This window comes from Podarcis raffonei, chromosome 16 (genome assembly GCF_027172205.1).
Source record: "Podarcis raffonei isolate rPodRaf1 chromosome 16, rPodRaf1.pri, whole genome shotgun sequence".
Classification (NCBI taxonomy): domain Eukaryota; kingdom Metazoa; phylum Chordata; class Lepidosauria; order Squamata; family Lacertidae; genus Podarcis; species Podarcis raffonei.
The window spans coordinates 7842001-7979979 of NC_070617.1; the positions used below are offsets into that span (position 1 = coordinate 7842001).

The window sequence follows — 137979 nt, forward strand, 5'->3', positions numbered from 1 at the left end:
CGCATCTTGGCCGACGTTTTAGAAGTTTCGTTATGACGTGATTGTGCTCACCACCTGCAGATGTGGGGGGATACAAGTCCCACGGAAGAGTAAGACCACTTGAAATCAACAGGAATGACAAACGAAAGCCCACAGATTTCAACGGACCTACTCTGAGTTGGAGTTCGTTGATTGCAACCTTTTATAACAGGTGTGTGTGTGGAGGAAAATCTTTGACATTCCAGGCATTGTTGAACTACAACTCCCATCATCCCTGGCCACTGAGCCATGCTTGCTGGGGCAGGTAGGAGTTGCCATTCAGCCTCAGCTAGACGGTCAGAGGTTCCCCAGACCCAAATTTGCAAGTGCTTCATTTTGGTCCTTTCCGAGTTGTCAGGGGCATCGTTCGGCTCGATTACTTTAACTGATTAAAGTCATATATTGCAGCCTCCGTTTGGGGATTTAAAGCAATAAAATCAGAGCTGGCCAAATATGTCCTTGCACGTCAGGGCAAAGGACAATATGGCTCCCTCCATTTCTCGTGCTGGGAAGTATCACCGGTGGTTGAATGTCTCTTCAATGCCGACAGTGGGAGACCATCCTCTCCTAGGGCAGCAAGCCAACTTAGGGGGGGGCTAGCTAAGGGGCTGCGAAGGAGCCCAGGCTGCAAGTCCAGCTCTACACTCACACATCCTCGCTGCCATTCCCCGCCTGCCAGCATTTGCCACCTGAGTGGCACCTGCCTCCCTCTATCTAGCGGTAGGACCGGCTCCTAGAAGAACGTCTCTAAGAGCCAGATTTTCAGATGTGGGGGGTGGAGATTCTCCGGCGATTCTCAGCTGCTCGGCCGAGCCGCAACCGGGTCGTTGGTGTTCAGAAGAGAAAAGCTGGTGAGAAAAAGACCAGTCTTTTGAGATGGCCAGAAAGGCGACCCCTTTGAAGCCATTCATTCTGCTGCTGGTCTGGGAACAGAGAAAGTCTCGGCACCCCTTCGAAAGGCGGCAGGGCATTTTCAAGGACAAATTCTGCCATCTCAGTCCTTTCGGGGACCCCAGGGAACTTGCCCCCACTGCTTTCATGAGCATGGGGGCCAGAGTCTCCTTCGCAGCGGCAATCCCCGCCCTTCTGCAAACCCCAGAGGCTGCGGGATCGGCAAGAACCTCTTCGTCTTCCTTGCCTTGCAATTTCATCTAGTTGATGGAGCCCGGGTCAGCCAAGGGCATGGTGTGGAGGACCTCATCCAGGAGCTGCAGGGCTCGGTGCAAGTGGACTTCGATCCAGCAGGGGGTGTGCTTGATGCTCTGGCGGGGGTAGTCCGGCCCCCAGCCCTTGACGAAGCTCAGACGGAGGATGCACAGGCGGCGGAGGTCGTCGACACCAATGCCGGCCGCTGCTGAGAGGCCTGGAGGGAGAGAAAGGGGAGAGTGCAAGGCTTGGCTGTGGCTGCGGCTGCGGCTACTGCAGCTGCAGCTGCAGCTGCAACACACCGGGGGCTGAGTGATACATGTTTTTCAACATCGTAATAGATCACCAGCTAAACATTGCGATATACAGTGGTACCTCAGGTTACATACGCTTCAGGTTACAGACTCTGCTAAGCCAGAAATAGTGCTTCAGGTTAAGAACTTTGCTTCAGGATGAGAACAGAAATCGTGTTCCAGCGGTGCGGCAGCAGCAGGAGGCCCCATTAGTTAAAGTGGTGCTTCAGTTTAAGAACAGTTTCAGGTTAAGAACAGACCTCTGGAACGAATTAAGTATTTAACCCGAGGTACCACTGTACAGTGGTACCTCGGGATGTGAACGGGATCCGTTCCGGAGCCCCGTTCGCATCCTGAACAGAACATAAGATGCAACTGCACGTCTGCGCGGGTTGCGTTTCGCCGCTTCTGCGCATGATGTCGTTTTGACCGTCTGCGCATGCGCAAGCGGCGAAACTCGGAAGTAATGCGCTCCATTACTTCCGGGTCGCTGCGGAGCGCAACCCGAAAATACCGGTACTTATCCTGAAGCGTATTTATCCCGAGGTATGACTGTATCGCCGTGTCTGAAATAAGGACGGAGCTCTATAGAGGCATTGGGTGGCTTCACAGTTTCCCCCTTTAAGCGAATGTTTATTGGCTCTTTTTCAGAGAGACTCCAGAACCCATTATCCACAGCAACTGCCCACACATTTTAATGCCTGGCATTCATTGGCTGGTTGGACGCAGACGAATGACGGGAGGAACCAGCTGGGGAACCCCGAAGGGAAGAAGGCTCAGAGCCCGGGGGCTGATGGTGGGACAACAGTGAGTGGTCAGAGGGAGAAAACTTGGAAGAGGAGGTGTTTGGAAATGAAGAGGCAACAGGGCATAGTGAGCAGGGAGAGTCTATGGCAGAGAAAAGTCCAAAAACAGAGGCAGAAGCTGAAGCAGGGGAGGATAGAGTCCGACTGGTGAAGAGTGTCTCCCCCTCCTGCTACAAGCTCCCCTCCTCCTTGGTTTCCCAGAACCAGAAGAAGCATGAAAAGGGCAGAGGAGCAAAGACAGGCACACAGACACAGTCTCAGATTGTTTGGGAAGGACCCGGGAAACATAGACAACTGTGGGGAGGTGGGGACCTTTAGTCTCGGCAACTGATCCATGGGGCAAGAAAGACCTACTGGGGTTGAGTCCCTGTGCTCCTTGGGCTAAGTCTGTGTGGATCCTGTTCTTTGCTAATAAAGAGTTAACTCCAGCATGGTCAGTGTGATTTACTGCCGGCTCGCTCCAGTCACTGGGCCCAGCACTGTCTAACAGCAAACTCCTATTTCTGCTGGTGCACCTCAGTGGGGGCGAATCCACTTGGCACTTACCCACAGCTGGTGCGATGCCCCCCACAGAGCCAGGCCCAGGAATGCTCCCTGACACAGCGGCCGCCTGAGCCGCTGCTGCCGCCTGCGCTGTCGCTGCTTGTTGGTGCATCTGGCGGTGGCACTGGCGAAGGTCAAAGACCTGCATGGAAAGGCAGGAGGGAGGACTCTGCGTTAGAAACTGCAGCACCTGCTGCAAGCAATGCTCAGGAAGGATGGCAGCTGTCAACCCGTACCACCAGGAAGGTGGCAAGGTGATAATATTAATGATAAGATGATGATAATAATTGAAATACTTTATTGTCACTTGTACAACTTGTATACAGTGAGATTACATGAGCACCCCCCACTCAGCTCTCTTAGTCTTAATTCCCCTCGTTTACTGACGCACACCCACCAAACCCGAAAGTCAGTTGCCCTGTTGTTATCTTTTCATTCAGCAGCCTAACAGCCCACGGACAGAAGCTGTTCTTTACCCTGTTGGTGCAACTAATCAGGCTTCTATATCTTCTGCCTGAGGGCAGGAGATCAAGAAAGTGCCGGCCAGGGTGTGAATCATCCCTGAGAATTTTCCTCACTCTCCTGAGGCAACGTTCTTCCGCTATTTCATCCAGCGGATTCACGGGACAGCCCATAATATCTCGTGCTGTATTCACCACCCTCTGTAGGCACTTCCTATCAGTTGATGTCAAACCAGCGTACCACACCGTGATGCAATATGAAAGGACACTTTCTATTGTTGAGCGGTAGAAGGAGATAATCAAATGTTGATTGACATCATTCTTCCGCAATACTCTGAGGAGATGGAGTCTCTGTTGGGCTTTCTTAACCACCTGGGTTGTATTTATTTTCTAGGTAAGTTCTTCACTGAGATAAACTCCTAGGAATTTAAAGGAAGAGACTCTCTCCACACAGCCCTCCCCGATGTACAGCGGGGCTAGTTCTCCTCTCTTCCTCTGAAAGTCTATCTCTTTAGTCTTGCTGATATTAAGGTGCAAGTTGTTCCCTAGGCACCATGTAGATATTTTTTGGACATCCCCTCTATATGCTGATTCGTCTCCACTGGTAATTAAACCCATTATGGTGGTGTCATCTGCAAACTTAATAATTGCAGTAGACAATAATTTTAATATTATAATTAGAATAATAATTAGACAGGCAGAGGTACTTGTGGTGTGCACAGACACCAGCAAGCCTATTCAGACACAGGATTCAGTTACATTGCTTTTAAATTTTCTTTATTTTACACTGAGTCAAACCAACAGCCCATGCAGCTTTATACTGTCTACACGGTCTGGCAGCAGCTCTCCAGGGTACCAGGCAAGGGACAATTCCAAGCCCTATGTGGAGATGCTGGGGAATTGAACCTTCGGTACACAAAGCAGATGTTTGGAGCTATGGTCCTTCCCTGTTAGATTTGCCCTTGGCAACCCTCTTGCTCCCGGGCCCTCAAAAAAAACCAGCACCCGCCCTGACCTTGATGTAGGCGCCAGGGTAGATCTTGTGCACAGCATCCCCCGGAGCACGCCCAGCCTCCCGGTCCAGGTAGTAGCTCTGCACGAAGACGGCGTGGTCGCTCAGACACCGCATCCAGACATCGCCTTCACCACGGCACTGCAGCTGGACTCCTTTCCCGATGTGCAGCCTGGAAAACAGAATACTCCAGTTCCCCTTACTGTCTGGTTCCCTGTCCTCTACTGTCAGGGGTAGGTCAGCAACAGTAAACAACAACAAATCACTCAGGGCCAGTGAAGTTAAATCTACCTTATATTCAAGGAGACGAACCACAGCTTAGGCCTTGCAGTTTCAGCAACTCTTCCTAGGAGGTCTTGCCCCAACAACACAGTTGCAAAGACCTTCCCATCCCTCCTTAAGGCTCCTCCTCTCTCGGGTTTTTTCTGTGCAGTCTCAAACCATGTCTGCACACAACTATCTTATCTTTTCATTTCTGTGTGTGTCGCAGCAACCTGCCCCAATTCCTCTCCGACCTCCGATTCTGGACTGCTCTCTGCCACAGAATCCACTAAAGAGTGCCACAGCAATTCTTCTTCGGTGGGTCTTGCCCCTAGGAGGCAGTTGCAGGGACTGAAGGCCCCCTCCTCCCCACAGCTGCCCTAAGCCTCCTCCTTTCTCAGGTTTCTCCCAAGCAATCTGAGACTGTGCCTGTGCAAAGCTAACTTCTTCTCCACGCTTTTCATGCCTCTTCTGGTTCTGGGAGACCAGAGGAGAGGAGAGTTTGTTGCAGCAGGAGAGGGAGACCAGCCTGACTTCACCAGCCTGATTCATCTCTGCCTCTTGGCCGTCCTACTCTCCAGTGTCACAGTCCAGTTTAGAGGCGGTCAAAGTCCTGGTGGAGGATGTCGGGACTGGGGGCAAGACGGCAGGGTGGGAGCAGGAACGAGAGTCCAAAAGCCAGGAGTCAGGAAAACAAGGGTCTGAGGGTCAGGAGTCAAGAAGCCAAGGGTCTGAGGGTCAGGAAGCGAGGAGTCAAGGAGCCAAACCCAGCAAGGCAGGAAGCGTGCTGCTGTGGCAAAGAGCCAAAGGGAAATGCTGACCTTATATCCCTTCCCGGCTCTTGCCACCTGGTGCTGTGAGTTACCAATCGGCCTCACCTGGGTGGCCGCACTTTGCCTCTTCAGAACAAACCTAGGAAAGCCCCAGTCCTGCGAAGCCCTACTGGTCACAGGGCCTGGCTCCTGCACGCACTCCTGACATCCAGTTTCTGCTACTGCCTCTGCTTCTGGACTCCTCTCTGCCACAGATTCTCCCTGCTCGCCAAAGCCTGTTGCCTCTTCTGCTTCCGACACCTCCTCCTACCAGTCTGCTCCCTCCAACAGCTCATCTTCACCCCACCACCAATCCCCGGGCTCTGAGCCTTCTTCCCCTGGGGGCTCCCTTGGGGGTTCCCCGGCTGGTACCTCCCACCACTCCGCAGCACCCAGCCGGTCAATGACTCCCGCTTCCTGCAACAGCCACTGTTCTGTGCTGCTCGGTGTTTAGCTAAAGTTGCCGTTCCGCAAACCTTAAGCCTTCCTCCACGAACCCTGCAGATAAACCCCATTCTGTCCCCGGTCGCTGCCACTTAGGCACTCAACCCCTCAACATCAGAAATAGCAGGGGTTTTTGCAATGGAAACCTGTGGCTCTGTGCGTGCACCTTTCACATTGAGGTCCAGTGCCGAGGGCCTTCTGGCGGTTCCCTCCCTGTGAGAAGCGAGGTTACAGGGAACCAGGCAGAGGGCCTTCTTGGTAGTGGCACCCACCCTGTGGAACGCCCTCCCACCAGATGTCAAAAAGAACAACTACCAGACTTTTAGAAGACATCTGAAGGCAGCCCTGTCTAGGGAAGCTTCTAATGTTTAAAAGACCACTGTATTTTAATACCGTATTTTTCGCTCTATAAGACGCACCAGACCACAAGACGCACCTAGTTTTTGGAGGAGGAAAACAAGAAAATAAATATTCTGAATCTCAGAAGCCAGAACAGTAAGAGGGATCGCTGCGCAGTGAAAGCAGCAATCCCTCTTGCTGTTCTGGCTTCTGGGATAGCTGCGCAGCTTGCATTCGCTCCATAAGACGCACACACATTTCCCCTTACTTTGTTGGAAGCTGCCCAGGGTGGCTGGGGAAACCCAGCCAGATGGGCGGCGTATAAATAAATTATTATTATTATTATTACTATTATTATTATATCTCCCTCCCCACTGCCCTGACCTGGCGCGCTCGCTGGTGTCGGTGCGGTGGACGTTCGAGAGCTGTCCCAGGCAGAAGCGGTCTCCGCCCGAAGGGTCCACGTATCCGTCCACAGTGACCACGGCGCAGTTGGCAGGCACCTTGAAGATCTCGCCCACTTGCACGTCCATCTCAAAATAGGCGATCGAGCACCAGAACTCAGGGCCTGGGGAGAACGGGGCATTCATCTTAAAAATCCGGGCCGTTGTGGGAATGGGGGAGAGAAAAAGGCAAATGAGGGAGGATGCGTCCCTTACCAGGGTGACTGGAGACTGGGGGCTGGTAGGGAGGCGAACCATGATGAGCAGGCCCTGAAATATAAGGCAAGGAGGGGTTTTGCGGTAAAGAGGGACAGGAATGGCAAGACCTTTGCTCTTCTGTTTCCTACATTCGCTATACAGTGGTACCTCGGGTTAAGTACTTAATTTGTTCTGGAGGTCCGTACTTAACCTGAAACTGTTCTTAACCTGAAGCACCACTTTAGCTAATGGGGCCTCTTGCTGCTGCTGGGCCACCGGAGCACGATTTCTGTTCTCATCCTGAAGCAAAGTTCTTAATCTGAAGCACTATTTCTGGGTTAGCGGAGTCTGTAACCTGAAGCGTCTGTAACCCGAGGTACCACTGTAACTCATTCCGCTTCCCAGAGCGGAAGTTTGAACCCAGGATTCCTGGCCCACAGATGCTCCCTAAACCACCTGTGAGCTTCAAACCTACTGTTGGACTCCAACTCCCAGCAGCTCCCGGTCAGCATGGCCAATGGTCAGGGATGATGGGAGTTGTAGTTCCAACAGTGTTCTTGGGACTCCAGCTGATTCCTGGGAACCTGTAGTTTTGTCAAGGGAGCTGAGTTGCTAAAAGGAGACCCCAATTCCACCACCCCCGAGCTACATTTCCCAGAATTGCCAGAGAAGAGGGACCAACTCTTAAACCACTTTGGGAATTGTAGTTCTGTGAGGGGGAACAAGGGTCTCCTAACAAGCCCCAGCACTTATAAAAACTACGGTTCCCATAATTCTTTGGTTTAAGCCAGGACCGTATAACGTAGTATAACTGCAGGTGCAGTTACGTGATTCCGCCACAAGGGGCAGCAAGATGAATAATGCCGTTTTTTGGGGGGAAAGTGAACTGCAGTGGAACCCAAACAGTGCTGCAGACACCCAGAGCCCTCCTTTTTTGCTTTTCTTTGCTTGCCAAGACGCACAGTAATGGTTTGAATGGTGAAGAGGAGGCTGAGGGTAACTCCGTCCGTTCTGCTGCTGCTGAGGAGCGGGGAGCGGAGGCGGGGTGGGCTCCTGGCTCCTCCCACCGGAGCTGTAGCTTGGGGTGCCGCCGTTCCCTGTCCAGCTGGTTGTCGAATCTTCCAGAGGCCCAGGGAAGGAAGAGAAGAAACAGGTGAGAGCTTATCATTTGAATGCCTCTGTCCTTCCCCCTGCCCGACAATGGCACCCTATACTTACTCTGGTAGGGCAGTTTGGGGGCGCACCCATTTTGCTGGGAGCCCGGGGGAGCCGGAGAAGGGGCTGGGGCGTGCGAGGGGGTGGAGATCTGAAGAAGACCCTCACCATGAAGGAGAGGGAGCAGGGGCCCCCCAGGAGGGCCTAAGAGTAAGCATGAGAGAGAGAGAGAGACCATTTTTATCTGCAAGCTACTATTGCAGATTCATTTCATTTCCCCGTCACATTGCATTTCTCTTTTACATTGCATTTCCCCAACATGTCACATTTCCCCATCACAGATCCATTGCATTGCCCCCATCATATTGCATTTCCCCATTGCAAATCCACCAAATTTCCCCAACGTATTGCATTTCCCAGTCATATTGCATGTCCCCATCGCAGGCCCATTGCATTGCCCCCATTATATTGCATTTCCCCATTGCAAATCCACCAAATTTCCCCAACGTATTGCATTTCCCAGTCATATTGCATGTCCCCATCGCAGGCCCATTGCATTGCCCCCATCATATTGCATTTCCCCATTGCAAATCCACCAAATTTCCCCAACGTATTGCATTTCCCAGTCACATTGCATTTCCCCATCACAGGCCCATTGCATTGCCCCCATTATATTGCATTTCCCAGTCACATTGCATTTCCCCATCACAGATCCATTGCATTGCCCCCATCATATTGCATTTCACTGTTGCAGATCCAGCACATTTCCCCAACGTATTGCATTTCCCCTTCACAGGTCCATTGCATTTCCCCATCACAAATCCAACCCATTTGAGAGGAGGCGAGAACAGTTCCTTTACCTTTCACTTATGTCTCCCTTCCTCCCTGCTGCTCCCCCCCCCCAAAAAAAAAGAAAAAGAAAGAACTTACCTGGGGGAGACAAAGGCAATGCGGGGTAGATGCCAGCAGTAGGATGGGGCGGTTCCGGAAGCTGCAGGGGCGATAAGGGCTGGTAGGGCTCTGCCTGAGGGTGGCCGGCCTTGATCCCAGGGCCGGGGTGATCTGCCGGCGGAGGAGGCGGGACCTCCATTTGGATACAGTCGGGAATGAATTCTTCTTTCACGAGCTGTGGGGCAGGCGCTGCAGGGGGGCAGGAAGAGGAGGCCGCTCAAACACAGCGAAGACGGGAGAAAACAAGCCCGCTGAATCAGCAACTGCTGTTCAGAACGACATCTGAAGGCAGCCCTGTACAGGGAAGCTTTTCATAGAATTATAGAGTTGGAAGGGACCCTAAGGATCATCTAGTCCAACCCCCCTGCAATGCAGGAATATGCAGGTGTCCCTTGCGGGGCTCGAACCTGCTGCCTTGGCATCATCGGCAGAACGCTCTAAGGATGTGATATTCTGTCGTGTTTTTGTATACCGTCGTACCTTGGTTCTCAAACAGAATCTGTTCCAGAAGTCCATTCGACTTCCGAAAACTGAGGCACGGCTTCCGGTTGGCTGCAGGAGCTTCCTGCACTCCATCGGAAGCCGAATCGGACGTTCGGCTTCCCAAAAATGTCCGCAACCTGGAATGCTCGCTTTCGGGTTTGCGGCGTTCAGGAGCCAAAACGTTTGAGTCACCAGGCGTTTGAGATCCAAGGCACAACTGTATTCTGTTGGAAGCTGCCCAGAGTGGCTGGGGCAACCCAGTCCGATCGACGGCATATAAATTGTCGTTGTTGTTGTTGTTCAGCAATACCTGTAAGGTCAGAGGTCCGCCCCCAGTCCTGTCCTAGGCCATCATCCAGAAAAACAAAGCAGGATTGTATCTCACCTGTATTCTGGATGTTCAGTCCTGTAAAACGAGAGAGAAAAGAAAGTGGTTGCGTTATATATCCTATGAGCTCCAGCCGACATTCTCTGAGGCCAGAAATGTGCTGGGCATCTTTTAAGATGTCCGGCCTAGAGGCTTGATTTGACTGAAATTTCAACGAGGAACCAGCGTGGCACCCTTTCTGGTCCAAGCCCCTCCCTTCTCCCCAGCTAATCTCCTAGGCCAAATGACATGGGCTGACATATTTTCTGCCTCGCAATGGGTGTGTCTGACCATGTGCAGAGTTGGCTTGGGAGCCCTTTCAGGGGCCCAAAAGTAGGGTTGGGATATTCAAAGGTTAAGAAAGAGAAACAAGCTCTTCCTCAGCGAAACAATAAAAATTATATTCCAAGTCAAACTGTGGTCAAATTGCCTCTGAGCATGTCCAGACAGCACGCAACAGAGAGACAAATTGTCCGTGTGTACACACACACACACATAGCTAAGGTCAAATACCTTCCAAGGGCATGCAAAGTACATTTTCTCTCAGCGGAGCAATTAATATTTTGTTTTGAAAAGCAGCTACAGTCAAGTTGCCACAGAGTGTGTACACTGCCAGTTTTCATCTGAATGAGGTGGTTTGAAAAAGCAACACCAGAATGAATTTAAGGACGTGGTGCCTCCGGGCAATTGAAGATTGTCTCATCCAGAAAACCTGTAAGTTAAAGTATCGTTGCGGGAGAGGGGGATAATGAAAACATGGAGCACACAATGTAGGTTATTATTATTTTAATTCCTGCCCTCCTGTTTTGGCAAACTTTCAGTCGGTGGAGATGCCAGGCTGGGCGTAAGAAATTTGGATCGGTTGGCATAGCAACCTGCTAATATCCACTGTGTGCTCTGTGGAGTTGAATATTTCCATTTACAGAAAGGTAAGAAGGCAGGTATGGGACGCGGGTGGCGCTGTGGGTTAAACCACAGAGCCTAGGACTTGCCGATCAGAAGGTCGGCGGTTCGAATCCCTGTGATGGGGTGAGCTCCCGTTGCTCAGTCCCTGCTCCTGCCAACCTAGCAGTTCGAAAGCACATCAAAATGCAAGTAGATAAATAGGTACCACTCCAGCGGGAAGGTAAATGGCATTTCCGTGTGCTGCTCTGGTTCGCCAGAAGCGGCTTAGTCATGCCGGCCACATGACCTGGAAGCTGTACGCCGGCTACCTCGGCCAATAAAGCGAGATGAGCTCCGCAACCCCAGAGTCGGCCACGACTGGACCTAATGGTCAGGGGTCCCTTTACCTTTACCTTTAAGAAGGCAGGTGGAAACAGCCAAGTGCCCTTTGGCTGCCTTGGGAGCAGAGGTGATGTTAGGAGGCTCAGAAACAGCAGCAGAGAAACTTTCCTCTCTGTCTCCAGACGAAGGGCCGCATCCCATTCTGAGCAACTTCCTGGGGGCCATGTGAGGATGGGGGGGCAGAGGCAAAAGGCGTGCAAAATTTACCCTCGTACAGTAGGCCACACACATTCACACAACCCTCGCTTTCCTCTATCCGAGAGGCGCGATCTAGCCATGCAAGGAGAGAGTGCAAAGCGAGGGCCGGTGAGGGAGTGTTCTGAGGGCCGGATGGAGAGACCCAGAGAGCCGCATTGGGTTCCCGAACTTGAGTTCCCACTCTTGACACCCCAGTGCCCTATTCCGAAATAGATCCACTGAGGCAGCTGTGGGGGTACTCGGCTTCTGTAGGCGCCACCCACGAGGGACCCACTCACCGATGCCCGGAGATACCACCCGCTCGTAGTGATAGGGGTTGACGCAGACGCTGTCGTACTTGAGGTCGAAGGCGAACTGGCAGAACTTGACGTGCTTGAGCTCGTTCTTGTGCAAGTCCGGCCAGCGCCACAGGCGGGAGTAGATCACGTGGGGGAAGCCTTTGCGCCCGGCCACCTGGTTGCGGGGAGAAGGGGGTACGTGGAGGGGGAAAAGATGGCAGAGGACACCGTTAGTGCAGGAGCGGAGATGGCGAGGGCAGATGCAGACACTCCAAGTCTCCCTATTTTCCAGGGACCGTCCGGGATTTACAGAAGCCGTCCTGGTTTCTGATTTCCCCTATTTTCATCAGAGAAATGTTGGAGGGTATGGAGTTAGGCGACCCCCGAGCTAAGGAGATAAGTAACTATGCAACCTTTAGAAGACATCTGAAGGCAGCCCTGTATAGGGAAGTTTTTGTTTTTTTTAATGTTTAACGTTTTATTACGTTTTTATATACCTGAAGGAGCGTCTCCACCCCCATTGTTCTGCCCGGACGCCTCGGAGCTGGACCTGTGTCTGGGCTGAACGATGGGGGTGGAGACGCTTCTTCAGGTATACAATGTTACCTCAGGTTAAGTACTTAATTCGTTCCGGAGGTCCATACTTAACCTGAAACTGTTCTTAACCTGAAGCACCACTTTAGCTAATAGCGCCTCCTGCTGCCGCTGTGCTGCCGGAGCCCGATTTCTGTTCTCATCCTGAAGCAAAGTTCTTAACCTGAAGCACTATTTCTGTGTTAGCGGAGTCTGTAACCTGAAGCGTATGTAACCCGAGGTACCACTGTACTGGGCTGAGGCTGTTTAGGGCTTTAAAGGTCAGAACCAAGACGTTGAATCATAGCTGTCAACTTTTCCCTTTTCTTGTGAGGAATCCTATTCGGAATAAGGGAATTTCCCTTAAAAAAAGGAAAACGTTGACAGCTGTGCTTTGAATTGTGCTCGTAAACGTAGTGCTCAGGCACTCCTGTTGCCAGAGCTGCAAATTCCATGTATCTCACAGCAGAGAAGGAATCAATTTCCCCATTTTCCTCCAACTCGATGGAAGAAAATACAAAACAAACAGGCGTAGTTTTATCCCCTCCACCCTCCGCAAGAACCTTCCTTTCTTTCCTGGGGGGGCGGTGCATGCATGTGTTGTGGACAGGGCCCTCACACTCATTTTTGGCCCTCGCACTCATATTTCCCCATACGGTTTCTGGCTGACGCTGAATTCAGACATAACAACAGGCCCCCCCCTTTCCCCGCGGCTTCAAGAACTAGACAGTGACTCATCCTCTGGGCAGACAGGGAGGGAGGGGGCACAGCGTGGCTAGCAGAGAAAAGAAAGAGATTTGTTTGGGGGTGAGGGTTAAAAGGGAAGGGGTTGGTGACCCCCACCCCGCAAAATGAAACCTCAAGAGTCCTCTTTATCTGGTGATCTGTTGGGCGGGGGTCAAAAATGGGACACGCACACACACAACACGCTGCTTCCATCCAAGCCAGCAATAATCCCTCCCAAATTTCAAGGCCTTTTGAGAAGGATTTGCTTTTCGCTCTTTGGGTGGGCTCCGATTTAAAGAGACAAAAAAACAGACACAGCTGTCGCCTTTCCTTGTCCCGCCCCCCAATATATAATTATTATTCTTAATTTAATTCATTAACCCTTCACCCTTAAGTCCCTGGCTGGGTTATATTAGATTAAAAAAAACCCCAAAACTTACAACCGCAAGGAATAACACCAAATAACTATAAAAGCAACAATAAAAAGCAACAAAATCCAGACATATATTTAGATTTGCAATGGTTCTGTGTTAGAAATCTTCACTGCTGTTTTCTAAAGAGAGATTACTTTTACCTCATGGGATGTGCGCGCGCAGGAATATAATTGGTTTAATACTTCAAACTGCCTCAAAACCTCTTTGCCAATCGATAGTATATTCAAATCGCCACTACCCTACCCCAATCACGGTCATTATTATTTTGTCCGATTTCAAGAGGCAAAATCCTAAGGCAAAAAAGTAGGTCAAGAAGGGATTCAACAATCCCCAGGAGATGTGGGGCAGGGGCTCCTGGACTTAAATCCCCTTCCTTATTTGTACAGCAAGGGGTTGTAACACACACACATACAAAAACAACACACACACACTTTTCTAGCCTTGGCCAAACTCGAGGGTTTCCCACTGCAGCCTTTCTCAACCTGTGGGTCCCCAGATGTTGTTGAACTACAACTCCCATCACCCCTAGCTAGCAAGGCCAGAGCTCAGGGATGATGGGAGTTGTAGACCAACAACATCTGGGGACCCACAGGTTGAGAACCATGGCATTAGGGCATCTGATTGGCCGCTGTGAGAACAGGATGCTGGGCTGGATGGGCCCTCATTGACTGGATCTTCTCCAGGACTCTTCTGATGTTCTTATTGTCCCGCCCCCCGCACTGGGTGTTTTGCACTACAAATTCCATCAGCCCCTGGCTAGCACAGTCAATGATCAGGGATGATGGGAGTTGTAGTTCAAAACATCTGTCGGTCTGGGCAGTTCTGAGTCACTCATTGTTTAAGATGGAAATGGAGGGAGGGTGGTCGACAACTTTGGGGAATATGGCAACCCCAGCCATGATAGCTGGGGCTGATGGGAACTGTACTCCAACATCATCTGGGGGGCCTTGGGCTCCCCAACCCTGCTTTATACCTCTGAAACGTCCATTAATATATGTCAGAATGTGTATTAATATATGTTAATATAAATCCAGACGGTGACAGCAGTCACGAAATTAAAAGACGCCTGCTTCTTGGGAGAAAAGCAATGACAAACCTAAACAGCATCTTAAAAAGCAGAGACATCACCTTGTCAACAAAGGTCCATATAGTTCAAGCTATGGTTTTCCCAGTAGTGATGTATGGAAGTGAGAGCTGGACCATAAAGAAGGCTGATTGCTGAAGAATTGATGCTTTTAAACTCTGGTGCTGGAGGAGACTCTTGAGAGTCCCATGGACTACAAGAAGATCAAACTTATCCATTCTGAAGGAAATCAGCCCTGAGTGCTCACTGGAAGGACAGATCCTGAAGCTGAGGCTCCAAGACTTTGGCCACCTCATGAGAAGAGAAGACTCCCTGGAAAAGACCCTGATGTTGGGAAAGATGGAGGGCACAAGGAGAAGGGGGTGACAGAGGACGAGATGGTTGGACAGTGTTCTCGAAGCTACCAGCATGAGTTTCACCAAACTGCGGGAGGCAATGGAAGACAGGAGTGCCTGGCGTGCTCTGGTCCAGGGGGTCACGAAAAGTCGGACACGACTAAATGACTAAACAACAACAACAATATAAATCCAACCTCTCAGACCAAGTGGGCAGCAAGAGTCCTTTGACAGTAGGCCACACACTGATTCAAATTTCCATATTGTAAATTAAAAGTGTTTGTGATGTGTTCTATACTATTTAATTTACACTATATATTTATATTATGTGTGTATGTGTGTATAATATGACACAATTGGTAGTCTTAATGTATTTCATTATTAAACCAACTGAATACACAAACAGATGGGTGTGTTTTCATTGACAACGCAAAGGGATTGCTTTAAGTTAATGCTTTAAGAGGTTTTTTTCTTGAACAGACCACCCTGATTGGTTGGGATATGAAAGAGCCTGTGGCGCTCCAGCGACATTGCTGGACTCCCAAGTCCAACCAGCCCCTGACCATCAGCCATGCCGGCTGGGGACGATGGGAGCTGGACCTGACAACATCTGGAAGGCTCACAGTTCCCCAATCAATGGTTTAAAATAGGCGCAAGCTTTTGGGCCAGACGGGATCTTTTTTTAAAAAAAAGATCTTCAATAACGAAGTTGTTGCTGAAATTCAAAACTCCGTCTAGATTTTAGAAGTTGAAAAACTTGCTTCAGACATGCTGTTTTCCACAGCGGCTAAGCAGAAAGGCTCCGTGGCAGAGAACACCTGGTTGGCATGCAGAATGAGGCAGGTCTCATAGACACACTTTTTTTGTGCTTTAGAGGATGGATGAGGACCCTCAGGCTCTGAACTTGCCATCCTCTCCTGGGCTCCACTGTGCACCCTTTGTGCTCCTGCTGCGCTGGGGTGCATAACTGAACCCTCATTGAGAGGGGAGCGGGTCTGCGAGCGAGCGAACTAGCCCACCGCACAAAAGTAATGTTTATATTCATTGCTCTGTTCACGCAGTGGCATGTGGCCCTTTGAAGGTGGCCCAGGAGGGACAGCGGCCCTCAGTCTGAACAAGGTTTCTAGCTAGAGACTCTGATCTCACCACCTGGGAGACGCATTCACAGCATACATTTAGGTAAATAGAAATCGTGGGACATGTTTTCTTGTTCTTCCTTTTGTGATATCCGCCACCATTTCATTAATCCAATTTTACAAAGTAGGAAAATCCAAATATTGATTATCTTTCGACTGACCGGTCTCCTGAGATTACTGCCAAAATACCTAGATTTCTTGTGCAGCAGCCATAGCTTGTCGGCGTAGGATCTTGTTTGAACTACTGACACCTCAAATTGTTCCTCATCATTTTAATATAATTACCTCATATTCCCTACCGTTTTTTATATTTTACATTGTTTCTAACACCTGTATTTAATATTGTACTTAATGTATCCTACTGTGTTTTCTGTCTTTTGTTTTCTTCCCTCCTTCTCAACTGGTTATTGGCCGAAATAGATTAATGCAACCATTCAAATCACCATTACGTCACTTTCAACAGTCATGGCTTCCCCCCAATTAATTCTGGGAGTTGTAGCGTGTTAAGGGTGCTGAGAGTGGCTCGGAGAACCTGTTCCCCTCCCAGAGCTACAATTCCCAGAGGGTCCTGCGAAGAGGGGCTAAACCACTCTGCAAACTATAGCTCTGTGGGGAGAATAAGTGAGGCCTCTTCGCAACTCTCAGCATCTTAACGAACTACAGTTCCCAGGATTCTTTGGGAAGGCTGGAACTTAGTTGAATACAACTGTATGGTGCATTGAGATCGAGGTTGAATCCTGACAAGACAGAAGTACTGTTTTTGGGGGACAAGGGGCGGGCGGGTGTGGGGGATTCCCTGGTCCTGAATGGGGTGACTGTGCCCCTGAAGGACCAGGTGCGCAGCCTGGGAGTCATTCTGGACTCACAGCTGTCCATGGAGGCGCAGGTTACTTCTGTGTCCAGGGCAGCTGTCTACCAGCTCCATCTGGTACGCAGGCTGAGACCCTACCTGCCCGCGGACTGTCTTGCCAGCATGGTGCATGCTCTGGTTATCTCCCGCTTGGACTACTGCAATGCTCTCTACGTGGGGCTACCTTTGAAGGTGACCCGGAAACTGCAATTAATCCAGAATGCGGCAGCTAGACTGGTGACTGGGAGTGGCCGCCGAGAACACATAACACCGGTCCTGAGAGATCTGCATTGGCTCCCAGTACGTTTCCGAGCACAATTCAAAGTGTTGGTGCTGACCTTTAAAGCCCTAAACGGCCTCGGCCCAGTAGACCTGAAGGAGCGTCTCCACCCCCATCGTTCAGCCCGGACACTGAGATCCAGCGCCGACGGCTTTCTGGCGGTTCCCTCATTGCGAGAAGCGAGGTTACAGGGAACCAGGCAGAGGGCCTTCTCGGTAGTGGCGCCCGCCCTGTGGAACACCCTCCCTTCAGATGTGAAGGAAATAAGCAGCTATCCTATCTTTAAAAAGACATCTGAAGGCAGCCCTGTTTAGGGAAGTTTTTAATATTTAACGCTGTACTGTTTTTAACACTTGATTGGGAGCCGCCCAGAGTGGCTGGGGAAACTCAGCCAGATGGGCGGGGTATAAATTATTATTATTATTATTATTATTATTATTATTATTATTATTATTTATTATGATGTGTGCCCCTGGGAACCATAGTTTGTTAAGGGTGCTGGGAGTTGTCAGGAGACCCCCTGCTCCCCTCAGAAAACCGCAGTTCCCAGAGTTCCCTGGGAAGAGGCACCGACTCTGGGAGTTGTAGCTTTGTGACAAGACCTGACAACAACTCCCACCAACCTTAACAAACCACAGTTCCCAGAATCCTTTGGGGGGGGAGCCATGGGTGTTTAAAGTTGTACCGAGAAAACAAAAACTTCACGAAAGAATGGGAAAAAATTATAACTTACTTAGGAGACCGCTGTAAGCAGATGAAAACATTAGCAGGATTTTAATCGCACTTGCAATGTGACAAATAAGGTGGTTAATATGGAGAGATATAAAACATAGACGAGGATAGAATATGCAGCTGAAAACGTTGAAATTAGGACCCAGTGACGGGATGAGGGGAAGTCGCGAGATTCAGAGAAATCTTAAAATGCGGCTATGTATTTGGCATTGTTAGAAATCCAATTTTAAAAATTAATATAATTTTTATTAGTTTTCATTTTGGAAAATATGTATATAAGTGTGTTTACAGTGTTATGTAGTGTTCTTTGTTTTGCTTTGTTTAATTTCTATTTTTTGAAAAAATAAAATAAAAATTAATTTAAAAAAATAATAAAGTGGTATCATGGCGCTTTAAATGTGTCGTGTGAATGTGGCCTCAGTGGGGAGACGGTAATGCCTCTAGCTGAGGTGGTGGGGCGGTAGTGGCGCTGTTGTTCCCATGCGCAGGCTATGCCACCCCGAAAAACCACAGATTTACCTGCAGGCGGCCATCGAGGGTGCGCTGGATGGTGACGCACTTGCTGGGATGTGCGCCGTTGGTGGTGATGGCCGTGATGAGGGAGTCCAGCTCGTCCTTCTTCTCCTTCAGCTTCTTGACCAGGCTCTCGATGGCCCGCTTGGCGAACGACTCGTTCTCCCCACCCTGCCGGTGGCACATCAGGCTGTGCACAATGCTCAGGCACGCATCGCTGCTGCTGGGCTGGCTCAGGGACATGGCGGGAGCAGCGTCGTTCTGGATGGGGGGGGGGAGAAGCCAAGCAGACAGCCATCAGCCTCCCCCACACCAAATAATAATAATAATAATAATAATAATAATAATAATAATAATAATGGAGATACACAATTTGTCAAGTTTCCCCAAGGAAGAAATTGATCTTTTAATTGAACTTTGGAACTCATTGCCACTTGATATCAGGCAGGTCCCTTCCCTTCTTTTCAGCATCAGCTAAAAAGGTTTTCGTTTAGAGAAGCCTGCCCGGGTATCCAGAACACTGGTGTGTGTTTTACACTGTTTCTAATTTAACTTTTTAAAAATCACTTTATTCATTTTATTTCAAAGCAGTTTGCGGGAGCGGGGAGATAAAGCAATGAAATCGTCAATAGGAAAAATGGACAACAACAGCTTAAGACTTCTGAGAAGTTAAAATTACAATAGACAAAAAAAAGAGAGATAATTTTATTAGAATCGTAGAATTGGAAGGGAGCTTGAGGATCATCTAGTCTGACCCCACTGCAATGTAGCTGTCCCATACGGGAATCGAACCTGCGACCTTGGCATTATCAGTACCAAGCTCTACCCAGCTGAGCTACCTTGGATTTCTTTATTTCTTTCTTTATTTTTTACAATTGAACAGTGTCTAAATTTCACAAAATAAAATCAATAAACAAACAATAGGTTGTCCGAATCTTTCAAGCTACGGGGCGGGAACACTTTATTCAAGGGCTGCTCAATGCTCCAGGCAGTATTTCAAAAGGCTGGCAGCCTCCAGACTCAAAACACCATGTTGTGTTTTATTAGATTATAAACCTGAGGACAGAGATTGGGTTTCTTTTCTGTTTTTAGTGAACTTGTAAAATGCTCCGGGAGCCCTTTTTTTTTTTGGCTGACGAAACTCTTTTAGTAAATAAACTTACAAAATTCTTTTACTAAACAAACTTACAATAATAATTTTTAAAACAACAACCAGATTCAGGAAAACTGGTGGAAAGCCTTGCTGAAGACAGAATTACCGTATTTTCCGCTCCATAAGACGTACCTGACCATAAGGCGCACCTAGTTTTTAGAGGGGGAATGCAAGGGAAAAAATATTCTTTAAAGGGAGCGCTGAGCAGAGCCTGTATACATCCCAGGCTCGCTCAGCGCTCCCTTTAAAGAGCCGCGCGGACCATGTGTGCGGCGCTTGCAGGCTTTTCCCCGAGGAGGGAGAAGGGCAGCCTATCACTGTTCCTCCTCGGGGAAAAGCCCCCAAGAGCCGCACACACGCTCCGCGCGGCTCTTTAAAGGGAGCGCGGCTCTTGGGGGCTTTTGCGGGAGGTGTGGGAAGTGAGAGAGCCTGCAGAGGCTTCGCGTGGCGCAGCGCTCCCTCTAGAGCCAGTGTGGTGTAGTGGTTATGAGCGGAGGACTCGTAATCTGGTGAACCGGGTTCGATTCCCTGCTCCTCCACCTGCAGCTGCTGGGTGACCTTGGGCCAGTCACACTTCTCTGAAGTCTCTCAGCCCCACTCACCTCACAGAGTGTTTGTTGTGGGGGAGGAAGGGAAAGGAGAATGGTAGCCGCTTTGAGACTCCTTCGGGTAGCGATAAAGCGGGATATCAAATCCAAACTCTTCTTCTTCTTCTAGCTGTTCTGGCTTCTGGGATAGCCCGCAAAGCCTGCATTCGCTCCATAAGACGCACACACATTCCCCCTTACTTTTTAGGAGGGGAAAAGTGCGTCTTATAGAGTGAAAAATACGGTAACTAGCGAACAGATGAAGAACAAGCCTTGTTGAAGCAGAACCAGCAAGGCTGCTTGAAGGATAGGTCCCGTCACACCAACCCGGGAGAGTTTTGAGAGTGTCAATAGGCTTATAGAGGTGGATCCAGTCATTATTGTGGGCTTAAAAAAAAAAAGACTTTTGATAAAGTCATACACACCAAAGACTCCTGATTATTTGGGAACATGAGATGAAAGGGCTGGTGGGTTGACAACTGGAGAAGGAACAGGAACTAGAGAGAAGAAACACTGTATTTTTCGCTCCATAGGACGCACCAGATGATAGGACGCACCTAGTTTTGGGGGGGAGGAAATAAGGGGGGGGGATTCTGAATCCCAGAAGCCAAAACAGCAAGAGGGATCTGGCTTCTGGGACAGCCAACGAAGCCTCCACAGGACAGCGGGATGAAGGCACCCCGCTGCCCTGCGGAGGCTTTGCGCCGCTAACCCTGAAGCTAGAACAGCGAGACGGAGCGCTGTGCAGCGCTCCCTCTCCCTGTTCTGGCTTCTGGCTTAGCCGCACAGCCTGCATTCGCTCCATAAGACGCACACACATTTTATAGAGCAAAAAAGACGGTAAATGGACACTGCTCCCAATGGAGAGATGTGGAAAGTAGAGTCCCACAAGGACTGATATTGGGACCTGTTAAGGGTGCTGGGAATTGTAGCCCTGCGAGGGGCAAACTACAGTTTCCAGGATTCTTTGGGCAAAGCCACATGTTTTAAATGCATGGTGTGTTTATGGGACCCTCAACAGTTCAGGGAAATGTTTTAGCACACATAAACAATTTCAAGCTGTTGGGGGGGGGACCTGGTAAAACCTGCCACAGTTCAAGGATTCTATAACATTGCTTTAAAAAATTCACGTGATTGCTTTTTGTGTGTCAAGGGCAAGTATGAACTGGGGGGGGGGAATACAAAACAACCCCCTCCCAAATGATTCAAACTTATCTGCATTGCCTTGAGAACTAGAAATTTGCTTGTTTCTGTTTTAATGAAAAGGGATGTCCGTTGGTGGAGGAGCTCTGAGCTCAATTCCAAACACTTTGTCACAAATACTGATAACACACACAGAGCGCAGGTTTTACAGCAAATGTGCTCCTGCAAGATGTAGTGACAGCAAAACATTTGGATGGATAATTTGGAAGAGCATTAGGCAAATGAACGCAGGATAAAGCTACCAATGGCTATGCTCTAACACAGGGGTCAGCAAAATTTTTCAGCAGGGGGCCGGACCACTGTCCCTCAGACCCTGTGGGGGGCCGGACTATATTGGGGGGGGGGAATGAACAAATTCCTATGCCCCACAAATAACCCAGAGATGCATTTTAAATAAAAGGACACATTCTACTCATGTAAAAACACCAGGCAGGCCCCACAAATAACCCAGAGATGCATTTTAAATAAAAGGATGCATTCTACTCATGTAAAAACACACTGATTCCTGGACTGTCCACGGGCCGGATTTAGAAGGTGATTGGGCCGGATCCTGTCCCTGGGCCTTAGTATGTCTACCCATGCTCTAACTACACTGTCGGAGGCAGTATGCTGGGAATCGCATGCGGGGAGCACGCTGTTGAGCTTAGTCCTCGCTTGTGGGCTTCCCATTAAGATTTCTGGCTGGCCAGTGTGAGATCAGATGGCCCTTGGGCCTGATCCAGCAGCTCTCGTGTTGTTAGATTATCGCTCTCCACTACCCACTGAGGGCTAGAAACTTACTCGATCCTTTTTACCGAAAGGGGGCATTCTTAGGATGCTTGTAAGATTATGCTCACATGATCACAGCGGTACCTCAGTTTCCAAATGTAATCCATTCCAGGAGACTGTTTGGGTTCCGAAATGTCTAAAAGCCGAAAACTCAGTACGGAAGCCTCAAAACAGAAAACTCAATATGGAAGCCACGTCTCATGTTCGGCTTCCGAGGCGCGTTTGAAAACCGAAGCATTTGCTTCCGGGTTTGTGGCGTTTGAAAACCGAAACGTTTGTCAACGTTCTGAAACCGAGGTGCCGCTGTGTTTTATTATTATTATGCTCTGTAAAATGTGTTCTTAATGTGGTAAAACGCCCGGGGATCTTTTCATAGAGTCATAGAATCACAGTTATAACGGACCTTAAGGACCATTTCATCCAACCCCTCACAATGCAGGAATAAGCAACTGTCCCATATGTTTACCAGCTCCATCTGGTACGCAGGATGAGACCCTACCTGCCCACGGACTGCCTTGCCAGAGTGGTGCATGCTCTGGTTATCTCCCGCTTGGACTACTGCAATATGCTCTACGTGGGGCTACCTTTGAAGGTGACCCGGAAACTACAACTAATCCAGAATGAGGCAACTAGACTGGGGACTGGGAGCGGGTGCCAAGACTACATAACACCAGTCCTGAAAGACCTACATTGGCTCCCAGTACATTTCGGGGCACAATTCAAAGTGTTGGTGCTGACCTTTAAGGCCCTAAATGGCCTCGGTCCAGTATACCTGAAGGAGTGTCTCCACCCCAATCGTTCTGCCCGGACACTGAGGTCCAGCGCCGAGGGCCTTCTGGTGGTTCCCTCACTGCGAGAAGTGAAGTTACAGGGAACCAGGCAGAGGGCCTTTTAGGTGGTGGCACCTGCCCTGTGAAACGCCCTCCCACCAGATGTCAAAGAGAAAAACAACTACCAGACTTTTAGAAGACATCTGAAGGCAGCCCTGTTTAGGGAAGACTATTGTATTTTAATATTCTGCTGAAAGCCGCCCAGAGTGGCTGGGGAAATGCAGCCAGATGGGCAGGGTATAAATAAATTGTTATTATTATTATTATTAGGATCGAACCTGCAACATTGAAGTTATCAGCACCGCGCTCTAACCAACTGAGCGCTGTATAAATTGAAATCATCACAATATCTGAGCTGAATACCAGATTACTGAGCTGAATACCAGATTACTCACTGCAAACGCTGATGCACTCAGCACTGGATTTTGGTGGGGTGGGGAGTCTCTTGAAGCATTTTGGGGGAAGTGCATGATGGGAAATATATGCTAATAGGTGAAGAAGGGCGGTCATTGGTTTGCTTCAGAAACAGAGGTCAACAGCTGGGGGTGGAAGAGACATGGGCCGTGAATAAACTGAGCTTCCTGGTCCAGGGACAGTCTACCTCTTAAGTTCCTGTCCTGGGGGGTGGGTATAAACAGTGGGCTTCCTACAGGCCTCCTGGAAACAGGGACGAGTTAATCCAGCAGGGCTCTCCTTACAGAAATAGCCATGGCTGTTGAGAATGAAGCCTCCCTATTCACACGCAGTCTACTGAACTGATTTCTTTCCGCAGGGCCTGTAAGACAGAGTTGTTCCGCCTGGCCTTTGGCTTGGAGCCAATTTGATTCCCTCCCTCCCTCTCTTTCTTTTTTTCTTTTCCTTCTCCTCCTGCGATGAGGCTACATTTTCATATTTTAATGTTTCAATATTTTAATGTTGTATTTTTAATTTTGTTTTTAAGTTGTAATCATTTAACTTTGCTTGTAAGCCGCTCTGAGCCCGGCCTTGGCTGGGGAGGGCGGGGTATAAATAAAAATTATTATTATTATTATTACCTGCAAAGGCCAGGTACTAGGAAGAGAGAGCAGGGGTGGGCTGTTGCTTGTGGGCTTTGTTGCTTCTTCCTTTCAGAGTCAGGATATTGGGCTAGATGGGCATTTGACCTAACAAAGATCTTCTTAGGTTCTTAAGGACTGGAGCAGAGATTTGGGTCAGGGCTGGCAACGTTCCCATTTATATATATCTCCCTCCCCTACTATACACACAGACACAAACTGGGTCCCTTCAGAGTCCCTTCAGGAAGAGGGCTGCCTGTACTACACTTTATATAAGCATGTTTACATTATGCAGATTTCCAGCAAAACCTCTGTTGCCTTGACCCAATTTATTATGCAAATGCTTTTACTACTTTCCAGGAATTATTCTGGAATTCACAGAGAGCAGAGATAAGGGGCCATGAGCAAGGCTCTGAAGTATCCGACTTCTAAAGCGGTACAGGGAACTCTCCAAATATTGTGGGACTCCAACTCCCATCGTGCAGCGCACCCAGCGGTCATGGATAATGGGAGTTGTAGTCGAGTGATGTCTGGAGAGCCACCGATTCTCTCCTAAAGGACGGGCACCTCATTCCGAAACTTCCCGAGGCTTTCTGAGATTGCACCCGCCTATCTTCTATCCTTGCTTAGAACCATGAGAGCTAGTAAGTTTGCCCGGCTTAGAAAGGAAAATAAAGCTGAGGTTCTTTGGAACGTAACTGACCAGCCTCGCTGGTCAAAGATATATCTAAGCCAGAAACGAACCTACGTGAGACATAAGACAAAAATCTCTGGAAGGAGTGAGGTGGAAAAACAGTCACCGCTGAGCCGGACAGAGCAATGGTCTGAGTCAGCACAAGGCGGATTCCTACATCCGCATTTAAATCAGGCCTTTATTAGAATTGTAGATTTGGGACCCCAAGGTTCATCTAGTCCAACCCCGTGCAATGCGCGGGTGGCGCTGTGGGTTAAACCACAGAGCCTAGGACTTGCCGATCAGAAGGTCGGCGGTTCGAATCCCCGCGACGGGGTGAGCTCCTGTTGTTCAGTCCCTGCTCCTGCCAACCTAGCAGTTCAAAAGCACGTCAAAGTGCAAGTAGATAAATAGGTACCGCTCCAGCGGGAAGGTAAACGGCGTTTCCGTGCGCTGCTCTGGTTCGCCAGAAGTGGCTTAGTCATGCTGGCCACATGACCTGGAAGCTGTACGCCGGCTCCCTCGGCCAATAAAGCAAGATGAGCGCCGCAACCCCAGAGTCGGTCACGACTGGACCTAATGGTCAGGGGTCCCTTTACAACACAGAATACATTTGACCATGAGGACTACAAGCTTAGTGTTACATTTAAAGGAAAGGCCACAAAGTCATTGGTTGAGAATATGCTTTGCACACACAGAAGATACCCAGAGTCTGAAGAGTCACTGCCAGTCCGAGCTGAACAGACCAACATTTTGACTTGGCTTAAGGCCACATTCAGGGAGGTGACCGTCGCCCACCTAATCCTGGAATAAAAAAAGAACGGATGTAGCATCAATAAAGGAACGTGCTTGTGCCAGGATGACGGGAGTCATGCGAGGGGTAAAGGATTCCTCCCTGTAACTTTGGAAGGAGGGACAGAGAGGCGTGACGCCCAGCCATCGCGGCAGAAAAACTGGAGACTGTGGGTGGGTCACGTGCAAGATTCCCTGCCCTTTAATAAGTTTCAGAAGAGAAGGATATTTATTCACCAGTCTGAGCTCCCTGGGGAAAGAGAAAAAGGGGAAAGAGCAGATCGACTAGAGGTTTTGTTTTGTTTTTGTCTTCCATGTTCTGGGTGGGCAGATAATATTGGGGTGCAGTGTTTATCCCACGCTGAGTAGACACACATTGAAATCAGCAGTTAAAAACTAGCCTGCTTTGTTTGACTGTGTCTGCTCAGGGCAGAAAGAGCATCAAACTCAACCCAGGGTTCTTTCGCTCAGAAGAGAAGTAGAGCCTAGTGGTTAGAGGTGAGCAGAGGGAAGACTCGTGGTGGTGGAGGAGTGGAATGTGAGGTCCGGGACTCCTGGGTTCTTTCTCTCCCCGCACTTTCTCTTTGGGCCCAAGCACGGGTCAAAGCTGGTGGGGATAATGTAGCCCAGTCAAACATATAAATGTCCCCCAAGCAGCACATCCAGGTACAGACTTAGAGGCGGGAATCATATCGAAATGACACAGAAACACAACAAACTGCCTTACACTGAGTCAGACGGTTGGTCTATCTAGCTCAGTATTGTCAACACGGGCCGGCAGCAGCTCTCCAGGGCTTCAGGCAGGACCGCGTGTGTGTGCCCTACCCGGAGATGCCATCGTGGATCGAACCCGGGACCGCCTGCGTGCAAAGCCACCGCGCTGCACCCTTTCCTCATAAACAATGCAAGCCTCTAGTCCTCATCGTTTTTAACAAAGCACAAACCCTCAGGCAGGGGCCTCTCCTCCCAGCCCTACCTGGCGATGCCTGGGACTTTCTGCAGGCCAAGGAGATGAGCTGCTACGGCCCCTCCCGGAGAAGTGGGGTGGGGGTAGGGAAAGAGAGGGGCAGCGATCTGAAGCTGGAGGAGAGGAAACTCCGGACCCCGCTGCCCAGAAGTGGCGTGGAAAGCTTGGGGGGCAGCGATGCGGGAGACCCTCCTGCCAAATCAAACGGGGGGGGGACTCACCGGCTATGGGCGATCCCTCTCCGGGGTGCACGGAGGCTCTCCGCGGGGTTCAGGCATGCTCCCCTGGACGTGGCAGGCGGATTAAGCCCCCCTTGAAGGCGGCGGGACGCGCGTCGGTGGCGGCGGCTGCTTTTGGAGAGGCGCGCGCGCTCTCTTTGCGCTCCCTTCTCCAAATGGGAGCGAAAGACGGGGAAGGAGGCGGCGGCGAAGGCGCAGACTAAACACAGTCGAGCCAGACAATCGCCTGCCTGCTAGTCATGCTGTCAGCCGCAGCTTCGCCTCGGGGGGAGAGAGAGGGGGGGAGAGGGAGGGAGATGGGAAAAAGCAAATAGCGAATTCTCCACGGGGTCAGGCTGAGCGCAGCCCCTGCCGCCCTCCCGCTTCCCCATCTCCCGCCTCTCTCTCAACCGAACGAGATATTTATTGACATTTCCACCCCCGTTTTTCTTATTCCAGGAGATCTCCCTTCCCTGGTTGGTCCTTAGAACAACCCTGGAAGGTAGGCTGGCCGGAGAGCGCGGGGATGGCTGAGTGGGTAGGATTCGAACCCTGGACGTTGCCATCTCTGTTCGTTTTGATTTGCACACCGCCTTTCCAGATTACTACGCGCGAGGCGGGTTTGCAAAGCCGGGAAACAGCAAAAGAGGCGGCAGAGTTCACACACGCGCCTGATCACAATCTGATCCAATATGAAAATGTCATATTAAAGACCTAACTTTGGAACAAACAGCTTCTATCCAAGAAAGCAGTGTTCAGCAATCCATTAGAATGCAATAGTAAACAGCAAAATTGAAAATCTGAAAATGATAATTAAGCAAATCCACTCTGAAGAATTGCAATAATTACTAAACTATAATCAATGGAAATAACAGTAATGTATAAGATGCATAAAATACAAGGGCATATAAAACCATGTAAAAGGATCAAATTGATAAACAAGGACACACAACTTTTTTTAAAAAAAAAGATATCCCTGAATTCCCAGGCACTGTAAGCTCCTACACCGCACTCGAACCTGTAAGCCAGGGCTGAGGGGTGGGAGGGGCTATGGGGAAGTAGGCGGGGCAAGAGATGCAAATTTCACCTTTGTATGGCAGGTGAGTTTCTTCTACACCTGCACCTACCTCTCTATCCTCTGTCCAGGGAACCCAAGGGGCATGTGCAGAGTTTCAGGACACATTCCGGTCAGCCTCCTCCAAAAAACCTAGCATGAAGCAGGACCAGCGAAGGCCTGGGAAATGCCCCGAGGGCCAGAGAAAGAAGTCTGGAGGGCCACATTCAGTGCCCAGACCTGAGGCTCCCCATCCATTCTTTATTCACCAGATCCTGCTTCCTTTCCCAATCGGGGCAACCATAGCTAGGATTACCCCTTTAGCCCTTCTTCTCTCTTCCAGAACTTAACAACAATAACTGAGCAGCTTCTATTCCTCGCTCTCCCCTATAATAAAAAGGTAAAGGGACCCCTGACAGTTAAGTCCAGTCGTGGCCGACTCTGGGGTTGCGGCGCTCATCTCACTTTACTGGCTGAGGGAGCCGGCGTACAGCTTCCGGGTCATGTGGCCAGAATGACTAAGCCGCTTCTGGCGAACCAGAGCAGCGCACGGAAACGCCGTTTACCTTCCCGCAGGAATGGTACCTATTTATCTACTTGTACTCTGACGTGCTTTCGAACTGCTAGGTTGGCAGGAGCAGGGACCGAGCAACGGGAGCTCACCCCGTTGCTGGGATTTGAACCACCGACCTTCTGATCGGCAAGTCCTAGGCTCTGTGGTTTAACCCACAGCGCCACCCGCGTCCCTCTCCCCTGTAATATCCCCTGGTTATTACCTCTCTTCCTGAGACTTATATAAGATCAGTGCAGTCTCTCTTTCCTCCCACCAATTCACAGGCCTTGGCTCCCCACATTGTCGTGTCCCAGGTCGGGGGGGGGGGGTAGAGTTGGGAACCGCACCTGTTGAGTTTCAGCCTTTCAGCATCAAAATCAGGCAGCAGAAACCTTGACTTGAGCCAGAAAGTCCCTATCAACATTTCCCAAAGTGCGTGCCAGGCGCAGACTAAAGTGTCAGACTGACTAAATGTGTAAAAGACTTTCATGGCACAAAAAACCCCAAAATACTAGCTGTGGAGGCACCTGTCCTCTGTAACTCAGGGTGATTCACTGCCCAAATTTTGCCTCCTTCATTTATTTAGTATCTGTTACCTTTTTTTTTTTTTTTTGGTTCACCCTTCCTACAAAGAATGAAGGATTCTCCCCCTTCTTAACCTGCACAACAACCCTGCAAAGCACCGTATTTTTCGCTCTATAAGACGCACTTCCCCCTCCTAAAATGTAAGGGGAAATGTGTGTGCGTCTTATGGAGCGAATGCAGGCTACGCAGCTATCCCAGAAGCCAGAACAGTAAGAGGAATCGGTGCACACTGATCCCTCTTGCTCTCCTGGCTTCAGGGATAGCCACGCAAAGCCTCTTGAGCGCAGCCGGAGCGCTCCTGTCACTTCGCTCAAGAGGCTTTGTGTTGCTTTCTTGTTTCTTGTTTTCCTCCTCTAAAAACTAGGTGCGTCTTATGGCCGGGTGCGTCTTATAGAGCAAAAAATACGGTAGCTCAGGCTGAGGGCTCTCTCTCAAGGCTGCACCCGCCAGACTTTTGTGTACTCCACCAGCCCCATCCAGCACTGCCAAAGTTCAGGGATGATGGGAGTTGTAATCCACAATCTCCGGAGGGTCACCATTCACACTGATTACCCCAGGTCAACCGTTTTGGGGAGATGCGAGAGTCACAGGCAATTCCGATTTTAATTCAGAAAATAAGCATCCTTCTTTGGGGGGCGTTAGAAGTTTAAGGGGAGCATAGGAAGAGCCTGCTAGATCAGACCAATGGCCCATCTTGTCCGGCATCCTGTTCTCACAGCAGCCACTGGGGAACCCGGAAGCAGGATCTGACCACAAGAGCAACTCTCCCCTCCTGTGGGATTCGAAAGCATCACTGCCTCCGGCAGAGCCATTGATCATAGACATCATAAAATTGGAAGGGACCCTGAAGATCATCTGCATTGCAGGAATACGCAGCTTACCCTTATGGGGATCGAACCTGCAACCTTTGCATTATTAGTACCATGCTCTAAGCAGCTGAGCTATCCAGGCTGTCCTTCATGAATCTGTCCAATCCTCTTATAAAGCCATCAGAGTTGGGGGGGGGGTTAGGGGAGAGGTAGTACAGTACCTCTGATGGGACGTAGGTGATGCTGTGGGTTAAACCACAGAGCCTAGGGCTTGCCGATCAGAAGGTCAGCGGTTCCAATCCCTGTGACGGGGTGAGCTCCCGTTGCTCGGTCCCAGCTCCTGCCAACCTAGCAGTTCGAAAGCACCTCAAAGTGCAAGTAGATAAGGTAAAGGGAAGGGAAGGTAAACGGCGTTGTCCGTGCACTGCTCTGGTTCGCCAGAAGCGGCTTAGTCATGCTGGCCACATGACCCGGAAGCTGTACGCCGGCTCCCTCGGCCAATAAAGCAAGATGAGCGCCGCAACCCCAGAGTCGGCCATGACTGGACCTAATGGTCAGGGGTATCTTTACTTTACTAGTGCCTCTGATGGGGGGCACACCATGCTCCTTCTGGGGCAGTTTGTCCACCTTTGGTCCCCTCCCTGCACTCAGCTCTCACCTGTGGCTCCCAGAAGCTGTCGCCATGCGACAGCGCCCACACCCCGGGAAACAGCTTTGACTGGCTGGCTAAAGCAGATGAGAGGAGTCAGTGGGTCTCAAACCCTCGGTGAGTTAGGGGCTTCCCCTGCATGCGAAGACAGGCAGATTGAGCAAATGAAAGCAATGGTGGGTCCAATGATCGAGAAGGCTGTAGAACATGGGTAGGCAAACGAAGGCCTGGGGGCCAGATCCGGCCCAATCGCCTTCTAAATCTGGCCCATGGATGGTCAGGGAATCAGCGTGTTTTTACATGAGTAGAATGTGTCCTTTGACTTAAAATGCATCTCTGGGTTATTTGTGGGGCCTGCCTGGTGTTTTTACATGAGTAGAATGTGTGCTTTTACAGTGGTACCTCTGGATGCGACCGGGATCTGTTCCGGAGCCCCGTTTGCATCCTGAAGCGAACGCAACCCGAGTCTGCGTGTGTTGCAATTTGCCGCTTCCGTGCATGTGCGTGACGTCATTTTGAGCGTCTGTGCATGCGTGAGTGGCGAAACCCAGAAGTAATGCGCTCTGTTACTTCCGGGTCACCGCAGAGCGCAACCCGAAAACGCTCAACCCGAAGCTACTTCAAACCGAGGTATGACTGTATTTAAAATGCATCTCTGAGTTATTTGTGGGGCCTAGGAATTTGTTCACCCCCCCAAAAAAAAATATAGTATGCCCCCCCAAGGTCTGAGGGACAGTGGACTGGCCCCCTGCTGAAAAAGCGTGCTGACCCCTGATGTAGAAGGAAGTGAGGGGCCGATGGGGCTCGTCCACCTGGGAAGGGAGCCCACCTAGAAGAAGGAAAACTCTGATCCTAAACCTCTACCTTTGGGAAAAGAAAAGGCTCAGGAATAAATTCTACACAAATCCAGAGTGGAGCCCCTAAGACGGTTGGATGGCACCTTGTACGCCTCCTTCCAGCAACTCCTGCAGCCAAGCTGGGGTCAAATGTATTGCTGTTTTATTTTTTGACTACATCAGTGAGGCTGAGAGGGGGGGTCTATGCAGCCCAGGACCTCCAGACACACAGCCCAGGCTTGTGCCCCAAGGAGGTCACTTTGGTGCTGGTTTGACTCCCCTCCATTGTCTCTCAAGACAGACGGATGTCAACAAACAGAGTTGGTGGCCATCGCTGCCTCCAGTGGCTATGAGTTCCATAGTCTTAACTAAGCGCTGAATGTTTATCTTTCCTGAATCTTCCAACATTCAGCTTCACTGAACTTCCACGACTTCTGGTGTTATGAGGGATAAAAGCTTTCCTTTACTCGCTTCCTCCATGCCACACATCGTTTTATAAACCGTGTCGCCTTTTCTCTAAACGAAAGAGTCCCAAACGTGGCAATCTTTCCTTATAAGGGAGAACACGGAGCTGGTGTTTTTCTGAAAGGAGCATTTGCAAATGGGAAAAAAACAAACACCAGAATTCATGGGGCAGAGATGGAAATATTGCGTGAGGAGCAGGTGTGGGAACGCAAATCCTCCCTCCATATAACACACTCTTGTTGTGCATTGCTGTGTCTCAGCAAGCTGATTTTCGAGCAAACTCTGGGAAAATCCTTGGCAGTTCCGCAGACACAACAACAGGAGGAGAGAAATTAATCTCTTGCGAGCCTGGGACACTATAAGATAGCAGACACAATGTTTTCACACCCTATAAACCCTCCTCCCTTCCAAGACAATAATAAAAAAGTCCCACAAACTACACATCTGTTGATTATGGTTATGCTTTGTCTCTGCCACAGGCAGCAACAAATCCAAGTTGCTGGAAAAACACAGCAGGGAGGAAAAAGTGAATAGAAAGGTTTTTCCCCTCCCTCTCTTACTGGAACACTGGGACTGGGGGACATACAATGAAGGTGAAGGTTCAGGTAAGGTAAAAAAGGTAAAGGACCCCAGTCCAGTCAAAGGCAACTATGGGGTTGCGGCACTCATCTCGCTTTCAGGTCGAGGGAGCCGGCGTTTGTCCACAGACAGCTTCCTGGGTCATGTGGCCAGCAGGACTAAACTGCTACTGGCGCACAGAGGACCGTAAGGAGTGCCAGAGCACATGGAAATGCCGTTTACCTTCCTGCTGCAGCAGTACCTATTTATCTACTTGCACTTTGACGTGCTTTCGAACTGCTAGGTTGGCAGGAGCTGGGACAGAGCAAAGGGAGGTCACCCCATCGTGGGGATTCGAACCGCTGACCTTCCGATCGGCAAGCCCAAGAGGCTCAGTGGTTTAGGCCACAGCACCACCCACAGATAAGGACCAGCCGCCTGAGAAACAGTTTCTATTCAAATGCGATTTTGGTTTTAAACGCGGTGTAAGGTAGCCTCTATGGGAGTATATTGTATTTAATTATGGGGTATCAGAGTTTTTAGGGGGCTAACCAGGCTGGGATAGCTGGCTTGTTGGTTTGTGAATGTCTGATGTAGATTTTCAATTTCCTTGTTCTGTATGGGAAAATGACAATAAAGAATATTGTATCGTATAAAAGAAAAGCCCTTCTTCTCGCAGAGCAGCTAAACTGTGGAACTCTCTCCCACAAGGTGTACCGATGGCCATTAGCCTTGTGTGACTTTAAAAGAGCATTAGACAAATGCATGGGAAACAAGGCTATCAGTGACTACTGACCCTGATGACTATGCTGTCCCCTTCCACTGTCGGAGGCAGTGATGTGCCTCTGAATATTAGCTGCTAGAAACCGCAAGAGGCGAGAACCGCTCTTGTGCTCAGGTTCTGCTTGCAGCTTCCCATTGGGGCGTGTGGCTGGTCACTATGAGAACAGGATCATGGACTAGATGGGCTGCTGGTCTGATCCAGTAGCCAGGATGTTTTAATGCTCTTGTGGAACCTCCAGTGCCAGGGCCAGTCTACCTGATTCCTGGGTTCTTACGGGCATCTGGGCACTGTGAGGACAGGATGCTGGACTAGATGGGCTGCTGGTTTGATCCAGGAGGGCCCTTCTTATGTTCTCTGGTGATGGTGCTGGGTGCAAGGGGGGTGGAATTGGGGAGGGAAGTTAGTGCCTTTCTTTAGACAACCAGTTGACAGTCGGGCGATCCAGCTATTCCTGGACCTGGGCAGAGGTGTGCGCATCAGTTGCGGGGTGCAAAGAAATCATATATGGGGTGGATCATAAAATAATATGCACCAGATCTCTAAAGCGAGGGGGGGATGCCGATTGCTCCTTTATTTTTATTTTTTGGCGCAGGGCGAGAAAAAATGGAAGCCGTTGGGAATGAGCTAGGTACTCACCCCATAGGCGCTGGTTGGTCCCTCCTGCTCAGCAACCCACCCGCCTTCCCAACACTTGGAAAAACAAAATCAAAATAAGACGCTCCGCTTTGCAACTTCTTCACAACAATAACATAAAGAACAGCCTTTGGGAACGTGTGGAAGCACACCAAGGCCGGCAGCCAATGGGAAGCGTCGGCACAGGCAGCCGTCAAGATTCCGGCCAATAGGCGCCTCGGGCCCATCAAAGCTTGGGGAGGGGGGGAAGCGGGGCGGGGCCAGCCCGTTCCAGGAAAGGCAATATATACGTTCGGCGGACTCAAAAGGCAGCAAAAGCTTTTGTTTTGGGCTGTACCACTTTCTTCCTCAGGAAGGGGGGTGGGGGTTATTTGAGGCTTTGCGAGCTCTGCAGCTGATGCAAATATATATATGCAATATCTGGCTTCTCAGCTCAAGAAACTGGCTTGACACTTATTCTCCCGACAGAGCAGCATGTAAATGTCATGAAATAGAAAATAAACCCTGAACCACACGCACCATTTTACTTGTGAACTACTAAATTAAAACCCCTGGAGGGGGCAGAAAGAGAATCTTCTCTTAGTTCTGGAAAGCAAGGCAAGGCACAGGTGCTGGTAGTTCAGGTCAGGTCAAGCGACAGGTTTCTGAAGGTGTTTTCTCTGGAGGCGAGCAAGGCTGCAAGTGATGGACATTGTTGTTGTTTAGTTGTTTAGTCGTGTCCGCCTCTTCGTGACCGCATGGACCAGAGCACGCCAGGCCCTCCTGTCTTCCACTGCCTCCCGCAGTTTGGTCAAACTCATGTTGGTAGCTTTGAGAACACTGTCCAACCATCTTGTCCTCTGTCGTCCCCTTCTCCTTGTGCCCTCCATCTTTCCCAACATCATGGTCTTTTCCAGGGAGTCTTCTCTTCTCATGAGGTGGCCAAAGTCTTGGAGCCTCAGCTTCAGGATATGTCCTTCCCGTGAGCACTCAGGGCTGATTTCCTTCAGAATGGAGAGGTTTGATCTTCTTGCAGTCCATGGGACTCTCAAGAGTCTCCTCCAGCACCAGAATTCAAAAGCATCCATTCTTTGGCGAAGCTACGAGTCCTCATGGTCCTGAATGATCAAGGGGTGTGTGTGTGTGTGTGTGTGTGTTGTTAGGAGCAAAGGAAGATGCTTCACAGAGTCAAACCGTTGGTTCGTCTAGGTTTAGTACCATCTACATCAGGGTTTCCCAAACTTGGGTCTCCAGCTGTTTTTGAACTACAACTCCCATCATCCCTAGCTAGCAGGACCAGTGGTCAGGGATGATGGGAACTGTAGTCCAAAAACAGCTGGAGACCCAAGTTTGGGAAACACTGGTCTACACAGTCAGTGGAATTCAGACAGGTGTATTTTCCCACCAGTCCTACCTGGAGATTGAATCTGGGCCCTTCTGCATGCAAAGCAGATGCTCTACCACTGAGCTACTTCCCTTACTTTGATGCATCAGTAACACTCCTTGCTCAACACCTCTTTAGATTGCAGGATGCTACCAAAATAAAAACGTGAATGCATTTTTGCATGACAAGCACCAAAGTGGCTAGGCATTTTTTTAAAGCATTAATGGGGTATTCTTCCAAATTTCCAGAGGGCATCAAATACCATCACCTCTGCAAACATCTCACAACTCTGGCTAATTCTGAACAAGAGATACCCCATGGATCAGATATTTAAAGCCAGCTGCTAACAATGCTTCATAGCAAACTACATTTATTAAAAAAATAACAAGCTTAGAGAATGTATTCTAAGCCAGAGGGCATTTGTGGTCCTAAAATCTGCTCCCGTAACCAGTTACAGCTGCAGCAGTGTCCCCACACATAATCACAGGCTTGCACCCCATTGCATAACCACTTGTCTCTTACCTGTGCCTCTGGTCTTCCCATCTTAAGCTCCACTCTTTTCATTCATAGCCTCAAAGCTGCTTCAAGTTTAATGGTGGATGGAAAACAAAGGCTTTGGGAAAACAGAGGTGTGTAACTAAGCAGAGTGGCTGGTAAAGAACTTTCCTATGATCCCTTTGCTGGTGTCAACACGCAAAGAAATATTTGAACAGCTTGCATTTTCACTAGAGGGGGTACCACTGACTCCAAATATGAAATACTGATAGCGTATCTTCTGTTTCACATTCTGTGTTCTGCAAGTTTCAAAACTCCAGAGATGGACAATTATTATAGTTTTGGAGGAATTTCCAGAGGGGTAAGTGTGTTAAGGGACTATTCATTTTTCTGCCATCACCCAAGGATCTTGTGGCATACACTTTTGTGGACCTGGTCCCACAGATGTACCTAACAAAAGTAGACTTGAGTCCAGAAGAAATCTGTTAAATTGTTTGTTTTTGGTAGTCTGGAGAGAAGCAGGTGGCTTGTATCTAAAAGTGACATATGTACAAATCCATCCATTTCTGCAGCTTTTCCTCCCCGTTTCAGACACTAGAAAGAAGCTGGGAGACAGATACTTAAATTGCAAAACAATGCTCATCTCTATGCTTAGGGACCCAGAGCCAATGTTGTTTCAGAAATGGTGAAAGGTAAAAAGGTAAAGGACCTCTGGATGGTTAAGTCCAGTTGGTGACTATGGGGTTGTGGCGCTCATCTCACTTTCAGGCCGAGGGAGCCGACATTCGTCCACATACAGCTTTCCGAGTCATGTGGCCAGCATGACTAAACCGCTTCTGGTGCAACAGGACACTGTGACGGAAACCAAAGCGCATGGAAACGCTGTTTACTTTCCCGTCACAGCGGCACCTATTTATCTACCTGCACTGGCGTGCTTTCAAACTGCTAGGTTGGCAGGAGCTGGGACAGAGCAACAGGAGCTCACCCTGTTGTGCTGATTCCAACCGCCAACTTTCCTGCGGCTGCTCTTAATGTTGTGGAGTTTCCTCCAAAGAGAGGTTAAATTGGCTATGCGTTATCCCTCCCTGTTTAGACAGGCATTTAGAAACTCGTGCAAACAGAGCTGATCACTGGGCTGCAAATTTTATTTTAGTGGCTGGTTTTCAATATGTTGTAATGTATATTATTGTTTTAATTAGTGTGTTTTTATCACAGTGGTACCTCTAGTTACGAACTTAATACATTCCGGAGGTCTGTTGTTAACCTGAAACTGTTCTTAACTAGAGACATGCTTTCGCTAATGAGGCCTCTTCCTGCTGTTGTGCCGGCGGCACACGATTTCCGTTCTCATCCTGGGGCAAAGTTCTCAACTCGAGGTAACTCTTCCAGGTTAGTGGAGTTTGTAACCTGAAGTGTTTGTAACCTGAGGCATTTGTAACTCGAGATACCACTGTATTCTGTATTCTTCTGTATTTGTAATTGATGTATTTTAAATGCCACAAGCCTCCTTGAATCCCAACATGGGAGAAAAGTGGGATACGAATATATTAAATGAAATAAATCCTGCAGGGAACACACTGGCAAAGCAGATCCCTCCTCCCAACCAGTGGGTTAACTTTGGCAAGTGTGTAGGACTGCCCATCTATCAGTCAGTTGACACTCTCATGATATGAAATGATAGGCAGGTAGGTGCCCCACCTACCTATTAAAAGATGACCAAAAAGGTCATAGTAGTAGTGGCTTGTTCAATTTACTGTAAGTTTCCAACAACAGTCCCCGCACCACCAACCAAAAAAAAACCAAGACAAAGGCATTTTTTTTCCTTTTCCCTGCAATTGTTTCTTATGGTAAACCAGAAAATACAAGATGCCGTTCAAAACCAGAACAGAACAGTTGAGCTCACAAGACACTGGGCGGAAAACAGAGAAAAGAATCTGCCTTCCTAGTGTCTTCAAACACACACAAACAAAATACCAACCAGCAGGCTGGCTACAAGAGCATAAACATAAAAATGAAAAGTTTGCTGCCATTGTTTATTATTATTATTAAAAAAAAAAATCTGCTTTCGGCCACAACAGGTTTGGTGAATTAAACACTAGTTGGGCCTGATCCTTTTTTGGGTGGAGGAAGGAGAGGGGCAGGGAAGGAAGAACTCCACTGATTTGTGCTCACCATATATAAAAGTCACAGAATTATTTGTTGGGCCTGGGGTGTGGACGTAAGCAGAAACATCAGAAAGGAAGTATGGGATTCAGCATCGCTGTGCATGAGCAGCCACCTTGAAACACAACTCTTACAGCAGCTGTAGCTGCCGAGACTGCAATTTATAAGCACCTGAGACCTTCTGTCTACAGCAAGGTCAAAAAAATTGGGGGGGGGGGGGTTGAGGAAGACAGGAGAGGAAGGGGGACAGTCATGCATGTAATGTCCTGTTGAGGAGCCTCAAGATGATGCCATCTACAGACAGCAGGTCAGTCACACTTGTTTTTGGAAGTTGTTTAAGAAATGTATGTGTGTGTGTACGTGCGCGCATGTAGATAAACACACAATTCTCTCCCGCCCGCCAGTTTCATACAACGCAGGAGTATCAAAATGCAAGAGAAACCCGTGAAAGTTATTGTCTCCTACCCCTCCCCACGCCGTCAGGGCGGCTGTTGCCGGTCGTGGCTTACAGGAGAGGGCTTGGGTGGGGAAGGACCAGCGCACAGAACACACAACCTCAGCGAGTGTCTACAGCAAGGGTGGGTCAGTCGTTGGCTTCGGGGTCTGTCTGGGCCATGTAGGCGTCCAGTTCGGCATCCAGGTGTCCTTTCGTTTTCGACATGTACGCGTCAAGCTGGTTGTCGAGCTGCTCCTTGGTCAGGGCGGGGCGAGGGGCGCCTCTGCCTCTGCCCCGGCCTCTCCCACGGCTGCCGAAGCCGCCTCGTCCCCGGCCCACCATGCCACGACCTGGGCGGGAGAGGAGGAGGAGGACAGGGTTAGGCACTGCACCACTGGAGCTCAGCTGCCTCCTCTTCTAGGATAAAGTTCAAACCGCCCCCCGCTCCTGCCCCATAGCCTCTCCAGTGCAAAAGATGCCTAAAATGCGATCGGAGGGCTGCCGTCAATCAGAGTAGACACAGAAAGCTTCCTTTGACTGCACCAGGCTATCGGTCCATCTAGTTAACTCAGTATTGCCTAGATCAGGGTTCCCCAAACTTGGGTCTCCAGCTGTTTTTGGACTACAGTTCCTATCATCCCTGACTACTTGTTCTTCTAGCTAGGGATGATGGGAGTTGTAGCCCAAAAACAGCTGAAGACCCAAGTGTGGGAAACCCTGGTCTATACTGATTGGCAGGGGGCTCTCTGGTGTTTTGAGGAAGGGGATATTCCCAACCCTTCCTGGATGTCAGTGACTGGATCTTTTGCATTCACAGATGATGTTTATCATTTAGTTATTGCTTGTCTCCTCAAGTTAAAGCAAGATCCCACATCTTAGTTTTCCTGATGAAAGGGCAGATTCTAGTCCTCATAGAAAGCTGCCTTATGTTGCATAATGTTTGTCTATCTGACAGAGGCAGCGGCTCTCTTGGGTGTCAATGTTTTTCCTGCGTTTGGTTAACGTTTTTTTTGCTATTCCTGCTTATTTATTCCAAGTCGCTTCGAAATACTTTGGTGTAAAAAGCGGCAAACGAATATAACTGACCTCTCCTGTGCTGTGGTTTTCACACATGCAGTAAATCTACTGTTTATTTTTGGAAAGCGGTTTGTTCCTTCGCTAAGCATTTAGATGCCTCTTAAAGATACCGCAACCAAATTTGGCATGCCGGTTTTCCTGAGGTGACGGAGCAGGTTTTCGTCTTAAGTTTGGAAACAGCTGGAAGCCATTCTGAATTGAGATGGCAGACTAAACCTTTTCAGTACGGGACTGATGTTTTCGCTTCTTAGAATTTCTCTGCAATGCCAGGTACGAGGCTGCAGGAATAAAATGAAAGTGAGTGTAACATCCCAAGTTAGTTGTGCTCACCTCTGCCGCCAATGCCACCCCGGCCCATGGCTCCTCTGCCAAGCCCTCCTCTGCCAAGCCCACCCCGTCCTCTAAGGCCTCCTCTTCTCAGGCCCATTCGAGCAGCTATGCCGCGTCCTCCCCGAAGTAAACCCTGTCCTTTAAAGGGGAAGAGAGAGAGAGAGAGAGAGAGAGAGAGAGAGAGTGTCAACCATCAGTTGAGCTTTTGAAGAAAAGGTCTTGCCAGCAAACTCAGGCTATTTCTGCACTACAGGTCTCTTTTCAAATTCTACAGTGGCTTAATAATCATGGCGTCTCCAAAGCACATTTTGCTTAAGAGTTCTCTTTTGGATCCTAGCCCCTTCACTGGTTGTCGGCTTCCCATTTCAAAAAAAGTTGCAACAGCCCAGGTAACTTATTTGGAAAAAAAGCTGCTGTTATGCCGAAATGTGCTAGCAGATGTGGGGAGGCTTTGTAGCCTTACAGTTGTTGCTGGATTTCCAAGTCCCAGCAGCCGGCATGGCCACAGTCAGGGATGATGGGAGTCACAGCTGAAAGTTCACCACCCATTACCTATGGCCTTCAAAGCCTACCAGCCTCGTTTTCCATTTCCCAAGCTTCTCTCTGCAATTACAGAAACTAGGAACTTAAAAAACAAAACAAGCAGAGCTTACTCCAGCATAGTAAACTTAGCTGAAGAGAAGCAGAGCTCTGCTAAAGGCAGCTGAGTCTTTGGTAATATGGTGCCCTGAACAAGGACAAAAATCCCCCCCCAAATATCTTATTTTAGTAATACTTCCTTTTGGTACATTTGCATTTTTATGGATCTTAGTAAATACATGTTTTTAAATAATAATAATAATAATAATAATAATAATAATAATAATAATAATAATTAGCCCCCTTGGTAGTATGTCCTAAATCTGGCACCGGAAAACTGTTTCATCTGTTGGGGGCAGGCTCCCAAGTTTCTCTTTCCTCAACTCCTTGCTCTCCCACCCCTCTCTCAAGTTTGCACCAAGTATACTAAATCCACTGAAGTCACGCCATGCAATCAGACTCACGTAGATTAACATGTGGACTATGTCAAAGTTTATGTACTGAGCCCCCAAACTGGGGAAGCAGAGCACAAAGCAAACAGGCTGTGTGGAGCATGGACATCAGTTCTGTCCCCCCCATAGTATTATTGTTCATCAGATATATCTTTGGCGGGTGTCAAGTGATATTTGGCAAGTAAAGTTTGGGGAGCCTCAGGCCTGGGGGCTGAATGTGGCCCTCGAGGTCTCCCTATCTGGCCCTCGGAACTCTCCCTGGCCCCACCCCTCATGGGCCCTGCTTCACACCTTCTCCTTGAGTGTTTTTGCCTGGCTGGGATGTGCCTCTGAACTCTGGCCATGCCTCTCTGGGTGGAGGATGAAGAAGGGAATGCATGTGTATGTGCAGAAAGTAGCCTATGGCACAAAAGTAAAATTGGCCTTAACTTTTCCACCCTTTGTTCCTCCTTGCCCTGCCCAACACTGGCATGTGGCCCTTCCTGGAAGGGTACCCAGAAAGGATTGCTGCCTCCCGACAGAAAACGGTGCTGCCTCCCCCCCAGTCCTAAGTGAACTAATTCACTGACACACTAACCTCGGAGGGGAATTCCTCCCCGTAGCAACGCTCTGGCGCCACGTCCGCCGCGCATGGCTCCTCGGGGCAAGCCTCTCTGACCCATGGGCAAGCCTCGGCCCCCTAACACACCCCGGGCCAGGGGTCCCGCCGGCCGGCCTAAGCGTGCCTGGATGTTGCTCTTCCCCAGGCGTTGCTTCAGGCTCTTCTGGAAGAAGAGAGTGTTAGACAGGAAAACGTCGCACAGAAACAAGCAGCGAGCACAGAAGGCCGGGCGCTAGCTGCTTGAGATGGGAGTAATGGGGGGAAAAGAGAGAGAGAGGGTCGCATGTGATCACCACGGCTCTTGGTTCAATGCAGGAAAGGTCTGGGGAAGAAAAAGGGTGAAGCTACATGGTTTGGTTTGAGGAGGGAATGAAGATGTGCCCAGAACATTTTGAGAGATGCGCTGCATTTTTATTTTAAATACCATTACATAAAAACTATGCAATGGTCTTATCACATCAGCAGACCAGTGCATAATGGATTCTTATGTGAGCGGCTGTAAATATATGAAATGTTAAACATGGTTCTCCAGCTCTCACAACAAGTCACCTGGTAGCTCATGAAATCATACCAAGGTACATCCTAACTAGATCAGACAAAGGGAAAGGAGGGGACCGTAGATGCACCCTGAGATGAATCAGAGCCACCTTTTGCAAGTAGGGGATGACCATGCCTCTCTTTCAGGGAGCAGCACCCATTCAGGACTCTACTGCATTTTAGCTCCATCTGCCAAGGCTATAATAAAAACTAGGTTGTGGGATATCAAACGCCAAGAACTAACAGTAGCAGCAGAGAAAACATCTTCCCCTCTTTATTTTCAACTTTCTTGGGCACATGAAACCAACCACAATTACCTTGAATTTCTGCTTAACCCTCAAGAAAGAAGGGCATTTTTGCTGGCCAGGTTTAATTCAAATCCATCAAACTTCCTTTGGGGAAGGTTCTCAGGGAGGGTGGAAGGAGAAAGAACTTGCCCATGTGAAGACCACCTGGTGGAAACCCTCACACAAATGGTTCTCAGTTGTAAACTATATGCTGACCTGTCAGCAATTTCCAGATCAACTCTGTATCCCCAAATGAAAACCAGAGTTGGAGGTCATACATTTTCTATTACTGGGGAATGATCAGGAGATCACCAAGTTACTGGCTAAATATCTCTATTTGGTTTTTTGTCGTCAAAATACACTGCAGACGTCTGATCTCCCTGGAGACCAAGAGATGTGACGATAGACTGTTCTGCCTCCTTTCTTTTAGCAAATGTTTTGTGCCACTGGGGAAGTGGTAATTCTGTATTGATTTGTTTTGGATGTGATGCCAATAAAAGGTTTGATGATGATGATTTTAGCTCCTGCCATATGTTTCTCATTTAAAAAAGGCCATTTCACACAAGTCGTCCAATGGAGCAGCACCTGCTACACACGTGTCACGGCTGCCTGCGCCACCCCGGGGCCCAAATGTAGATGGAGACTAAAGCTACACAGGGGGGAAACGATTGCATGATCAAAACCAGAAAAGCTGCACCACCACCCTGGTCCTCTGAGGCCCAAACTCAGAAGGGCAAACTCTCCCAGAATGGGATTTCGGTCACAAGCCTGTAATCTTCTGGGGCCTGCCTCAGCAAGGTGCAAGGGAACCTCCTCTGCTGTAGCCAAGTCCCTGAGATCAACCCACATTTAACATTATGCAGCACAATTACATAGAAGGGCATTTTCTGTTTCTGGGATGACATGCAATCGTTCTTATCTATTGTGTGGTTGAGTTTGTGGTTTCTTTTTTGTTATTTTTCACACAATGAATACTAGAAGTAAACAAATAATGGGTACGTCTATGTGGTGCCTTCCAGATCTGTCGTGAACTACAGCTCCCATCACACACCCTCCGTCACTGACTGAGCTGGGACTGATGCAAGTTGCCACTCAAAACAGGTGGATGGCATCAGGTTAGCAACCCCTGAGTGAAGCTATATGATGATTGCTATGCAGCCCTTCCTTAAGAGCCCTGGTGGATCAGGGTTATTTCCTAGAAGGCAGCAGGAGGTGTCGTGGGACGTGGCCCACCAGCAGGAACATCGACCAAAGATTTGCATAAGGAGAGCCTTGCTGGGTCAGGTCAATGGCCCATCTAGCCCAGAATCCTAATCTCACGAGAGGACCACACTGTGGGAAGCCTGCAAGCAGGACCCTGTGCTTTCCAGAAGCTGGTATCCACCTATCACGCCCCGCCTGTGTTTCCCACCCAAAGGAAGCCCCCGGCTGCCAAGGCTCCATCGCTGGCTCTCCTGCGCCTCTCTCACCTGCTTGAGCTTTAACGCAGCCTGCACAGAAGGTCTGTTCTCCATCTGCTGGGCCAGCCTCCTGTTCCGGGCACTGGCTAGCTGTTGCTGCTGCATGGTGGCTCGAATGCTCACGGGGATCGGCTGTTTGTTCTTCAGCATATTAGTAAAGCTTCAAGGTCGAACAAAACGGGTGTTTAAACAAAAGCTTGTCATTACAAAAGCATCTCAACTGGCATTTCATGGCCCTTAAGAGTGGGCGGCCGCGGCCCACAATTTTTTTTTTTTAAACGCCAACAACGTGGTACACATTTTAATTTATCGCAGGTTAATGAGCTACAGACTTTTCCTCGTTTTCCAGAAGACGTGCAAGGACAGGACATTCAAAAGGGTGTGGATTAGTGCAGTATATTTAAAACAGAAGTGATTTTTTAAATAAAAAAATCAAATTTCATGTGATCTCAAAATGAAGAAGCAAAGATGGAAAAAAGCACACAAAGCAGTTAAGCAAGATGGAGAGAAAGGTGAAGGGAAAGCAGTGCTGGTTGCAAATGGACTGACTCAATTGGCCAGCAAAGGGAGGCTAAGAGAGGAATTGCCAAATCAAGCTGCTTTGAACCACCAGGTCATCTTGAAGCTGCAACGGACCTCTTCTCCCCATAGGAACCAGCCCAGACCCTGCGGTCTTCATCTAAAGCCCTTCTCAGAGTGCCCCACCTGAGGGAAGTGCGGAGGGTGGTCACACAAGAACAGGCCTTTTCTAGTGGTTCCATGCTGCCACCCGCTGGTCCCAGGAAGACATGCCTGATGCCAACATTGCCAATCTTTAGGCATCAGGCCAATACTTTTTAACTCAACCAGGCCTTTGATTAATTAATGTTGCCGTCTGTGGCAGTGCTCAGCTTTAAGCAGGGCAGGTAGGCCTTGGTCCTTATTTATATGTTGCTATATTTTCGTATGGTTCATGGTTTCAGAATCCCCCCTCACTCCTGGGGGTTTACACTGCTATTGTAAGTTGTATTTCACCTTGTCAAGCTGCTCTGATACTTGCTATATAAAATGACTGATATAATAAATAATTATTATTATTATACAATGCTCCAAAGGTAGCAAAATTAAAGAACCAGCCCTGTATTTAATAATTCTCCTGGCAGCCACATACAGTGAGTACTTTTAGGCAGGGCATGTGCCGGAAGGATGGGAGGCTGAGAGGTGAGAGCTACTAGTTTCTTAGCAAGCTAGGCACTTTCATTAGCTTATTTATGAGGGAGCTAGGAAATGGCATGCGTGCGTCCCAGAACTACAATCCCAGGGGTTTTTAATACTATGGCAAAAATGCCATTCAAATTCTTATGGCAGTTTCCATCTTTTGGACCCATAAGGGAACACACAAAAAGTGCTGGATTTGCACCCAATCCAAACGAGCGTTGGATCCAGATTCTGAAAGGCGGCTGCTGCTCAAAAGCAAGGTTTTTCAGCTCTCCCTTTATGTGCCTGAGGACTTCTACCAAGCAGCACCCTAAACCAGGAGACACAAAGGGCTGCCAGCTGGAAAGAAACCAGTCGTTGGCGGGAAGCGTTCTCTGCTCATGCCAGGGGCATTCAAATCCTATGAGTAAGGATCTCAAACAGCACACAGGATGTGCTTTCGAAGTCAAGTTTGGACCTGGCTCCAGAAATGGTTCCTTCAGCAAATAACTGGCCATGCTGGCTGGGGCTGGTGGAAGCCGGGAGCCCAACTGCAGCTGGAGGGGCCACAGGTTTTCCCCACATGGAGACCCCTCTCCCCACCAAAAACTCCATGCCCTGGCAGGTGCAGGGACAGAGCAAGGAATCGGAGCCTGCTGCCCAATCTAGGCCCAGAGCCACAAGGTCAAATGCAGACAGGACAAGGGCACACTGGTGAGCAACTGTTAGAAATGAGTCATAAATCAATCACGTTATGGGAGGGGTATTTCTCGGACTAAGGTGAAACTATGAAGCTCCTTTGCCGTTTTTGCTTTTGGTTTTCTGGATGCTGTTTAAGTAATACTGTGATGTTTATAGTATTGAAATGTGGGGTTTTGCTATGTTGTTATAATTGTTAATGTTTGCTAAGTTATTGTAAAAATAGTCTTTGTAGCATCTGTTTACAATGTGTTCCCGTTTTCTTTGTTATAAGCCGCTCTGAGCATGATTTATTTTGTGGAAAAGCGGCATACAAATTAATTGAGTGACTGAATGAAATGAAACGGATTTTTTCTGGGCAAGGACCTCGCCCCTTTCCACGTCTATGATGCCAATCACCCTGCCAAGTTAGCAAGCGCTCAATATCAAATAGTACTAATACCACCTTCAAAATACAATGGGAAGCAGCTACCCCTGCAGTGTGGTGTGGCATGAGCACTGGTTCCCCAATTGAGGAGTCAGGCATGGGGGAGATGGCCACATGTGAAAACCTGGTGCTATGGAATAGAGAAGAGCTTTCCAAACTTTTCAAGTTGGTGACACGCTTTTTGGACATGCATCATTTTGCAACACAGTAATTCAGTTTTACTAGCCAACTGGAGGTTAAACTAACCCTTTCCATTGCCAGGAGGAGTGCAGGGAGTGTTTGCGCAACACAACTACACACTGCAGCTGACACACTAATGTATTGTGACACAGAGTTTGGAAAACTCTGGAATAGAGTCTACAGCAGGTGTGGGGAACCACTGGCCTCCAAATGTTACTGATTCCAAGTCTCATCAGCTCCAGCAAGCATGGCCAACAGCCGGAGTTATGGGAGTTGTAGTCCAGCAACATCTGGAGGGCACTAGGATTCACGACCCCCAGGGTTTGACAAAACTCACAAATCTACTACAATTTTGAGAAGGGGCAAGAAATTAAAAAAAATTCAAATGGAATGTTATAATTCATTTTCTGAATTCTGAAAGGCATGTTTCCCACTCCTGGTCTACGGCATAGCTAGCAGGCTCCCCCGATTGTTCAGAAAGGCTGCAAACCCTACTGCCTGCGTGTGTGTATTCCTATCCAATAATGCCATAGTGCTATGAAGATTTACTTGGAAGTGCACTTGATTGAGCAAAGTGGGACTTAATTCCAAATAAGCTTATGTAGGACTGCACTGTTTATTAAACAGTATTCTGCAGATTGCAAAAGGACTATCTCGACACCCTCAAAGAACGCCTGATGAAAACTTTAGACACAAATGAAATGCCAGTCCAAGAACTGGAGATATGCTATTCAGCAACATGGCTGTAAAAAGGCACAATTTATTCTCTAACAGAACAGACATTATGTAAGGCTAGAAAGAATTTTGTTTGCAATTGTAATGTCATGCATTTATATCAAAGGTGGGGGGAACCCATGGTCTTCCTGGCGTTGTTTGGCTACAACTCCTTGTCCACTGAGCAGGCTGGCTGGGGTGGATGGGGAACTGGAAGTCCAGCAACACCCAGAGGTTGACAGGTTCCCCATCCCTGATCAAAGAGCAGCTGACTGTGAGTTGTATGGTCTCCTCAGAGCAGACCTACTGAAATTAATGGACAGAAAGGATGTAGATGCCCAACTGTTTCAAGGGACCAATTCAAAGTACAACTAATACTGGAACCACCCCAACAGAGTAGCTCAAGGAGTTTCTCAGATAATCCAAGCCTGCCATACCTCTGTACACTAGATCCCTCTTCTCCTGGCCTGCCATTGAAACCAGCTGTGCGTTTCCTGGAGAGATGACCAGGTTTTAAGATTACCAACCCTCTTAAGAGAGACAGAGTACACAAGGGCCACACAATGTAAGCACCACCTATTAGTTGGAAATTTTACATTTAGGAATGCACTGGAGAGGAGAGAAGAAAAAGTAAAGAGAAGAGAGGGCATGCAGAGGGCAAAGGAAGCAGATGATGAATGGAGCGGAGCACTTGCCTCTTACAAGGTCCAAGGACTGTGGCCAAGGAGCCTTCGGGCTGATCAGAGCGGCCAGCTGCCTGCCTCTTACAGGCCAGACCACACAAGGATGTGTGTCCGCCTTGGACACCGCAGCAAAGCCTCCTGCAGCTTAGGTCACATGCTACCGCACTGCAGGGGTCACCTATATAATGTGAACACATGTGGAAGAAAAAAAGGAGGGTGCGAGGTTTTCCTTAGAACACATCCCACCAGATTACCGTTTTCAGCTTTATCATCAGACAGACAATTTTGGCCCTTTTAACCTTGTGTACCATCGCTTGCTGTAGGATTTAAGGCAGAAGTAAAGCTGCCCCCTGCTTCTCTGCATCTGGGTAGGTTAAAAGCAGGGCAAGGACCATGTTGGCTCTGGATATCGAACACAGTGATAACTAAGCAAAAATAAAAATTAAAAAAAAATCTTATGAGCTGAAGTTGGCCGTTGGGCTCCTCACCGCTCGTTGAGGGACATCTTGGTGGTGCTCTTAAGCACGACTTTCGGCGCTGACTGCGCGGCCATCTCAGGTCCCCAGAATCTGCAAAAGAAGAAGACAGGGCCAGTTCAGAAGAAAGAAAGAAAAAACATTAACTGTTGCTAAAGAAGGGGCTTCTTCACACAGCTCATAGCTAAATGTTGGAATTCACCCACAAGAGGCAGTTACGGCCACTAACTTGGCTGGCTTTAAAGGAGGATTGGAGAAATTCATGGGGGATAAAGGCTATTGATGGATACTAGCCATGATGGCTAATTTCTGCTTTCATGATCAGAGGCAGTAATGCTTCTGAATACCAGCCCTGGGAACTGAAGGAGGGGAAAGCACTCTTGCACTCAGGCCCTGTTGCTTTTTGCTATCTGGTTGGCCACTATGAGAACAAGTGGAAGGACTACATGGGTCTTTGGCCTGATCCATCAGGCTCTTATGTTCTGGGAAGCAGGGAGTTCATTGGTCCTCTTGCCAGTAACAGAGCATCTGCCTCACAGTCAGTCTCAGGGAACTTTGCCCCCTCTTTTTAAAAGAGCCAAGCAAGATTCCTCAATACAATTATGGAGGAGAAGGCTATCAATGGCTACCTGAGCCTGTCTTCACATGCAGGGTAAGTTCCTAACTCACTGAGGGTTTGAGACCTATCGTTGACACTCACCTAGTTTAGTTGGCCAGTCAAATACATTTCCCAGAAGGAGCATTACTGTGCTACAGGAGGGGACTACACTGTGCTGCACTCATTGGCATTTCGGGGGCCTAATCTAGCCCGCCAGTTGATTTAATCCAGCCCCCATGCCAGTATATGTCCTGGGGTAAAATCCAAAAAGAAGCTCAATAGCTTTGGTCGGCCCTCACACACGTTCACTTCATCAAATCTGGCCCTCTTTGAAAAAAAGCTTGAGCGCCCCTGAACTAGGACCTGGGAGCCCAGAGTTCTAGTCCCTGCTCAGCCACGAAGCTCATTGGTTGACCTTAGGCCAATCACTGTCTCTCACCCCAACCTACCTCACAGGGTCATTGAGAGACCAAATGCAGGTGGGGTGGGGAAAGAGGTTCACCACCTTGGCGAAAAAGTGGGATATAAATGTAATAAATAACAATAAATAAGGGAGGGCAGAGTAGAGCCAGAGTAGAGTGATTTTGCGCAGGTTTTTGAAAAAGCAGGAAGTCAGGGGAACTGAGTTCCCAGACCTTAAAAAAATTAATTCATTTTTTTTGTCCAGCAGGGCTGATATGGATATACGCCCAATGCCTGAGCCAATATATATATACATACACACACACATATATGTCGGTACTGCGACTGGGCCCGCAATAAACTTCGCGGTAACTTCCCCCACCTCTCCGCTCCCCCCCCAGCAGACCCATTCATTCATTCATTCATTCTGGAGAGAAGGGAATGCATGGGAATGCACTGGAGTCGCCCCGCCCACCACAGAACCCCGTTGCATCCGGGCATTCCCCCGCTGCTCGCCAGGCTTCTGAACCGGTCACGTGCGCGGCCGGGGCGAATGCCTCCCTCCCCCCCCCCGCACCCGGCGCGGCCTGCTGGAAGGCGCCAACGGTCCTCGAGGCCCCGCCCTCTCCGCGCGCGGCCTACACGACCCAACGGTCTCCCCACTCACCGTCGGGGGCGGGGCTCGCTCTGCTCTGTCTGCGGCTCCGGCGGGGCCAGCGGAGGCGGCGGGAGGCTCCGCTCAGGCTTAGCCCGGCCTCCCCCGTCAGGCGCCCCAAACGCAAAGATGGTGGCGGTGGTTGGTTCCCCCCTCAGCTTCCCCTCCTCCTCCAACCTCCCGTCGTCTCTCTCACGGGAGGACGACGACGGCGACGACTCTCTCACTTCAGCCGCTCGGAGCCTTCCTCGCTTCAAATTCCCCTTCAGAAAGGAGCCCGGCAAAATGGCGGAGCTTTTTTTTTTTAAAAAAAATTAATATATATTAAAAAAGGCCGGAGGGGCGCACGCGTCAAGCAGCGGCCGCGCGTGCGCCAGCAGGTTGAGGCGAGGCTGCCTCTCTGCGCATGCGCGGAGAAACGTCCTCTCCGGATGGGAGGAGGGGACCCGGAGCGCCACCGTGGTTACGTCTCGTAGAAAGAGAGGGAGAAGGCGGGCTCCGACGTGCTACGTAGAGTGGTTGGCCGTTCGTCGCTTTCTGAGTGGTTGGAGCAGAGGGAGGGGCGTGGCTCTGCCGGGGCGACGCTCATTCTCAAGAGGGGAAGCTTTTTTTGTGAATGGATGGAGTTGGTTTAGAAGCGGGCGCGGTTTAAAGGGGCGCGGCTGCTTTTAAGTGCGAGGGGTTGGTCGTTTTCAGATATGTTTCGGAGCGAGGCCTGCATGTAGTGGGTTGAAGAACAGAAGGTGTTTCCTGTTAGAGTAGGTCAATGGCCCATCTAAGTTATAGAATCTCAGACTTGTAGAATTGGAAGGGACGATGAAGACCATCTGGTCCAGTCCCCTGAAATGCAGGAATCTTTTGCCCAATCTTTTGCTCAACCCACAACCCTGAGATTAAGAATTTCATGCTTTACCGATTGAGCTATTTAGCATCCTGGTCTCACAGTGGCCACCCAGATGGCCTCAGTGGGAAGCCTGCACACAGGACCTGTGCACAACAGCACATACCCTGCTAAGGTTTGATGCTAGGCTGCCTGTCTGCGCATGCCTATCTGTACCAGCAACTATTATTCAGATTCATCCTGCCTCCGAGGGTGGAGGTAGAACAGAACACCACCACCACAAACTGGCTTATGAGTATAAAACCAAATTTACTAGAATAATAACTAGAATGGAGATAGACTTGTAACCATTCAAGCAACAAACATACTAAGGTGCCATGTGCAAAACAAATCCTGGAGATACTGTAAACATGGGAGTGGATAAATGTACAACCAGTTCTGTGATTGGACTTACACTACAGTGGTACCTCGGGTTAAGTACTTAATTCGTTCCGGAGGCCCGTACTTAACCTGAAACTGTTCTTAACCTGAGGCACCACTTTAGCTAATGGGGCCTCCTGCTGCCGCCACACCGCCGGAGCACGATTTCTGTTCTCATCCTGAAGCAAAGTTCTTAACCTGAAGCACTGTTTCTGGGTTAGCGGAGTGTGTAACCTGAAGCGTATGTAACCTAAAGCGTATGTAACCCGAGGTACCACTGTACTTGTTGAACGGTTCATTTATCCAGTCTGTATAACGTTTATTGCACATGTAACTTGTTAAGATACAGTTGTACATTTATCCACTCCCTGTTTACAGTATCTCCAAGCTTTGTTTTGCACATGGCACCTTAGTATGTTTGTTGCTTGAATGGTTACAAGTCTATTCTAGTTGTTATTCTAGTAAATTTGGTTTTATACTCATAAGCCAGTTTGTGGTGTTGTTTTGTTGCATTATTATTACTGTCACCACATTTGATACTTTGTGTATATACTATGGAGATAGAACCATTGTGGCTAGTAGCCATGGATCACCTTATTCCCTGTTTTAAGGCCATCCAAATTGGTGGCTGCTGTTGCATCTTGTGGGAGCAATTTTCATCGTTTTAGCTATGTGCTGTGTGAAGGAGGTCTTTATTTTGTCTGTCCTGAGTCTTTATTAACTTCTCAAACACATGGGCTTTTTCTGTGCTAAGGGAAATTGGGAACTCTGAAAGTGTCTTAGGAGAGGATATTTTAAAGGCCCAACACCTTATATTCCCACACTTTACTTTCCTGCCTGTTTTGTGGTTTTAATTTAAATCTCTGCTGGGGCTCTCTCACCAAAGAGTACCTGCCCCAAACCTGGATCTATGCATCCGAGGAATTCTCCTTTTACCATTTCTATTATCCTTTAAAACCAACAGTGTATGCAGCCCATAATCTTAAGCACCTCTATCATGTCTCCCCAACTTTACTTGCCTTTCCCCCCTAAAATAAAAAAGCTCTAAATGTAACCTTTCCTAGTAGAGGAGTTGATCATTTGGGTTGTTCTTTTCTGAAACTTTTCCAGCTTTACAATATCCCTTTTAAGAGTAAAGATGCATGGGATCATGGTGTATCATTTATTGGTTGTATTTATTGATTGACCACAAGGTGGCAGTCATCAGAGAGATGCTCTTCCACTCCCAGATCAAGGTTTTCTTCACTTCCTGCAGATCCTAGCCAGGTTTCCTCAGAAGTAAATGTCACTGAATTTAATGAGATGAATTCCACAGTGTGCAGTGTAGCCTTACAGCACTATCATGTAGAAGTCTGCTCAGAATTTAGTCCCATTGAATCGAATGGAACCTCACCTTTTTGGGAAATTGGGTAGGATTGCAGCTTTGAAGATGGAAGGTGCTGAAAAATCTTGGGCGCAATATATGAGTCAGCCAATCCCTTGCTGCAGTGAACATTTCTCTGGTTTTGTTTTGTTTGTAGTAAAGTTAGAGCTGCAACAAAGTTTAATCTATTTTGAGTAACAAAAAAGTACCCTATATATATATATATATATATATTAATCGGGACACCTTTTTAGATGATTTTTAATGCATCAAAGAGCAGTTTGGATAAGTTTGTCCTGTATCCTGGAAGGATGTTGTTAATCACCAATGAAACCATATCTTTATTTTCAGTGACTAAGGTCACAGAGATACTGGTTTACTCTGTTATGTTAGTCACATACACATGACCTTCCTCCACGACCACACACACACACACACACACACAAATTATGCAGGCCAGCACAGCAGAAACTTATTGCTCAATCTGCTTGACAGCAGGCTGGTAAAAAGAAAAAACCCCTACAAGGCTTGTAGCCAACATTTCCATGCTGGTTGAAGAGTGGGCTTCTAAGTAAAATGTTTTTGCAGGCCAGTAAAATTAATGGTAGGCTAGTGACATTCGTGGGCATATTTATTTTAACAACACTGGCCACATCAGTTGGTGTCATCAGCGCTAGAAGTGAAATAGAATTTTTCTGTTTTTTTAGTTTCAGCCCTTGCGTGGATAGCTGAGTAGAAAGGTCCCAATCCTGGAACCGGAGGTGGTTGGCCCATCCCCACATCTGCTCCTCCCCACTTTCCCCTGCAAGAAAAGCAGACCAGACCACCAGCAAAGGGTTGGGTGGGGGATGGCTTTTATTAAGCAGCGTTGTCTCGGCGAGCGATTACATGGCACTGAAAGGTGCTCTCTTTCCTCCAGGCTGGAGGGAGAAGCCAAGGAGGCTAGGAGGGGGACCCGGAAGGAGACGGCAAGAGGGGTGCCATGCCAGGCTTGGCAAAGCAGCTGCTTCCGTGGCTCGCCAGGGCTTCAAGCCCCTCAGGAGTTCTCCCAGAAGAAGTTGTTGCAAGCCACAGTGAGGGCTGCCACCAGGACCACGAATTCCTGGAAATCGACCTCCCCATCGCCGTTCTCATCCAGGTCGTGCATGATCTTGTCCACTGCTTCTGTGTCCTTCTGGGCCTGCAACACAGGAGAGAAGGGGTTCGTTTTTTACAATTGTGTTGTTTTACTACTGCTTCTGTTTGCATCGCTCGCCAGCCCCACTTACTCCCTGCCCCATGTATTCACAGCTCCATCAAACCCACTCCCATGTTCTCGCAGCTACTCCGTATCTCTCCCTCTCTGCTTTATTCAAACCTCTGCTGTTGTATAGAAACCATTTAAGAACCTGCCTTCTATCCCATTCCCCTACCCTGCTCTGACTTCCTGCAAATCCAGGATTGTGATGCTGCTCTACAAATCATCCAATGGGAGCTGTGCTTTGACTTCCTAACATCTTTATGTTATGCAGGAAGATTGTATGCTAGCAGTCCCATACGCAGCATTGCTTGGGAATTCCCAGGAACCAAAAATATGAGAGCGGTTTGGAAAACAGTGGTTAAAATCGGTACATTTTCGAAAGGTTCAGCCTGCCATCTTGAATCAAAATGGCACCCAAACATAGGTTGCAAAATGGCTGCATCCAAACTTAGAAGAAAAACCTTCTTCTTGATCTCTGGAACCATCACGCAAAATTTGGTTAGAATGAGCACAGCTTTGAAGGATTCAGCAATCCATCTTGATTCAAACATAGGCAAAAAACCTGCTCCTGGATCTCAGGAAACCCCATTCAAAATTTGGTTACATTATTGTAAGATGTGTCCGAATGCATAGCAAACAAACAGCATTCCAAAATATTTAACAGGACTAGCAGAAAGTTCCTGGTGCTGTTCAAATACCTGGTTTTCTGCAGCAAACTACCCTTGAACATGGAAGATCTATTTCACTGTATTGGCAAAGAAGCACCGATAGAACTATCCTTTATAAGTAAACCAGTTTGCATTGACATGCAACGCGAACAGAACCCAAGAAAGGCATGCACGAATGGCGGCAGAGCAAGTTTAAATCCACCCAATGCCGGACTTGTGTGCTGCGGAGAGGTCCATTATCGCTGCGCCGGCCAGTCGGGCTTGCCCTCCTCAGGGATTACTCCATTCCATTTCCCCATTAAAACTTTCCATACCTCCAGGAAGCAGCCGAGCTCGTTCTGCAGCAGGTCCTTCAGCTCCTTCTTGCTCAGCTTGTACTTGTCGCCCTCCTTGCCCGAGTAGCTGTGGAAGACAGAGATGAGGCCGTCCATTGCGCTCTCCAGCTGCGACGTCATTTCTGCGGTGGTGTTAGAGGAGGAGAGAAGTCCGATAAAAGAACCGACCCTGTGGAGGAATGGAAGTTGACCATCAAACTCCCTGGGTGCATGCATGCAGCCATTAACACACAGCCAGGAAATGTCACTCAAGGTGGGAAAACCCACCCACCCACCCCATGATATAAGAACAGGAGCCTTCTGGATCAGGCCAATGGCCCATCTAGTCCTGTTTCTCAAGGTGGGAAAACCCACCCACCCACCCCATGATATAAGAACAGGAGCCTTCTGGATCAGGCCAATGGCCCATCTAGTCCTGTTTCTCACAGTGGCCAGGCAGATGCCATAATGGGAAGCTCTCAAGCAGGATTCGAACACAAGAGCCCTCTCCCCTCCTATGGTTTCTAGCCACTGGTATCCAGAAGATTTGCTGCCTCCGTATATGGATGCAGAGCATAGCCATCAGTGGCCTTATCCTCAACAAATTTATCCAGTCCTCTCTTAAAGCCATGCAACTCGCTGCCTCCTGTGGCAGCGAGTTCCGTAGTTTAACTGCACCGCACGAAGAAGTACTTCCTTTTACCTCTCCCAAACCTCCCGCCGACTCCTTTCTGTAGTCAGAAATACACTGTAGATTTGAAGCATGCTTAAAGCACATGACGCCACCCAATCCTGAGAACTGTAGTTTAAGGGCGCTGGGAGTTGTAGCTCAGTGAAGGGCAAAGGACAGTCTCCAGGATTCTTGGGGGGGTGGGGGGTGGGCAGGGAATATGCTTTAAACGTATGGTGTGTACACAGATAATTTCCCACCCGTATTCTCAGGCTGCGCTTCAGGAGTTTTGAATCAAGGAAGAGAGGTCCAAAGTAAGAGAGAGAGGCTCCGCCATGTTGGCATTCTGGACAGCAGTCCCAGGCATAAAGCACAGCGACAGGGAAAGGGCAGGCATGCTCCTATAGCTCTGTGGATATTAGTGTGTTGGACTAGGGCTGGATAAACCCAGGTTCAAATCCCCCTGCCAACTTGTCGGCTTTGGGCCAGTCACTCTGTCAGTGTAACTAGCACTGCAGGCTTGTTGGGAAGATATAAAGGGAGATGGGGAAGACTGCATTGGCCATCCTCAACTCCTCGAGCGGGTGGGGGTATAATTGCAATCAACTAAATGGCACAAGAAGACTCTTGCATTTCCAGTTTTACAGTCGCTTAAAGGTTGGGGCCACCTGTTCCTGGCTTCGAAAACCCTTGCCCTCGCCTGCTCCCACCACACCTGCCTCCCACCCTCACCTGTGCGGGCGCAACCCCAAAATCATCACCCTCACCTTTATTTCTGTCCTCGGTTCTGTGCGTCGCAGCTGCCTCTGACAAAGCGAGTCCAAAATAGCTGGTCAGTGGCTTTAAATACGATCCCCGCGCCCTCCCCCAAAGGAAGAAACCGATACCGGCAGCTGGACAATCTGGCTGGGAGCTCACCGGGCAGGCAGTGTCCAAATTTAAAGGGGCAGGGTGGGTGCCGGATTAGGCAGGAGTCTCTCCACCACACCCAGATGGAGCCTCTAAGCCCAGGGAAAGACTGAATACAGTGGAAAAATTCTCATCCTATGCAAACAGGAGTCCTTTTCCCCCCTTTTTACTCCCTGCTGAATACACGATCCATAGAACCCTCACGCTTTTTGATGGGGAACTGTGTCGCTCCCCCAAAAGGCTAGCGAATAAATTGGTCAAGTAGCAGGTTTTAAGCTGAATAAACAGAAAACGAAGGTATTGGAGAAAAATCTAACAGCTGCTGAAAGAGAGAGGTTTCATAGTGAAACCGGATTAATGGTAGCAAAGAAAGTGAAATACCTGGGGATTAATTTGACATCTAAGAATGTGAACTTATTTAAAGATAATTATGAGAAATGTTGGACAGAAATTAAGAAATATTTAGAAATATGGTCAAATTTGAGACTTTCCTTGTTAGGCCGAATTGCTGTTATTAAGATGAATGTTTTGCCGAGAATGTTGTTTTTGTTTCAAACATTGCAGATTGTGGACAAAATGGACTGTTTCAAGAGGTGGCAGAAAGATATATCTAGATTTGTCTGGCAGGGCAAAAAGCCCAGAATAAAATTTAAGATATTAACTGATGCAAAAGAAAGAGGGGGGTTTGCCCTGCCAGACTTAAAACTGTATTATGAATCAGCGGCTTTTTGCTGGCTGAAAAACTGGCTACTTCTTGAGAACACAGACATTTTGGATCTGGAAGGGTTTAATAATAGGTTTGGTTGGCATGCATATATATGGTATGACAAGGTAAAAACTCATAAAGGTTTCAAAAACCATATTGTTAGGAAAGCACTATATAATGTTTGGATTTGGTATAAAGATCTGTTGGAAAATAAAACCCCTAGGTGGCTGTCACCAATGGAAGCTAAGGAAGTGAAAAAACTTAATATGGAATCTAAATGGCCAAAATATTGGGAAATTATAGAACAAGAGGGGGGGAAAGTGAAACTACAGAGTTATGAGAAATTGAAGTCTAAAGTAAGAGACTGGCTTCATTATTACCAGATAAATGAAGTATTCAAACAAGACAGGAAAATTGGCTTTCAGGTGGAGAGATCAAAATTAGAAACAGAATTGTTAGAACCCAATACTAAGAATTTGTCAAGAATGTACAACTTGCTGTTGAAATGGAATACACAGGATGAAACGGTTAAATCAGCTATGATTAAATGGGCACAAGACATTGGTCATGATATTATGTTTGCTGACTGGGAACAGTTATGGACCACCGGAATAAAGTTTACGGCATGTAATGCCTTAAGAGAGAATATTATGAAAATGATTTATAGGTGGTACATGACTCCAGTCAAGCTTGCAAAAATCTATCATTTGCCCAATAATAAATGCTGGAAATGCAATGAAACGGAAGGTACTTTCTACCACCTTTGGTGGACGTGCCCAAGGATTAAGGTCTTCTGGGAAATGATCTATAATGAAATTAAGAAGGTTCTTAAGTGTACCTTTCATAAGAAACCAGAGGCTTTTCTCCTGGGCATGGTGGGCCAATTGGTGTCAAGGAAAGATAGGACGTTTTTTATGTATACTACAACAGCAGCAAGAGTTCTTTTAGCCAAGTATTGGAAGACACAAGAACTACCCACGCTGGAAGAGTGGCAGACGAAGGTGATAGACTACATGGGACTGGCTGAGATGACTGGCAGAATCCGTGACCAAGGAAAAGAGACGGTGGAAGAAGATTGGAAGAAATATAAAGTTTATCTTAAGAACTGTTGTAAAATTAATGAGTGCTAAAATGTCATGGGTAATGTAAAACAGAATTGCAGCGGTAAATGATTGGGTAAGAGAAAAAGGATTAAAGAAAGTGAATTATAAGTAATTGAAATCAGGGGTTGCTGAAAAAGTTTAAAATAGGGATGCAGAAAAGAGAGGCACGGGGAAGTCGTTGAAATAAGGCTTAAGAAAAAGAGGTTATGAAATTATACGTGTTTATATGTTTGTTTGTCTATGTATTGTGAGTTGTAATGTGTTTTAATTCATGTTGGAAAATCAATATATATATATATATATATATATATATATATATATATATATATATATATATATAAAAGGCTAGGGAATAAAATCTGCCCTGTGGGAGCCCCAAAAACCCACAACTGGAAAAAGGCTGGGGTTCTGCAACTCCCGTGGTCAATACACAAAGCAAATCCTTGTCCTTGTTTTCACAGATGTATTTCTCTGTTATACTTGACCGCTGCTGGAAGTTCTTCTCCCTCCATCGCCCGCTATATTTGTTTGCTCCTTGGCCCGATCAAAGAGCGCAGTTGTCCTCTAGGTTACATTGAAAGCTCGAAAAGGAAGCCTCATGCTACGTGGCACCCAAATGTTCAAGTGTGCAGAAGCCAGGGTACTTCTCTTCCTCCACTCAGACTATCAGCTCAATCCTAGGCAGGGGCGGTTCTCCACCTGGGGAGCCCTGAGGGGCTCACTGGGAACCAGTGATGTCAAAGTGAGGCCAGGACCTGGCGTTTTAATGGCCCACAATGCCCCAGGGCCACTCAGGGGCATTCTGGGAAACTGAAATGGCAGCTCATAGACCCAACCGCCCAATGTGTGCTAGGGGCAGCTGGTGGTGGGCCCACCTGGGGTCTTAGCGCCTGCTGTAGTGTGGCAGGAATTTATGTATAGGTTGGGGGGGGTTGGCCCTCCAGCAGATATCATGCACATGCATCCCACTACCAAAATCAGCACACTTTTGTGACTTTTGTAATTTGTCCCCACAAAACACTTTGTCACAGTTTCTTCCTATCTATCTATTCAAGGGCCTCTGCTGCACAATACCAAACGTAACAATTCACTGACAAATGTATCTATGTACTGACTCGCTGGGAAAACTTCAGAAATTCATATAGACATGTGAGCTCAGCTACGCAGCACCCCCTCTGCCTGAGTGATAATTCCTGGCATCCTGATACCTGAGTGCCAGACAGGTAGCCATTCCAGAAATAACAAACCCAGATGAAGACAAAAGGGTGGGATTAACTTGGTTGGGAAACAGGGAAATGTAAATAACTCTTTTGTTTCACTTGATGGGTGTGTGATGGAGGGCAAGGGGAGTCATGGGGCAGGGTCCAGGATGCTCAGATTACTGCCACCAGACCTCCCCTTTCATGATGTAATCATGATGTTTTAGTGATGCCGTTTAGGGCGGGGTGTAACATGGGGATTAGGGACACGGGTGGCTCTGTGGTCTAAACCAATGAGCCTCTTGGGCTTGCTGATCAGAAGGTCGGCGGTTCAAATCCCTGCAATGGGGTGAGCTCCCGTTGCTCGGTCCCTGCTCCTGCCAACCTAGCAGTTCGAAAGCACGAAGTGCAAGTAGATAAATAGGTACCGCTCCAGCGGGAAGGTAAACGGCATTTCCGTGCGCTGCTCTGGTTCGCCAGAAGCGGCTTAGTCATGCTGGCCACATGACCTGGAAGCTGTACGCCGGCTCCCTCAGCCAATAAAGCAGGATGAGCGCCGCAACCCCAGAGTCATCCGCAACTGGACCTAATGGTTAGGGGTCCCTTTACCGTTAACGTGGGGATTAGCAGCTAATAAAAATTCGGGTTCTCTTTGTACGGGGCTTCCATCTTGTTTCACCTGGTAGCAGGTGGGAGTGCTGTTGCGACAGTTTTCAATAAAGACCAAGCCTACTGGCTGCTGTTTGCTCTGGTATTCCTGGTTGGTGCCCTTGGTTGTTTTTGTCCAAGGGAGCCCTCATATTTCTCCGTTAACATCTGGAAGCCGGTTGCTAACGCCGGTCCTGATCCTACCCATGTTTACTCCGAACTATGAGTTCAATAAGAGCATTGAAAAGCTGTGCTGGATCAGGCCCATCTAGTCCGTTGTCCTGTCCTTAGAGCTCAAGTGGTTGCTGTTGGAACTAGTAGGGCGGAAGGCAGGGAGCCCAGCAGTAGGTGGCACCAGAGAGCCAACGGTCCCATCCTTTCTCTTCCTCCCTGCTGAGTTCTACCAGGGGCAACCCTGAGACTAAGCAGGAGGAGGAAGCTGACAGCCAGGGTCACCCTGTGAGTAAGAAGCCATGGCAGTGACCCATTTACCCTAATGGAGCAGCCTCTGCGGCCTAAGGGTCAACCAGATGACCCTGGGAAGCTTGCAAGCCAGGCCTGAGGACAACATCAACTCTCCCCTCCTGCGGTTGACAGAACATTAGCCGCTGCAGCTAAGCTAACTTCCTAATCTTCTTTTAAAGCTGTTGCAAGTTGGTGGCCATTGTTGCCTTTTGTGGGAGCATGAAAAGGGGAAGTCCTTCGTTTTGTCTGTCCCGGATCTACCCAACATTTGACTTCACTGGCTGTGCCTGAGTTCTAGTACGATGCAAGAGGGAGGAAAAACTTATCCGCTGTCTTCACAACATGCATAATTTCGGACAGCTCATCTCTCATGTTCCCCCTTCCTTGCCTTTTCTCTAAGACCTACTCGGTAAGTAGACCTAGGATTGCTAGGGACATGGGTGGCGTTGTGGGTTAAACCACAGAGCCTAGGACTTGCTGATCAGAAGGTCGGCGGTTCGAATCCCCGCGACGAGGTGAGCTCCCGTTGCTCGGTCCCTGCCCCTGCCAACCTAGCAGTTCAAAAGCAAGTCAAAGTGCAAGTAGATAAATAGGTACCGCTCTGGCGGGAAGGTAAACGGCATTTCCGTGCGCTGCTTTGGTTCGCCAGAAGCGGCTTAGTCATGCTGGCCACATGACCCGGAAGCTGTACTCCGGCTCCCTCGGCCAGTAAAGCGAGATGAGCGCCGCAACCCCAGAGTTGGTCACGACTGGACCTAATGGTCAGGGGTCCCTTTACCTTTTTATTGCATGGCAGATAAATGTAAGAAAAGATGTCGTACCTGAATTATCTAAATCGATAACCTTTCTAGCTGAGGTGATACACCTCATGTAAACAATATAACTCAATACAGTTTTATTTTATAAATTGCATTTATACCCCAAAGAGCTTAAGGTGGCATGCATGGTCCTCCCACCTCTTCATTTAACCCCCAAAACAACCCTGCAAAGTAGGTTAGGATGAGAGCAGCGACTGGCCCAAGGTCCCTCAAATGAACTTCTCAGGGCCAAATTGGGGGGATTTGAACCCCGATCTCTCCCAGGTCCTAGTCTGAAACTCCTACCAGTGGCTCTCTCTATGAGTCCTCGACTCTGTGAACTATATGTAATATATGTGTTTCTGTTTCCGCTTGCCTGCACCAACATTTTAGCTCTTTTTAAAAAGAGTTTGTTTCTTCAAAGATGTCTTCAAATTTTCTTCCAACGGTCAAAGAAGAACCCCCTCCCAAAAAAACACACCCCAGGATATTTGGGCATGCCGGCATCAGACCGAAATCATCCTGCGAAATCTCGGCAGTGGCACGTTGGCCGGGCGCGACTCCTGAGAGGTTTTTTTTTTGGTCAGCGCCCGGTCTATTAATACCGCGAGTACGGTTTCTGCCGTAACGGTGGCATTGTCCGGGGACCTGTAACCCATCCTCTCGATAAGGAGGGCCCGCGATCGGGTGTCTCTGCCAGCTTCCTATCGGACAAAGGGTGCTGTCAGAGGAGTCTGCTCGGGTGACGGATCCGGGCCCACCTGACTCTGGGTTGCGCAGGGATGAGAAAGGGCCCTTGTTGAATGAAAACGCGCTGCCCTCAATGGTTGCCGCGGAAACAGAGAAGACCCGAAACCGGATTCCGGGCCTGGAGCCGGGATAAGCAAAGCCCAACTGGAAATAAACAATAAACAAAAAAACCACAACCCACCCACACGCCTCGGGTCCGGTTTCAAGACCTGGAGCTTGCAGCAAGAATAAACCGTCCTGGCATTAATGATGTAAGGGGAAGACCATTAATCATGCATTGTGTTATTGTGCCTTTTCCTCCTCCGGAGCTGGATTTGGCATCCTTGTTCTCAGGCATAAGTCACGATGTTTCATGCCACCCTGGGCACACACATGAGGCAAAGTCAGCTCAGGGCAGGTGGGGCTGCAGTTCTCAGTCGGCTGCCGTGTGGGGAAACGTCGAGGGCACCCCAGGGGTGTGGCAAAACTCAGGGCTGGGCACATTTTTTTAGCAAAGCGTGGGAAGGCTTCAGAGTTGCGGGATCAACTTTGTTGGGGTGGGGGGGCCTGGTGCAAAATGGCGGCTCGTGGGGGCAGAGCTAGGCTCAACATGGCCGCACTGGGGACGGAGCCTGACCAACAACAGGGTTTGGGAACTTGCAGTGGGGGGAATAATTACCTACAATACGATAATCTTTATTCTCATTGTCCCATACAGAACAACGAAATTGAAAAATCACATAAGACATTCAAAACCCAAGCTACGGCAGCCCATGAGCCAAGCATTGTGTATACAAGAGAAAAAAACGAAACACAATATTCAGTAAGGTAAAGGTAAAGGGACCCCTGACCATTAGGTCCAGTCGTGGCCGACTCTGGGGTTGCGGCACTCATCTCGCTTTATTGGCCGAGGGAGCCGGCGTACCGCTTCCGGGTCACGTGGCCAGCATGACTAAGCCGCTTCTGGCGAACCAGAGCAGCGCACGGAAACACTGATTACCTCCCCCTTGGAGCGGTACCTATTTATCTACTTGCACTTTGACGTGCTTTCAAACTGCTAGGTTGGCAGGAGCAGGGACCGAGCAATGGGAGCTCACCCCGTCATGGGGATTCGAACCACTGACCTTCTGATCAGCAAGTCCTAGGCTCTGTGGTTTAACCCACAGCGCTACCCGCGTCCCTACAATATTCAGTACAGTAGTCTAATTTGAAGGCACAGGAGTAGCTTTGTAATAGCCTATCATATGTATTGATTTCATTTATTTGTTTGCTTGCATTTATATCCTGCTTTTTACTCCATGTCAGAAACCATATTGTTCCTGTCCATCCAGACACTGACCAGGCCCAGGCTTCAGCAAGTCGGTGGCCTCATGTGCCTTCCTGCTCATTATTCTTAATGGTGATTATTATTCATAATGATGATGATGCTTTAGCCTCCTTGAGTTTCCTAGTTGCTGCCCTAGTCCAGGCGTTGCCAACGTTTTCGGGATAGAGGGCACCATTTTAAAATTCCGAGCTATTGCCGTGGGTGCCGCTCACAAAATGGCGTCTGCGTGGATGTGGCATGTCACAAAATGGATGCCACAGGAGCGTGGCATAATGCAAAATGGCTGTCTTAAGAGGTGCTGGTGGACACACAGACAACCTCTGCCCTTGGTTCTAGCAGCCTGGTAGGAGTCAAATCAGATTTGGCGAGACTCTTATCGAGGGGAGGTCTGAGTCTCTTTGCATTATATCAGAGGTTTTCAACCTTTTTGAGTCCATGTCTCCTTTGACCACTGCATTACACAGGTTCCTGCAAGGCTGAATGGTAAAGTTTCTATTGCCGTACAAAGTTTCACATGCACCTTCTGCTCCACCCAGGCTCTCTACGGTGTTTCAGACTCTACAATCACTCTTCTCACCATTCTCTATATTAGCAGGTCCCCAACTGCAAATTTGTTTATTTTAGATAGATATAACCATTTGACTGTAATTAAAATAATCAACAAAGCTGCTTGAGAAAAAAGCCTTCAGATCCTTAATATGCTGCAATAAAATACGGCAACGTAAAACAACATTTTTTTCTAAAAAGAGAAAGACAAAAACTACTTGAATTAGCTTTTATGGAAGGTCATTATTTTCTTAATACAATATTGTATTAAAGGGCAACCTGTTTCCCCATAATTTATTTCTAGAGTCCCTTGCAGTTTTCACTCTTGGGTGTTATTCTTCCTATTACAGCCAAATCCCAAAGTTTCTTAGGACATTCTTTCCACGAAGGGAGTAATGGAACTTTCCAGTTTTGAGCCATTAACATTCTTACAGGTATTTGCAGATAGGAGGCCTGTTCCTTATGTTATTTCTTTAGGATAGGTGACATATAGTTCTGCCCTATCAATACCGGATCTAAGGGAACTTCATATTTCAATACTGTTGCTGTTATTCTAATGATCACCTTCCACTATATTTGTGTAAAAGATCCACGGCCACCACATGTGGTGATATGTTCCGTTCTGCTTTCTGCAAATCTGCCTCATCTTGGCTTTCTCCGTTGCCTCCGAGTTTGTGGTACCATTACACGCAAAAGCCCCTTCGTTTGGTGGGGCTGCATTTGCTACTGTCTCTCTTTGCTCCCCACCCCATCCTGCCCCATCGCCTTATAAAACAGTTGGGACTCATGACATCGTCGTCAGGCTATTCTGGCAGCCAAGATTTTACTTCTCTGGTCTGGCGAAGGAGAATGTGAAGCAGTCAGGCACAAAACACACACACACCCTCCAACTTTTCTCCAATGAAAATAGGGATGTCCAATTCCACAGTTGTAGTATTACTAGTGATTACTATTATTATTATTATACAGCACCCATCCTAGTGGTTTGCCCCAGCCACACTGGGTGGCTTCCAAAATATATAAAAACATAATAAAACATGAAACCTTAAATAAACCTTCCCTCTACAGGGCTGCTTTCAGATGTCTTCTAAGGGTTGTATAGATATTTATCTATTCAGGGGGGGTCACATAACTCTGTACTCTCCAACATTTTTCTGATGAAAATAGGGACGTCCTAATGAAAAGTGGGACATTGCAGGGTTAAGAAATCAGAAACTGGGACAGATTCTGTAAATCCAGGACTGTCCCTGGAAAACAGGGACACTTGGCGGGTCTGACAACATCAGGGCTTGCTCCAGTCAGATTGTAAAGCCCCCCCCCCGCTAATTTTACATGCTTTATCATTTGTCTTAGTACTTTAAAATTGTAAACCATCTTGGATGCCTCGGCAGAAACATGGCTTATTAATCAATGAAATAATGATAATGATAATGATAATGATAATGATAATACAGTGGTACCTCGAGTTAAGTACTTAATTCGTTCCGGAAGTCCGTTCTTAACCTGAAACTGTTCTTAACCTGAAGCACCACTTTAGCTAATGGGGCCTCCTGCTGCCACCACGTAATTTCTGTTCTCATCCTGAAGCAAAGTTCTAAACCTGAAGCACTATTTCTGGGTTAGCAGAGTATGTAACCTGAAGCGTATGTAACCTGAAGCGTATGTAACCCGAGGTACCACTGTAATAATCATAATAATATTGACAGATTGTGGGAGTTGAATCTGCTCCTGGCTTACCTCACCACACAGATATGTTATAGTCAACATAGTGAATCACTGTGATATATATGGTTGCTTGCATGCCATTTTGAACAATGACTAGCCAGAGCATGAAACCAAGGGCAAATTCCAGATTGCCAACACGAGCACACCTTGGTTGGTTCTGCTTCTGAGTTGGCAAGCCGGCCGCCATTTTGTATTCCCCCACAATGCTCTGGAAATGGTGAGGGGAAATGGCAGGCATGCGCACAGAGAATGTGGAGGATATTCCACGAATAGTCTACAAAATGGCCTTCGATGAGTAGACAAGGGCCTTAATAATTAAAAAAAGAAGAAGCACATCAAATTCTACCAGAAAGGTCGTGAAATGTTTGGCCCAGCTTTGCATTAAAGTACCGGTCATCGGCCACTAGTGGGCGACGTGTGCTGTTATCTCTACTGCTTCCCAGGCATTTGCCACCGAGAACATCAGCTGATTTTGCAAGAGTTTAAGGCGTGGACCAGTGATGCTCCAGAGACCTGCCAGCATTCCATCGCTCTCCGAATTCCTCCACGGTCTAATATTTCTCTCTGGCTTCCTGTCCCCAAACAGTTGTGTAATTGTGTAATTGCGCTGCGGCGCTGTGCAATGGAGCCTTGTCATTTTTCCAGAACGGAACGTTCTGGAATGTTCCCACTTCCACACAGCCTTACACATGGCCCTTGATTTATTTTCTTTTATGATGTACATGTAAAAGGTTTCGGTTTTTTTAAGAAAAGCACAGTGGTATCCTGTGGTATCGGGGCACGGCGGCACATCACGGTCACACTGCGCACTGTACATTTAACGGAGGATTATACCACTTCAAGGGACGCGGGTGGTGCTGTGGTCTAAACCACAGAGCCTAGGGCTTGCCGATCGGAAGGTCGGCGGTTCGAATCCCCGCAATGGGGTGAGCTCCCGTTGCTCAGTCCCTGCTCCTGCCAACCTAGCAGTTCAAAAGCAAGTCAAAGTGCAAGCAGATAAATAGGTACCGCTCCAGCGGGAAGGTAAACGGTGTTTCCATGCGCTGCTCTGGTTCGCCAGAAGCTGCTTAGTCATGCTGGCCACATGACCCGGTTAAGCGAGATGAGCACCGCAACCCCAGAGTCATCCGCGACTGGACCTATCGGTCCGGGGTCCCTTTACCTTTACCTATACCACTTCAACAGTCATATCCCTTCCCCGAAATAATAATAATCTTGGGAGCTTTTGTTTGTTAAGGCTGCTGAGCGTTAGTAGGTGGCCCTGCTTCCCTTCACAGAACTAAAATTTTCAGAGTTCCCTAGGAAGAGGGGTTGATTGCTAAACCACTCTGAGAATTATAGCTCTCTGGCCGTTGCTGACATTTTCTTTATCGGCAACTGGCAACTCCTGGGCCAAAATCTGGCCCTCTGGGGTGTATTGATCTACAGTAGGGCTGCCATATGTCTGGAATTTGCCTGACAAAATGGTGTCGGGGTAGAATTTTCCAGAACTGGTAAAAATGTCCTGGAAAGCCCTTATTTGAAGTGGGGTTTTTTTGGGGGGGGGGGTTGGCGAATTTCCTAAAAAATAGCTAAAACGCATACTTTTTAATTACAGAAAGGTAGCCGTGTTGGTCTGCCATAGTCAAAACAAAAAAATTTTTCCCTTTCAGTAGCACCTTAAAGACCAACTAAGTTAGTTCTTGGTATGAGCTTTCGTGTGCATGCACACTTCTTCAGATACACTGAAACAGAAGTTGCCAGATCCTTCTATATAGTGAGAAGGTGGGGAGGGGTATTACTCAGAAGGGTGGTGGGAATGGGTGATTGGCAGATAGCTGTGATGAGCCTGTTGACGACTCTTAACGACTGCAATAGGTCTTACAGGAAAAAGCAAGGGGTGAGAAGGTGAAAAATGGCTTTGTCATGTATAATGAGATAAGAATCCAATGTCTTTGTTCAGACCAGGTCTCTCCATGGTTTTAAGTTTGGTAATGAGTTGCAATTCAGCAGCTTCTCTTTCCAGTCTATTTCTGAAATTCTTTTGTAGTAAAACAGCTACTTTGAGATCTTGTATAGAATGTCCTGGGAGATTGAAGTGTTCTCCTACTGGTTTCTCTGTCTTGTGATTCTTGATGTCCAATTTATATACTTTTTAATGGAGATCTTGCAAAAAAAAAGCAGCAAAAAAAAAAAAAAAGCTCAACAACATTTGTGTCCGTCTGGATTTTCACTTTTTGAAATATGGCAACCTTAATGTACAGTCCACTCATGGAGAGCTTTAACTTATTATGTGCCTAGGCACTCGAGCCACAGAGTTCCCAGGAGAACAATAGAACACACTGACACAAAGTATTTTGGTATATGGGTTCAAATAGGCCACAACATGGCCGGCCATGACGTAGGGGTGAGGTTGTCCACCCCTAAGCTGGACAACTATCGAGCATGGTTGCCTGACCGCAATGCCTCCCACCAATAAAGTGTGAGATAAGATGGCGCCCGGCACCCTTTCGCTGCGCCGATGGACGCCTGTGCCGATAGTAAAAACTAGAGCTCTCTTAGCAGAGTCCATAGCAGAGTTCTTAGCAGCGGTAGAAAGTGTTGCCTTGTGTGTGGATAATAAATCAGACTGAATGCAGGCTTCTTGCTAATCTCCAACAGCCTTTAATGAGAAGAAAAACATCATAAATCAGCCCGGTGAGAGAGCGGACATCCTTTCGTCTCTCAGCCAAAAACGAAAGGAAACTCCTCACATAAAGAGGTGAGCGGACTTCTGAGAAGACCCACCGGTGGGTTTACTCTGAGTAGGACCTAGTTGTCCCAGAAAGGCCTATTATAGCCTATTGATATCTATCTTGTTGACCCCTCAAAAGCTGCCATAATATATTGTCTGAACTAATTATTAATGGCGGGGAGGAGAAAACCCAGAGCTCTTCACTGCAGTATAAGCTTTCTAGAAAGGTGTCGTTTTCCAACAACACAGCGTCTAGGATATCATCCTTCCATAGGCTTGATTTCAAAAATCGGAAGCTTGTTGTGTTTGGTCAACGTGGAGTAACTGTGCGCTGTACCCTCCTGGTCAACCTATCCGCAGGAAGGTTAAACTATGCAAATTTCTGCAGAAAGGTGAAGAGCTGAATTTAAAATTGGAGAGATGGGAAACCGACTTACAGATTTGTACCTCCTTAGCGGCTCATAGGGAAGTCAGAGAATTCTGACCAAAATGGGGATCAGAAATTGCTGGTGCTTGCTCACTTGTCCCCTGTCCAGGAGACAAACCAGTCTGGCAAATACGATCAGTCCTTTGCTATAATTTTCTGCTCTCAGTCTGCAAGCGATACTTGATTATTTCCCCCTGTGCTTCCTTTGCATTTATGTGATGTATTTTTGTGTTTATATACCGTGAACTGCCTTGTTATCCTCGGATGAAGGGCAGTATACAAGTGTAATATAAATATAGATAAATAAATAAAATTAATTCAGTAACTTATGTACGACAGCAATACAAACAGCACAGTTTTGTGAGACAAACACAGGGTGGGACAGGAAAATATGCCTTCTTACATTGCTAATGGCTCATCGTGCCCAAGCCATTTTGCTCCCTGAGGCATAGGAAAAATTGCCTCCCTCCCAAAAAAATGCCATGTACAATATCTGACCAGATTAGCAGTTTCGTCTTATTTCTAGACCAGCAGTGGGACATTATCCCTCACCATACCTGAAGGCAACAGGCTAGCATGGAGGGTTACAAAGCAAGCTGGTTTAGGGAAGTTAGGTGGGGGCCGTCCCCCTGCCATTTGCCACCTGAGGCATATGTGTCACTTTATTGAATAGCAGAGCCGGTTCTGGTACTTTCTGAACAGGAAGGGGTTGGGAACGGAGGGTTGGGAGGGGGAGAAGGGGAGCTGTTTACAACTGTATTTTTTCTCCCTCTGCCAAGACAGAGAACTCATTCAGTTCCTTGGTCCAGTAGCACCAGCGGTGCTGAGTCTCGCCCCTTCCTTTCCCCGTGGGATTTTGGAAAAGCGTCTCTCTCTGTGTGTGCACAGGAACTGGGGGGGGGGGGGAAGCAGTGGAACGACCGAGATGTTTGCAAGAACACGGGGTGGGTCGGAACGGCGGGAGCTGGATCTGATGTCAAAGCACAAGAAGAGCAGTGTCTCAAATCCAGGGGTGGATTTACAGGCCGCCCCACCCCTGGTCACCGCCGCCTGCGCGAAGGGTGCCAGCGTTCCTTGCTAAAACATCGCCATCAATTGACAAGCAAGTCAAGGAGGGAGACCAACGTCACTTGCTGGTTTGAGGAACGAATGTTCAGCTTTTCATAGAATCATAAAACGGTAGAGTTGGATATATGGGATAGCTGTATGGATATATGGGATATACTCCATGGGAGTAGATAGATAATTTATTACAGTCGGAGACCAGCTTATAAAACACACTTGGGGTTACAATCCCAGAAAGAAAACAAACATTTAAAACAATGTACAACAATAAATTTAAAATTTGTAAATGCGATAAGCCTATAGACACTAGAGTTACAAGCCTGGAATGTCACAGCATACACCCACACACCCAAATCCCTGATATACGATTAACGTTCAAGCACTGGAAAGTTATACACATGTAAGGTAAAGGTAAAGGGACCCCTGACTGTTAGGTCCAGTCGTGGCCGACTCTGGGGTTGTGGCGCTCATCTCGCTTTATTGGCCGAGGGAGCTGGCGTACAGCTTCTGGGTCATGTGGCCAGCATGACTAAGGCACTTCTGGCGAACCAGAGCAGCGCACGGAAACGCTGTTTATCTTCCCACCGGAGTGGTACCTATTTATCTACTTGCACTCTGACATGCTTTCGAACGGCTAGGTTGGCAGGAGCAGGGACTGAGCAATGGGAGCTCAGGGGATTCAAACCGCCAACCTGCTGATCAGCAAGCCCTAGGCTCTGTGGTTTAGACCACAGCGCCACCCGTGTCCCACATGTACTCAGAAGTAATTTCCAGTAGCGGATCTTAGGGTCTCAGATTTCGGCAGCACTCTGTGTTACCCCAAATTGAGCACCCCCACCTCTTGACTACCGGGGTGCCAACTTGAATAAAATATGGGGGGGCAGGTAAGCCCCACTCCACATAATCGATCACAAGACACAGCACACACACACCCCATTTGAATAGCAGTGCCCGTCACTTTGTGCCCCGCCCCGCTCCCCTCAAATATTTTATGGGCTCTTATGCTCTGTGCCCAGTGTGACTGAACCGGTTGTGCTCCCCTAAATCCACCTCTGTAGCTAGCCTTATGAGGAATGGTTGAAGGACCTGGGTATGTTTAGCTTGGAAAGAGGAGACTGGGAGGAGATAGGATAGCCACCTTCAAATATCTAAAGGGCTGTCCCATGGAAGATGGAGCAAACTTGATTTCAACATCAGGAAAAACATTCTGACTGTCAGAGCTGTTCAGCAGTTGAAAGGTCTCCCCTCGGGAGGTTGTGGACTCTGCTTCCTTGAAGGTTTTGAAGCAGAAGTTGGGTGGCCATCTGTCATGGATGCTTTAGCTCGGTCCAGTATATCTGAAGGAGCGTCTCCACCCCCATCGTTCTACCCGGACACTGAGGTCCAGCTCCGAGGGCCTTCTGGCAGTTCCCTCACTGCGAGAAGCCAAGTTACAGGGAACCAGGCAGAGGGCCTTCTTGGTGGTGGCCCCCGCCCTGTGGAACGCCCTCCCACCAGATGTCAAAGAGAACAACAACTACCAGACTTTTAGAAGACATCTGAAGGCAGCCCTGTTTAGGGAAGTTTTGAATGTTTGATGCATTACTGTATTTTAATCTTTTGTTGGAAGGTGCCCAGAGTGCCCGGGGAAGCCCAGCCAGATGGGCGGGGTATAAATAATGAATTATTATTATTATTATTAACTGAGATTCCTGCATTGCAGAGGGTTGGACTAGATGACCCGGGGTCCCTTCCAACTCTAAGATTCTATGATTCTACCATTTGGTGGCGGCTGATAACTACTGAAGCTGGAGGGGTGGTAGGCAGGGCATCTAATGGGAGGGGGAGCCATCTCATTCTCCCTCCCTCGTCCCTTGCAAAGGGACAATGGGCACAAAGCAATTCTCAAATGCAAGCACCAGATTTGGATGATGCCAAGGTTGCAGGTTCGATCCCGGGACGGGACAGCTGCATATTCCTGCATTGCAGGGGATTGGACTAGATGTTCCTCAGGGTCTAAAATTCTATGTTTCCCATCATCTCTGACCATTGGCCATGCTGGCTGCCAGGGGTTGGGAGTGCAGCAACATCTGGAGGGCTGCAGGCTCCCTAAATTTACCAGGAAGAACAATTTGCTTTTATTCTCTAATATGCAACATGGTTGAGAGATCTGCGCTTGCAGCATCTTCTGGGTCAGAGATGAGTCATGGGTGCAGATGGTGAAGCCGAGTCAACATAACACATGCAGCCATGGTGACTGCCAGCTCAGCACATTGAAGGGATCATGGGAGACGCTCCTTGCTCAGAGAAGCCACATCGGTCTAGCGCTTGGATTATTCAATTTGTTAATGATCTGGAGTTAAGGAGGATGATCTCAATTCTGGAGTAGCCGACAGTTACCCTGCCTAGGCATTAAGTGCCACAGACCTTTTCAGAGAGACCCGTTCACCTGTGGGTGGATGACCCGAATCAGAGAAAATTAGGGCTTCCTTTAACTCTGGCTTGCATCTAGGAAATGCCTCTGGGCGGGTGCAGAGTGCCTTTTGCTTGCCAAACTGAGTAACCACCACCACCACCTAATCACCAGCCAGGGGGCACAGAGGCAGGCTGGTTTGGAGACTAGGTGCCCACATAGTACGCACAGGTGCCCGTGTGCTCTCCAGCCCGTCTAATAGTGCCCACAAAATATCTCTTTCAAAATCCAGAATGCACGAGGGGGGAGGGTTGGTCTTCCAGCTCAGTTCCTGTTTGCACTGGCTCATTCTCCTACACCAAAAGCACCCTCTTAAATATGCCAGGATTCGATCTTCCCATTCTGGACAGAGAAGAGGTGCAAAGAGCTTCTCTCTGTGAGAGAGCACAGTGGTCCCTGATGTGGGTGTCTTTTCCCTGTTGGGGGGGGCAGCCGATTGGGGGTGGGAATGCCATTTTCACTCTTTCAAATGCTGCAGCCGTTTTGTGCTAGGCTGTACCCCCACAGCAGCTACAGCTAAATACTACTGAATATTATTATTATTATTATTATTATTATTATTATTATTATTATATTACAAGTACTATTACTGCATTAATGCCACAGAGAAAACAGCACAATCATAAAACCATATAATACAATCCACCAAAAAAACAACAACAATTAAAAACCCTGCAGCAGCGAGTTCCATAGATTCACAACCGCACAGTGCAGATGTGCAGTGCTTTGTTTGGTCTCTCCTAAACGTGCTGGCTCTCAGTCGTTCCCTGGGCAGTGCCAACGTTCCAGCAGAGAGAGAGAGAGAAAATAAAAATAATATCAACCTTCCATCCTATCCCCTCCATCACCCAGCTGCCCCCACCCCCAAACTAACCCACCAGATGTGTTTGCCTTTTCCTGATAGGTGCTCCAAACATCTGGACCGCTTCAGCTGCCCTTTAAGGGAGGGCCGTCACACAGTGGAAAAGCACCTCCTTTTGTCCACAGAAAGTCCCAGGTCTTGAAATGTCTCTCACCTGAAACCCTGACATCCAAGTGTAGCAAATGTTAAGACAAACGAACAAATGACCTGGTGCGGTATAAAGCACTTTCCTGTTTTCCTTAGCAATATAGACGCTTCAGGTTGCAGACGCTTCAGGTTACAGACTCCGCTAACCCAGAAATAGTACCTCGGGTTAAGAACTTTGCTTCAGGATGAGAACAGAAATTGTGCGGCCCCATTCACTAAAGTGGTACCTCAGGTTAAGAACAGTTTCAGGTTAAGAACGGACCTCCAGAACGAATTAACCCAAGGTACCACTGTACAGCTTTTTATTCAGAACAATGAGGACTAGGATCTTAACTTGACTTTTTGGCAGTGCCGCCTGTCTGAAACCCTTGAACGCAGCTGCCTGTCTGTGGAGACAGAGGGAATATTGATCTAGATAGACCAGCATAAGAAGACGCTGTTGGATCAGACTACCAGCCCCTCTCTAGTCCTGTCTTCGCAGGTGCCAACCGTATCTCCCAGCGACAAACCCGCAAGCACAACAGCCCTCTCCCCTCCTGCGTTTTCCGGCAACTGGCATTCAGTTGCTCCCTCGGACCACAGAGGCAGAGCGTAGCCAATGTGGCTAGTAGCTATGAATAGCCTTCTATTCCCACGAATATGCCCGGTCCGCTTTTAAAGCCATTCCAGTTGCCGGCCACCACTGCATTCCTGTGGCAGAGAGTTCCACTGGTGAACTGTCGTGAATCTCCCAACATTCAGCTTTGCCTGCAAGTTCTGCTGTTGTGGAGGAGAAGAGCCTCTCTCTGTGTTATCCATGTAATTCTGTAAACTTCTGTCAAGCCACCCTTTCCCCTCGCCTCTTCCCTAAGCTAAAAAGTCCCAGACGCTGAGGCTCCGTTTCACATGTCCTTTTCTGGGGAGAGCAGAGACGAGGGGAAAGCCATGCCCAGCGCTGCCCCTTCCCCAATCCCCTTAAATCGAAACCACTTACTTAAAACCTGGAGGGATCTTGTGTGCGGCTGCTGCTGCAGGTCTGGGCTAGGTGGGTGCCAGAGGGACTTGCCTTGTACCCGGGTCTGGACCCTCCCCCCGGACCCTCCCCACCTCCGAGCACCAATGAAGGGAAGTCGGCAACCGGTCAGAAAGCACAGAAGTCTGTTTGTCTAGCCTTGCTGTGGCCCAGCAGAAGAGGCCGTGGGCATAACAAAGGCCAATTGTGCCCCATCTCCGAAAAACAGCCGGCTCTCACACCCGCTACCTCTCAATTCTTCCTTCATAAAATGAAGATGGGGGAGAAAAAATAACCCTCTGAGGTTTTTCAAGCAGCCAAGCTCAAATATTCGGTGCCTGGGTGCTTTTCGCTTGTTTGTTTTTTTACACAGCGTCCAAAATTCTGGGACAGGGAAAGCAAAAAAGGGGTTATTGATTGGGGATGCTGAAGCTGTGGCCCTGCAGGTGTTGCGGAACTACAACTCCCATGAACCTTTGCGGTTGGCCATGCTGACTAGGGGCTGATGGGAGTTTTGAGCAGCAACAACTGGAGAACCACAAGCTCTCCATCTCTGTTTTGCGCCTCTCTATGTGCATTTAATGTGTGATCCCTAACTGGTTGGGACCATAGCTGTCAACTTACAGATTTGAAAATAAGGGACCAGCAGCCTTGAAAATAAGGGATCAGCAGCCAAAATAAGGGATTTTCCGGGTACAGGTATGTTCAACTTCTGAGCCCCTCTGAGCCAAAGGAAGAAAGCCCAGCCAGCAGCCAAATGAAGCCTCATCAATAAGGGACAGCAGCGGGACATGGCGCTAGGATAAGGGACTGTCCCGCCAAATAAGGGACACTTGACAGCTATGGTTGGGACGTGTGTCTAGGAGAGGGGTGGGCATGCGGCTGGATTCCCAACTCCCACAATCCCCAGCGGTTTGCCATGCTGGCTGAGGTTGATAGGAGTTGGGAATCCTGGATGGAAGACTGAAGAAAACCCCAACTAAAGAATCATGGCAAGAAAAATTGATGGACTATGCAGAACTGGCAAAACTGACATACAAGCTACGGGACAAGGAGAACTGTGACTTTAAAGATGAATGGGAACCCTTTACAAAGTATTTGAAGACGCAACAAAGCGAACTGGACTCCTTGGCTGGCTTTGAATAAACATTCACAATTTTTTTATTGATAATAATCAGCTAAATAGTTTGAGGATCTATACAACTGTGTAACATGCAGAAAATAGCATTTTTAGAGAAATCAAAGACTGGAACTGAGGGAAGTCAGGGTGGGTGGGTTCTGTGGGGGGAGGGAGGAAAAATGGGGGGGGGGGAATAAGAACAATATGTTTCTGGATAATATGTTTTGTTTTAGGTAAAGGGACCCCTGACCATTAAGTTCAGTCGTGGCCGATTCTGGGGTTGCGGCGCAAATCTCGCTTTATTGGCCGAGGGAGCCGGCGTACAGCTTCTGGGTCATGTGGCCAGCATGACTAAGCCGCTTCTGGCGAACCAGAGCAGTGCACGGAAACGCCGTTTACCTTCCCGCCAGAGCGGTACCTATTTATCTACTTGCACTGTGACGTGCTTTCGAACTGCCAGGTTGGCAGGAGCAGGGACCGAGCAACGGGAGCTCACCCCGTTGCAGGGATTCGAACCGCCGACCTTCTGATCGGCAAGCCCTAGGCTCTGTGGTTTAACCCACAGTGCCACCCACATCCCTGAAGAACCAGTATGGTGTAGTTATTAGAGGTTTGGACTATGACCTGGGAGACCAGGGTTTGAATCCCCCGCTCAGCCATGAAGCTCGCTGGGTGACCTTGGGCCAATCACTGTCTCTCTTGGCCAGGGTTGTTGTGAGGATAAAATGGGGAGGAAGAGAACCATGTGCCCCACCTTGAGGTCCTTGGAGAAAAAGTGGTATATAAATCAATGACTAAATAAAGTTTGATGAGGTTCAAAGAAAGGTCTCCTGCTTGGGGCCTGATGCGACTGCTTAGCTTCAGCAATGTGGCTGCGTCATAGGCCTACAATTACTGCTGCCAATCAGATGCCTCGGGGACGCCCACAAACAGGCCATGAAGGCAGCAAGCCTTTTCTATTGTTTACTTCCTGATGGTTACTCCTAACTGGCTGTTAATGCTGTTGCATCTATGCTAATCTCTGAGCAGCAACAAACTCCCACTTCTGACACCAGTGTTGCACGCACCCAATTTCCAAGTGGTGGGAGACTCCAGAGCATCCTTTCTCAACCTTTGGGTCCCCAGATGTTGTTAGACTACAACTTCCATCACCCCTAGCTAGCAAGGCCAGAGCTCAGGGATGATGGGAGTTGTAGTCCAACAACATCTGGGGACCCACAGGTTGAGAACCACTGCTCCAGAGGTTCCAGTCCTTACTCCGAGTTTGCTTTCTTTGGAATGATGGTCAACGGAGACTGTGGTGCCTTTAGGGTGTATGGTCTTATTCACACGCACAACCTGAGCGTAGGATGGAGACACTTACAGCACCAACACGCCAACAGATCTTGCATCCCCTTTGGGTTCCCAGGGAGGTCTCCAAGCCATAGCTTTGGGGTCCAGCCCAGAGCAAGACATGCCTCTGTTTCTCCAGCTGCCAGGATCAGCCCAAACCCACCCCCTCTCCAGGCTCCCTTTGGCCTATCACTCTCCTTCCTAGAATGGTGTGACAGCCAGCCAGGTGAAGTGAAGAAAAGGCCCACCCATTTGCCTCCATGGCAACAGAGCTCACTTTTTAAGATGCTGATGACGAGTATCTTGCTGAGTGATGAAGGCCAGTACTTTAACAAAGGAACTGGTTTGACCAGCCCAGCAGGTTTCCTGCCATAGACTCTAATACAGGATCACAGGCCTGGAAGGGACCAAGAGGCATCATCCAGACTGACCCCTCAAACCTATAACAACATATAGCCACCACAACCAGTAGCTGTTGACAGATCTGTTAGAACAGGAATGGGGAATTACATCAGCCAGGATCCCTGGCCATCGGCAGGGATGGGGGAGCTGACAGAAGTTGGAGCTGGAGTAATAATTCTCTCTATCTCTGCCGTTTCCTCTTGATTGTCATTCTTATTAGAAAGATTCTCTCTTTGCCAAATAAACCTCCCTATCCAAATGGACCCCCCCTCTCCAAAGTCTAACACTCTAACCACTATACCACACTGCCTCCTCAATAATCCCGGCTAGATTTACCCTCTATGTTTCCGTGGTTTCCTCTAAATTGCCGTTCCTATTAGATGCATTCTCCTTTTGCCATCTAAACAGACCTGCCTCCCAAATCTTATTGCTGTGACCACTATGCTGCGCTACCTCTCGATAACCCTGGCTGGATTTGCCCTCTCTATCTCTGCTGTTTCTTCTTGATCGCCATTCAAATCAGATTCACTCACTTTTTGCTGACTAACCTGAAGAAAAAGGAGGGCAGCCAGGCACGCAAGAAGTTAGTGACATGCTCACACTAGCAAGAATGAATGATGAGGACATGACAAGCCAGACCGGGGGTGGGGGGCGGGGGGTGGATACTGCTTGCAAGTTCACCAAAGCAGATCTCTCTCTCTCTCTCTCTCTCTCTCTCTCTCTCTCTCTCTCTCTCTCTCTCTCTCTCTCTCCAGACAGGTTCCTTAAGAATAAAAAAGTCTTTGCAACCCAGATCAACCAGTTTGTTGTCCATTTCAGGAGTGGGTGACCCAGGAGCAACCGTCTGTCTCTAAGAAAAGCTTACAGAATAGTTTTTCCTCTGTCTCTCATAATACTAAAATTCGTGGACCTTAATTCCTGAAGCTGAATGTTGGAAGATTCTGGAAAAGATAAAAGAAAGTGCTTCTTCGTGCAGCACAGAGATGGACTCTGAAACTTGCTCCAGAAGGGACAGTGATGGCCTTAAAAGTGGATTAGGAATAATGATGGTTTTAAAAGTGGATTAGGAATGATGATGATGATGATGATGATGATGATGATGATGGAGGAACCCGCAACAGGGGAGAGGACTCACAGAGCTACAATTTCAAGAGTGGTTTAAGAATCAGTTTCTCTTCCCAGGGAATTCTGGGAACTGCCGCTCTGTGAGGAGAATCACCATCTCCTAATAACCCTCAGCACCTCTTACAAGCTACAGTTCCCAGGGTGCACTGCATGCTTAGAACAGAGCCTTAGGCCTGCTTAATGTAGAAACTGGGGGAAGTATAAAAGGTAAAGGGACCCCTGACCATTATGTCTAGTCGTGGCCGACTCTAGGGTTGCGGCGCTCATCTCGCTTTATTGGCCGAGGGAGCCGGCGTACAGTTTCCGGGTCATGTGGCCGGCATGACTAAGCTGCTTCTGGCGAACCAGAGCATCGCATGGAAACACTGTTTACCTTCCTGCTGGAGTGGTACCTATTTATCTACTTGCACTTTGATGTGCTTTCGAACTGCTAGGTTGGCGGGAGCTCACCCCATCGCAGGGATTCAAACCGCCAACCTTGTGATTGGCAAGTCCTAGGCTCTGTGGTTTAACCCACAGCGCCACCCACATCCTGGGGAAAGTATAATACCCCTTTAAATAGGGCTGTCATACGTCCAGGATTTGTCCGTCAAAAATAGCGCCCAAGTGGAATTTCTCAAAAGCAGTAAAAAATATTCCAGGTCGTATGGCAACCCATGTCGGAAGTGTTGATTTCTTGGCAGATTTCCTTTAAAATAGCTTTAAAGGTTTTTTGCACACACAAAAAGCTGAACAACTTTTGTTTCTGGGTTTTCACTTTTCGAAATATGTACAGATGGGACCTGACGCTACCCTCCCCATGAGGCCTAAATAAGACCCGCCTGTCTTCTGCACTCGGCCAACCCTTCACCCACTGCCTTCCAGATCTCTCTCCCTCCCTCTGCATAACTCACACAGTGCCAGGGGTTTTAAGCCAAAGAGAAAAGAAGCGTTTGAGATGAGTTTGCAGTTTTCTCCCCCGGCGTGGGGGTGAAGAATGTTGACGTGAAGGCTGGGTCCATTTCTTGGCACTGAGGGAGGAGAAATGCCAGGATCTCTGCCAGCTGAACGTGGTAGTGCGGGGACAGCGCCAGCATAGGCCAGCTCAGCAGATGCTGCCAGGCTGACTTGGCCAGCTCCACTGGGCAGAGGGAGGGGGCCTCCAGCCTAAGAGCCAGATGTGACCCCCCAAAGAATTCTGGGAACTGTAGTTAGTTCAGGGTGCCGAGAATGGTTAAGAGACCCCCCTATTCGCCGCTCACCACTACAATTCCCAGCATTCCCTGGAAAGAGAGGTGGATTGTTAAACCATTTTGGAGAACAATAGCTCTCTGTGAAGGGACGCAGGTGGCGCTGTGGGTTAAACCACAGAGCCTAGGGCTTGCCGATCAGAAGGTCGGCGGTTCGATTCCCTGCGATGGGGGGAGCTCCCATTGCTCAGTCCCAGCTCCTGCCAACCTAGCAGTTTGAAAGCACGAAGTGCAAGTAGATAAATAGGTACCGCTCCGGTGGGAAAGTAAACGGCGTTTCCGTGCGCTGCTCTGGTTCGCCATAAGCAGCTTAGTCCTGCTGGCCACATGACCCGGAAGCTGTACCCCAGCTCCCTCGGCCGATAAAGTGAGATGAGCGCTGCAACCCCGAGTCGGCCATGACTGGACCTAACGGTCGGGGGTCCCTTTACCTTTACCTTTAACTTTCTGTGAAGAGAGAAAGGGTCCCTTAAAAACTCTACAGCTCCCATAATTCTGGGAGGTTGCTATGCCGCCGATGCAGGATCATCACATAGTGCCACCCTCCTAGGGAGGGCCGCGGGTGGCGCTGTGGTCTAAACCTCTTGGGCTTGCCAATCGGAAGGTCGGCGGTTCGAATCCCCTCAACGGGGTGAGCTCCTGTTGCTCTGTCCCAGCTTCGGCCAACCCAGCAGTTTGAAAGCACGCTAGTGCAAGTAGATAAATAGGTACCATTGTGGCGGGAAGGTAAACGGCATTTCCGTGCACTCTGGCACTTGTCACAGTCATTTGTGCTCTAGTAGTGATTTAGTCATGCTAGCCACATGACTTGGAAAGCTGTCTGTGGACAAACGCCAGCTCCCTTGGCCTGAAAAGCGAGATGAGCGCCATACCCCATAGTCACCTTTGACTGTCTAGGGGTCCTTTACCTTTTACTCTTCTAGGGATGGCCAAACCTCTCAAGCCTCCTAATTCTCTCTTCCTCCCCCCCTCCCCAGTTTTAAGTTTGCACCTTTTCTGCACCAAATTGTGGATTTTTTAAAAAAAAGTTTGTGCAAAATTTCCTATGCATTTCTGCGAACATTTCCCCCGAACATACACATGATGGGTTGTATGCAGCATTAGTTCTACTCAGAGTAGATTCATGGAAAATAATGGGCATGACTCACTTGTGCCTATTCATTTCAGTGAGTCTACTCTGAGTGTAACTTTGATGCAACATCCAATTCTATAGCAATTTATTTCATAATATGTATAGAGTGCTTAGCATTAATAAGCCATCTCAAAGTGGTTTATGATATACAAATTTAAATACGTTTAAAAATCAGTACAAAAAAAGCGAAATAGGCTTCTTCTTCTGGGTAAATTCTTCATCCTCGTGCTGCTCCTGTTGCCAGAGCTGACAGGCAGAGGATCCAACAGATGAGATAGGGGAACTGTGGGCCTACAGACTCTTCTGGCTGCCCCTCCATGGCTCGCTAGGGGTGACCACCCACTGTGTCTCATGACGTCACAGTTCACAGTGCCACCTGTCTGCGGCCATGCAAACTGCAGCCTGACAACAACCTGACATTTTTATTCTATGTTAAGATATTGCTCGGCTCAGAATGTTTCCCCAGATGTTTGCTGCTGATTCACCTGTCTTCTTACAACCAGTCAGGATGGGACACTTTTGCCTATCACTGACACTGGTTCCACCTGCTGTTGGTCTCCCTGCCTTCTGCCCTCTCAGTCCCATTGGACACCAGCCACCCTTGTCTCAGGTAAAGGTAAAGGTAAAGGGACCCCTGACCATTAGGTCTAGTCGTGACCGACTCTGGGGTTGCAGCGTTCATCTCGCTTTATTGGCCGAGGGAGCCGGCGTACAGCTTCCGGGTCATGTGGCCAGCATGACTAAGCCGCTTCTGGCGAACCAGAGCAGTGCACGGAAACACCGTTTACCTTCCCGCCGGAGTGGTACCTATTTATCTACTTGCACTTTGATGTGCTTTCGAACTGCTAGGTTGGCAGGAGCAGGGACTGAGCAACAGGAGCTCACCCAGTCGCAGGGATTCGAACCGCCAACCTTCTGATCGGCAAGTCCTAGGCTCTGTGGTTTAACCCACAGCATCACCCACATCCCTTTTGTCTCAGGTACAGGGGTGCTAATTTGAATAAAATATTGGAGGGGTCTCCAGGTAAGCCCTACCCTGCATAATTGATCACACACACACTCCATTTGAATGGCAATGCCCATCAACTTTGGAGGGCCCTCAAATATTTTATTTTGGGGGCCAAAGGGGCCTTGGCCTCTAGGACATGGCTCCTATGCTCAGGTTGAAGAAATTGGAGACCAAACAGTCAAATAAAGTCCAGAAATTGGCTCAACAAAGCTTCCTTCCTTCCTTTCACTATCGACTCCATCTTGAAGCTGCTAGGCTCCACCCATGGGACAGCACATCCTGTCAGGACCCAGCTGGCTACACCTCTGGCAGTCATTGTGAAATCAAAAGTTGACAGTCGCCTCATTTAATACTCATCAAGCAACCCTGTAACAGCGAGTTCCGATGATATGATGTCATGCATTCCTCAAACCGTGCCTGGCAAAGTAGTTACTCTCTGACATGCCTTAAGGTTTCAAAATATGATGGTGGAGATAATGGGGAGCTGCCTCCCCAATTTCCCTCTCTGACTCTGGTTCACAAAGATGTAGAAATTGCATATTTTTGGCTTCTCTCTGTGTGTGGGGGTGTGTGAAACTGCACAGTGTTTAGATGCAGCAAGAATGGAGAACCTTAAGTCCATGGGTCAAATGTGGCCCTCCAAATATATATATCCGGCCCTCAGAACCCCCCAAACTTTGAATATTTTGGCTGGCTGGAGATATGTCGTCTTGCTTGTCTGGATGAAAGATAGAGAGAAAATATGTGTGTGTGTGTGTGTGCAGAAAATAGCCTACTATGCAAAGGTACAAAATTCACATTGGTAAAAAATTCACAAAAGTAAAAATTCACCCCTGACATGTGGCCCTCAGAAGGTTGCCCAGAAAGGAATGTGGCCCTCGGGGATGAGAAAGATTCCTCACCTGCTGAAATACAGGCCTGATTCGTTGTCAGCCTTTCTCTGATGATTTATGTATGTATTTATTACATTTATATCCCAACTTTCCGTCACGGAATTCAAGATGGCATACATGCTTCTCTGCCTCCCCCTGTTTTGTCCTTGTGACGACCCTGTGAGGTGGGTTAGGCTGAGAGGCAGTGCCTGGCCCAAGGCCACACCCAGTGAGCTTTACCCTGGTCTTCCATGTCCTGGTCTAGCACTCTAACCGCTACACCACACTGTCGTTTCCTTCTTTCCCAGGGAGTTCGCTGAGTCTCCCCCTTTCTCCTTTGTGTATCAGGGGTTTGTGTCTTTGTTTTAACATCAAAATGGCCACATTCACATCATACATTGCAGCTCAGGGAGGGGAAATGGGTGTCTCCTAACAACTCTCAGAGAGGGACGCAGGTGGCGCTGTGGTCTAAACGACAGAGCCTAGGACTTGCCGATCAGAAGGTCGGCGGTTCGAATCCCCATGACAGGGTGAGCTCCCGTTGCTCGGTCCCTGCTCCTGCCAACCTAGCAGTTCGAAAGCACGTCAAAGTGCAAGTAGATAAATAGGTATCGCTCTGGCGGGAAGGTAAACGGCGTTTCCGTGCGCTGCTCTGGTTCACCACATGCTGGCCACATGACCTGGAAGCTGTACGCTGGTTCCCTCAGCCAATAAAGTGAGATGAGTGCCACAACCCCAGAGTCGGTCACGACTGGACCTAATGGTCGGGGTACCTTTACCTTTACCTAACAACTCTCAGCACCCTTAACAAACCAAAGCTCCCAGAATCCTTTGCGGGGCTCCATGACTATTTAAAGTGGTATCATTGCACTATAAACAGGCTCCCCCCAAAAAAATAAGATTATGGGAGCTCTCCTTTCTTCAGGAAGCTGAGAACTGACCCCCCTATACCCCTCAGAGAGCTACATTTACCAAAAATCCCTGCGAAGAGGGCTTGAGTCTTAAACCACTCTGGGAATTGTAGCTGTGCGAAGGGAACGGGGATGTGTGTCTCCTAACAACTCTCGGCGACCATAACAAACAACAGCTCCCAGAATTCTTTTATTTTGGGGGGGGGACACCCCTGGCTGTTTAAAGGGATATTATTGTGCTTTGAATGCATGGTGTGAATGTGGCCTTGAAAATTCAAAATATGATGTGGTTCAGAAATTTGAATAAATAAATGTTGTGAGGGGGGAAGCAATGCTGTCACAAGCAGTTGGCCATTATTCACTGGGGAGCTGGTGCGTGACACATGGCCTCGCTTATCCTCTGAGTCCCACAGCACGTGCCTCTGTTTCTCCAGCCAAAGGTGGTTCCTTCCGGGGTTGGAAAGCTGTGACGTCCTCGCCTTGTCCCAGTTCTCCGGAAATCTATTATCTACCCTTGGCGATGGCATGGAGCTCGACTGGCCCGGATTAGCATATGGGTGAGCGAGACAGAGTTATGCGCGTGTGGGCACACGAAACAGGCCGGGCCGGTGTTCCTTGCTGCTGGTGTTCCCAGAATCCCAGGTCATCTGAACGTGTTAGGGCTCAGCAACAGGAGGCTGGCGATGGTTTGCAAAAACTAAAAAAAGCCCCTGTTATTGCAAGCCTCCACAGAAGGAAGGAATGTGTGTCAATCAATCAGCGTTTGCTGTTGCCGACAGGCCAGGCTTGATCATGACAGGGGGCGAGGAACGACAATGAAAAATGCGGGAAGCTCTCTTCTGACGATGGGGCTTGTTGGTTTAAGAATGTAAGGACGGACCCTCCAAGTGCCCCTATTTTCCAGGGAATTTCCTGGATTTACAGAATCCGTCCTCGTTTCTGATTTGATCCTGGAATGTCCTGTTTTTCCTTGTTGTTGTTTAGTCGTGTCCGACTCTTCGTGACCCCATGGACCAGAGCACGCCAGGCACTCCTGTCTTCCACTGCCTCCCGCAGTTTGGTCAAACTCATGCTGGTAGCTTGGAAAACACTGTCCAACCATCTCATCCTCTGTCGTCCCCTTCTCCTTGTGGCCTCCATCTTTCCCAACATCAGGGTCTTTTCTAGGGAGTCTTCTCTTCTCATGAGGTGGCCAAAGTATTGGAGCCTCAGCGTCACGATCTGTCCTTCCAGTGAGCACTCAGGGCTGATTTCCCTCAGAATGGACAGGTTTTTCTTAGGTCGTCCCTATTCTCACTGGGGGACATGGGTGGCACTGTGGGTTAAACCACAGAGCCTAGGGCTTGCCAATCAGAAGGTCGGCGGTTCAAATCCCCACGACGGGGTGAGCTCCCGTTGCTCAGTCCCTGCTCCTGCCAACCTAGCAGTTCGAAAGCACATCACAGTGCAAGTAGATAAATAGGTACTGCTCCGGCGGGAAGGTAAACGGCGTTTCCATGTGCTGCTCTGGTTCGCCAGAAGCGGCTTAGTCATGCTGGCCACATGACCCGGAAGCTGTATGCCGGCTCTCTTGGCCAATAAAGCGAGATGAGCGCCGCAACCCCAGAGTCGGCCACGACTGGACCTAATGGTCAGGGGTCCCTTTACCTTTACCTTTATTCTCACTGGAGAAATGTTGAAGCATTAATGTGACCCCCCCAAGCCAAGCATATAAGGCAGCTCTGTATAGGTTTTTAAAAAAATGTTTAATGCTTTATTATGTTTTTATATATGTTGGAAGCTGCCCAGCTGCCCTGAGCTGGGGCAACCCAGTCAGATGGGCGGGGAATAATAATAATAATAATAATAATAATAATAATAATAATAATAATAATATAGGAAGTCCCCATTTTCATCAGAGAAATGTTGAAGGGTATGTAAGACGATCCCTGTCTGATCAGGCCAATGGTCCATCTAGTCCACGTTGTCACCACAGTAATCATTTCCCCTTGGGGTGCTGGACCAGGACTTAGGAGAGAGCTGGGTTCAAATCCTGGCTTGGCCTTGAAGCTCACTGAGTCAGACCTTGCCACAGTCTGTGCGTCTCAGCCTGGCCTACCTCACAGGGCGGTTGTGAGGATGAAATGAGAAGAGCAGAACCATGTATGTCACCTTCAGCTTCCTGGAGGGAAAGGTGGACCATAAGTGCAATTTTGAATGAATGAATGAATTAATACACCAACCTGAGATGTGTTGCCAGGTCTCGCAAAACCTACACAATGTTAATTTGATTCCCCCCCCTTTTTTTAGTGTGACATGTCAGAGTCAAAACACTGGGCCTCTCGGCAGCGCATAGGGGTTGTTGCTTTGTACGCCGAAGGATCTTTCCGGCAATTCTTGTCCGGCTGCCTCTTCTGCATTCCAGTGTTATCTCTCTGTGGGCCAAAGCAGCAAAACATAGCCTTATTACTATTATTGTCAAATAACTTAGCTGTTTTACAATGCCACTTAATACTGAGTCAGGCAATTGGTCCATAAAGCCCAGGAATGTCTAAGGAAGGCCTGAGGGGGAACTTCCTGAGGCTCTCCTCAGTGATGGGGGCGGGGGGAGAAATCAGATCCAGGTTTCAGCCAAATCTATCAAATCCTCACTTTCGGAAACGAAAACACAGCAATGGACTCGTAATCTGGTGAACTGGGTTCGATTCCCCGCTCCTCCACATGCAGCTGCTGGGTGACCTTGGGCTAGTCACACTTCTCTGAAGTCTCTCAGCCCCACTCACCTCACAGAGTGTTTGTTGTGGGGGAGGAAGGGAAAGGAGAATGTTAGCCGCTTTGAGACTCCTTAGGGTAGTGATAAAACGGGATATCAAATCCAAACTCTTCTTCTTCTTCATCCGTTGAAATTTGCACTTCTCTGAGTTTTGCTATGCAGTCCATCAGTCAAACCATATTGACAAAAATGCATTTATTGGGGAAATCGTGTGTATTTGTTAATTGATTGATTGATTGATTTCCATCCCACCTTTTCCCCCCTCAAGGAGCTCAAAGTGACATACAGTGGTACCTCGAGTTAAGTACTTAATTTGTTCCGGAGGTCCATTCTTAACCTGAAACTGTTCTTAACCTGAAGCACCACTTTAGCTAATGGGGTCTCCTTCTGCTGCGCGATTTCTGTTCTCATCCTGAAGCAAAGTTCTTAACCCAAGGTACTATTTCTGGGTTAGCGGAGTCTGTAACCTGAAGCGTATGTAACCTGAAGCGTATGTAACCCGGGGTACCACTGTACACAGTTCTCTCCATACAATCTGAAAGGTAGGTTAGGCTGAGAGGCAGTGGCTGGGCCTGAGATCAAACCCAGTGAGCTTCATGGCTGAGTGGTGGTTTTCAAACTCCAGTCTCCCTCTCGGGTCCTAGTTGACCACTCTAACCACTGCACCACCGCTGCCTCTTTCCCCCTTCCTTCTGATATCTGCCTCTTGTGCTGGTCTAGAAAGTAGGACACATTGGTCTACATTTAGAATGAGTGTGTAGCCAGCACAGCCAGTGGTCAGGTATAGGGATGGAGTGGAAATTGTTTCGGTTTGAACTTAAAGTCAAACCTACTGATTCACCTGAAGCAATGCATGAATCGAATTGTGGCCGACCTTTGAAATTTGTACTTTTGCAGTGCAATTCTGCAGCTGAGTCATGCATACAAAAAAGTCACCCATGAGACCAAAGTGTGCATCTGTTAGTGGAAGTAACATGTCAAATATGCATTGTATTACTGAAACTTGCTTTGCAAAAAAAATTGCATGCAAAATTGTGTATGCCAGGAGTCATTCACAAAAAACGAATTCTTCGATTCAAGCTGATGAATTCTCATAAAGGCTTTTTTTTGTGTGGGGAGGGTGTGGATCTGCAAACTGATGTGCAGATGTGGAGAACTGAACTGAATAATGGGAAAAAGGAGGAACGGATTTGCCCATTCCTGTTCCCAAAGCAGTCTATAACAAATTGAGCTGCTCAGGATAAACCAGTAAGATATTGGACTGAACCTTCACCGCTTCTGCTAAAGCAGTGTTCAAAAACAGGAAGGACTGGAGGAGGCTGGTGACTTGGGGAGGAGCACAGGAGTGTGTGTGTGTGTGTTTGTGTTTGTGTTTGTGTGTGTGGTGGTGGGGGGTCGGTGACCGCATTTTTCCAATAGCAGGTAAGTGACTGCTATAGACTGAACTAAATGTGAGTGGATTTGGGAAAGGGATTATGAGCTTGCAGAGTTGGAGCGGGGGAAAGCTGCAGCTTAGCATCGTCATTCGAGAACATTGAAAAATAACTCTCCATTTGATACTTTGCTCTGAGGTCATTAACACTGAAGTGCAGCTGATTACGATGCTGCTAACGACAACAAAACAGTATATTGCACAAAAACAGAAATATAACCCCATCCCCATATCTGATTGGCTAAGGAAAACCTGGCAAACTATCTTAATGCTAAACCTTACACATAAGATAAATGCAATATGTAATACTCAAGAAAACACATTTGTTGAGAAATGGGCCTTTTCTGGAATGACAATGTAAATGATTGCATTATCTCACGGAGCTATAGCCTTTTTTGTTATATTATCCCTCCCCTCCCACATGCCATTTTCTTTCCCCCACGTTCTATTTCATTTGTTTTCTTTGTATTCATTCATTCATTTGGTTCATTTATTGAATTTATATTCCGCCATATACCTGGAGGTCTCAGGGTAGCTCACAGAACAAAACTCAAAACCACAAAATATATAATCAAAATAAAAACAATAACCCAATAACACCCTCTCCCCCCAAAACCCCACATTTTAAAAGGGCATATGTCAATCAAATCAACCAAAAGCCTGGTTGAAAAGGAACGTCCCACAGATGGGGAGAAGGCCCGTTCTCGTGTTGCCACATTCTTGTGCAGTTTTCTTCTTAGGAAACAAGGATGTTTGATATATAAAACAGTTTGGAATTGTGATAATATAGCAATTTAGCTGGAAGCTGCCCAGAGAGGCTGGGACAACCCAGTGTGGGGTATAAATAGTAAAATTCATTGTGGAATGGGACATCCCTATTTTCATCGGAGAAACCTTGGAGGGTATGCTTGTCTGAACCCGACTTAAATCCAAGCCTTGCTAGATCTTCCTTTCTGAGCCTGACTTAAATTCAAAACCTTGCTAGATCACCCTGTCCGAGCCTGGCATCAAGTTCAAGCCTTGCTAGGGCATCCTGTTTACTTTTCCTGGCTAAAATCAAAATCAAACTACCCCTCCCCCCAAAAAAAAATGTCCCAGCGTGAGCGACGGCCAGTCGTGTTTTTCTGCAAACGGTGGCTGGGCGAGTGAGTCAGCTCATGGAATACATTTCCCTGGAGGGCTTCCACCGCCTTCCCTGCTAACTCATCCCGAGGCCCCGGCAGAGAGTCTGTAACACAAACTCTCCCCTTGTGTGTCTTCTGCAGCCTGTACACACAAACAAACACGAGGTGTTGTTGTTGGGGGCTACTCTCCCCCACCCCAGCCCTTCCTTGGTTGCATGCCGAATCTTGCAAAAGGAAAGTTTGTTTGTGGACGGCTGGTCAGGGCCAAGACTGGCTGCTAAGCTTTGTGGGTTGTTGACAAGCCAGGAAGGCAGTGCCCTGTGTCAGTAGCAGTGCGGGCTGCAGCCTGGGGGGGGGGGAAGTCCGGGCGTGGGCGGTGTCTGCGGAAAGAGAAACCGTACACCAGCAAAGTCTTTTAGCTTAATGGAGCACTGATCCTTTGAACAACCCCCCCTTCCTTGTTTCCCCCGATTCTGGCTGCCCACAGCTGTATAAAAAGCACTGCCCTGTTCCCCCACTGACATTATCCTTGCAAGCATCCGACTTCAGGGTAAGTGGCAATCCTTGGGAAGAGGCACGGTGCCAGGTGGTGCCAGAGGCTGGGCCCCCTTTTTTGGTCACTGGGTGTGCATGTGTGTGTGTGTGTGTGTGTGTGTGTGAGAGAGAGAGAGAGAGAGAGAGAGAGAGAGAGAGAGAGAGAGAGATGGGGCAGTGCAGTTATGGGAGTGCAAAGTCTGCTGACTAACGAAAAGAATTTTGGGAGGTGATGAATCACTTGAAAACACCCATCCAATCCACCATTGCATTTATGGATTACATGCATGCATTCAGGTGTGTTAGAAAAATCTGCAAGCAGAGGAGGGTCGTCTGTTTGAGGTACAGTGGCACCTCGGGTTACAGACGCTTCAGGTTACAGACGCTTCAGGTTACAGACTCCGCTAACCCAGAAATAGTACCTTGGGTTCAGAACTTTGCTTCAGGATGAGAACAGAAATCGCGCAGAGGCGGCATGGCAGCAGCGGGAGGCCTCATTAGCTAAAGTGGTACCTCAGGTTAAGAACAGTTTCAGGTTGTGCCGGAGCACAATTTCTGTTCTCATCCTGAAGCAAAGTTCTTAACCTGAAGTACTGTTTCTGGGTTAGCGGAGTCTGTAACCTGAAGCGTATGTAACCTGAAGCGTATGTAACCTGAAGCATATGTAACCCGAGGTACCACTGTATGTATTTATTCTCTTGTAATAACATTGTATTATATGAAGGGCACTTCCAGACAGATGCTGTTTTCTAATGAGATCCAATCATGTACTGCCACATCCTTGTGGCACACAGGTCTAAAACATTGCCAGCAAAACAGTGCCTCCAAATTCAGGGTCTGTGTATCCTGAAAACCAGGTGCTAAAGACAAATTGCAAAAAACAACAACGTGGAACGTTGCCTCCATGCCTTGCTTGTGGGTTTCTGGGAGATTCCTGGGTCTCTCGCTGAGGAGGGCTTTTCTTACATTTTAAAGAGTGCTATTAATTCTCAGTCCAGCCAGCTAAACAACGTAAGGACCAGCCAGATAGGACGTTGGTCACCTATTTTGGAGCCAATTGCCTTTTAAGACAATTAGCTGGTGTGGTATGGGGAGCCAGTTAGCAGGGCTGTGGGATGGAGGGGAAAGTGTCACCCCTGACCCCAAAGTCGCGTTTAGAAGTGCTTTAGTTGCTGCGGGAGGAAAGTGATGCAATCCTATCCATGCTTTCGCCCTGAATTCAGCAGGACTGGTTTGCAAGAGGGCATCCATAGGATCCGGCCCACACATCCATGCAACTGAATTTACCTCCTCACATTTACCCAAAAGTAAGCCTCATTGAGTTGGAGGGGGCTTATTCCCAAGTCAGCGTGCAGTGCAATGCAATTGATTAATCTATGGATGGAAAGATTCAGCTCTGATGTGTGCGTTGTTATTTCTTACTGTTAATTCTTTTCAGTGGTGTTTTTAGTTCCTAATTTCCACAGAGGGAGGCGAGGTCCTTGCCCTCTTAACAACCAGTTCCCTTCTCCTTGGGACTTGACCACTTTCTAATATTTTGGGGATACAATGTCCTGCAGAAATGTACTAGGATCAACCCACAGTCAGAGTTGATGGGGAGAAATGTGATTCAGCTCACATTTAAAGATGAATCCTAGTTTCCGCATCCCAAAATGATTCACAAATGGAAACACAGCCATTTTAGGAAATCTGCGCTTCTCTGAATTTTGCAATCCAGTTTCTTTAGCGGAGTAACATGTATAACGATGTACAGACTGGCATTAAAGTGTGCATAGAAATGGATCTCTTAGTGAAACCAACCTGCCACAAATGCACTCTACTGGGGAACGTTGCAAATAGGTGCATAAGAAAATTGCAAACATCAGGAGAAGTTTGAGTGAATATGCTGATAGGTTTTCACGAGAAGAAAGGTCAAGGGCTTGTGAGAGCGGGTTGATGCAGATCTGCTGAAGGAGGATGGGAGAACTCCAGAATGGCCAGTTCTAGTGCTTTATTAAAGGAAAGTGTAAGCTTACAACGCTCCCTGCAGAGCCTCACTGCTATTATGTTAAGCATTACTTATGCACAAAGCAAACTACGTAAACAGGCACCAATAATCCAGTTAACTCACCCCTGGCTTAGAGCCCCCTTCCATCTCTCAGATAAGATAGTACTTTATCTCTCATCCATCTCTCAGATAAGGTAGAAGCTTTCATCCCTCTCTCAGATAAGGTAGTAGCTTATCTCTCATTCATCTCTCAAATAAGGCAGTAGCTGGCAGCAATCAGTGTGAGAGGTCTCGTTTCTCCCAACTTGCTAAGCATCCCAAGCAAGCCAACTAATACTGTATTTTTTGCTCTATAAGACTCACTTTTTCCCTCCTAAAAAGTAAGGGGAAATGTGTGTGCATCTTATGGAGCGAATGCAGGCTGCGCAGCTATCACAGAAGCCAGAACAGCAAGAGGGATTGCTGCTTTCACTGTGCAGCGATCCCTCTTGCTGTTCTGGCCTCTGAGATTCAGAATATTTTTTTTCTTGTTTTCCTCCTCCAAAAACTAGGTGCGTCTTGTGGTCTGGTGCGTCTTATAGAGTGAAAAATACAGTATATGCCCAAGCACGTGAATAAGCCATTTGATCTTGTTCTTTTTAAAAAATAAATAAATTTATTAACAATTTCAACATAACAATATATCAAAACATATCATATTCATTATTTCCCCCTTTTTCCCATTCCCCATCAACCCCCCCGAGACTTACCTCAGTCTCTGATTTCTCTGCATATTATAAAATTATTTCAATCCTTATATGATCTATCTACCATGTTATCAATCACTAAATTTGTGTATGTTTATTCAAAACCTGCCAAGGAGTCCAATTCATTTGGTTGTCTTTTTAAATACTTTGTAAAAAGTTCCCATTCTTCTTTGAAGTCACCGTTGTCCTTACCTCGCAGTTTGTATGTCAGTCTAGCCAATTCTGCATAGTTCATCGGTTTCTCTTGCCACTGTTCCTTTGCTGGGGGTTCCTCATTCTTCCATCCTTGTGCTCTTGCCGCTGTTGTAGCATACATGAATAAATTCTTTGTTTTCCTTGGCAGGTCTTGTCCTACAACCCCTAACAAAAATGCTTCTGGTTTTTTTTTTACAAATGTTATTTTAAACACTTTCTTCAATTCATTATATATCATTTCCCAAAAAATTTTAACTTCTCTACATTCCCACCACATATGACGTGATCTTGTTCTTGCAGCAAGTGACAATTGGTCCTGGGGTTATCTTGGCTAGCAAGGTTGTGTTTACAGGCCTTCTGGAATGTTTTCGCCTTTGCCTCTAGGCAGTATCGCAAACTGGTAGCTCAGCTGGTTAGAGCCTGATGCTGATGATGCCAAGGTTGCAGGTTTGATCCCTGTATGGGACAGCGGGATGTTTCCTGCATGGCAGAGGGTTGGATGACATGGTTCTCAAGATCCTTTTCAACTCTACCGTTCTGTGATTCTATGAAAAGCTGAAAGACCGGCCCATGGCGCATTCATTCGGCAAAGCAACAAGTGACATTGGTCTCTCTCGTTGACTTGTTGTCGATTGACGGCGATGTTTTAACTAGCCAGAGCTATGATTCTATTCATTTAAAATATTGCTATGGAAAGACCCTGAGAGTTAAAAAAATAAATAAAAAGACATTTGTTGTTGTTTAGTCGTTTAGTCGTGTCCGACTCTTCATGACCCCCTGGACCAGAGCACGCCAGGCTCTCCTGTCTTCCACTGCCTCCCGCAGTTTGGTCAAACTCATGCTGGTAGCTTCAAGAACACTGTCCCACCATCTCGTCCTCTGTCGTCCCCTTCTCCTTGTGCCCTCCATCTTTCCCAACATCAGGGTCTTTTCCAGGGAGCCCTCTTCTCATGAGGTGGCCAAAGTATTGGAGCCTCAGCTTCAGGATCTGTACTTCCAGTGAGTGCTCAGGGCTGATTTCCTTCAGAATGGAGAGGTTTGTCTTTCTTGCAGTCCATGGGACTCTCAAGAGTCTCCTCTAGCGCCATAATTCAAAAGCATCAATTCTTTGGCGATCAGCCTTCTTTATGGTCCAGCTCTCACTTCCATACATCCCTACTGGGAAAACCATAGCTTTTACTATACGGACCTTTGTTGGCAGGGTGATGTCTCTACTTTTTAAGATGCTGTCTAGGTTTGTCATTGCTTTTCTCCCAAGGAGCAGGCGTCTTTTAATTTCGTGGCTGCTGTCACCATCTGCAGTGATCATGGAGCCCAAGAAAGTAAAATCTCTCACTGCCTCATAGCAATAAAAAACAGCAGAACAACAGAAATAATGACATTGTCCAAATCATAATTCTTCTTATGTGCTTTGCTGCTTTATTGGCATCCTCTTTCCTTCTGCTCTTCCCCTGTTGATTTCCTCCTGACTGCCTCACCTTCTCCTTCTCCCCTGTTCACAGAGCCCGCCTTACACAGCCCATCGCTACAAACACACTCCCCATCCGGCGAGCCACAGCCTCAGCGAGGAAGGAAGGAACTCACCACTCCTCAGTCCTGAGATGGCCAGCAGCGAATGGACAGAGCTGGAGGCAGCCATCGAGAAGATCGTCAACATCTTCTTCACGCATGCGGGCCGTGAGGGCAAGAAGGGGACTCTGACGGCTGGGGAGTTCAAGGAACTTGTTCATGAGCAGCTCCCGAACCTCATGAAGGTAGGGGGGACGACGACACATATTATAGGGCACAAGACCAGGAGGATGGGGGAGGCTTTTATTTTAAAATCAGGATAAGCAGGGCTAGGCCGAAAGCATTTTGCTGAAGGCCAAGTTGGAGACCCACTGCCTCTCATTGCACATCCAGAAGCTCTGCAGGGAATAGTTTTCTGCCTGAGGGCGACATTCCCTTCTGAGCAGCCTTCCAGGGCCATGTTGCAGTGTTGGGCAGGGACCAGAGGCCACAGTGAGTGGAGTAACGAGTGCGGATTTTACCTTCGCCGAGTAAACTGGTTCCCGCACACTCACTCGCACCTCCCTTCACGAATCCTCCATCCAAGCAAGCAAGAGGCATTATTAGAGTCGGGATGGTGTCCCGTGCAGGTCAGCAATAAATCACACGGCGTCAGTGAAGTCAGGGAAACAAGATCTGCTCAGGGGGCCAGGCCTAGCGAGCACAGCAATTCGTCCTGGTAGATCTTGCCCCCTATGGGGCAGCTGAGGGGACTGAAGTTGCCCACAGTTGCCTAAGTCTGCTTCTCCCCTACCAATCTGAGACTCAGTCAATGTGCCTGTCTTTGCTGCTCCCTCTTCACACCTCTCCTGGTCCTGGGAGACCAGCAGGGAGGGAAGCTGGCCACAGCAGGAGGGGAGACTCCCTGGCTTCTTCAGCCGCCTGTCTCATCTCTGCCGCTTGCCCCCTCCTTCCTTTCCAGCCTCTGCTTCTGCCTCTGATTCTGAACTGCTCTCTGCCACAGCCTCTTCCTGCTCACTAGGGCAGTTCATTAAAAACTTCTTTTTTGTAAATGCCTGCTCCAAAGGTCTTATCTTACTACACTAGGGATTATATAGCTATATCTGAATTTTCATGCATATCAGTTAATATCTTGACCCTCCTCCACGAAAATAGCTGTTTACTTGGCCGTTTTCCTATGTCGTGAAGGCTGAAATTTCAATTCAGTGGAGCAGGGTCAATATATTAACTGATATGCATGAAATTTCAGATATAGCTATATAATCCCTAGTGTAGTAAGATAAGACCTTTGGAGCAGGCATTTTTTTAAAAAAAGTTTTTTATGAACCACCCTAAGAGGTTGGGACCTAAAAGGGACCCCTGACCATTAGGTCCAGTTGTGGCTGACTCTGGGGTTGCAGCGCTCATCTTGCTTTACTGGCCAAGGGAGCCGGCGTACAGCTTCCGGGTCATGTGGCCAGCATGACTAAGCCGCTTCTGGCGAACCAGAGCAGCGCACGGAAACGGCGTTTACCTTCCCGCCAGAGCGGTACCTATTTATCTACTTGCACTTTGACGTGCTTTGGAACTGCTAGGTTGGCAGGAGTAGGGACCGAGCAATGGGAGCTCACCCCGTTGTGGGGATTCGAACCGCCGACCTTCTGATCAGCAAGCCCAAGAGGCTCAGTGGTTTAACCCACAACGTCACCCACGTCCCATGAACCACCCTACTGCTCACTAAACCCTGTTGCATCTTCTGCTTCCGACACATCCTTCTCCCAGTATTCTCCTTCTGACCACCCACCACCAGTCTCCTGGCTCCAAGCCATCTTCCCTTGGGGGTTCTCCATCTTTTGCCTTCCACCTCTCTTCTGCATCCAGCCAGTCTCTAACAGCTGGGAGAGAACCCTGCCTGAAACCCCAGAGGGCAGTTGCCGGTCAGTGTTGGAAATACTGTGCCAGACGAACCAATGGGAGAGCCAGTGTGGTGTAGTGGTTAAGAGTGGTAGTCTCGTAATCTGGGGAACCGGGTTCGCTTCCCCGCTCCTCCACATGCAGCTGCTGGGTGACCTTGGGCCAGTCACACTTCTCTGAAGTCTCTCAGCCCCACTCACCTCACAGAGTGTTTGTTGTGGGGGAGGAAGGGAAAGGAGAATGTTAGATGCTTTGAGACTCCTTAAAGGGAGTGAAAGGCGGGATATCAAATCCAAACTCTTCTTCTTCAATGGTCTGATTCTGGCAAGAGTGGAGGGATTCACTCCTGTGCTACATTCCAGTAGGTAAGGTGAAGGATTGCAAAAGTTTTGAGGAGCTGGCAGCTGCAGCAGTCACAATGTCTAAGGACAGGGGAGGTACTGTATTTGATTCCTGTCGCAATTTGAGGAGAACCTAAGTCGTCCTTTCGGAATAAATAACTTAAATGCAGCCTGCCTTCAAAATTCACCCTTCTCTGAATCTTGCAATGCATTCTCTAGCACAGCCTTTTACACCAGTATGTGTATGAATGCGTCTCTTAGTGAAAATGAGATAGAAAAATGCATTGTGTTCAGGAAAATTGCCTTGCAAAGATGTTTTTGTGTGTGTGTGTTAGGCAAAATTGCATAGAAAAATGTGTGCTCTGCAAAAATGCGAATATTAGGCAACGTTGTGCATGTGTCCATTGGCAGAAATGTGCATTAAAACGCTGATGGATCATGAGGCCTTGATTCGTGTCCCTTTTAAAAGCAAGTAGACCCACTGGAAATAATGGACCTACGTTAGTCCAGTTCATTAAAGTCAATGGGGGTCTTTTCTGAGTGGGATGAAGATTGGGAGCAACCCCAATGAGCCTAAGTTAGTCACATCCATTAATTTCAGTAGGTCTACTCTGAGTAATGAATAATGCTTGGCTCCACCTGTACTAGCCGTTCAAAGAACTGTGATACCGCTTTAACAGTCATGGCTGCCTCCATCGGATCCTGGGAACAGCTGTTTGTTAAGGGTGATGTTAGGAGACCCCACCCTGAGCTATGATTCCCCAGCACCCTTAAACTGTGGTTCCCAAGATTCTTTGGAGGAAACCGCCATGACCTTTAAAAGTGGTATAAATGTGATTTCAATTGATGGTTTGGATATGACCCCTGCTCCCTTGGATTTTCTACATTAAGCCATGGGGTGATAGTCCCGGCTGTGTACACTATACATTTAAGGCACCCCCACAAAATAAAAAAAGGATCCTAGGAGCTGTAGTTTGTTAAGTGTATTGAGAGATTTTAGGAGACCTTAAGACAGCTATAATTCCCAAAAATCATACACATACCAACACACTAGACTTCCTGTCTTTCCCGTTGTATATTTCTTTTTTTACAAATGAATGTACTCTTATTATTGTATATTTCTTTATATACTATCTAATACATTCTTATATCAATATGTGCTCTTAATCTTATTTCTCAACTCAGTCTCACTCCAACATCAATCAATTTTTGTTTTTCCCCCTTTGTTCTTTTTTTGGGTTTCATTTTCTTTTTAGGTATATAAAATTTGTATATAATTTTTGTATACATGTTGGAAATTATATTATAGTAAGTCCCGTAATGTAATATGACAATGTTTACCGACGTAATATAAGAATGTTAATAAATAAATAAAATGGGGCGGGGGGAGATAGCTACAATTCCCAGTGCCTCTAACGAACGGTTGTATACTTCCCAGGATTATATAAGGGGGGAAAAGCCACGACTGCTAAAGTGGTATAAAAATGCTATAGATATATGGGGTTCTTATTCCTACCCAGAGTAAACCCATAGAAATTAATCAACATGACTAACCTAGTCTGCCAAGAAAGAGCAACACCATGCATGTAGAAAACTAGTTCTTCAGGGAATAAATTTCAGCTAGACCACCTTCTACCTGACTTGCTAGATTTCTGTGTGCAAGGAATTCCTTTCCTCTCTCACTCTGTGTGCGTGTAGCTTTCAGACCACCCCCTCACTTGCTGCTTGCGGGAAGTTGAACCAGTCTCAGTGTCATCCATGGGGTGACGCAAACGTGAGACACCTGCTGCCGCGATGACCAGATCTTGCAGGAGCAAATTCCTGAAGTTAATTATGCATAGTTATGGAGATGTGTTTCCTTTTGTTGGTTCTGAACCGAGGGCTGCCAATCAAATTTCTTGGATGACTCTGAGCTCTAGGAGTACGATGAGAGAGAGAGAGAGAGAGAGAATTCTCCTCAGACTGTCTTCTCCACACCTTACATAATTTTTACAAGCGGGTTCCTGTGACAAAACGTCACAGTGCCTTTGCTGCCCCAGCTATCCATGACTTTTCCTTTTTTTTAAATAATAATAATGCATTTTTATTAATTTTAACATACAAATTATAAAATGTACCACACAAATTATTACAAATACACTTTTTTTGGACTTCCATCCGCACCTCCGATGATCTTCTGTCTTAACCTCTTTTTATGCATTACTTAATTTTATATTGTCTTTACCTCTCTTAACTTATCATCTCCCATTTTCCATTTTTACAATATTTCCAACAACACTCTTCACAGAACTTCTTTCAAACCTGCAAACATTGTCTGATCATCACAAATACTTTTCATATAGTTCGTAAATTTACTCCAGTCTTCGGTAAAATTCTGGTCCCGCCGGTTTTGGATCCTTCCTATTAATTTGTCTAATTCCTGTTAATTTGTCTAATTAACAAATTAACAAATTAGACATATCCCTGACTTTTCCTTTCCTTTCCTCCTTTTCCGAAGGACGTCGGCGACCTCGACGAGAAGATGAGGAGCTTGGATGTCAACAACGACGAGGAGCTGAAATTCGGAGAGTACTGGAGGCTGATTGGGGAACTGGCCAAGGATATCAAGAGGGAGAAAGTGGGGAGAAAGAAGTGAAAGTCGTGGCACGGGTGGGTGGCCGTGGCTTGTGCGAGAGAGAGAGAGTTGGGTGGGTGGGACCAAGACACCTTGATTCTGAGTGCTTGCAGGAGGAGGAAGATAACAGGAAATATCAACCTGACAGTCAGCAGGCTGCAGCAATTCAAATAAAAGCATTTGCTCTGAGATACTGTTGTTTGTTGCTTGCTTGGTGGCAAGGTAATAATAATAATAATAATAATAATAATAATAATAATAATAAACATCAAATGTCACACATTAAAAACTTCCCTGAACAGGGCTGCTTCAGATGTCTTTTAAATGTCAGGTAGTTGTTACAGTCTTCAAAGAAAAACATCTTGAAGGTCCCAGGCCACAGAGAGGTTAGGCCGGCCTCAACCAGAGCCAGGGCTTTTTCGGCTGTGGCTCCAATCTGGTGGAACGCTCTGTCACAAGAGACTAGGGCCCTGCGGGACTTGACATCTTTCCGTGGGGCCTGCAAGACAGAGCTGTTCCACCAGGCCTTTGGCCAGGGCACAGCCTGACTGTCCTTCGGCAATCTTCACGGAGCTCTGGCCCAATGGTTGCCATTGGTTTGAGTTGAATTAATTTTATAATGAATGATTTTAGAGTGTTGTGTTGTGTTGTACTGTTGTACTGTTTTATTGTTGTTAGCAGCCCTGAGCCCGGCTTTGGCTGCGGAGGGCGGGATATAAATAAAATTTATTATTATTATTATTATTATCTCTTTGACACCTGATAGGAGGGCGTTCCACAGGGCGGGCGCCACTACCGAGAAGGCCCTCTCCCTGGTTCCCTATAACCTTGCTTCTCGCAGTGAGGGAACTGCCGGAAGGCCCTTAGTGCTGGAGGGGGACTCAAAGCTGAGCTATAACCACAGCCAGGATCCAGGAGTCACAGCTAAGAATCAGTGAATGCTGCTATTGTCCCACAGAGAAGGGTTCCAGCTCAGCTGGTAGAATATCTGCCTTGCATGCCTGAAACCTTGGAGGGTCACTGCCAGTCCGTGCAGAAAATACTGAGCTAGGTGGACCACTGGTCTGACTCTGTTTAATGCAGATGCCCCCATCCTTATAACATGAAGCTGTTATAAGTACTTCCAGGTCAGGAGGACCCAATGGGTGGCGCAGGTAGGTAGGTGGAGTCACTCTGGAAGCCAGGTATGGCCCAGTTCCCAGCCTTGGTTTCATCCTGGCAACTCTAGATAGGAATCTTGGCCAATCTCTCTCTCCCCCCCCCCCACATTAACATTTTTAGCAAGGTTTATATACCACTTAATTCAAAAGAATATTTCTAAGCAGTTTGCACGAAGCAAAATGAAATGGACCATTGGGTAGCTCAGTCGGTTAGAGCCTAGTGCTGATAACGCCAAGGCTGCAGGTTCAATCCCTGTTTGGGATAGCTGCATATTTCTGCATTGCAGGGGGTTGGACTAGATGATCCTCAGGGTCCCTTCCGTCCTAATAATAATAATAATAATAATAATTTATTATTTATACCCCGCCCATCTGGCTGGGTTTCCCCAGCCACTCTGGGCGGCTTCCAAAAGAATATTAAAATACTGTGATACATCAAACATTAAAAGCTTCCCTAAACAGGGCTGCCTTCAGATGTCTTCTAAAAGTCAGGTAGTTGTTGTTCTCTTTAACATCTGGTGGGAGGGTGTTCCACAGGGCGGGCGCCACTACTGAGAAGGCTCTCTGCCTGGTTCCCTGTAGCTTTGCTTCTCACAATGAGGGAACCGCCAGAAGGCCCTCGGTGCTGGACCTCAGTGTCCGGGTAGAACGATGGGGGTGGAGACGCTCCTTCAGGTATACTGGACCGAGGCCGTTTAGGGCTTTAAAGGTCAGCACCAACACTTTGAATTGTGCTCGGAAACGTACTGGGAGCCAATGTAGGTCTTTCAAGACCGGTGTTATATGGTCTTGGCGGCCGCTCCCAGTCACCAGTCTGGCTGCTGCATTCTGGATTAGTTGTAGTTTCCGGGTCACCTTCAAAGGTAGCCCCATGTAGAGCGCATTGCAGTAGTCTAAGCGGGAGATAACCAGAGCATGCACCACTCTGGCGAGGCAGTCCGTGTACAATTCTACAATTCTATTCATTTAAATCATTGCTATGAAAAGTCCCTGGCAGTTAAGAAATAAAATATATAGCAATAAACAAAAAAAGAGATAAAGGACAGCAAAAATAGTAACATTATCAAACGTAAGATAAAATCAATCATTTGAAAAATAAATATATTTAAAATAAAATCAATCATTTGAAAAATAAATATATTTAAAATAAAAATAAATATATTTGAAAAATAAATATATATAATGAAATCACTTGGATGGCTTTAAAAGAGAATTAGAGAAATCAATAGTAACAATGGAGTATCAATAGTATCAAAATGGCTACTAACCACAACAACTATGTTCTCCCTTCCCTGCTGGAGGTATCATGTCTTTAAATACGAGTTGCTGGAACTCACAGGAGGGCAGAGGGCTCTTGGGCTCACATCCTCTTTGGGGCCATTGTGGGAACAGGGTGCTGGACTGGATTGGCCACTGGCCTGATCCAGCAAAGCTCTTCTTATGTCCATATGTTCTTATGATATTAATGGCCTCTCCACAACAGAGGGGAGTGGAGAGTGAACCTCCAGACCCAAGGAAGACCAGGGCATGGGGGTTGGGGGGTGGAGAGCTACTGCCACATCTCCTGTTGTATTGCTTCATTTAGGGAGCTTTTGTCCAGGTTGCAAAGTGGCAGCCCCAAGTTGGAGGAGCGTTAGTGATAGGGAGGGGTAGCGCTGGGACCAGCTCACCCTAAAGAGCAGGGCCCACCATGAGGCAAAGTGAGGGGGCAATATGGGAGGCAGAGCATTCAGAGCCAGGCAGCTCCAGCACTTCTGATAGTGACAACAACATCTCCATCCCTTGGGAGCTCTCCCAGGTCCTGAAGAGCCTCCTCCTTGCCCCTAATTAAAGACCTTGCTCCAAGACCACCTCTCTCCCTTAGGAGCTCTCCCAGGTCCTGAAGTGTATCCTCTCCAATCTTCCTCCCTAGAACAGGGATGGGGAACCTGCAGCCCTCCAGAAATTGTTGGACTCCAAATCCCATCAGCCCCAGGCAGATAGGCCAATGGCCGGGGTGCTGGGAGTTTCATTAATAGTGTTTTTCTGATGCATACCGGGGTAGGCTTGGGGGTTAGGGTGGGGAAGAAAACGGAAGGGATAGGGTAGAGAATTGAGGGAGGAACACATACAGCCAAGATAAATCTACCACCCCCACCCCTTGACCAATGACATAATGATTCTGCAGATATACTGACTGGTGTCGGGAGAAAATGATCCCCTGGCATGATTGGGTTGGGGGGGCCATTGGCAGGAAGATGCAAAGTGTCACACCCACTTTAAAACACACAGATGTAAACTTGTTTATGTATGCCACAACAGCAGCAAGGATACTTTTGGTCCAGAAATGGAAGCAGCAGGAACTTCCAACATTGGAAGAATGGCAGACCAAGATGATAGAATACGTAGAATTGGCAAAGTTGATGGGGAAGATCCGAAATCAACACGACTGTTTCAAAAGGACTGGAGCAAATTTATATTATATATGAAAGAACATTGTAAACATTTGAAAACGTCTGTAGGTTTGAGTTGAAATATTTTGTAATGCGAACATAGGGAACTGATTTACATTTAAGGAGGTGAAGTTTATTAAGAAGAAAAGAAGGTAAATAAGTGGATATAGAAATGCTAAGATGTAAGTGATTATTTATGAAAGCCAGAAAGCGGGACGGTGGCAGGTCGATGCTCAGTGTGAGCAGTGGTTTTGGTTATGGAATTATGTAATGGAATGGGATTATGATAAAATGTACATTCAATAAAAATTATTATAAAAAAACAAAAAATTAAAACACAACTGCAAGAGATTAGGGGAGGCAGAGGGTGAGGAAGAATGAAGGATTAAGCAGATTGTCCTGGGTGCTAATGAGTAGGTGCCCCCCCCATAGCCTAAAATAAGAACCGACAATCACTTGCAGCAGCAACACTGGAGAGTCACAGGTTCCTCAGTCGTGCCCTATAGCCTGCCACCCCAAACCAGATGCCTACATCCCACAGCTGTTGAAACTGTACGACAAAGACCCCAAGAACCCAGGAATCCGAATAGACTGTTCTTCTGGACTTCAGAAGAACCTGACTGCTGGTTCAAGTCAATGGCCCATCTAGTCCAGAACCCTGTTCTCACAAGGGTTAGCTGGATGCTTCTTGGGGAGCCTGCGAACAGGGCCTGAGTGCAACAGCAACTCCCGCCACTTGTAATTCCTAAAAACTGATGTTTAGAAGCACATTGCCTCTTTAGCATAGTCATTATGGCTCATGGACAGACTTCTCCATGAATTTGTCCCATCCTCTCTTAAAGCCGTCCAAGATGGTGGCCATCAATGTTTCCTCTTGAAGTGAGTCCTCTAGTTTAACTATTCACTGTGGGGGGGGGACTACTTTCCTCTGTCTGCCTGGAATCTTCCAACATTCAGCTTCATTGGGCAGCCACAAATTCTAGTGCTACAAGAAAGGGAGAAAAAACTTATCTCTGTCCACTTTCTCCATGCCATCTATGATTTTATACATCTCAACCATGCTCCCTCTTCCTTGCTTGTGTTGGTGCTGACCTTTAAAGCCCTAAACAGCCTCGGTCCAGTATATCTGAAGGAGCGTCTCCACCCCCATCATTCAGCCTGGACACTGAGGTCCAGTGCTGAGGACCTTCTGGCGGTTCCCTCGCTGCAAGAAGCCAAGTTACAGGAAACCAGGCAGAGGGCCTTCTCGGTGGTGGCACCCACCCTGTGGAACGCCCTCCCACCAGATGTCAAAGATAAACAACTACCTGACATTTAGACGACATCTGAAGGCAGCCCTGTTCAGAGAAGTTTTGAATGTTTGATGCATTACTGTGTTTTAATATTTTGTTGAAAGCCACCCAGTGTGGCTGGGGAAGCCCAGCCAGATGGGTGGGGTATAAATAAATTAATAATAATAATAATAATAATAATAATAATAATAATAATTCTGGGCTAATTCTGCACCTCCTTGATCATTTTGCTTGCCTTTTCCTGACCTTTTCCCAACTCTGCAATTTCCTTTTGGAGGGAAGGCCACCAGAACTGTTCACTATCCTTTCTCCCACTCCATCGCATCTTGCCTGACCCTCAGGAGCACACCTGAGACAGGTAAGGTGGGAATCTGGCAGCCCCTTCCTCGAGGCTGCAGAGGTGGAGGAGGAGCCGGAAATCCATCAGCTCCTTTTGCACCGATGAGAGTAAGATGTGTCTACCTTTGGAGGGGGGAAGGTGGAGCATCTGTTAAGACAGAGGACCAGCTCGACAGGTAAGAGAAACACGTTTGGCTTCAGGCCAGGGCTCGGTGCGAGGGAGCCCAGGAATGACAACCTGCTGTTCCTTTGGAGCCGGAAATGATTTCCAAGATGCGTATTGTATAAGGAGGCTGATTTCGGCAGGGCAAAGGAATGCGCTCCGGAATTTAACCCCCGAGGGTGTTGCTCCACCACAGGTGACCATGACAACAGGGGCGTCTCCTGAATCCACATGGCCTCTGATTCCAAGCTTTGTGTGGGCACTGAGGAGGCACCAGTGGCGCTTGAACCGCAGGCTGCTCGTGCATGCAAATAAGCTTTGATCATATGGACAAAACCATCCTTCCCATCCTTTATCCACAGAAAAGGTTCACAGTATAGAAAATTCCCCCTGCGCTCATGGAGTTCTCCGATTCACATGTGCCTTTCCTGCCCCTTATCCACATGGAAGCTTCCCTGTGTGCACACTGTGCTCCCAAATTCCCAGGTGCCTCCAAGAAGCCCACACAAGATGGGGCTGAGAATAACCGTAACCCCTGCTTGCCTACCCGCTCCAAAACCAGCATCCATAAATTGAGTGCCTCTGAATTTAGAGGGCTCATAGAGCCATCATGATGAGTTGTAGTCATTGACAGACCCTCTCCTGAACCAATGATTTGTCTAATTTCAGCTGAGTTAGGGAATGGGCAAATCTATGTCATTTCCCCAGTTTTCCACATTTCCGCATCAGTCTGCATTGAAAGAAAAACTCCATGTGATAATTTATCAGCATTTTAGGGCAGATTTCTCCTAATATGCAGGGTATGGTTTTGGTTTTTGTCTTGCGAAACAATTCTCCCTTCCGCAAAGCATTCCTTTATGCTCTTTTTACTCACGCATGCATTTCCCTGAAAATTTTATTATCTGTTTTTGAAGCTTGGCTGGGGAACTGCACTGCAAAAGTTAGAGAAGGAAGGATTTGAAGAATATGTTTTTGGTTCATGCACTCTTTCAGAAAGTTCAGGGTAGATTGTTAAAGGTAAAGGGACCCCTGACCATTAGGTCCAGTCGTGGCCAACTCTGGGGTTGCGGCGCTCATCTCGCTTTACTGGCCGAGGGAGCCGGCGTACAGCTTACGGGTTATGTGGCCAGCATGACTAAGCCACCTCTGGCGAACCAGAGCAGCACACGGAAACGCAGCTTACCTTCCTGCTGGAGCGGTACCTATTTATCTACTTGTACTTTGACATGCTTTCAAACTGCTAGGTGGGCAGGAGCAGGGACCGAGCAACGGGAGCTCACCCCGTCGTGGGGATTTGAACCACCGACCTTCTGATCGGCAAGCCCTAGGCTCTGTGGTTTAACCCACAGTGCCATCAGGGTAGATAGGCTTGCTTTTAAAGGCAAACTGGATCCTAAGAACATAAGGAGAGCCTGTTGGATCAGGCCAATGTCCAATTAGTTCAGCATCCTGTCCAACTTGTGGAAAACTGGCAACTGGTATTCCGGAGTGGTAATGTCTCCGACCACGAAGGTCTATATTTTTAGGACCCACCTGATGTCTGTGATTATAATCTGCCTTAAACTGTTAACGTTGAGTTTTAACTGTTGCCTGCCCTGGGACCTTAGGGTGTAAGGTGGGTAAATAAGACTGAGAATAATAATCCTGATTGGTTAACTCTCTTTAATTAAAGGCTCCTGTCTAGGGACTGTCAACGCAAGCAGGGTGCTAGATTTTATTACTGGGAAATGATTATAGGTGGTTTATACAAATTTGCAACGGATATGTTTGTCAATGACTGTTAGGCGAACCAGGCCATATACCCAGAGGCAACCCTATACACTCACAGCAGCGTCCGGGGAACCTGTGGTCCTCCAGTTGTGGCTGGACTCGAATTCGCAGCAGCCCCAGCAGTCAGCATGCTTGATAAGCAGGGGCTGGTGGGAGTTCAACAACATCTGGAGGGCCACAGGATACCCCAGCAGGCTCGATTCTGCAAGAATGGTTCCTTACATCAATGCAGTGGTTCCAGAATCAACAATGCACATGAGGAAGGGATCTTTGGGCTAGGTTTCGAGGGGGGACCCTTAAGGGATGGGGTACAGACATCGGAAGGCGGCCCTGTTTAGGGAAGCTTTTAATGTTTGATGTATTACGGTATTTTAATATTTTTTTGGAAGCCGCCCAGAGTGGCTGGGGAAGCCCAGCCAGATGGGCGGGGTATAAATAAATTATTATTATTATTATTATTATTATTATTATTATTATTATTACACCCAAAACAGCTCCGTGAGGAGTCAACATGAAACGCTGACTGGCAGGCAGAGGGAGGGAGACTTGAATGGAATATCCTGGGAAGGGCTTGGCTGGTTGAAGACAAGCACTTGGCGCTGTAACATTTTGATGCAATTTGGAGATCTCTAAGAGGGCTCTGTTGGGGAGGAATTGTTCCCTTTCATGGCTGGTGTACGAGCTTCTCAGGCATATTTTAAGGACCACCTGAGGCTCAGTTTCTGAGATAATCCATATGAGTGTTGCTTGTTGTCCCGTGTGTTACAGCAGACTGACTGGCCTCTGCTAGAAGCTGGGCACCTAGTGTTTCTGGTCCGATGTTGTGGAACACACTTCCAGCAAAGATGCAGCAATAATAACACAGTGGTACCTTGGGTTACATACGCTTCAGGTTACAGACTCCGTTAACCCAGAAATAGTGCTTCAGGTTAAGAACTTTGCTTCAGGATGAGAACAGAAATTGTGCTCCGGCGGCACAGCGGCAGCGGGAGGCCCCATTAGCTAAAGTGGTGCTTCAGGTTAAGAACAGTTTCAGGTTAAGAACGGACCTCCGGAACGAATTAAGTTCCTAACCCGAGGTACCATAATAATAATAATAATAATAATAATAATAATAATAATAATAATTTATTATTTGTACCCCGCCCATCTGGCTGGGTTTCCCCAGCCACTCTGGGCGGCTTCCAACAAAGATTAAAAATACATTAAAATGTCACACATTAAAAACTTCCCTGAACAGGTCTGCCTTCAGATGTCTTCTAAATGTCAGGTAGTTGCTTATCTCTTTGACATCTGATGGGAGGGTGTTCCACAGGGTGGGCACCACTACCAAGAAGGCTCGCTGCCTGGTTCCCTGTAGCATCCTCATTTTTGCTCACTGGGGCAAAATGGTTTGAGAATATTACACCAATCCTGGCCTGACTGCACCACCTGCCAATTCGTTTCTGGGGCCAATTGAAAGTGCTGGTTTTGACCTATAAAGCCTTAGACGGCTCAGGACTGCAATACCTCAAGCACTGCCTCTCTCCACATGAGACCTGGACCCTGAGATCATCTTCCAAGGCCCTTCTTCCTCTGCCTCCTCCTATCTATGTGGGGTTTATTGTCTGCCTGTCTGTTTGTAAGTCACTTTGAGTTAAAAGGTAAAGGTAAAGTGACCCCTGACCATTAGGTGCAGTCATGGCCGACTCTGGGGTTGCGGCGCTCATCTCGCTTTATTGGCCGAGGAAGCCGGCGTACAGCTTCTGGGTCATGTGGCCAGCATGACTAAGCCGCTTCTGGCGAACCAGAGCAGTGCATGGAAACGCCGTTTACCTTCCTGCCGGAGTGGTACCTATTTATCTACTTGCACTTTGACGTGCTTTGGAACTGCTAGGGACATTAAAAAGCAGAGACATCACTTTGCCAACAAAGGTCCGTATAGTTAAAGCCATGGTTTTCCCAGTAGTGATGTATGGAAGTGAGAGCTGGACCATAAAGAAGGCTGATCGCCAAAGAATTGATGCTTTTGAATTATGGTGTTGAAGGAGACTCTTGAGAGTCCCATGGACTGCAAGAAGATCAAACGTATCCATTCTTAAGGAAATCAGGCCTGAATGTTCACTGGAAGGACAGATCCTGAAGCTGAGGCTCCAATACTTTGGCCACCTCATGAGAAGAGAAGACTCCCTGGAAAAGACCCTGATGTTTGGGAAAGATGGAGGGCACAAGGAGAAGGGGACGACAGAGGACGAGATGGTGGGACAGTGTTCTCGAAGCTACAAACATGAGTCTGACCAAACTGCGGGAGGCAGTGGAAGACAGGAGTGCCTGGCGTGCTCTGGTCCATGGGGTCACGAAGAGTCGGACACGACTAAACGACTAAACAACAACAGGTTGGCAGGAGCAGGGACCGAGCAACGGGAGCTCACCCCGTCATGGGGATTCGAACCGCTGACCTTCTGATCAGCAAGTCCTAGGCTCTGTGGTTTAACCCACAGCGCCACCCGCGTCCCTTTGAGTTACCTTGGGCAAAATAAAGCAATTAATTTAATCAGTGCTTTTTTCCTTTTTTAAAAAAAATGTTTAGGGGTACTTTCATTTTGACTCAAGAAAACCACCTTTTTATAGTTCAAATCGGGGAAAATAAATACAGTCAATGGACAAAAGTACAAAGAACATGCATTGCCTCATATTACACAGCTTGACAGCTCACAGTGACTTTCCTACTCATATTGAAATACTGCCCCTCAATGAGGCCAAACTTTCATCAGCAAAACACCACACATCCACATTCCACACTGCTTCACACATTAAACGCTCGCTTCCGCCTGAGACTCAGGAAACACCGTGACAGGAAATGAGGACGCCATCGGGGGTAGCGACGGAACTGACGATTCACCATGCTAGCGAAGAAACTAAAAATGTTTAAAATTTTAGATTCACAAAATGTTTAGGGATATGCGTACCCCTGTGTCCCCCAGAAAAAGCACTGACATAATAATAATAATAATAATAATAATAATAATAATAATAATAATAATAGACTGTCAGAAACTCCTTGAAGACCTTTCTATGCCCACAGGCCTATGCAGCTATATAAATTGATGAGCCGATACAGATGGAATAATCTATCAATTTCAGTCTCTCTCTCTCGGGTTGCTGGGAAGAGAGACAACTCTGGAAATTATAGCTCTGTGAAAGAATGGAGGGGGTCTCCTATCAACTCTCAGCACCCTTAACAAATGACAGCTTCCAGGATACTTTAGGGGAAGCCATGACTGCTTAATATGTTAGTCTACTGCTTTAGATGCACAGGGCAGATGGGGCCTGATTCTCATTTTCCAGTTCTCCTCATTTCCACATCAGTTTGCAAATTCTTTTTTTAAAATACCATGAAAATTCATCAGCATTGTAATGCAAATTTTGCCTAATTTGCATGGTTGTTTTTTCCCCAAGCCACCCCCCTAACATGATGCATTTTCATACGTTCTTTTAATAAAAGTATGCATTTTCCAACATGCAAACTTTACCCAGCGTATACATTTTCATACCCACAACTTGGTTGAAGAACTGCGTTGCAAAATTCAGGGCAGTTCGGATTTCAAAGAATGGCTGAGTTTCGCTTTGTGTTTTACTTCAGGAAGCGCAAACGAGTCCAGTTGGCCTTTGAATGCAAACTGAATTGGATTTTGCATCTGTCCCTATTTGGCTGGTCACTTTTATGATTATTTGTATTATATTTCATGGTGGTTGCTTCGTTTGCATTGTTTGTTTTTTTAAAAGAAATATTTATTAAAGTTTTACAAAAAAAACCCATAGGTTTACAGAATAGAGAAAGTTAAAACAAAGATTAACAAACTAAAAAACACACATAGAAAAGAAGAAGAAAAAAGATACAAAATGCAAAAAACAAATAGCTAAAAAGAAAAAATTTAAAAATAAATCCATTTTTCAATATCTTTAGGCTCATTTACTTATTTCCTTGACCTCCTCACACCTCCCCTTTTTGTATTCCCATTTACAAAAACATTTCAGCAAATCCTTACCCTCTTTCATTTATCTTTACTCTATATCTTAGCCTATTATAACTATATATTTTCATCCATTATCAATGCGCATTTGCATATTCTTGTTAATCTTGTTACCAATACCACTTATTTTCAATCCAACATCATTTTAACATTATTAATTTTACAGTTTTTCTGCAAGTAGTCTTTAAATTTCTTCCAATCTTCTTCCACCAACTCTTCTCCCTGGTCACGGATTCTGCCAGTCTTTTCTGCCAATTCCATATAGTCTATCACCTTCATCTGCCACTCTTCCAGGGTGGGTAAATCTTGTGTCGTCCATGCATTCTTATGACTGTTTATTAAATTTATTCACTGCTTTTTTTTTGCCACGGCAATTTTACACTAACATTTATATCCCACCTTTCCTACTCAAGGGTGGCTTACATACCGTATTTTTCCATGTATAAGATCCCTCCATGTATAAGTTGATCCCTATCTTTTTAAACCCAAAATAAAGAAATCAATAATTATTGATCTGTTGAGGGTTTTTTAAAGCTTTTGGGGGGAGGTCGCCCACTGCCAATCTCTCACCTGCCTGCCCAATTGCCGCCACTGATCACCTTCCTCTCTTGCATTCACAATCTGTGTACAAGATGACCCCCATTTTTTGCCTAACAAATTTAAGCAAAAACATCGCCTTATACACGGAAAAATAAGGCAGTCCTCCGCCTCACTGTTTTGACCTCGCAATAACCTGATGAGGTAGTTTAAGTTGAGTAAAAACTATAAATTATTAAGCTACCGCTTGTCATCTGCTGCTATACTTCAAATCCTGCCTAAGTTTTAAGACAACCATGATATTTCTTTTTCAAATATTCTACAACAAACTAATCAATTTTAATTGGATTTCGAATAAATGTGCAATGAATCAGGGGGTTGCGCAAACCACTATTCTGAACAATGCTTTTAAAAGTAAAGGTAAAGGACCCCTGGACGGTTAAGTCCAGTCAAAGGCGACTATGGGATTGCGGCGCTCATCTCGCTTTCAGGCCAAGAGAGCCGGCGTTTGTCCGCAGACAACTTTCTGGGTCATGTGGCCAGCAGGAATAAACCGCTTCTGGCACAACGGGACACCATGACGGAAACCAGAGCGCACGGAAACGCTGTTTACCTTCCCGCCGGAGTAGTACCTATTTATCTACTTGCACTAGTGTGCTTTCGAACTGTTAGGTTGGCAGGAGCCGGGACAGAGCAACGGGAGCTCACTCCGTCGCGGGTATTCGAACCGCCGACCTTCCGATCGGCAAGCCCATGAGGCTCAGTGGTTTAGACCACAGCGCCACCCGCGCCCCTGCTTTTAGAGGGGGGCGCTGGAGATGAGTTCATGGAATCCGTAAGGTGTGGCATCAAAAAAATTGGGAGCCACGGATGTACATTCTTAGATCCTTAATGTTTGGCCATCACTGGGATGCAGCACGAGATGAGGGAAGCGGGCGAGTTTGATAAACTGGAGGGGGCGGGGAGGGAAGAGAAGAGTCACGTAAACTGGCCTCCTGTCATACCAATTGCTCACCCGCCGCACAGTGACTAAAAAATTAGGAAATGGGTGGCGCTGAAGTTCCACGCTGGCAGGATGCCAGGCGGCGCAGCGAGATGCCTTGCGCCACCACCGCCTCCTGGTATCTCCCGAAGGTGTCTCCAACACACGCCTTCTTGAGATATAAAACCGTGGCAGGAGAGGCAGTTCTATCCAGCACAGCTGATCCCTTCGAGCAGGTAAGAAGGACTTCTCTCCTTTGGGACTCCTCCGGGGCTCCCATCTCAAAACAGAAGGGGTGCAAGGTGTGTTTGCTGTTTGGGATAGTAGTGGTAATGGGCTTTCCCCTTCCTTCAGACTCCCACCCCTTCCCCGTGAACTCCAATCCTTTTCTCGCTCAGCGGCGCGCCTCGTTGCTCCGGACATGTTCAGGCAGCGCTCAACAATTTGCCTTCCCAAACACGCTCAGACTAGGGTGGGGGAGTGGGGAAATAAAAGAGGCAGGATCCAATGGAAAGCTAAAAGTCTCCGTTCTCCCCTTCTGTTGGCCGCACGTAGGAAACACAGCCGTTTGTTGGATTTCTAAGAGCCTCTTTGCGGGATCTACCCAGCGGGTCTCAAGGAACCGACTCGCCACAACTTGCTCCGAAGAAGGGGATTTTTGCCGAACCGAACCGAATCAACAATGGGCTTTGGTTGCTGCAAGAAGAGAAAGGTCAATTGGAGTGGGGAAATGGGACTGTCTTCTGATTTTCTGGGGAAGGCAGAGGAGAAATTGTGGAAATCATTCTGTGTTGGAAGGGGGATGTGTGTAGGGTTTTTTTGGGTGTGTGTGTGTGGAAAGGATGCCCTCTCGGATCATCTGTGGATCTTAAACTCAGCAAAGCTTCTGGGAGAAACGGAGAACCCCATGTCATAGGGAACTGGATTGGGCTGGCTAAAATACAGGGGTCAGTTTCCTCCATTAATGTTCCAGGGATCATAGGAAGCTGTCATACCATTGCTCCCTCTACTTCAATGTGGCCTGCACTGACTGGCAGCAGCTCTCCTGCATACAGAGTGCGTACTTTGTAACTTGGCTACATATCTTGCCCATAGCTGCCAAGTGTCCCTTATTTGGCGGGACAGTCCCTTATCCTAGCGCCATGTCCCGCTGCTGTCCCTTATTGATGAGGCTTCATTTGGCTGCTGGCTGGGCTTTCTGCCTTTGGCTCAGAGGGGCTCAGAAGTGGAACATACCTGTGCCCGGAAAATCCCTTATTTTGGGTGCTGATCCCTTATTTTCAAGGCTGCTGGTCCCTTATTTTCAAATCTGTAAGTTGACAGCTATGATCTTGCCCCATAGCTAAAGTCCTCATGATTCTGGAGAAAGGGTTGATGTGGTTAGGAACACTCTGCCACCGAGACCCAGTCCTTCCCCAGGAGAGAGGGAGAGATCCTCTTGCGCAACCAACTCCCTCTAAGGAAATTTCGGGATCTCCTCGGCCAAACCAGTTCTTTCTAGTTGTGTGAGACGCTGACTTTCTGGGGCCTAGAATAGACTTGTCTACCACCTTGGCAAAGCTCTAATCTCCTCTGGAATGGTCCTCCTTCTGGGACACATTGAAATGTTTTAAGGAAAAATGTCCTAATGAGAGGAGATTGGTAGGTGGGGTGAGGTTTTTTGGGGCGTGGGGGAGAATATCTTGGTAATATTTTTACTAGAAGCGGAGATGGTTGCCAAGTCTAGCGCTGAGTCAGAGTTCGTTGTCCTCGCCTAGGATGCTGTTGTTTGGAAATGAGGAGAGAAGGTGGAAAATTTCATAGCAACATAGAGTTGGAAGGGACCCCAGGGTCATCTGGTCCAACCCCCTGAAATGCAGGAGTCTTTTGCCCAAAGTGGGGCTCGTACCCACGACCCTGACATAAAGAGTCTTGTGCTCTGCCAACTGAGCATGGGGCATGGTTTGTGAAAGGGGCAATCAGGTGGCAAAATTTGCAGACAGGGAACGCGTAAGCCAGCTTTCTCCCAAGTTGGTGCCCTCCGGGTGTTGCTGGACTACAACTCCCATCGTTATCTCTGACCGTTGGGCCATCCTGGCTGGGACTGATGGAGGTTGTAGTCCAACAAACAGCTGTAGGTCAACAGTCTCACCCATCCTGCGTTATACCTCTGCAAGTGCAATTAATATGTGGTCCCTGATTGGTTGGGAGATGTGTATACAGCAGGGGCGGGAAAACCTGTGGCTCTCCAAATATTACTGGACTACAGTTCCAATCACCCCTGACTGTTGGCCATGTTGGCTGGGTGTGATGAGAATTGGGACCCAACAACATCTGGAGAATCATGGATTCCCTGTCCCTGAACTAAGTCGTCATTTGCCTTCCTTCTAATGCAGGGAAGGGGAATCCCTCCAGATGTTGTTGGACTGCAACTCCCATTATCCCTGGTCATTGACCAGTGATGATCTGGGGCTGATGGGAGTTGTAGTCCAACAACATAGGGGCTCCTCATCCCTGCTCTACACCTCTGTAAGTGCATTTGATATGTGATCCCTGATTGGCTGGGACATTTGTCTAGGAAAGGGGCAGGCAGGCTTGTGGCCCTCCAAATGTTTGTGGACTACAACTCCCATCAGCCCTGGCCGTTGTCCCATTTGGCTGGGGCTGATGGGAATTGCAGTCCTCAAACATCTGGAGGTCACCAGATTGGGGAAGGTTAGTGTAAACTCCGTATGTGCGTGTGCATGAAGGTGAAACTGTAGCAGAAGATGCAGATTACAAAAACAACCAAGGAGGTACAGATCGCCTCCTGTTCCAGCAGCCCTGAATACAAATAGCACATTGGGTCCAGAATGACATGTCAGCAGGCTCCACAAGTGACTTCTGTCATGGAGACCAGATCCCTCAGCTGATTTTAAATATATATTCTGGATCAACTGGCTTTGCGGTTGGAGGAAAGACATTCATCCAGGGAAACGCCCGAAAGCTCTGGCTTCTCTCGGCATTCAAACAGGTTTTCCCTGATGATTTTTAGAATATATTTTTTAATAAAAAAAACATTCAGTAAGCTCTCAACTGAATGTAGCACAGTGTAGAAGGAAGATTTCATATGGATTTTCAGGATTCAAAACGGGATTTCCTTTCATTTCATTAAAAAAGATGCTGGCACAGCACAGTCCTATACAGGTCTACTCGGAGGTTGCTTCCAATGACTTCAGTAGGACTCAGTCCCCAAGTAAGGGTGGCAGTCGCAGGAAGCAATAACCTTTTGTTATTTATGGGCTGTTGTCCTGGGCACACTTACTCAAGAGTAAGACCTATTGAACTGGGAATGCTCCTTGCCTGAACCCACTGGTGGTCAGCGGAGGCAATATCAGACAAGATCAGTGTTTCCCAAACTTGGGTCTCCAACTTGGACTACAGTCCCCATCATCCCTGATGGCTGGTACTGCTAGCTAGGGACGATGGGAGTTGTAGTCCAAAAACAGTTTGGAAAACACTGATCTAGATGGACCGTGAGGTCTGACTCAATACAGAACAGCTCCCTCCATTCCTGTCTTAATCAGGGCCTTCTTCCAAACAATGAGGACTAGGGCCTTACTTTATTTATAGGGCAAAATAGCCGCACATCTGCTTTCCATGCCAAAGGTCTGGGGTTCAGTCCCTGGCACCCCCAGTTAAAAGTATATCAGACAGCAGGGGAGGGCAATAGCTCAGGGGTAGAGAGTCTGCTTTGAATGCCGAAGGTCCCAGGTTCGAGACCCGGCAACTCCAGGTAGGGCTGGGAGAGGCCCCTGCCTGCAATCCTAGAGAGCAGCAGCTGCCAGTCCGTGTAAACAACACTGAGCCAGGGCTCTGACTCAGTACAAGGCAACTTCCTGTGTAATAATTAGGAAAGGCAAGGGGTGGGAATGTTAAGGTGAGAGGCTGCAAACTCTCTCTCAGGCTGGGTCTTGGCGGGCCTGGTGGTATGGTGCTCTTATGGCCGAAAACTGAGGGTCAGGATATGTCCCTAGACACCATGGTGCAAAAAGAGGTCCCGGGTCTTTCCTACTCCACTGTTCATCCTGTTTGCAGTGCACATGATCAGATGGATCAGATTGGCTTTGGAGAATTGTTGTGCATCAAATAATCGTGGCTGTCAGAATGGGCAAATCATTTCCGTTTCCGTTTCTCTCTGTTCCTCATTTTTCCAGTCTGAAATTTGCCTCTCCGCATTTCCAGATCAGCTTGCAGGTTTTTTTTCTTTTTTAAAGTCCTCACAAAAATTCGTCAGCACCTCAGTGCGAATTTCTCTTACTATACAATTGTTTTTGAATGCAATTTCGCTGCGACCGACACATTTCTGCAAAGTCTCCAATATCAGACTTTTCTGCACACGATTTTTACCAATACCTGTGTTTTTGTACACCTGTACTTGGCCAGAGAAATGCATTGCAAAATTCAGAACAGTGTGAAATTAGGAGGATGGCTGTCTTTCATGCTTGTATTTTGTTTCGTAATGCATCAGTTTGATCAATTTGCCTTTAAATGTGAACAGAATCAGATTTCTCATCCATCCTTTGAGGCTATCGAACCCCCACCTGACACACATCTGACACCCACAATATCATATAGAGTGCTGATACCCCTCCAGATGTCATTGGATTGCAATTCCCATCATCCATTGCCATTAGCCTTGCTGGCTGGGGCTTATGGGAATTGGAGTGCAAATTTCGGGGATGTACCCTTTGGGAATCTTGGTCCTCAGCACTGACTCTCCATGCCCCTTTGACTTCTTCTGCTTTAAACAGTCATGTCCCTCCTCCCAATGAATTCTGGGAGATGTAGTTTGTGAAATAGGATGACAGTTGTTAGGAGAATCCTGCCCAGAACTATGATTCCCAGAGTTCCTTGGGAAGAGGGATTGGTTGTTAAGCCACTCCTGGAATTGTTGCTCTGAGGGGGGAATAGGGGGTTGCCCTAACAAGTCTCAGTGGCGCCCTTAACAAACTAGAACTCCCAGGATTCGTTTTGGGGAAAGCCATGACTGTCTAAAGTGGGATCATGGTGCTTTAAATGTATGGTGCAGTTGTGGCTTCTGTAAAAAACAACAACCAGGTCTTAAAATGATTTGGAATATGTCCAGCTGTTGAAGAAAGACTCTGGATATCTCCTGAAGTTTCAGAAGATTTGGGATGGATTTGACTTCAGTTTTCATTCATTCTAATGCAGGCAGAATGTGAGTCAGGAAATGAATGAGTTTCAACATAGGATATGGTAAACAAGGATATGATTCGTTCTGGACTGAGTTGTTTGTGGACATGGGACACATCTTATCTGGTCTAGCACAGAAGAGGATGGGTGTTGTGGTTTCCTCTGTAATGGAGCTGGGCTGTTTGGTGCGAATGAAATGGATAATCATCTCCAGATTGCTCACCAGAGATGGTATGCAATCTTGGGAGTCTTAATGGAGTTTCGGGGAGGGTGTAACTGCGTAGGAGGGAGTCGGGCCGGTCTGACTGCCTTCTTTCGAGATCACAGACTTGTGCTGATGCTTTGCGTCTCGCAATAACTCCACCCCTTGTTGTTCTCCTTCCCCAGAACTCTCAAGAGCTCACCGATGTGGAGAGGGCCATTGAAATCGTCATCAACAACTTCCACTGCTACGCCGTCAAGGGCCGTAAAGAGTGCATCACCCCCAATGAGCTGAGGGACTTGGTGGGACAGAGGTTGCCACACTTAGCAGAGGTGAAGAGAATCTAGACCTAGAATCTAAGACAGACGTCCGCTGGGGGGTGGCAGAGGTTTTTTTTTTGGGGGGGTGTTTCTGCGTTATGTAGGGGAACAATTCCAAACCAAATAGTTGCAATTCCTCTCTTCAGCCTAGATCAGCTTCCCTCAACCTGGGGCCTGACACGTGTCATAGGGAATACAACTTCCACATCCCCTTCAGCCAAAATGGCCAATGGCCAGGGATGATGGGAGTTGTAGTCCAACAATGTTCTTGAAGCCAGCTTCCATTAGACCTAGACAGCATGGCCAATTGTCAGGGGTGATGAGCGTTCAACAATGCCTGCACGGCCTCAGTTTTTTTGGAGGGAAAGGGAGGCCTAGATCCTTGTTGTGAGACACTCAGCTGTGGAAGTAATGGTAGATCATTGTGTCCACATTCCTCCGATGATGCTTTGATTGTAGCCTTGTTTCTCTTGTTCCACACAAGTCGGGAAGGAAGAATCTGTGCTCTTCCATGTTATTGGACTTTAGTTCCCACAGTACCTGGCTGTTGGCCTTGCTGGCTGGGGCTGATGGGAGTTAGAGTCTAATAATAATAATAATAATAATAATAATAATAATAATAATAATACCCATCTGGCTGGGTTGCCCCATTCCAACAATGTATGGAAGGCTTGCTGCAGGTTCCCCATCCCTGACACAAATGAATAGAACAGAAACATCCATTGAATGGAGCAGGGAAAGGGAGAGGTGCAGTTTTTCCAAGGAGCAGCAGAAAGGAGAAAGGACCCCCCTCCCCCCCAAAATAAAGGTGTATTTATCACTTGCCTAAAAAAGGGATGCGGGTGGCGCTGTGGGTTAAACCACAGAGCCTAGGACTTGCCGATCAGAAGGTCGGTGGTTCAAATACCCGCGACGGGGTGAGCTCCCATTGCTCGGCACCTGCTCCTGCCAACCTAGCAGTTCGAAAGCACGTCAAAAGTGCAAGTAGATAAATAGGTACCACTCCAGTGGGAAGGTAAACGGTGTTTCCGTGCGCTGCTCTGGTTCGCCAGAAGCGGCTTAGTCATGCTGGTCACATGACCCGGAAGCTGTGCGGTGGCTCCCTCGGCCAATAAAGCGAGATGAGCACCGCAACCCCAGAGTCGGCCACGACTGGACCTAATGGTCAGGGGTCCCTTTACCTTTACTTAAAAATGAAAAAAGCAGTGGAACTTGGTAGATTTCTAATGCAGGGCTAGGAAACCTCAGGTTCAGCCCTCCAGGCATCTAAGCCTTGCCCCTTCTCTCCAGGCTATGCCCTCTTTTTGCCCCTACTTGGCATCCTCTCTGAGTGTTTTTGCCTGGCTGGAATGTGTCCTTGAATTCTGACCATGCCTCTTAACTTGCCAGGATACAGAGGGATGTGTGAGTACGGGCACAGAAACTGCCCTCCTGCGCGGAGGTGAAATTATTGACCTTTGCTGCCCCGCCCACTTTTCTCTCTGGGCCCACCTAGTCCAACCCCCCAAGTCTGGAAAAAGAAACTGCAAACTGTAAATCCAATTTCTGGTTTCCCTGCTGGGTTTTGACAGCTTCTTTCTCCTCCCAACAGAGCGTTGGCACGTTGGACGATAAGATTGAATGCCATGGCGACGGCGACGAGGCCAAACTGCAATTCGGCGAGTATTGGAGTGTCATGGGAGACGCAGCAAAGGGGTGCCGAGTCACAAAGAGTAAGAAGTAACGCACGCCTGGCAGGATCAGAACCACAAGGCCTCGGACCGTTTACACAGGAAGAACGAGAGACTGTCCACCATGATGTCAATGTGTTGTCAATGCAGTGTTAATATTTTGGGGTGCTCTCCATCCCCTCCCCTTGCTCGGTTCTGGGATATCAAAGTCTAGAGCTTGATCGCCTTTAAGTTGGGAAACTTTCAGTTCCCAGCCCAGGTTCCCACCCTAACCACTCTAGTCCACTCTAGAATGGCATTGTTGTAAGCTTTCCGGGTACACTGACGTTCTCGGTTCCTGACCGCTCAACTCGAGAACCTTCAAACGGAGGAGCTCTGGACCCTTAAGAGGTCATTTTAGCTCACCGTCTGGATGTTTTCTCAAATTTCCTATTTTCTGGTTTTGATAATTCAGGCCGACCCCCCAAAACTCCTCCATACTGTGGGGGAGGAAGGGAAAGGAGAATGTTAGCCGCTTTGAGACTCCTTCGGGTAGTGATAAAGCGGGATATCAAATCCAAACTCTTCTTCTTCTTCTGCATGTCTGTTTGTTTGAGATCTTCCAGATCTGATCCAGAACTCTTTGGAGATTTACTTTTAAAATAAATTAGTAGCCCTTGCCTCTAGATTTGTTATGTTTCAGTTCTCTTACCCCTGGATCTAGAATGCCCAGAGCACCATGTTTCCCTCCTCTCTCTAGATCCGGAATCCAGAATACTATTTGCTCCAGACCTTGGAAATGTTATTATTATTTTTAAAAATAAACCTATACATTCAATCCAAAGTTTTGATCTCGGTGGTGGAATTCGTTTCCCGCTTGGCCAGTCCATCTTGGTTCACCCGCTTCCATAGCGTTGATGATGCTTCTTCCATTAGCTGTGTTTTCAAGCTCCTGGTCTCCTCCTTGGGTGTTATTTTAGTCTTCTAAATTCACAAAGCAAAGAAGCTATGGAGTTTGAATTAAATGGATTGGATTTGGCTGTGCCAGATCAGGTGGGCGGAAGAAGATGAGAAGCTATGGAGATTGGACCTAGGCAAGCACTCAACACGAATTTACGACCACTGGAGAAATGCAAATCTTGGCCCAACCAACTACAACTGTGGCAACATGGGTTGTGATTGAACCAGCTTGGAAAGACTGGATTTATATAGGCTCCGCCCATAACCCACCAGTTCCTGCACTGGCTCCACCCCTTGATCTGCCAGAGTTCCAACGTGGCCCCGCCCTCTAGCCTCCAACATCAGGCCTAGCTGTGTTGAATGCAGTCCTTCAACTCAATGCATTTGAAAGCTTTGAGTGGTCTTCCCTTCACCTCCTGATAAGCCACCAGGGGGTGAATTCTTGGAAGATCCAGTTCCTTCTTCCCAATACTTACTGTGGCCCTTCAACTCATCTCTGCACAATTTACCGGGGGCCTAAGGGAGAGGGTGCAAAGCTCAGGGGTAATGGCTTTCAATTTCCTCACCTGGAAAGGGAAGCGGAGGCTAGCGGTTAGAGCAAGAGGCTAGGAGTTGGGGCTGTGTGTGATTCTTGGGTGGGAGAGAGCAGAGGTTGGGTAGCAAAGGGTGTTCTGGGGTCAGGGTTGATGTCTCCACTGGACAAGTCAAACAGGTCTGAGACCTAAACACTCACCAAATGGGAACCACCATGAAATACTTTGAAGAAACCCTTCCCTGCAGCCAAATCTGGTATGCCGTGGTCATCATGAAGCTATCCACCGAGTGTCCAAGTTAGGTCTGGATCCGTCCCATTCCTTTCCACCTCATCTGGCAAGAATTATCCTTGGTTTCCATAGTCTGGGCTGGGCGGATGGCCAAACGTTTTGACCTCTTGTGTTGCTTGCCATATTATTATTATTATTATTTTTGTATAAATCCATGAAATAAAGAAACAAGGAAAGAAAGATTGCAGGAGGCTCGTTGTCTTTCCTTCATCGCATCTCGTTTAAGGGACAGGATCTTTAAGGACGGATCCATGTCGTTGCTAGCCTGGCAGGATCCTGCCTTGCTGAAACGATTCTAGATCTCTAACGGTAAAGGTAAAGGGAGCCCTGACCATTAGGTCCAGTCGTGACCGACTCTGGGGTTGCGGCGCTCATCTCGCTTTATTGGCCAAGGGAGCCGGCGTACAGCTTCCGGGTCATGCGGCCAGCATGACTAAGCCGCTTCTGGCGAACCAGAGCAGCGCACGGAAATGCCGTTTACCTTCCCGCCGGAGTGGTACCTATTTATCTACTTGCACTTTGACGTGCTTTTGAACTGCTAGGTTGGCAGGAGCAGGGACTGAGCAACGGGAGCTCACCCCATCACAGGGATTCAAACCGCCAACCTTCTGATCGGCAAGTCCTAGGCTCTGTGGTTTAACCCACAGCGCCACCCATGTCCCTACTGGACCTTTTATTTCCAGTCTGAGAGTTGCATTCCCTTCTGAGCAATCTTTTGGCAGAGCAACAGATGTAGAGTTTACTGTTCTACAGTAAGCTAGTTTTCCAACACACTCACCCTTCCTTCTGTATCCCTGGAAGCAAGAGGCATGATCAGAGGTCAGGGAGAAATTCCAGCCAGCCAGAAACACCCAAGGAGCATGCAAAGCAGGGCCGGCGAGCATTGCTACCTAGGGAGAGTTCTGAGGGCCATCTACAAAGCCTTGGAGGGCCACATTTGACCCTACAGCCTGAGGATCGCCACTTTGCTCTATTCGTCTAAGCAGTGATGTTTTGCTGCCGCGAGGAAGTCACTCTCCCTCATGCTCAGTCAGCCTGTTAATGACCTCCCTCGCAGGGTTGCTGTGAGAGTGGATAATTACCATGCATAGAATCGTAGAATCGTCGAGTTGGAAGGGACCTCGAGGGTCATCTAGTCCAACCCCGTGCGATCCAGGAATCTCAACTAAAGCATCTGTGAGAGACGGCCATCCAACCTCTGCTTAAAAACCTCCAGTATTCCAGGTCTCATATTCCAGATGGGAGCTGAGTCTTGGAAACAGAGATTTCCCCTCTCTCCTCCCCCCATAAAGCTTTTCCTGATGCCACCAAAGATGTTCTGTTACATTTTGTTATGTTCCTGCTATGTATTGCTTGTAAGCTGCTTTGAGATTTGAGCGGCTCAGGAATACATTAAATCAAATACAATGAATCAAATAAAGACAGCAAGCACCACTACAGACAAAGGATATAGATAGATAGATAGATAGATAGATAGATAGATAGATAGATAGATAGATGATAGATAGATAGACAGACACACACGCGTGCGCACGCGATATGATAATCTTTATTGTCATTGTCCCATACAAAACAATGAAATTGAAAAAATCTACATAAGACATTCAAAAACCAACAAGCCTGCTATCCCAACTATCCCAACCTGGTTAGCCCCCTAAAAACTCTGATACCTCATTTTTAAAAACAATATACTCCCATAGAGACTCCTTACACTGCATTTAAAACCAAAATCGCATTTGGATAGAAACTGTTTCTCAGGCCGCTAGTCCTAGTCTTTATAACCCTGTACCTTCTTCCAGAAGAACCACACACACACACACACACACACACACACACACACACACAATCCTGGTTTTCCCCTCTTGTCAAGAGCCCCTCAGAAATGATGAACAACATCCAACCACCTTGAAAATTAGCGCAGCCAAGATCGTTAAAATCATACAAACGGGTAACACAACAGTAACTACAAACACAGGAATATATCCAAGCAACTCAGAGTTTAAAAACATAAACATAAACACACCATATCATGATGCAATCGTTTTTCATGTTTTTACAGTACAGTGGTACCTCAGGTTAAGAACTTAATTTGTTCTGGAGGTCCGTTCTTAACCTGAAACTGTTCTTAACCTGAGGTACCACTTTAGCTAATGGGGCATCCCGCTGCCGCCGCACGATTTTTGTTCTCATCCTGAAGCAAAATTCTTAACCCGAGGTACTATTTCTGGGTTAGCAGAGTCTGTAACCTGAAGCGTCTGTAACCCGAGGTACCACTGTATTGTAAAATTACTTCCAATATAGGGTTGCCATTTTTGTCTGGATGTTCACTTTTTGAAACATGGCGACCCTATTCCAAAACGATTTCTATGAAATTAAGTCGGTTGTAGGGAGTAAACAGCTCCCTTGATACAACAGCTCCCTTGGCTTCTGGTCTGTTTCTGGGCACGATTCAAAGTGCTGGTTATGACTTCTAAGCCCCATACAGCTTAGGCCCACCTGAAAGACCTTCGGAGGAGGCCCCTTTCTTAGCCCCACTGCCCTCACAGCCCTGCTTGGTGGGGATGCAGGACAGGGCCTTCTCGGTGGCTGCCCCCAAGCTGCGGAACTCCCTTCCTTGAGAAGCTAGACTGGCTCCCTCCTTGCTTGCTTCCCATTGGCAGGTGAAGACTGTCTTATTCCAGCAGACCTTTAGGAACTAACTGTTTTTAAAGGAAAGAGCTTTTAACGGCACTGTGCTGTTTATACTGCCTGCGTTTAATAAGATTTGTTTTTTTATATTGCTGTAATTTTATGAGAGTTTAATTGCTCTTTCATTATGATCTTTTATATGCTTTTAGCCTTTTCTACTTTGCCTGTGTTGTTTTTAATTTGTGTAAGCTGCCCTGAGTCCTGGTTCTGAGAGAAAGGCAGGGTAATAATAATAATAATAATAATAATAATAATAATAATAATAGTGATAAAAACAACAACAACAACAATAACTGATGAAACTAGGGGAACAATTCTGGCACAGCTCTGCCTTTCAGGCCACACCCTTCCCATCAATTCAAAACACTTTTATACCACTTCCAGAGTCATGGTGGAATCTTGGGAACTGTAGTTTGTTGAAGGTGCTGGGAATGGTCGTTCTGCAAGCTCAGCAGCCTTAAGAAACTACAGTTCCCAAGATTCTCTATGACTCTTAATATGCTATAAGAGTACTTTTAATGTATGGTGCACGTGTATCCTGCCTTGGCCCAGTATACCTGAAGGAGCATCTCCACCCCCATTGTTCTGCCCAGACACTAAGGTCCAGTGCCGAGGGCCTTCTGGCGGTTCCCTCCCTGCGAGAAGCCTAGTTATAGGGAACCAGGCAGAGGGCCTTCTCGGTGGTGGCGCCCTCCCTGTGGAACGCCCTCCCATCAGATCTCAGGGAAATAAACAACTATCAGACTTTTAGAAGACATTTGAAGGCAGCCCTGTTTAAGAGAAGCTTTTAATATTTGATGAATCATTGTATTTTAATATTCTGCTGGAAGCCGCCCAGAGTGGCTGGAGAAACCCAGCTAGATGGGCAGGGTATAAATAATAAATTATTCTTATTCTTATTCTGTCTGAAAACACTTAAGAAGAGCCTGTTGGGCCAACCAGCTGTCTCAACAGGAAACTCTCAAGCTGAGCAACAGAGCAACTTTTTCCTCCTGAGGTTTCCAGCAAGTGGTATAAATGTTCCAACCTATCAGGGATCACATATTAAATTGGACTTAAAGAGGTGTAAAGCCTGTGCGCTTTGAGAGAATGTTTGAGAACATAAGAAGAGTCCAATGGATCAGGCCAATGACCCATCTGGTCCAGCTTTCTGTTCTCACTGTGGCCATCTAGACACCTGTGGGAAATTTGCAAGCAGGACCCGAGTTCAAGATCCCCGTACAATTCACTGGGAGTTGGTTCGCATACGCGGCCAAGAGCCAAGGAACCAGATGGCCTCAGCAGAGCTTCGGAGGCAGGGCTGCGTCGTCGCCTGCCGAGGTTCTTCTGCCCGAGGGGCGGTTTCATAATGGAGTTGCCAAGTTGCTCAGCCTCCATGGGAACTGGTAAATAGACATTGCGATGCAAAGGTGTGGGGTGTGACTAATTAGATGGGCAGGGAGTGTGTCACAGGATGAGAGGAGGTGAGGGGGCTGGGAGCCTGGTTGGGAGAAAAGGTTGTCGAGGGACCCATCTGAGCGGGACACGGTCTCTGGAAGGGGCTCGGAAGGAGAGGGCATTGCATCCATGAGGCAGACGGAGGCAGCCATCTTGGTGGTGGAATTTAAGGGCAAGCACCTCACCAGCAAGAACACGGGTGGCGCTGTGGGTTAAACCACAGAGCCCAGGACTTGCCGATCAGAAGGTCGGTGGTTCGAATCCCTGCGACGGGGTGAGCTCCCGTTGCTTGGTCCCTGCTCCTGCCAACCTAGCAGTTCGAAAGCACCTCAAAGTGCAAGTATATAAATAGGTACCGCTCTGGCGGGAAGGTAAACGGCGTTGTCCGTGCGCTGCTCTGGTTCGTGAGAAGTGGCTTAGTCATGCTGGCCACATGACCCGGAAGCTGTACGCCGGCTCCCTCGGCCAGAAAAGCGAGATGAGCGCCGCAACCCCAGAGTCGGCCATGAGTGGACCTAATGGTCAGGGGTCCCTTTACCTCACCAGCAACCAGAGAAGCAAGGAGAAGTGTCATTTTCCAGGTTCTGGCGACATCCAGTGAGAGCCCCACCTGAGATCTCGCAAGCCACCTCTGCTTCTGTTTCTCCTCACTTCTCCAGAGCGGCCAGGGGTCCCCTCCACGCCGTGATAAGTGAGAAGAGGTGGCTGAGGATTTCAGAGAGATGTCGTGGGAATCTTGCAAAAATCTCACTGGAAGCAGCAGCCGCTTCTCCCCACTTCTTTGGCTTCTCGGTTCTGGCGATATCTCGCAGACCTCTGGCGAGATCTTCTCCCTGGAAGCCACAGGCGCAGCCGCACAAGACTGGCAAGCGAGTCTTTGAGCCCACAGCCATGAGCTGACTTCAGGCCAGCCACTCACTCTCAGACTAGCCTACCCCAAAGGGTTGTTGTGGGGCTCAAATGGGGAGAAGGAGAACTATGTACGCCACCTTGAATTTCTTGGAGAAATGTGAGATATAAACGTAAGAAACAAATAATAAAAATTGTCCTTCACTCAGCCCACTTGAAAAGATGGCCTTAAAATGTTGTTTTGGCCCAATTGGATGGCATTTGATGAAACCCAGTGTTTAAAACAGTGGCCAGCCACCTGTTTGTTGCTGTTGTTGTTTTACTACTACTGCTATTACTTACCTACCTTTCTCCCTAAGGCCCCAGGGCAGGTTGCAACATTAAAGCCCAATATTAAGAACAGCTTAAAACAACCTACAATCACAGAAACAAATGGGTTCTCAAAATATGCACCAAGGGGTTGAGCTAGATGATCCTATGGCCCCCCCTCCAATTCTGTGATCCTGTGATTCTATTATCAAGCCAGCCTCAAGGTCTAAAGGGAAAGAATGCTTTTGACCAGGGGTCAGCAACCTTTTTCAGCCGTGGGCCGGTCCACTGTCCTTCAGAGCATGTGGTGGGCCAGACTATATTTTTTGGGGGGAAATGAACGAATTCCTATGCCCCACAAATAACCCAGAGTGGCATTTTAAATAAAAGCACACATTCTACTCATGTAAAAACACCAGGCAGCCCCCACAAATAACCAAAAGATGCATTTTAAATAAAAGGACACATTCTACTCGTGTAAAAACACGTTGATTCCTGGACCGTCCGAGGGCCAGATCAAGAAGGCGATTGGGCCGCATCCAGCCCATGGGCCTTAGCTTGCCTACCCCTGCTTTTGACTGTATTGAAGATCGGCACTTGGAAAATGGTACTCGACAGTCACACAATAATCCTCGAGCCTCAATGTTCAGGGGCAGTTTACCTCTGACTTCCACCTGCTGGAGGCAAAATAACAGGGAAGGGCTGGTGCCTCCATGTCTCGCCCGCAGGCTTCCCAGAGGCTGTGCTATTTCGGAATCGGGGATGGCAAAAGAGTGGGAGGGAATTGGTTTGTCACCAGCCTATGTGTCAGAAGAGGGAAGCCCGGACTCAGGAGGAGGCAACAATCCTTTTATGGTGCTTCGTTCCTTGTATAAACACACACGCACACACAATGTGAAAACTCCTGGAGGAAAAAAAGAAAACATTCCAAGGCAATACTGATGTATATTGATGAGCTAGGATAACGAGGGTGTGCCGTGATACTTTGCTTAGATATTTTGTGTTAGCCACCTGAGTCGTTTGAGTTTTGGTTCCCTGGCTTTGTTGCTTTTTCTTGTGCTTTGCCTGGCTGGGGCCACTCAGGGCGGCTTCCAAAGTATATACAGTGGTACCTCGGGTTAAGAACTTAATTCGTTCTGGAGGTCTGTTCTTAACCTGAAACTGTTCTTAACCTGAAGCACCACTTTAGCTAATGGGGCCTCCTGCTGCCACAGGGCGATTTCTGTTCTCATCCTGAAGCAAAGTTCTTAATCCGAGGTACTATTTCTGGGTTAGCGGAGTCTGTAACCTGAAGCATCTGTAACCTGAAGCGTATGTAACCCAAGGCACCACTGTAATAGGGATGCCCTACATCTGGAATTTCCCGGACATCTGGGAGTCGGAAACAGTGTCCGGATGGATTTCGTTAAAAATAGCTCAGAAAAGTTCGACAACTTTGGGCAAAACTATGAAAAGCTCAATAACATTTGAAATATGGCAACCAAAATATATAAAAACATGATAAAATTTCAAACATTAAAAAATTCCTTAAACAGGGCTGCATTCCAAAGTCTTCTAAAAGTCAGATAGTTGTTTATTTCCTTGACATCTGATGGGAGGATGTTCCACAGGGCGGGTGCCACTACCGAGAAGGCCTTCTTCCTGGTTCCCTGTGCCTTCACTTCTCGCAGTGAGGGAATTGCCAGAAGGCCCTTGGAGCTGGACCTCAGTGTCTGCACAAAGGCGCAGTTCAATTCATTGTATAAATTGCACAAAGTTGGCGGTTGTTGCCCCGCCCACTGTTTCCCCTGGCCCCGCCCATGTAGTCCCCAGGAAATTGTGAAGCAGGGAACGCTCCCCTCAGGTCGAAAAAGGTTCCCCGTCCTTGTCTTAGCAACCCTTGTGTCATCCTTATGCAATGAAAAGCTGGATCGGCTGTCTGCTTCTAAGAAATGATGTAGTCGCTCAGATATGTGACCAGAAACTAGGACGAAGGAACTCTGGAATTCCTCGCATGAAGGCAGTGACTTATTCTACGGCTGAGCCAACCATTTCCTAATCCCTGCAACTAGTTTCTCCCTTTATCATCAAGGCATCCCGCTCCATCATTGTTGAGGAAGGGATGGAAACATTCCAGGAATGTTTACCGAAGATTCTCACCATGTCACAGGAAAGGGACAGAGGATAAAATATTGCGGTGGTGATGAATCTTTGCGTATCATTGCGCATTCCAAGGAGTTTGGGGCAGCATCTTCACTGCCATGCCCTCGCTCTTAAGGCAGCGTCTCCACCCCCCATCGTTCTGCCCTGACACTGAGGTCCAGCTCCGAGGGCCTTCTGGCGGTTCCCTCACTGCGAGAAGCCAAGTTACAGGGAACCAGGCAGAGGGCCTTCTCGGTGGTGGCGCCCGCCCCGTGGAACGCCCTCCCACCAGATGTCAAAGAGAACAACAACTACCAGACTTTTAGAAAACATCTGAAGGCAGCCCTGTTTAGGGAAGCTTTTAATGTTTAATAGATTATTGTATTGCTGGCCACATGACCCAGAAGCTGTACGCTCGCTCCCTCGGCCAGTAAAGCGAGATGAGCGCCGCAACTCCAGTCTCATCCACGACTGGACCTAATGGTCAGGGGTCCCTTTATCTTTACCTTTAGTCATGAGAAGAAAAGTGTCATTAATTTTGCTTTCACATAAAGAATATTAGCCTTTTCTGGTTACCAAGTCTAGTTCAAGATCGGCCAGGCCTGTGGTGAGGATTGTCTAAAACAGGCCTGTGCAACCGGTCTATCATGGGCTGTCCCTGGTTGATCCTGGTCAATCGCATGATCTTCTTGGACGTTGGACACCCCTGGTCTAAAACATGGTGACATGTGATACAGGAATGCGAAATCATATAAAAAGTGTCTGGGTGGTTCCAGCCCTTGTCAAAATCTCAGGTTGCGAGTAATTTTATCCATTATAGTGAAATTTGTGGATTTATTTATTTTTAATTAAAAGTCTGCATGAAAATTCTACCGCGTTTCAGTCATATTTATCCCAATATATACATGCTTGCATGCAGGTTGTGCCTAATATACGCATTTCGCAAAGAGATCTCCCCTAAAATACTACCCTTTTGTAATTTAGGGTTAAGGTTTCTCCGCCCTCTCTCACACACATACACACACATCTGTATATACTGAACACTTTTCACAAAAATTCCAGTATGTTTAATATTTTGCTGCTCCTTTCAGATCAGAACACTTCCATCCCTTCCAGGGTGGCTATTTTTGTGTCGCTGAATGTAAATGTCACCAGGGAGTGGTTTTAGTAAACTTTCCATTTTGTTACTTGTGGCTGGAGTCTTTTAGTATGATGCAATTATTAGTAATTATCATTCTGATGATTCTCTGTTTTGATTGGTACTATTTTATATATTTGAACAACGCGTCTTTTCGAATACTGGCCATTGACCATTATAAAGAGATTGATACATAGAAAGAAAGCCAAGAATGTTAGTTGCCCAAAAATGGAAAGAAGCAGAAGTACCAGCAAAGGAAGAATGGATACAAAAACTAACGTAATATGCAGAAATGGCAAAAGTTACCGGAAGAATAAGAAATCAAGATAACAATCTTTTCATAAAAGAATGGAAATGGTTTATTGAATATTACAGATAAGTTGTAAACAGATAAGAACATTGGCAGGATTATTGTAATCACCTGCAGTTTTATAAGAGTATATATTGAACAAATGAGCAAATTAAGTTAATTTGGATATGCAGAAGATATTTTTTAAAAAATAAAGGGACCACAGAAAGAGGGCGAAGGAAGCCAAGTTTTGAAATGTTAAAATGATTGTAAAATTAGTGAAATGTATAAAACGGAAAAGCACAGAAAAAGATACATAGAAAGGTACATTTCAGAATAAGTAAAGGTAATTAGGTCCAGTCGTGGCCGACTCTGGGGTTGTGGCACTCATCTCGCTTTACTGGCTGAGGGAGCCGGCGTACAGCTTCCAGGTCATGTGGCCAGCATGACTAAGCCGCTTCTGGCAAACCAGAGCAGCGCACGGAAATGCCGCTTACCTTCCCACCAGAGTGGTACCTATTTATCTACTTGCACTTTGACGTGCTTTCGAACTGCTAGGTTGGCAGGAGCTGGGACAGAGCAGCAGGAGCTCACCCCGTCACTGGGATTTGAACCGCTGACCTTCCAATCGGCAAGTCCTAGGCTCTGTGGTTTAACCCTCAGCGCCACCCGCATCCCTACATTTCAGAATACTGCAGCACAATTGTTGAAAGGAGTGAAGCTTTGTCAGCACAAAAATCCTGCTCTCAGAGATTTGTACTGGTTGCCCATTTGCCACTGGGCCAAGTTCAAGTTGTTACTATTAGTATACCAAGCCCTTAGCAACTTGGGGCCAGCTGGCCTGCAAGATCGCCTTATTCCATTGACGCCTACTCGACCGCGTAACACCCATTCCACATTTGTAAGAAAACAATATTTTAGTGTGGCTGCACCCACACTTTGGAACTCCCTGCCTAGTGACATCAGACGGGCACCTTCACTGAACTCTTTTTTTTGGCACCTGATAAAAACATGTTTGTTTAGTCATCTCCTACTCACACGCATAGGACGCGGGTGGTGCTGTGGGTTAAACCACAGAGCCTAGGACTTGCTGATCAGAAGGTCGGCGGTTCGAATCCCCGCACCGGGGTGAGCTCCCGTTGCTCGGTCCCTGCTCCTGCCAACCTAGCAGTTTGAAAGCACGTCAAAGTGCAAGTAGATAAATAGGTACTGCTCTGGCGGGAAGGTAAACGGCGTTTCCGTGCGCTGCTCTGGTTCGCCAGAAGTGGCTTAGTCATGCTGGCCACATGACCCGGAAGCTGTACGCCGGCTCCCTCGGCCAATAAAGCGAGATGAGCGCCGCAACCCCAGAGTCAGTCACGACTGGACCTAATGGTCAGGGGTCCCTTTACCTTTACCTGTACTCAGACGCATAGGGCGCTGATGTGTGCTTTGATCTCTTTTTAGTGTATCACGGATTTTATTTGTCTTAATGTTTTAAATAGTTGTTTTTGACTGTTTTAGAATTTTATTTTGACAAAGTAATAATCATAAATAAATAAGAATCAAAATGTGCACCCCACCACCGATACCATCCCATTGTAACTATCCAGCCTCCCAAAATTTCAACACCTCTTGTGATGGCTTGACCCCTTCCCGTTTTAACAGTACAAATTCAGCAAACACCCTCCATATCTCCTCAAAATCATTTCTCCTGCGTATTCCCCGTCTTACCTTAATGGCACATGTTAATTTATCATTAAGAGCTACCGTATTTTTTGCTCTATAAGACTCACTTTTTCCCTCCTAAAAGTAAGGGGAAATGTGTGTGCGTCTTATGGAGCGAATGCAGGCTGCGCAGCTATCCCAGAAGCCAGAACAGCAAGAGGGATCGCTGCTTTCACTGCGCAGCGATCCCTCTTGCTCCTCTGGCTTCTGAGATTCAGAATAATTTTTTTCTTGTTTTCCTCCTCCAAAAAGTAGGTGCGTCTTGTGGTCTGGTGCGTCTTATAGAGCGAAAAATACGGTATATCCCACACCTCTTTATACCATTGTCCCATTTTATATTCTGCTTGCCCCTTCCGCTTCCTAGCTATCATAATTTGTGCAGCTGTCAATACATTTCTGAGCAAGTCCTTCATAGCCTGCGAACCTTCCACCCCATCATAAATTGATAATAACTCTATTTCTGGACTTTTGGTCACCTTTAACCCAGTGATTTCTGTTATATCCTTAAACACACTTTGCCAAAAAATAAAAAATAAAAATGTACATATTTACACCCCCACCACATGTGAACATAACCCCTTGTTTCCTGGCATCCTTGACTGGTTTTCTTGATCGTTTTTTAATTCTTTTTTCCGGAAATGGCTTTGAGTTTGTTTGTTTACAATCAAGCGGTGTATAAATCTTATGCTATACAGTGGTACCTCGGGTTAAGAACTTAATTCGTTCTGGAGGTCCGTTCTTAACCTGAAACTGTTCTTAACCTGAAGCACCACTTTAGCTAATGGGGCCTCCTGCTGCTGTTGCGCCGCTGCTGCGCAATTTCTGTTCTCATCCTGAAGCAAAGTTCTTAACCCGAGGTACTATTTCTGGGTTAGCGAACTCTGTTACCTGAAGCGTCTGTAACCTGAAGTACCACTGTAAATAGATATATGATTAACAAATCAGTGTTGTTTTTTAAAATAATAATAATAATGATGATGATGATGATGATGTGGCAAAATGTTTCCTCCTTCACCAGCTGCTCTGATCAAAACGAGGGGATGGTGTTTCCAAAGGGACATTTACAGAACGTTGAGGATGGAATGTTCAGAAGGGCTTCATTCATTCATTCATTCATTCACAGAAGCTCTGTGATGCTGCTAGTACTATCATCATCTAGGCTGAGGCCACGTGGTGTTACTACACCCGATGTCTACATGCTGTTTCCCTTTCTCGCTTATTTTCTTTCTTTGTTTTCATCAGCTCATTTCCTGCTAATTAAAAACCCACCTTTCCATTCCCATCAAGGTGATGTCATCTGTTGTCTGCTACTAACGATGAGAGGGTTGATGGTACCACATTCCAGACTTACGAAAAGGAAGTGTTTTTTTTTTAATCAGACGAACGTGACAATTACACTGTGGAACTCTCCGCCACAGGATGTGGGTGCTTGAGAGGCCAGGAATCTGGGAAGCCTCCAGATGGAGACATGCCAAGGTGACGCCAGAAATATTTCATGCCTTGAATAGTTTCAAAGATGGAATGCAAAGGATCCAATTTTCTGAGGCTCAAACCAAAGGCTGTTTATCACCGGCTGTCATCATTCTGCATGCAAAGTGCTTTATTAGTCTAATCTTATTTATCTGTGCTGTGATAATTTGGCTGAGATCTGGAACCTACCCGAGGCCATCCAGGGAGCCTTGCAAGTGACAAAGCTCTTCCCTCATATGCACTCTAACCACTGCTCGATACTGCCCTCCAGCTCATCTTGACACTCTTTAGGGCTACATAGGAATGAAACAGTTTGTTATAATGAAGTTCACTGGGCTAGTTTAAAAAAATCCCTGGGAAGACTGAATTGATTGGCAGTGATTATAGCTAAGGGTATGAGAAGGCATCCTTCTCCATTCTGCCCTGCATTTTCCGCACGCAGCCTTGCTTCTGTTCTGCCGCAGTTCGTCTTCCACCAAAAACGACATTATTTGTCTTGCTGTTCTGTGTTACAAAATCACGTGACTTATCTAACCTACGCAATTTAAATGCATACAGAAGTATCCAAGAAAGTCGAAAGCAAGGATTCCTGCCGAATCTCAGACCTTCTGGACTCTGAAACACGGGGGACAACTATCCGCGGCAAGACTCCTTATGGGGTCCTCGCTGCGAGATCACATTCACCCGGTGCTATACCAGCTGCACTGGCTCCCAGTGGGGTACAGGATCAGGTTTAAGGTGCTGGTTTTAACCTTTAAAGCCCTATACGGCCTAGGACCCTCTTACCTACGGGACCGCCTCTCCTGGTATGTCCCACAGAGGAACTTACGGTCTTCAAACAAAAACATCCTGAAGGTCCCAGGCCACAGAGAGGTTAGGCTGGCCTCAACCAGAGCCAGGGATTTTTCAGCTGTGGCTCCAATCTGGTGGAACGCTCTGTCACAAGAGACTAGGGCCCTGCGGGACTTGACATCTTTCCGCAGGGCCTGCAAGATGGAGCTGTTCTGCCAGGCCTTTCTGCCAGGCGTTCAGTCTGACTCCCTCTTCCCTTTCATAAGTTTGCATGAAAGTGGCTTCCCAATTTTTCTCACAGGCCCATATAAGTTCAGCACAAACAGTTGGGCCGGGTGAGCATTTAAGGTCCCCAACCCTAAATCTGCGGGTTGCCATCTGATTGGATTTTATTCTGATCCTGATCTGATTTGAGGATGTATTTAATTGATTGTCTGATTTTATGTTAATGTGTTATACATTTGATGTTAGCCCGGCTTTGGCTGGAGAGGGCGGGATATAAATAAAATTTATTATTATTATTATTATTATTATTATTATTATTATTATTATTATTCCACATATAAGAACTCGTTATTTTAGTGTGGCAGCACCTGCTCTTGGGAACCCCCTGCCTCTTGACATCAAGCAAGCGCCTTCACTGAACTCTTTTCAGCACCTGCTATAAACATTTTTGGTTAGTCGAGTCTATCCAGACAGTCAGGTTTCCGGTTCCTATCTGCCTTAATGGAAGCAGCCCCCAAGACATTGTGGGAATCGAAGGCGAAGAAAAACAAGAACGACAGAGGGCAAATAGTTCTTGGAAATTCCTCCCAGGGAAGGGAGGAACGGGCTTCACTCGCAGTCCATCTCGGTACCTGGCTCTCGCTCTGGCATGGACTGTGTGGGGCAGGGAGGCGCTGAGTGCAAAAACACTTCACCTGGCAAAAACCCTCCTACGCCGCCATTAAGAAGCAGAGGTTCTCCTGTTAATTGGATCTTTAATTGGCCCGAAAGTCAGGCATTCTCCGAGAGAAGATGCCGTCTACCCTCTCCTCTGTATCATCTTGGTGTGACGCTGGTGTTAACCTTTGGACAACTTCCCACACACTATGTTAAAAGGATTTCCTGATGTGTTTGGAATAAAGGCATTTTCCCCCTTTCCTTCTGTTGACAGCAATGAGTCTGATTAGGTTCAGACAAGGACTGGGATCCCTGTTATACAAAGGAGGCTTGTCTCACAGGTGCCACACCTGCCCAACCTTGAGCTCCTTGTCAGAATTGCAGATTGAAGCACAGAAGCTCAAGGCGGTCATGACAGCAAGGCCTTCCTTGCCAGCCAAACTGGAGTGATGACACACACATCCCATAATGATCCAGGGTGTGAGCTGTTCCCCGGAGGGTAGGCTTGATAGGAAATATCCCTCACACTTTCTTTTTTTTACAATAGGATAGTTTCATGTTTTTATCCTGCATTTTATTCTGTGAACTGCCGTGAGAATCTTATGATGGAGGGCGGAATATGAATCTAATAAGTAAATAAATAAAAATAAACATTTAAGGCTCAGAGCTGATAAATCGGGGAAACTCCTGCATTAAGAACCTCAGGAAGGACGTCCTCATGGACTGGGCAGCGAGTCCTTTGATTCCCTTGAAAACACAAGACATGAATTATTTAATAAATAAATGGAATAACCATCCAAGAGGAATGTATGGAAAAAGATATAAAACAAACTGTGCGATAAAATCAAGACAATAGAAAAAGTATAATGAGAAAGATTGGAAGTTTTTTCCCCCAGAAAACTTTATTGGATAAGACATGATGTTGTATAAACATTTGGTTCTTTTTATTGTTATTTTTCTCTTTTCTTGTTTCTTTTAAACCCCTTTTCGTCTTTTTTGATGTGATGAATTCTTTTTTTCTTTTTCTCTCCTTTTCCTTTTTGTGCTTAATCTTGTTATACTTACCATTGTTGTATGATTGTATTTTAAATTAATAAAGATTTATTTTTTTAAAAAAGAATTATTTAACCTTTCATTTGTTGCATTTCCGTTCTGACTTTTCCTCCTCGCCATTGACTCCCCCCAAACAACCCTGTGAGGACGTCAGGCTGAGAGTGAGAGACTGCCCCAAGGTCTCCCAGTCAGCTCCATGGCCGAGTGGGAGGGATTCAAACCCTGGTCTCCCAGATCCTGGTCTTGGGAACTGTAGTTTACCCCTAACAGAATTAAATCCCCCATCACCCCCCTTTAAAAAACACACTACAGTTCCCAGGATTCTTTGAAGGAAGCCATGTGCTTGACCAAGGAGGTCAAGGTGGCATACGTTCCCCTCCTCCCAATTTTATTCTCACAACAACCCTGTGAGGTAGTTAGGCTGAGAGTGAGTGAAGGTGAAGGTCCTGTGTGAGTGTCTGGAGGCAGTTGGAGGATGGATGGCGGCTAACAGATTGAGGCTGAATCCTGACAAAACAGAAGTACTGTTATTGGGGGACAGGGGGCAAGCAGGTGTGGAGGACTCCCTGGTCCTGAATGGGGTAACTGTGCCCCTGAAGGACCAGGTGCACAGCCTGGGAGTCATTTTGGACTCACAGCTGTCCATGGAGGCGCAGGTCAATTCTGTGTCCAGGGCAGCTGTTTACCAGCTCCATCTGGTAAGCAGGATGAGACCCTACCTACCCACGGACTGCCTCGCCAGAGTGGTGCATACTCTAGTTATCTCCCGCTTGGACTACTGCAATGTGCTCTATGTGGGGCTACCTTTGACGGTGACCTGTAAACTACAGCTAATCCAGAATGCGGCAGCTAGACTGGTGACTGGGAGCGGCCGCCGAGACCACATAACACCAGTCTTGAAAGACCTACATTGGCTCCCAGTACGTTTCTGAGCACAATTCAAAGTGTTGGTGCTGACCTTTAAAGCCCTAAATGGCCTCGGTCCTGCATACCTGAAGGAGCATCTCCACCCCCAACGTTCTACCTGGACACTGAGGTCCAGCTCTGAGGGCCTTCTGGCGGTTCCCTCACTGCGAGAAGTGAGGTTACAGGGAACTAGGCAGAGGGCCTTCTCAGTAGCAGCACCCACCCTGTGGAACGCCTTCCCACCAGATGTCAAAGAGAACAACAACTACCAGACTTTTAGAAGACATCTGAAGGCAGCCCTGTTTAGGGAAGCTTTTAATGTTTAACAGACCACTGTGTTTTAATACTTTGTTGGAAGCCACCCAAGGTGGCTGGGGAGACCCAGCCAGATGAACAGGGTATAAATAAATAAATAAACAGGGTATAAATAAATAAATAAATAAATAAATAAATAAATAATAATAATTATTATTATACCACACGCTCTAATCACTACAACACATTAACCCTCTACCATATCTCTTTCCATGAATCCAATGTCGTCATCCAGAGTCGTCTTCCCCAGCCTGGTGTCCTCTGATTGTTGCAGGAACTCTGACTCCCATCAGCCCTTGCTGCCAGTATGGTCAATGCTCAATGACAATGGAAGTCGTAGTTCCACAATGTTCTTGAGCTCCGAACTCACATCAGCCTGAATGAGCATGCCCAGTGGACGGGGATTATGGGAGGTGTAGTTCAGCAATGTCCTCGGGCTCCAGCTCCTATCAGACTCTGTCAGCGTGGCCAACGGGCAGAGATGGTGGAAGTTGTAGCTCCAGTAGGGAACATCTGGTTTCATGTAGCTTAAAGCACATAAGCTCTCTTAAATCTACAGGGATTTTGTATAGGTCAATAAAAGTAAAATTGATTCTAATTCTATTTGTACCTAGGTTACTTTTTTTCATTCCATCCATTTTATTTGTGTTCTGAAATGTCCCTGCCATTTTTATTTTTATTTTGTGCTTTTCACTAGAGGAAAATAAAATCTCTATGGCTTCATTCATACCCTCACTGCTGGCGTCTAAATTTATACTGATCTTGTGGAGCCTTTCTGCTGCCTCGAAGCATTTGGTCATTACTTCAAAATGGTTTTCTTATGTATGAAGAGCTATGCCTCACATCCCATAAACTCCCACATACCAATCATCATTCAGTAATCCAAGAGGAACATCTCTCCTAAAACGATACAGACTGTAATCTTTCTATTTACTTATTTTTTTATTCAGAGCATTCCTGCTCTTTGGCCAGAGAAGCTCCCAGAACAGCTTACAGATCAATAAAATGAGCAGAGTCCTTGCTCTGGGGCTTGCCTGTTAAAAAGACACAACACAAAAGGAAAATGCGATGGGAAGGGAAAAGGAAAACATGTGAAGCCAGGCACTGAATTCTTAACATTGCAAGGTTCTTAGATATGCATACCTTGATTTAAAAGCAAAACCTCAAATTCTTCTCCGACCTCAGAATTAACTTAGCATTCCTCTGTCTTTCTCACACACAGCAGGAAATGCCTCTTCTATTAAAGATAAGGCCTTCAGCGATGCATACTTAATCACCTTGAAAAATGAAGGGAAATCCTTCTTGCTTCAACACTATTGCAATATTCCTACTCTATGACGATGCTTTAATTGATCGATCAATTCAGACGATGACGACTCTACAAAGATTTCTTTAATTGCAATGTCACATCGAGACAGTCAAACACTGTGGGGCACTGGCCTTCCCAATATGTAAATAGCAAACATGTACATAAAATACATATCGTTTTAAGTCTAGGAAAACTGCGGAAAGTGGGGGGGGGGAGCTGATTGAAATGCAAGGCTGTTCCCCACAGTCAATGCTGGATTTATGTATAAGCTAAACAAGCTATAGCTTAATGCCCCACTCTCTTGGGGGCCCCCAAAAAAATTAAAGGAAAAAAAACCTGGATTTACATTTCCAAAATATAAGATAAAAAACAAATAAAATAAAACCTACATACAGCAACAGTGTTTTGTGTTGTGTTGTTGTTTAGTCGTTTAGTTGTGTCCGACTCTTCATGACCCCATGGACCAGAGCACACCAGGCACTCCTGTCTTCCACTGCCTCCCGCAGTTTGGTCAAACTCATGCTGGTAGCTTCGAGAACACTGTCCCACCATCTCATCCTCTGTCATTCCCTTCTCCTTGTGCCCTCCATCTTTCTCAACATCAGGGTCTTTTCCAGGGAGTCTTCTCTTCTCATGAGGTGGCCAAAGTATTGGAGCCTCAGCTTCAGGATCTGTCCTTCCAGTGAGCACTCAGGGCTGATTTCCTTCAGAATGGAGAGGTTTGATCTTCTTGCAGTCCATGGGACTCTCAAGAGTCTCCTCCAGCACCATAATTCAAAAGCATCAATTCTTCGGCGGTCAGCCTTCTTTATGGTCCAGCTCTCACTTCCAGACATCACTACTGGGAAAAGCATAGCTTTAACTATATGGACCTTTGTTGGCAAGGTGATGTCTCTGCTTTTTAAGATGTTGTGTTATGTAGGCTCCTATTTTGTTATGTGCAAATGGCTTTAGATACCTATTAGGTCCATAAATTACCATATAGCATATATTCAACACAAAAAACAGCGACAATTTGTTGTTGACAAAGGACAGTTGGGCATAAAAAGGGCCCCATTGGCTTCAGTAGCTTAGGGTCTCATCAAACCTAAATCCAGCGCTGCCCACAATATAATGCATTTTTGTATGTCGTGTTCCTGATCATATACATTTTGGGGGCATAATTTACCCCCAGCAGATGCATTTTTTTGTAGACAAGACTTGACTGCACT

General features: G+C 47.5%; 5 protein-coding genes across 14 annotated transcripts; 2 read left to right on the forward strand and 3 right to left on the reverse strand.

The window, feature by feature from the left end:
• Window positions 1–204: 204 nt before the first annotated feature.
• LOC128403693 (mothers against decapentaplegic homolog 4-like) lies at window positions 205–34012 on the reverse strand. 3 transcript variants are annotated; one of them, XM_053368701.1, is made up of 12 exons: window positions 33313–34012; window positions 18165–18419; window positions 11496–11670; window positions 9751–9771; window positions 8862–9071; window positions 7995–8135; window positions 7739–7894; window positions 6795–6848; window positions 6520–6703; window positions 4283–4451; window positions 2810–2948; window positions 205–1381 (listed from the first exon to the last, which is right to left on the reverse strand). In XM_053368701.1, the coding sequence occupies exons 2-12, from the start codon at window positions 18399–18401 to the stop codon at window positions 1170–1172; spliced, it is 1698 nt and encodes a 565-aa protein (XP_053224676.1). In that variant the 5' UTR covers window positions 18402–18419; window positions 33313–34012; the 3' UTR covers window positions 205–1169. The 3 variants fall into 3 exon arrangements, with proteins under 3 accessions (XP_053224676.1, XP_053224674.1, XP_053224675.1); XM_053368699.1 differs by having other exon boundaries at window positions 9676–9771; XM_053368700.1 differs by lacking the exon at window positions 33313–34012 and adding an exon at window positions 26387–26835 and having other exon boundaries at window positions 9676–9771.
• Window positions 34013–37181: 3169 nt separating this feature from the next.
• On the reverse strand, window positions 37182–49427 carry CHTOP (chromatin target of PRMT1). Of its 3 annotated transcripts, none has more exons than XM_053368731.1 (6): window positions 49112–49427; window positions 47457–47537; window positions 43099–43249; window positions 40782–40968; window positions 39174–39311; window positions 37182–38116 (listed from the first exon to the last, which is right to left on the reverse strand). In XM_053368731.1, exons 2-6 carry the CDS (start codon window positions 47519–47521, stop codon window positions 37914–37916), a joined length of 744 nt encoding a protein of 247 aa, XP_053224706.1. In that variant the 5' UTR covers window positions 47522–47537; window positions 49112–49427; the 3' UTR covers window positions 37182–37913. The 3 variants fall into 3 exon arrangements, with proteins under 3 accessions (XP_053224706.1, XP_053224707.1, XP_053224708.1); XM_053368732.1 differs by having other exon boundaries at window positions 40782–40965; window positions 49112–49426; XM_053368733.1 differs by lacking the exons at window positions 47457–47537; window positions 49112–49427 and adding an exon at window positions 47223–47450.
• Window positions 49428–52560: 3133 nt separating this feature from the next.
• Window positions 52561–73499, reverse strand: S100A1 (S100 calcium binding protein A1). Of its 4 annotated transcripts, none has more exons than XM_053368767.1 (3): window positions 73409–73499; window positions 53946–54088; window positions 52561–52903 (listed from the first exon to the last, which is right to left on the reverse strand). In XM_053368767.1, exons 2-3 carry the CDS (start codon window positions 54084–54086, stop codon window positions 52760–52762), a joined length of 285 nt encoding a protein of 94 aa, XP_053224742.1. In that variant the 5' UTR covers window positions 54087–54088; window positions 73409–73499; the 3' UTR covers window positions 52561–52759. The 4 variants fall into 4 exon arrangements, with proteins under 4 accessions (XP_053224742.1, XP_053224740.1, XP_053224739.1 ...); XM_053368765.1 differs by having other exon boundaries at window positions 53946–54135; window positions 73409–73433; XM_053368764.1 differs by lacking the exon at window positions 73409–73499 and adding an exon at window positions 55383–55503 and having other exon boundaries at window positions 53946–54135.
• Window positions 73500–88226: 14727 nt separating this feature from the next.
• S100A13 (S100 calcium binding protein A13) lies at window positions 88227–97874 on the forward strand. The gene is made up of 3 exons (XM_053368759.1): window positions 88227–88416; window positions 92831–93082; window positions 97569–97874. Exons 2-3 carry the CDS (start codon window positions 92930–92932, stop codon window positions 97704–97706), a joined length of 291 nt encoding a protein of 96 aa, XP_053224734.1. The 5' UTR covers window positions 88227–88416; window positions 92831–92929; the 3' UTR covers window positions 97707–97874.
• Window positions 97875–110510: 12636 nt separating this feature from the next.
• LOC128403721 (protein S100-A14-like) lies at window positions 110511–119688 on the forward strand. 3 transcript variants are annotated; one of them, XM_053368755.1, is made up of 4 exons: window positions 110511–110609; window positions 110929–111085; window positions 115936–116082; window positions 117662–119688. In XM_053368755.1, the coding sequence occupies exons 2-4, from the start codon at window positions 111056–111058 to the stop codon at window positions 117791–117793; spliced, it is 309 nt and encodes a 102-aa protein (XP_053224730.1). In that variant the 5' UTR covers window positions 110511–110609; window positions 110929–111055; the 3' UTR covers window positions 117794–119688. The 3 variants fall into 3 exon arrangements, with proteins under 3 accessions (XP_053224730.1, XP_053224729.1, XP_053224731.1); XM_053368754.1 differs by lacking the exon at window positions 110511–110609 and having other exon boundaries at window positions 110786–111085; XM_053368756.1 differs by lacking the exons at window positions 110511–110609; window positions 110929–111085 and adding an exon at window positions 115650–115779.
• Window positions 119689–137979: the final 18291 nt, after the last annotated feature.

Excerpts from the sequence above, each read along its gene's own strand:
- LOC128403693 (XM_053368699.1), bottom strand. The coding sequence starts at position 18,401 with ATGTCCCTGAGCCAGCCCAGCAGCAGCGATGCGTGCCTGAGCATTGTG. Across the intron at positions 11,671-18,164 it reads CCCTCGATGGCCGCCTGCAG|GTGGCCGGGCGCAAAGGCTT; the intron begins GTAAATCTGTGG and ends CCCCGCAACCAG. Across the intron at positions 8,136-8,861 it reads ATTGCCTTTGTCTCCCCCAG|GCCCTCCTGGGGGGCCCCTG; the intron begins GTAAGTTCTTTC and ends GCTTACTCTTAG.
- CHTOP (XM_053368731.1), bottom strand. The coding sequence starts at position 47,521 with ATGGCCGCGCAGTCAGCGCCGAAAGTCGTGCTTAAGAGCACCACCAAG. Across the intron at positions 40,969-43,098 it reads CTGCGTTAAAGCTCAAGCAG|AAGAGCCTGAAGCAACGCCT; the intron begins GTGAGAGAGGCG and ends CTCTTCTTCCAG. Across the intron at positions 39,312-40,781 it reads GGGAGGAATTCCCCTCCGAG|GACAGGGTTTACTTCGGGGA; the intron begins GTTAGTGTGTCA and ends TCCCCTTTAAAG.
- S100A1 (XM_053368767.1), bottom strand. The coding sequence starts at position 54,086 with ATGACGTCGCAGCTGGAGAGCGCAATGGACGGCCTCATCTCTGTCTTC. Across the intron at positions 52,904-53,945 it reads AGCTCGGCTGCTTCCTGGAG|GCCCAGAAGGACACAGAAGC; the intron begins GTATGGAAAGTT and ends CCTGTGTTGCAG.
- S100A13 (XM_053368759.1), top strand. The coding sequence starts at position 92,930 with ATGGCCAGCAGCGAATGGACAGAGCTGGAGGCAGCCATCGAGAAGATC. Across the intron at positions 93,083-97,568 it reads AGCTCCCGAACCTCATGAAG|GACGTCGGCGACCTCGACGA; the intron begins GTAGGGGGGACG and ends CCTTTTCCGAAG.
- LOC128403721 (XM_053368755.1), top strand. The coding sequence starts at position 111,056 with ATGGGCTTTGGTTGCTGCAAGAAGAGAAAG. Across the intron at positions 111,086-115,935 it reads GTTGCTGCAAGAAGAGAAAG|AACTCTCAAGAGCTCACCGA; the intron begins GTCAATTGGAGT and ends CTCCTTCCCCAG. Across the intron at positions 116,083-117,661 it reads GGTTGCCACACTTAGCAGAG|AGCGTTGGCACGTTGGACGA; the intron begins GTGAAGAGAATC and ends TCCTCCCAACAG.